Here is a 118805-nt window from a genome sequence, read left to right on the forward strand (position 1 = left end):
TCATCTGAGTCTGATTCCTGTGTGTTACAGTGTTTACAGAGTCTAGATACAATTTCTCTCCAGTGTGAATGCGTTGGTGTAATTTGAGATGACAATGTTGATTAAAACTCTGAGATCCACACTGAGATCACTGATACGGTTTCTCTCCAGTGTGAATGCGCTGGTGTATTAACTCTAATCTGCCACCTTTATACGCCCTGCATAAACTGGCAGATAGATAACTCCTCCACCAATCACCACACTGTAGATGTTTAGTTCAACTCTGTTTAATGGCAAACTGGAAGTAGTTTAAAACTACAAGAAGTAAAAACAACACGTTTATAAACTTCAGCACATCAAGACATGAATAATAAATGATATTTAAGTTTAAAGTCCATATGCATATTATTATAGTTATGCATTTTACTAATAAGCCAACATGTGCAAATTCATTTAACTTAACTAAACACAGGACTTAACAGCCATGTGAGTTAGTTATAAAGCAGGCATGGGGTTTTTAAAAGCATCTTAGCATGAATATGATTACGAACTTATGAACTTAAATTAGTGTTTATGAATCCTAACTAGAAGAGCGTAAGTCTTAAGTGTAATGCTCGCTCTACAAGTTAAGATAATCTTAACACTAAGGGTGAACTAACCTTTTGGGAATCTTGGCCCAGGTTAGTTAGTCTTCTTGTGACATTCCATAATTGAGCCATAATTGTCATAACCAAACTAATCTAGTCATGCCCTTGTCAATACCAAAACTCTATCTCAGAGTTAAAGGTGGGTGATATGGAAAAAATGTAATATCACAAAGTAATTATTATTTTTTTAATTTTCTGTAAACAGCACCTACCATGCAACAAGATGCATCAAGGTGGCCCATGTCCAACCAGTGTACATGGGCAGATGCTTCTCATGGGACAGCACAAGGCCAGGGTGTTCTACCTCATGTCAGTGGTGAGTTTACTGAAGAAGCAGACATTTTTTTTTTTTTCCAGTTGAGCATTAATACATGAATAATATAGTTAACAATGACACTTTAGGTCGCTAAAATACTAAGAATAAAAGTCAGGCATTTTCTGTAGAGTAACCATTTTTATTTTAATTTCTCCATTAACAGCACCCACCATACAGCTATGACAGTTAAGTACACTTTTAATCTCAAAAGCATCTGAGCACGAATATGATGCTTAAAATAGCGTTAAGATAATCTTAACTGTCAGAGTGTTTAGTGTGATGCTTGCTCTACCAGTTAAGTTTATCTTTACACCAAGATTCTTTTAAGAATCTGGGCCCAGGTTAGTTAGTCTTCTTGTGACACACAGGATGAGCCATAATCACCATAACCAAGCTAATTTTCTCATCATGCCCAGTCAAAACAAAACTAGTCACACATTTTCTGAGTATCTTTTTTTTAATTCCCTGTAAACAGCATATACCATGCAACAAGAGCCATCAAGGTGGCCCATGTCTGACCAGTGTACAGGACAAGGCCAGGGGGTTCTACCTCATGTCAATGGTGAGTTTTGTGTTTTTTTATGTTTTTGGGTTTTATCGCCATTATAAGCTCTATATTTAGAGCCATCTCTATGGCGTGCCATTTGTATCTTTTTCAGAATACTTTAACTACATGAAAGATGTTTAAAGAGGTTTAGGTTATAAGAAATGTTTTAGTTTTATGCTTTTAAGAAATTTTAAAATCTTAGAAGGAGCTGTTTTTCTAAAAATTTCTTTTATATCTGATCCAGTTAGGTATAGATTTCTGTCCTGGGTAAAAAAACTCGCATTTATATAGAATATGTTTAATTGTTAATGTAATTGAGCAATGAGGGCACTTTGGGGCCTGTTCTCCTTTTAGTAGGTGTCCGTGTGTAAGGTTTGAGTGTCCTATTCTGCATCGTGTAAGGGCTACTTGGTCCTCCCTCTTCTGAGTATGGTTAATTTTGTTTGGTTGTACATTTTGTTGGATTTCCCTGAGTTTGTTATTTTCTTGTAAATCCCAGTCCTCTTGCCATTTTTCTTGTATATAGCTCCTTATGAGGGGTCTTAAGTCTGTTGGTGGTATGTATATTGGTGTGACTGGTTGTTCTGCTGCTCTTTTGGCTATAGTATCTGCTTCTTCGTTTCCCTTTATACCCTTGTGACCTGGTATCCAGCAAAACCTCAGTATTTTATTTGATTCTTCCAGTGCTTTCAGTTTATGCAGTATTTCTTCCATGATGGGGTGGTCAATATTTAGTGATTTGATGGCTTGAATGCAGGACTTTGAATCTGTGCATATAGTGGCTTTCTGGTGACTTGATCTCTGGAAATATGTTAAAGCCATTAGAATTGCTTGTGCTTCGGCAGTAAAAATAGAGCTGTGTGGGGGGATATTTGTGCATTGTTTTTTGGTCTTTGTGTAGAAAGCTGAACCGGTGTGAGTAGATGTCTTTGACCCATCTGTGTAAATAATCAAGTAGCCTGTTTGTCTTTCTTCAAATTCCTTGAATATACTTTGTGCTATTTCAGTGCTCATAGTTTGCTTGGGGAAATTTGTGAAAGTTTCTAAAATGCAAGGGCTTCCAAGGTCCCATGGAGGAAAGGTTTTCATTTGTGTATCATTTAGCATTGCTCTTTCAATGGTGAGTTTACTGAAGAAGGAGAAAAGCAATTTTTCAGTTGGGTATTAGTACGTTAACACTACAGGTAAGAATGATGCCTTAAGTCGCTGAAATGCAATAATAAAAATCCGGCATTCTCAAAAGCACAGGATGTGCCATAAATGCCATAACCAAGCTAATTTTCTCATCATGCCTTGTCAAAACCAAAACTACAGTGGTGCTTGAAAGTTTGTGAACCCTTTAGAATTTTATATTTCTGCATACATTTGACCTAAAATGTCATCAGATTTTCACACAAGTCCTACAAGTAGATAAGGAGAACCATATCAAACAAATGAGACACAAATATTAGACTTTGTCATTTTTTTATTGAAGAAAATGGTCCAATGTTACAGATCTGTGATCTTGTCCATGTGATCTTTAGCAAACTGCAGATGGGCAGCAATGTTCTTTTTGGAACAGCAGCAGCAGCTTTCTCCTTGCAACCCTGCCATGCACATCACTGTTGTTCAGTGTTCTCCTGATGGTGGACTCATGAACATCAACATTAGCCAATGTGAGAAAGACCTTTAGTTGCTTATGAGTTACCTTGTGTTCCTTTGTGACCTCGCGGACTATTACACGCCTTGCTCTTATCATGATCTCTGTTGGTCAACCACTCCTGGGGAAGGTAATAATGGTCTTGAATTTCCTCCATTTGTACACAACCTGTCTGACTGTGGATTGGTGGAGTCCAAACTCTTTAGAGATGGTTTTGTAACCCTTTCCAGCCTGATGAGAATCAATGACTTCTCTCAGAAATCTCCTTTGTTCATGCCATGACACACTTCCACAAATGTGTGTTGTGAAGAGCAGACTTTGATAGATCCCTGTTCTTTAAATAAAACAGGGTGCCCACTCATACCTGATTGTCATCCCATTGATTGAAAACACCTGACTAATTTCACCTTCAAATTAACTGCTAATGCTGAAGATTCACTCACAGATGTGTTATATTGGATAAATAAATGACCAAGTCTAATATTTGTGTCTCCCTATCTACTATTAGGACTTCTGTTGAAAATCTGTTGAAGTTTTAGGTCAAATTTATGCAGAAATATAGACAATTCCAAAGGATTCGCAAACTTTCTAGCACCACTGTAAAAAAAATTAAAAGAAAATAAATAAATAAAAAAGAAAAAAAAAAGTCATGTATTTTCAAATTTTTTTCCCGCTGTAAACAGCACCTACCGTACAACGAGATCCATCAAGGTGGCCCATGTCCAACCAGTGTACATGGGCAGATGCTTCTCAGGGGACAGGACAAGGCCAGGGCGTCCTACCTCATGTCAACGGTGAGTTTAATGAAGAAGGAGAAAAGCAATTTATCAGTTTATTAATACATAAATATTATAGGTAAGAACAACGTCTTAGGTTGCAAAATGCCTCTTCTGTAGAGTGAACTTTTTCATTTTAATTTCTGCTTTAACAGCACCCACCATACAGCAGGGACTGTCAAGGCGGTTCATACCCAATCAGTGCGCACGTAAGTTTGATCAGTTAGAATGAACAGCCCTACAACACATTAATCATGAATAGAAAATGGACTAGATCTTGTAAAATGATATTTTTTTTATTTTGCAGCTGTAGACAGAACTGTCCTGGAGGCACTGAGAGAGATGGACCTGAAGATAAATTACCTGACATCTCTTGTAGAATCTCTTGTGGGTGGTCGTCGAATTTTGCCCCCACAACAGCAAGATGATGAAGACTTGAATGTCATCCCTCTGGATTCAGTAGAAGCCCTAGAAAATTTAGAAGAAAGGCTTCTGAGCAACGGACTGAAGCAAAGGATGGTAAAGCTCATTTATTAATTATTTTCCATCAAATAAGACCATGACATGATTCACAAAGTATTCACAAATATTTCCTGTTGTTTTATATTTTTAAGTGTATGATAGCTTTAACTATAAAAATGTAATACAAATGCAAGAAAAAAAAAAATACAAATAACATTTGGGTGAGTGACAATGGAGAATGTAACTTTATATATACGGATTCATACTTAATTAAAAAAAAACCTTTAAATAAAATGCAAATAAGACATTTAATAGTAACAACAAAATGTATGAAGTTTATACATTTCTATTACTGTGCATTATTTCAGATTAACATGCTGTCACTAAGTGGTGGACATACCATGAAAAAGACAATCTGGAGAATTGCCAGCAAGGTGTTCACCCCCAACCTTGCGAAAAGCCTTAACTGGTGCGGCAGGGGAGACAAGCGAGGTCTAAAACAAACCGCATGTGGACAAGTTATTATTGGTAAGTCATGATAAACAATTTACACCTAAAGAAACAATCAGAATGTTTATATGGAGCCTAATACACTGCTCAAAAAAAATTAAAGGAACACTTAGAAAACACATCAGATCTCAATGGAAAAAAAAAAATCATGCAGATTATCTTTCCTGATATGGACTGGGTAATGTGTTAGGAACGAAAGGATGCCACATAGTTTAATGGAAATGATAATTATCATCCTAGAGAAGGTTGAATTCAAAGTTATACTCTTGTCACATGAGGCCGGGCACTGTCGTGCACCAGGAGGAACCCAGGACCCACTGGGCGCCAGTGGCGGATCTGCCAATTCCGGTGTTCTATGGCAAATGCCAATCAAGCTCTACGGTGCTGGGCTGTGAGCACAGGGCCCACTACAGGACGTGGGGCCTTCAGGCCACCCTCATGAAGCCTGTTTTGGTTGTTTGGTCAGACACATTCACACCAGTGGCCTGCTGGAGTTCATTTTGTAGGGCTCTGGCAGTGCTCATCCTGTTCCTCCTTGCACAAAGGAGCAGATACTGGTGAGGGGTACACCACAAACTTTTGCCACAATGCACCTGGTAACTCACACTGATAATTCTACAAACATGTCCAAACTGCACTCACGTATTCATACACCTAAACTGAAATGATAAACACATTGATAAGTCACGTTTATTTATTCATTCATTTAGTTTACAAACTGAAACCTACCGTTTAGAAAGCTGATCTCCGCCACGTGTCCTCCTCCTCAGGAGTCTTTTCACTACAAGTCAGTCACAGCGTTTTACTACCGGCTATTGGTCATGTGGTTTTCACGTGTTGTCAAAGCATATAGGATACAATTTGTGTAATTTGTACAAAAAAAATCTACTTTACTTCAAATGGGGTAAAGCTGTCAGCAAATTTAACCTTCAATGTCCCATTTAATCTTATAAAAACTCAATAAAAGCTCAAATACAAATAAAGAAGACCCCGACAGCAACGTCATGTTTAAAACCATTCCCTTTTGTCAGATTAGGCTACGTTTTGCTTACATACAGCACCATTTATCTACTTTAATATAGCATGAGTGTAGCACTTATTTTGTGACTCTTAATACTGTTTTTTAATAACAGTTTCTCACATACAGCTGCCGCGATGAAAAATCCAGTGCTGCCAGCGCCAACTGAAGCAGAAGCGGAGATCTGCTTAAAGGATTACTTGCGGCTGGCACCAGGAAGGAGATATTAATTTGTATTTTATTTAGTAGTTAATTGCTATTTTTGATTTGTTATTTGTGTTCATCGTAATTATTATTCTAATGTTTATTTATCATATATAAAAAATTTTATTCATGAAATCATATTTCACTTAATTTTGTGAGTGTCAAGGAACAATAATAAATAAGAATGTTACTACCACTGATTATAATGTCTGTTGTTTATAGATATATTATCTGTATTATCTATTATTATTATTATTGTTATTATTATTATTATTATTAAAGCAGTACATGAGAGGGGAGTGCACACACACACACACACACATTCAATTACATTCAGACGCTGTATTTTAGCTATACTGTACACATACACACCCCAGCTAGCCTTGTAATTGTGGCCCACTTCCGGCGCAGCTCCTGCCAGCCGAGCCTGCCGCATCTGGTTCAGTGCAGGCAGCTCGTGTCGGCTCTGACTCTTTTTGAATGACTGCCCAGAATCGGGCCAAATACACTGGCCCAAATCCGGATGCCAGATCTCCACCGACTCTCTGTAACGGTGTGTGGGCTAGACGGACAGGAGGGGCGGACACAAACACGGAGATGTGTGATAAACTATATTTAATAATAATAAAGACAAGACAGGGTTAAACTGACAGAACAGGACTAAACAGACTAACTGGGCTAAACAGACTAACTGGGCTAATGGACAGGCTAAACACAGACTAAACAGGCAAAACAGACTAAACAGGCTAACGGACAGGCTAAACAAAGACTAAACAGGCAGAACAGACTAAACAGGCTAACGGACAGGCTAAACAAAGACTAAACAGGCTAAACAGTCTAAACAGGCTAACGGACAGGCTAAACAAAGACTAAACAGGAAAACAGAGCAAACAGAGCAAACAGAGCAAACAGAGCAAACAGAGCAAACAGAGCAAACAAGGCGAGAACGGGCAGAGGTACCAGGAGCAGAGATACAAGACACAAACAGAGTTACCGTGAAATAGTCTCCAACCTGCCCATTGCCCCAGCTCTCCTTATAAATGCTCCTTGACGAGGAGCAGCTGGGGCTGATTAGCTCAGGGAGCCAATCACCTGTGAGGCATGGCAGGGGAGTGAGTGTGCACACAGAGAAGAGAGGCGTGGCACATATGAGCACACCGAGGCTAGCAGTGTGACAGATGCCCCTCCCAAAGGCACTACACCTGGAGTGCCTAAAAAAACAAAAACAAGGAGGTCCTGGGCCCTGCGGGGTAAATTTGAAGTCATTAAAAATGTCCTCAGGCAGGCGTGATAAAAATGGTGGGACGCAGGCTGCCGACAGAAATCCAGAGGCGCAGTCGGGGAGCGCCGACGAGAGTTCAAAAGCGCCGTCGGGGGGCGCCAATGTGGGAACAGAAGCACCATCGGGGGGCGCCAACACGGAAACAGAAGCGCCATCTGGGGGCGCCAACACGGAAACAGAAGCGCCATCTGGGGGCGTCATCTCGGAAACAGGAGCGCCATCAGGGGGCGCCAACTCCGGAACAGAAGTGCCGTCGGAGGACACCCACTCAGGAACAGAAGTGCCGTCGGAAGACACCAACTCAGGAACAGAAGTGCCGTCGGAGGACACCAACTCAGGAACAGAAGTGCCGTCGGAGGACACCAACTCAGGAACAGAAGTGCCGTCGGAGGACACCAACTCAGGAACAGAAGTGCCGTCGGAGGACACCCACTCAGGAACAGAAGTGCCGTCGGAGGACACCCACTCGGGAACAGAAGTGCCGTCGGAGGACACCCACTCGGGAACAGAAGTGCCGTCGGAGGACACCAACTCGGGAACAGAAGCGCCGTCGGAGGACACCAACTCGGGAACAGGAGCGCCATCGGGATGCGCCAACTCGGGAACAGGAGCGCCATCGGGATGCGCCAACTCGGGAACAGGAGCGCCATCGGGATGCGCCAACTCGGGAACAGGAGCGCCATCGGGATGCGCCAACTCGGGAACAGGAGCGCCATCGGGATGCGCCAACTCGGGAACAGGAGCGCCATCGGGATGCGCCAACTCGGGAACAGGAGCGCCATCGGGATGCGCCAACTCGGGAACAGGAGCGCCATCGGGATGCGCCAACTCGGGAACAGGAGCGCCATCGGGATGCGCCAACTCGGGAACAGGAGCGCCATCGGGATGCGCCAACTCGGGAACAGGAGCGCCATCGGGATGCGCCAACTCGGGAACAGGAGCGCCATCGGGATGCGCCAACTCGGGAACAGGAGCGCCATCGGGATGCGCCAACTCGGGAACAGGAGCGCCATCGGGATGCGCCAACTCGGGAACAGGAGCGCCATCGGGATGCGCCAACTCGGGAACAGGAGCGCCATCGGGATGCGCCAACTCGGGAACAGGAGCGCCATCGGGATGCGCCAACTCGGGAACAGGAGCGCCATCGGGATGCGCCAACTCGGGAACAGGAGCGCCATCGGGATGCGCCAACTCGGGAACAGGAGCGCCATCGGGATGCGCCAACTCGGGAACAGGAGCGCCATCGGGATGCGCCAACTCGGGAACAGGAGCGCCATCGGGATGCGCCAACTCGGGAACAGGAGCGCCATCGGGATGCGCCAACTCGGGAACAGGAGCGCCATCGGGATGCGCCAACTCGGGAACAGGAGCGCCATCGGGATGCGCCAACTCGGGAACAGGAGCGCCATCGGGATGCGCCAACTCGGGAACAGGAGCGCCATCGGGATGCGCCAACTCGGGAACAGGAGCGCCATCGGGATGCGCCAACTCGGGAACAGGAGCGCCATCGGGATGCGCCAACTCGGGAACAGGAGCGCCATCGGGATGCGCCAACTCGGGAACAGGAGCGCCATCGGGATGCGCCAACTCGGGAACAGGAGCGCCATCGGGATGCGCCAACTCGGGAACAGGAGCCAGCTGCGTGGAGCCTGGCGAAGAGGCTTCGTGAGTCAGCTGCGTGGACCCTTGAGAAGAAGCATCCGGAGTCAGCTGCGTGGACCCTTGAGAAGAGGCGTCCGGAGTCAGCTGCGTGGACCCTTGAGAAGAGGCGTCCGGAGTCAGCTGCGTGGACCCTTGAGAAGAGGCGTCCGGAGTCAGCTGCGTGGACCCTTGAGAAGAGGCGTCCGGAGTCAGCTGCAAAAACACTGGAAAAACGTCATTAATCAGCTGCACAAATCCTTGAGAATCTACTTGATTCAGCTGTGAGGACCCTGGAGAGGCGTCCGGAATCAGCTGCAAAAACCCTTGAGAAACTTCTTGAAACAGCTGTGAGAACCCTGGAGAGGTGTCCAAAGTCACTTGCGAAAACACTGGAGAAACGTCATTAATCAGCTGCACAAATCCTTGAGAATCTCCTTGATTCAGCTGTGAGAACCCTGGGGAGGTATCCAAAGTCACTTGCGAAAACACTGGAGAAACATCATTCAGCTGCGAGGACCCTGGAGAGGCGTCCGAAGTCACTTGGGAAAACACTGGAGAAACATTCAGCTGCGTGGACCCTGGAGAGGCGTCCGAAGTTAGCTGCGAAAACACTGGAGAAACGTCATTCAGCTGCGAGGACCCTGGAGAGGCGTCCAAAGTTAACTGCGAAAACACTAGAGAAACGTCACTCAGCTGCGAGGACCCTGGAGAGGCGTCCAAAGTTAACTGCGAAAACACTAGAGAAACGTCACTCAGCTGCGAGGACCCTGGAGAGGCGTCCGAAGTCAGCTGCGAAAATCCTTGAGAAACTACTTGATTCAGCTGCGAAGACCCTGGAGAGGCACCCGAAGTCAGCTGCGAAAACACTGGAGAAACATCACTCAGCTGCGAAAACACTGGAGCAACGTCATTCAGCTGCGTGGACCCTGGAGAGGCGTCCAAAGTCAGCTGCGAAAACACTGGAGAAAAGTCACTCAGCTGCGAAAACACTGGAGAGGCGTCCGAAATCAGCTGCTTGGACCCTGGATATGCGTCAAAAGTCAGCTGTTTGGACCCTGGAAAGACCGGACTCAGCTGTGAAAACACTGGAGAGGCATCCGAAATCAGCTGCTTGGACCCTGGAGAGGCGTCAAAAGTCAGCTGTTTGGACCCTGGAGAAACTGGACTCAGCTGCGAAAACACTGGAGAAAAGTCACTCAGCTGCGAAAACACTGGAGAGAAGTCCGAAATCAGCTGCTTGGACCCTGGATATGCGTCAAAAGTCAGCTGTTTAAACCCTGGAGAAACTGGACTCAGCTGCGAAAACACTGGAGAGGCGTCCGAAATCAGCTGCTTGGACCCTGGATATGCGTCAGAAGTCAGCTGTTTGGACCCTGGAGAAACTGGACTCAGCTGCGAAAACACTGGAGAGGCATCCGAAATCAGCTGCTTGGACCCTGGATATGCGTCAAAAGTCAGCTGTTTGGACCCTGGAGAAACTGGACTCAGCTGCGAAAACACTGGAGAGGCGTCCGAAATCAGCTGCTTGGACCCTGGATATGCGTCAGAGGTCAGCTGTTTGGACCCTGGAGACACTGGAGTCAGCTGCGAAAACACTGGAGAGGCGTCCGGAATCAGCTGCTTGGACCCTGGATATGCGTCAGAAGTCAGCTGTTTGGACCCTGGAGACACTGGAACCCGGACCACATTAGCAGTGGGCGCTTTGCTGCAGGAAAATTTTGCTCTCATGAGGCCCTCAAACACCTTAACCGAGTTCAGCTCAACTCCCCTGTCAGACCAAAGCTGCTTAGCCCACTCACGAGCAGCACCCCTCAGCCGAGACATCATAAATCGCACCCTGTCGATTTCAGCTGGCTGGGGGTCCAGAAGGTTCTGCAGGTAGAGCTGGCTCTGTAGAAGGAAGCCTTCGACGCCTGAGTTGCTTCCATCATATGGAGCTGGCCTACTAAGCGGGAAGGTTTGAGGAAACCTCATGGAGCCGAAGTCCGGAAAAACATGGACAAAAAACATCTCGCTGTGTCCTCTTAGGGAGACTATTCTGTAACGGTGTGTGGGCTAGACGGACAGGAGGGGCGGACACAAACGCGGAGATGTGTGATAAACTATATTTAATAATAATAAAGACAAGACAGGGTTAAACTGACAGAACAGGACTAAACAGACTAACTGGGCTAAACAGACTAACTGGGCTAATGGACAGGCTAAACACAGACTAAACAGGCAAAACAGACTAAACAGGCTAACGGACAGGCTAAACAAAGACTAAACAGGCAGAACAGACTAAACAGGCTAACGGACAGGCTAAACAAAGACTAAACAGGCTAAACAGTCTAAACAGGCTAACGGACAGGCTAAACAAAGACTAAACAGGCTAATCAGACTACACAGGCTAACAGACAGGCTAATCAAAGACTAAACAGAGCAAACAGAGCAAACAGAGCAAACAGAGCAAACAGAGCAAACAAGGCGAGAACGGGCAGAGGTACCAGGAGCAGAGATACAAGACACAAACAGAGTTACCGTGAAATAGTCTCCAACCTGCCCGTTGCCCCAGCTCTCCTTATAAATGCTCCTTGATGAGGAGCAGCTGGGGCTGATTAGCTCAGGGAGCCAATCACCTGTGAGGCATGGCAGGGGAGTGAGTGTGCACACAGAGAAGAGAGGCGTGGCACATATGAGCACACCGAGGCTAGCAGTGTGACACTCTCCCATAACTGGGCCGGAATTGCCCCCAAAACACTGCGATACTATTTATTTCCGTTTTCTTCTCCTTTCACATCCGCATAGATAAAATAGTAGATTTATACTACAGATTAACTACAGATTGAGCAGCAGAAAGTATTTTATTAAGATAATTGCAACAAGCAGTATAATAATAATAATAATCAGAATATTAAAAAATAATAATCAGAATATTATAAAAGTGAACCAAAATGACAACTATATGAATATTATATATAGAAAATAACATATACACTGCCTGGCCAAAAAAAAGGTCACACACTAATATTTTATTGGATTTATTGGCTCCATTTTATAGCTTTGATTACGGCACGCATTCACTGTGGCATCGTTTCCACAAGCTTCTGCAATGTCACAACATTTATTTCTGTCCAGAGTTGCATAAATTTTTCCCCAAGATCTTGTATTGATGATGGGAGATTTGGACCACTGCACAAAGTCTTCTCCAGCACATCCCAAAGATTCTCAATGGGGTTAATATAAAGGTTTTTATTTAAAAATGATACATCAGAATTGCTTGAAATTAACTGAGTAAAAACTACAGATGGTGTACTATCATTATGAAGTGGAATTATTGTGTGGAAACGAAGAAATTTGTTTTAATAACAGTCTAGAGTTAAAATAATAGAAAAATAACAATATAAAGGCCTTTATTTAAAAATGACACATCAGAATTGCTTGAAATTAACTGAGTGAAAACAACAGATGGTGTACTATCATTATGAAGTGGAATTATTGTGTGGAAACTAGAAAATTCTTTTTAATACCAGTCTAGAGGTAAAATAATAAAAATGTGGAAAAATAAAGGCCTTAATTTAAAAATGACACATTGGAATTGCTTGAAATTAACTGAGTGACATCTACAGATGGTGTACTATCATTATGAAGTGGAATTGTTCTGTGGAAACTAGAGAATTCTTTTTAATAACAGTTTAGAGTTAAAATAATAGAAATGTGACAATATAAAAGGCCTTTATTTAGAAATGACACATCAGAATTGCTTGATATTAACTGAGTGTAAACAACAGATGGTGTACTATCATTATGAAGTGGAATTGTTCTGTGGAAACTAGAGAATTCTTTTTAATAACAGTTTAGATTTAAAATAATAGAAATGTGACAATATAAAAGGCCTTTATTTAGAAATGACACATCAGAATTGCTTGATATTAACTGAGTGTAAACTACAGATGGTGTACTATCATTATGAAGTGGAATTATTGTGTGTAAACTAGAGAATTCCTTTTAATAACAGTTTAGAGTTAAAATAATAGAAATGTGACAATATAAAAGGCCTTTATTTAGAAATGACACATCAGAATTGCTTGAAATTAACTGAGTGAAATCTACAGATTGTGTACTATCATTATGAAATGGAATTATTGTGTGTAAACTAGAGAATTCATTTTAATAACAGTCTATTTTGAAAATAACGGAAATTTGAAAATATAAAGGTTTTTATTTAAAAATTACACATCAGAATTGCTTGAAATTAACTGAGCGACATCTACAGATGGTGTACTATCATTATGAAGTGGAATTGTTGTGTGGAAACTAGACAATTCTTTTTAATAACAGTCTAGATTGAAAATAATGGAAATATTACAATTTAAAAGTTTTTATTTAGAAATGATACATCAGAATTGCTTGATATAAACTGAGTCACATCTACAGATGGTGTACTATCATTATGAAGTGGAATTGTTGTGTGGAAACAAGTAAATTCCTTTTAATAACAACAAAAATTAAAGAGCTAAGGTTAAATTTTCGTTGACTATAAATTTAAAGTAAAATAATAATGTCAGGTTATTAGCAACTCTTTTTTTTCAAAGCTTGAAATTGTATCCCAAATACAGTTTGCAGGATGAAATTGGTTTATTTAATTATTCAATTTTTAACTGATATGTTTATATATTTTTTTAATTATATATTTACATATTTTTTAACTGATACATTTATATATTTGTAACTGATATATTTATATATTTGTAACTAATATATTTATATAATTTTAACTGATACATTTATATATTTTTTACTGATATATTTATATATCTTTAACTGTTATATTTATATATACACTATTTTAACTAATATTCATATTTTTAAGTGATATTTTCACTCATATTTTAACTGCTATATTCATATTTTTAAGTGATACATTTATATATTTTTAACTGATACATTTATATATTTTTAACTGATATATTTATAACTGATGTAGTCACGTTCAGGTCGTCAGTGACTTTTTTTTTTTATCAGTTTTACCAGACGCTATTACTGTAATGTTTAGTATACACACATCCTTAGAAACAACGTGGGGGCTGATTTGACTGAACATTTCGAAGTGGAGGCTGGCTTGACCGCAGTTGCACTTTGTAGCTCTACACTTCCACTGTCATCCATTAGTTCCTCTGCATACTTTGTTAGCCCCCTTTTACCTTATTCTTCAATGGTCAGGACCCCCACAGGACCACCACAGAGCAGGTATTATTTAGGTGGTGGATTATTCTCAGCACTGCAGTGACACTGACGTGGTGGTGGTGGTGTGTTAGTGTGTGTTGTGCTGGTTTAAAAGGATCACACAGCAGTGTTGCTGGACTTTTTAAACAATGAGTCTACTTACTGTCCACTCTATTATTATACACACCTGCTTTGTTGGTCCACCTTGTGGATGTACATTATTATTATTATTGTTGTTGTTGTTGTTCTTGTTGCTTATTGTAGCTTTTAAGTTAACGTTATCCACAGTATTCAATGAGCTTCAATTATTTAGCAGCTGTTGTCTAATGCTAGAAACTGTTAGCCTTTTAGCTAACGTTACCTGCAGTGTTTCAGTTCAGACTACCAGTTAACCTGAAACTCACTAGATACCCGTTTCCATTTCCAAAATGCTCTCTATCTTAATCCAAAACTCATTAATAGACTTTCTGCTTACATTTTGCTAAGTAAAAAGTTGTTAAGATTAAACGTTTATTTACCTAACACCAACGAACGATTAGTCCTCTTTTTCAACGGCTCGCGTCGCACTGTTGCTATGGTGACGTTGTTCCGCCGGGGCGCTGAATCAGAGACTAGACGCTGGGCCACAGCCGGACAACCAGCGTCGGCGCGCACTCGTTTCTACGAGCACCAGCAAAACCCAGCTGTGGTAACAACTGGGACAGATCTGGCTACATTGATTCTGGCCGATTCTGACACTCGGCCGACTGTGCCGATAGAAAAGTGGGAACTGGGCCAGATGATTGTGCTAGCTGGGACATAAGTCTGGAATGCAGCGTCTGAACGCCATTTCAGCATCCCAGCCTGTTATTTAGGAGATGTATTACAGATGAATAAGCGCTCTATTAAATGGTCTCGGATAGCTCTCATAAGCATCTCTGAGACGCAGGCATGATGATGACGTAGTAAGATTGATCTGGAATGCAGCAGCTGAAGATATTGCAGATGAGCAAACGCTCTATTAAATACGTATTCCAGACGAACTGGATTACATCCAACAGACGTCTCTGAGATGTATATGTGCTATCAGGGATGTGGAACACTATAGCACTACTAGTGGTATTATGATATTCAAGCTGGATGAATGGATCGAAATTAACATGTCATTTAAGGTGACTCTAAACTAGCACAAGCAATTGTGATGCTCTGTTGTACTGCACATGCGCTGAATGCTACCATCCTGAAACTGCTGTGTTTCTCAATCTTGGACCTCACACCGGGCCCCAAATAAAAGAAGTAAGGTCCCACCGAGATTTGAACTCAAATCTGGACTCACGAGTCCAGAGTGCTAACCATTACACCGTGGAACCCTGACACTACAAGAACTAAACGTAATGATTCACCATTTGCTAAGTAAATAAAGCCAAAAAGAAAAATACACACAACTTCAGACTTTACTTTTACATCTCAAGTTATTTAAACTTATGTGATTGATATAATTGACTGAAATCAATTTTTTAAAAATTAGGTAATTTAGAAGTTTTAAACACTAAATAAAATAAATTTTTAGTTAAACATTGCCACCCAGGTATCAAAATCACAACAAAACGTTCCACTGTTGGAAAATTGCACCAAGTTCAGGACGCAGTTGGACGGTAGATGGCGCTGTAAACAATGACTTGCCATTATTCTCTCTTTAGATCTTTGTACATAATTCTACACTAAACCCATTCAACCAGCTGCATGGCAGCACAAAAACCATTAGAGTCTGAACACTTTCAGTGAAGTGCGTCTCAGTTTGTTCATGCTTTGTGAAAGCCTTTATGCAATGCTGATGTGAGTTATTTCTCCTGCTAAATTATTTAAATTGAATTAAGGTGATGAAGTTTTTACCCAGCAATAAAAAGTTATATTTAACGTAACTGTTCAGTACAATGTTTATTTTAAGTAGTGCCCTAAGTAGGAAGTTGGCGTCATTTGAGATGAGGCCGATAGTCTGTACTCAAAATGGCAGACTGAACGAACTGGCAAAGTTAGCTAAGGAAAGAAATGCTCTGAATAAACCTTTATTGTATTTTGTACCTGCTGTTTTTCTCATGTGTTTCTCACACGCTTTTTTATCACCTTAATTGTGTTTTTTAAAGCTTTCTCAATTTTGCACGTAATGCTAAACGAATGTTTTTATTTGATTGGTTGTTGTGATTAGCATTTATTTTAAGGTGAACTATACGGCACTAGGACCCAGCAGCACTGTTATTAATAGAGCGATGGTTCTTTATATTTCTGAGCGGTACCGCATGTAAACTCTAGATGTCGCTGTTGCACTTTCTAAAATACTCCACACGAACATACCTGTACTTTAAGTGTCTGGACTCTCCCAGGTGTAGTAAATCAACAATTTAAACAAAGCGCAACAGTTTAGGGAAGGCCCTTTCCTGTTTTACATGAAGAAAAGTTGATTGAAAGAAGCTCCAGTGTCACAGAGCCCTGACCTCAACTTAACTTGGGATAAAACCTGGGCATTTTTGTCACATCCGGACGTGCACAAATTCCCACATATAAACTCCAGAATCTTAATAGTTGTAGCCAAGTGGAGCTTAATGATCCAGTGACACTGACACACTGATATGCAGCCCCGGTTCTGGCTATGTTGCTTAGGCGAGCAGTGAGAAAATCCAGGGGGAGCAATGCCCACCCCAGTTGCTTTAGTTTCGCCCTAAGCTGGACTCGAATCTAGGGCAGAAAAATACGCGCTCTGCCCACTGCGCTACTCAAACAGCGGAGTAATAAACAGGTTGTTATGCTGATAAACCTGCGCACACACGGCGTCACCAAGACTAAAAGTGAACACTACTTTAAATAATAACTAAACACGTTCTAATTCCCACGGTAGCAGCAGTTTCCATCTGTTTCATACACATCACCCTGTCTCAGTCTAATCTGCAGCATTTCTCTCCCACTGATAAAAATACGGAACAAAACGCGTCCTGTAACAGTTAAATTGCGACTACGACTGCAACGGTACAAATACTAGTAGGTTTGATGTCGACTTTTTTTTATTGTTTTTTTTTTTTACTCAGTGACGAAAGTTATTTAAAATGTAGCAAAGTACAAATCTTAATACAAAACATACTTAAGTAAAAGTAAAATTACAGGTTGTAAAATCTACTTTAAAAAGTACAAGTACACAAAAAAACTACTCAATTACAGTAACACGACTAAATGTAATTTGTTACTTTCCACCTCTGTATAAGCCAAACTATGAAAATGTGTGAAAAACAAGTATAAGTAACATCTGTGCCAACATATAAAAATAATAATACATTTTATATAAGTAACATCTGTGCCAACATATAAAAATAATAATACATTTTATTTATGGGCGACTTTCAAAACACTGAAGGACACCTTACAATACAAAACATCAGTACATAATTAATTACACAGATTAAGGGTAGGCGAGTTTAAAGAAATATGTTTTAAGGCATGTTTTGAAACTAAGGAATGAATCAATGGTGTGAATGTCAGGAGGGAGAGAGTTCCAGAGATGTGGGGCAGAGTAGCTAAAAGCTCTAGCTCCCATATGAGGTAGACCAAAAAGGAGAGAGTTACAATAATCAATCACAATTCATCAAGAACATCAGCACTTCTAGGAGAAAGGAATGGACGTAGACGATTTATGTTACGTAAATGGAAATAAGCAGATTGTGTGATATTGTTAATATGTGCATGAAATGAAAGATTGTAAGTGGAAAGAGAGACGACTGAGTTCTTCATCATCACTGAGAATTTGTTAGATTTAGAGAGAGGAGATTTTGTACCTATAAAAAGAATTTCAGTTTTATCAGCATTTAATGTGAGAAAATTGTAAGAGAACCATGTTCTTAATTCTATTAGACAATCAGAGAGAGAGATGGAGGAGGAAGAGTAGCCGTGAGCACAGTGGACAGGTATAGCTCAGTGTCATCTGCATAACAATAAAATTGAATGTTGTATTTCCTAAAGATACATCCAATGAGAAGCAGGTAAATTATAAATAGTAGAGGCCCCAAGACAGAGCCCTGAGGGACACCACTAGTAACAGGAGTTACTGTGAACATACTGTACACGTCTAGAAATGTATGAAGAAAACCAATCAAGCACACTATCACCAAGACCAATATATGCTAGCCGATCCAATACCTTTTTTTTTCCAATTCACTTCCACTATTAACTGATAGCATTCACTTACATCAGGCTCTAAACCTCCTGGTTCTACCCACCATTCACTCCACTATAGATAATCACATTATTTCCCAGTAATAGTTTAACCTAAAGATTTATACTTTTATTATTACTGTTTACTTATTAATGTTTACTGTGTAATTAATGACCTATTAATTACACAGTATAATTCATTCATTGCTATCCATTTCTCCCCAACACTCATTCTCTCACTATATTTTATATTTTTATATTTTAGCTTGTTTGGTACAATCTGATGACTCACACTTGTGTCTAAGTGCTGATGAATGAGCAAAGCAGCTCCAACACTATGAGCATCATTTCTGTAAAATGTGAATGCGCTGGTGTTTTTTGAAATTACCCAGTTGATTAAAACTCTTCTCACACTGTGAGCACTGATACGGTTTCTCTCCAGTGTGAATGCGCTGGTGGATTTTGAGATTACTCTGTGTAATAAAACTCTTTCCACACTGTGAGCACTGATACGGTTTCTCTCCAGTGTGAATGCGCTGGTGGATTTTGAGATGACTCTGTGTAATAAAACTCTTCCCACACTGTAAGCACTGATACGGTTTCTCTCCAGTGTGAATGCGCTGGTGTTTTTTGAGAGCACTCTGTATATTAAAACTCTTTCCACATTGTGAGCACTGATACGACTTCTGTCCAGTGTGAATGCGCTGGTGTTTTTTGAGATTACTCTGTATATTAAAACTCTTTCCACACTGTGAGCACTGATATCGATTCTCTCCAGTGTGAATGCTCTGGTGTATTTTAAGATGACTCTGTAAATTAAAACTCTTTCCACACTGTGAGCACTGATACGGTTTCTCTCCAGTGTGAATGCGCTGGTGTACTTTGAGAGCACTCTGTCCATTAAAACTCTTTCCACACTGTGAGCACTGATATGGTTGCTCTCCAGTGTAAATGCACTGGTGTGTTTTGAGATTACTCTGTACATTAAAACTATTTCCACACTGTGAGCACTGATATGGTTTCTCTCCAGTGTGAATGCGCTGGTGTTTTTTGAGATTACTCTGTACATTAAAACTCTTTTCACACTGTGAGCACTGATACGGTTTCTCTCCAGTGTGAATGCGCTGGTGTATTTTGAGCTTAATCTGTGTATTAAAACTCTTCGCACACTGTGAGCAGGAATACTGTTTTTCTCCAGTGTGAATGTGCTGGTGTATTTTGAGAGCACCCTGGGTACTGAAGCGCTTTCCACACTGTGAGCACTGATATGGTTTCTCTCCTGTGTGAATGCGCTGGTGTACTTTGAGAGCACTCTGTCCATTAAAACTCTTTCCACACTGTGAGCACTGATATGGTTTCTCTCCAGTGTGAATGCACTGGTGTACTTTGAGAGCACTCTGTCCATTAAAACTCTTTCCACACTGTGAGCACTGATATGGTTTCTCTCCAGTGTGAATGCGCTGGTGTTTTTTGAGGTAACTCTGTTCATTAAAACTCTTTCCACACTGTGAGCACTGATATGGTTTCTCTCCAGTGTGAATGCGCTGGTGTTTTTTTAGATTACTCTGTACATTAAAACTCTTTCCACACTGTGAGCACTGATATGGTTTCTCTCCAGTGTGAATGCGCTGGTGTATTTTGAGCTTAATCTGTGTATTAAAACTCTTCCCACACTGTGAGCAGGAATACTGTTTTTCTCCAGTGTGAATGTGCTGGTGTATTTTGAGAGCACCCTGGGTACTGAAGCTCTTTCCACACTGTGAGCACTGATATGGTTTCTCTCCTGTGTGAATGCGCTGGTGTACTTTGAGAGCACTTTGTCCATTAAAACTCTTTCCACACTGTGAGCACTGATACGGTTTCTCTCCAGTGTGAATGCGCTGGTGTATTTTGAGCTTATTCTGTGTATTAAATCTCTTCCCACACTGTGAGCAGGAATACTGTTTTTCTCCAGTGTGAATGTGCTGGTGTATTTTGAGAGCACCCTGGGTACTGAAGCTCTTTCCACACTGTGAGCACTGATATGGTTTCTCTCCAGTGTGAATGCGCTGGTGTATTTTGAGAGCACCCCGGGTACTGAAGCTCTTCCCACACTGTGAGCAGACGTTTCCTTCTTCCTGTGTGGGACTGAGAGAGGTGTTAATGCTGACAGTACCAGAGGACGTTTGCTGATTACTGGAGCTTCTGGTGGGCGTCAGATCCTCATGTTCAGTCTTAATCTTCACCAGAGTCTCATATTTATCATGGTTGCAGCTCTTGATGTGATTGTGGAGCTGATTTTGGGTTGTAGAGGAACGTGGACACGAGGAGCAGCAGAAATCCTTGTTCAGTTCTGAAGCAGAAAATAATCAAATACATTTATAACATTATAAATAATAAATACATTTATAACATTATAAATAATCAAATAAATTAATAACACTATAAACAATCAAATACATGTATAACACTATAAACAATCAAATACATGTATAACACTATAAACAATCAAATACATGTATAACACTATAAACAATCAAATACATGTATAACACTAAAAACAATCAAATACATGTATAACACAAATACATTTATAACATTATAAATAATCAAATACATTTATAACACTATAAATAATCAAATACATTTATAACACTATTGTAAGAAATCCCGACGCTGACTCTCCCTCGGTTCGAGTGCGAAGTATTTGATTTGCCGTCATACCGAGCGATTCTCTTTCCAGTTACCTTTTCTCCTGCGACTTACTTCCGTGTTTATCTACGTCGGGTGAGTGTGTGCGTGTGTGCGTAGCGTGTTCAGTTTTACGTTAGTCTGTGTGTTTCCCAGCGTTCTCCTTCACATTTTTGTTTGCCCCTTCTCCTTTCCCTGTTCTCCTTAGCATTTAGTTAGCCTGTGTTTAGGTGTGTGTGTGAACTGTCCTGGTCTCTGTATTGTTGCTCCAGTGTTTTGTTTGTTTAGATCCATAGGTTTCTCACTCCTTTCCCTCTTCCTCTATCGCTGTTTGTTTGGAGCATTATTTGTCCTCACAGGTGGTTTGTGTTCGGCCGGCTGGGGTTGAGTTAGGTCTCACCCTAGCCCGCTCCTCCGGCGCGTCCCTACCTGTGCTTGTGTAGTTCGTTCTGTTCTTTTTTTTCCTTTTCATTAGCATTTCTCTCTTTCATACTAACATCCTCTCTGTTGGTGAACTAACGCTCTCTCTATCTCCCCCTACTAACTCTCTTACTTTTTCCCTATCCCTCGCTCTCCCTGTACTTCTCTCTCACTCTACTTGCTCTCGGTCCCATCCGTTGGCCGCCTCGTTCAGTTCACCACCTCTCTGTCTCTTACTGTCCTATCTAGGTTTTTCTGTTCTCCTGCTTCTCTCTCTCTTTGCTTCACCCTATTCTACAACTGTCGTGGAGTTTGTGATTCTCTTCTAAGCCTTCACCATTTGTCAGTATAGTCCTCTCCCTTATCTCTCTGTTAGTTCATAGTAACATTGTTTTTTCCTCTCCAGTATTTCCCCTTTTCTTTCGTCATCCATTTTTGTTTTGCCCTGCTACCTCCGACCGTATCTTTGTTCCTGTTGTTCTCTAATAAACGTTACGTGTTCTGCATCCTCGTCTCCAGACCACTCATTAAGCAATTGATGACAACTATAAATAATCAAATACATTTGTAACATTATAATAAATACATTTATAACATTATAAATAATCAAATACATTTATAACATTATAAATAATCAATACATTTATAACATTATAATGAATACATTTATAACATTATAAATAACAAATACATTTATAACATTATAAATAACCAAATACATTTATAACATTATAAATAATAAATACATTTATAACATTATAAATAATCAATACATTTATAACATTATAATGAATACATTTATAACATTATAAATAACAAATACATTTATAACATTATAAATAACCAAATACATTTATAACATTATAAATAATAAATACATTTATAACATTATAAATAACCAAATACATTTATAACAATATAAATAACCAAATACATTTATAACATTATAAATAACCAAATACATTTATAACATTATAAATAACCAAATACATTTATAACATTATAAATAATAAATACATTTATAACATTATAAATAACCAAATACATTTATAACATTATAAATAACCAAATACATTTATAACATTATAAATAATAAATACATTTATAACATTATAAATAACCAAATACATTTATAACATTATAAATAATAAATACATTTATAACATTATAAATAACCAAATACATTTATAACATTATAAATAATAAATACATTTATAACATTATAAATAACCAAATACATTTATAACATTATAAATAATCAAATACATTTATAACATTATAAATAACCAAATACATTTATAACATTATAAATAATCAAATACATTTATAACATTATAAATAACCAAATACATTTATAACATTATAAATAACCAAATACATTTATAACATTATAAATAATAAATACATTTATAACATTATAAATAACCAAATACATTTATAACATTATAAATAATCAAATACATTTATAACATTATAAATAACCAAATACATTTATAACATTATAAATAATAAATACATTTATAACATTATAAATAACAAAATACATTTATAACATTATAAATAATCAAATACATTTATAACATTATAAATAATCAAATACATTTATAACATTATCAATAATAATATACATTCATAACATTATAAAAAATAAAATACATTTATAACATTATAAATAATCAAATACTTTTATAACATTATAAATAATAAATACATTTATAACATTATAAATAATAAATACATTTATAACATTATAAATAATCAAATATTTCTTTAACATTATCAATAATAAATACATTTATAACATTATAAATAATCAAATACATTTATAACATTATAAATAATCAAATACATTTATGACATTATAAATAATCAAATATTTTTATAACATTATAAATAATAAATACATTTATAACATTATAAATAATCAAATACATTTATAACATTATAAATAATCAAATACATTTATAACATTATACATAATAATATACATTTATAACATTATAAATAATCAAATACATTAATAACATTATAAATAATCAAATACATTTATAACATTATAAATAATCAAATACATTTATAACATTATAAATAATCAAATACATTTATAACATTATAAATAATCAAACACATTTATAACATTATAAATAATCAAATACATTTATAACATTATAAATAATCAAATACATTTATAACATTATAAATATTAATATACATTTATAACATTATAAATAATCAAATACATTTATAACATTATAAATAATCAAATACATTTATAACATTATAAATAATCAAATACATTTATAACATTATAAATAATCAAATACTTTTATAACATTATAAATAATGAATACATTTATAACATTATAAATAATCAAATACATTTATAACATTATAAATAATCAAATACATTTATAACATTATAAATAATCAAATACTTTTATAACATTATAAATAATGAATACATTTATAACATTATAAATAATAAATACATTTATAACATTATAAATAATCAAATACATTTATAACATTATAAATAATCAAATACATTTATAACATTATAAATAATCAAATACATTTATAACATTATAAATAATACAATACATTTATAACATTATAAATAATCAAATACATTTATAACATTATAAATAATCAAATACATTTATAACATTATAAATAATCAAATACTTTTATAACATTATAAATAATGAATACATTTATAACATTATAAATAATAAATACATTTATAACATTATAAATAATCAAATACATTAATAACATTATAAATAATCAAATACATTTATAACATTATAAATAATCAAATACATTTATAACATTATAAATAATCAAATACATTTATAACATTATAAATAATCAAATACTTTTATAACATTATAAATAATCAAATACATTAATAACATTATAAATAATCAAATACATTTATAACATTATAAATAATCAAATACATTTATAACATTATAAATAATCAAATACATTTATAACATTATAAATAATCAAATACATTTATAACATTATAAATAATCAAATACATTTATAACATTATAAATAATCAAATACATTTATAACATTATAAATAATCAAATACATTTATAACATTATAAATAATCAAATACATTTATAACATTATAAATAATCAAATACATTTATAACATTATAAATAATCAAATACTTTTATAACATTATAAATAATGAATACATTTATAACATTATAAATAATAAATACATTTATAACATTATAAATAATCAAATACATTTATAACATTATAAATAATCAAATACATTTATAACATTATAAATAATCAAATACATTTATAACATTATAAATAATACAATACATTTATAACATTATAAATAATCAAATACATTTATAACATTATAAATAATCAAATACATTTATAACATTATAAATAATCAAATACTTTTATAACATTATAAATAATGAATACATTTATAACATTATAAATAATAAATACATTTATAACATTATAAATAATCAAATACATTAATAACATTATAAATAATCAAATACATTTATAACATTATAAATAATCAAATACATTAATAACATTATAAATAATCAAATACATTTATAACATTATAAATAATCAAATACATTTATAACTTTATAAATCATTAAAAACATTTATAACATTATAAATAATCAAATACATTTATAACATTATAAATAATCAAATACATTTATAACATTATAAATAATCAAATACATTTATAACATTATAAATAATCAAATACATTTATAACATTATAAATAATCAAATACATTTATAACATTATAAATAATCAAATACATTTATAACATTATAAATAATCAAATACTTTTATAACATTATAAATAATAAATAGATTTATAACATTATAAATAATAAATACATTTATAACATTATAAATAATCAAATACATTTATAACATTATAAATAATCAAATACATTTATAACATTATAAATAATAAATACATTTATAACATTATAAATAATAAATACATTTATAACATTATAAATAATCAAGTACATTTATAACATTATAAATAATCAGATACATTTATAACATTATAAATAATCAAATACATTTATAACATTATAAATAATAATATACATCTATAACATTATAAATAATAATATACATTTATAACATTATAAATAATCAAATACATTTATAACATTATAATCAAATACATTTATAACATTATAAATAATCAGATACATTTATAACATTATAAATAATAAATACATTTATAACATTATAAATAATAAATACATTTATAACATTATAAATAATCAAATACATTTATAACATTATAAATAATCAAATACATTTATAACATTATAAATAATCAGATACATTTATAACATTATAAATAATCAAATACATTTATAACATTATAAATAATAATATACATCTATAACATTATAAATAATAATATACATTTATAACATTATAAATAATCAAATACATTTATAACATTATAATCAAATACATTTATAACATTATAAATAATCAGATACATTTATAACATTATAAATAATAAAATACATTTATAACATTATAAATAATAAAATACATTTATACCATTATAAATAATCAAATACATTTATAACATTATAAATAATAAAATACATTTATAACATTATAAATAATCAAATACATTTATAACATTATAAATAATCAAATACATTTATAACATTATAAATAATCAAATACATTTATAACATTATAAATAATCAAATACATTTATAACATTATAAATAATCAAATACATTTATAACATTATAAATTATCAAATACATTTATAACATTATAAATAATAAAATACATTTATAACATTATAAATAATAAAATAAATTTATAACATTATATATAATAAAATACATTTATAACATTATAAATAATAAAATACATTTATAACATTATAAATAATAATATACATTTATAACATTATAAATAATCAAATACATTTATAACATTAAAAAAAATCAAATACATTTATAACATTATAAATAATCAGATACATTTATAACATTATAAATAACCAAATACATTTATAACATTATAAATAATCAAATACATTTATAACATTATAAATAATAAAATACATTTATAACATTATATATAATAAAATACATGTATAACATTATATATAATAAAATACATTTATAGCATTATAAATGATAAAATACATTTATAACATTATATATAATCAAATATATTTATAACATTATAAATAATAAATACATTTATAACATTATAAATAATCAAATACATTTATAACATTATAAATAATCATATACATTTATAACATTATAAATAATCAAATACATTTATAACATTATATATAATAAAATACATTTATAACATTATAAATAATCAGATACATTTATAACATTATAAATAATAATATACATTTATAACATTATAAATAATAAAATACATTTATAACATTATAAATAATCAAATACATTTATAACATTATAAATAATCAAATACATTTATAACATTATATATAATAAAATACATTTATAACATTATAAATAATAAAATACATTTATAACATTATATATAATAAAATACATTTATAACATTATAAATAATAATATACATTTATAACATTATAAATAATCAAATACATTTATAACATTATAAATAATCAAATACATTTATAACATTATAAATAATCAAATACATTTATAACATTATAAATAATCAAATACATTTATAACATTATAAATAATCAAATACATGTATAACATTATAAATAATCAAATACATTTATAACATTATATATAATAAAATACATTTATAACATTATAAATAATCAAATACATTTATAACATTATAAATAATCAAATACATGTATAACATTATAAATAATCAAATACATTTATAACATTATATATAATAAAATACATTTATAACATTATAAATAATCAAATACATTTATAACATTATAAATAATCAAATACATTTATAACATTATATATAATAAAATACATTTATAACATTATAAATAATAAAATACATTTATAACATTATATATAATAAAATACATTTATAACATTACAAATAATAAATACATTTATAACATTATAAATAATAAAGATTGTTAGTAAATGTTAAACTGAAGTCCTGTACCATGATGCATCATGAATGATTAATTTCTTTAGGTTGTCCACTATGGGAGGCACTCTAGAACTCTCTGCTCGACTCTTTGCTGGATCTCTTCTCTCTGTGAATTTCTCTGTACACAATACTTTCATTTTTCTTCTTGAATTCTATGTGTAATCGATCCCTTCTGTTATGTTTGTTTTGTCATTGTACATCGACCTTGAGTTTGGTGAAAGGCGCTATATAAGTTAAACTTATTACTATTATTATTATTGTAGTTTGTGTGGTTCTTAACACCAGATCAGCTGCTGTCTCTATTATCATGGCTGAACAGATTCTCACAAGTTGGGCTCGACGGTTTTCTTTATTTGTGTAAATAGAGATTAGAGTCGTTTGTGTGACTGTGAGGGTTTAGTGGTGCTGTTAGTGTTAGTATTAGTGATAGACACAAATAAATTCAATAATAAATGTTATTTTTACTTACTGAGTTCATCTTTATCTTCAGGTTCTTCCTTCTTCACAGGCTTCATCTGGAAACCTCCACACTGTTGGTCCTCTGGGGTGAGGTGTTCCTCAGAGGTGACGTGTTCCACAGGGATTAAAGATCCTTCACCTGAAATTCATCAATATGTGAAGAAGAAACTCAACAACTGGAGGAAACTGAAGGTTGTGGGTTTAGTTACCACAAATAAATACTACTTAGATTTAATCCAGACTGGAAGTATCAGCATTTCTACATCCAATCCTATCCACATTCTCTTATTATTTCTACTATACTAACCACACTGTACTGTACTAACATGGCAAATTGCTCCACATTTACTTACAGAAGTAACTTCCATCTTCTTCCTCCTCCTTTTTTATTAGTTTCTCTTGGAATCCTTCATTTTGTAGATCTATGGGGGTGACGTGTCCCTCTTCTGCTGACTGCATTATTAAAAGATCTGACAGGCAGACGGACAGATAGACAAATGTACTTTATTCCCTATTAAAGAGAAATCCAGGAATACTCTTTCAGACTGTTTTAACTGTTTATTTTTAATGCTGTGAGGCTGTAAACAGAGTGAAAATGTTGAAACTATTGTGGGACTGAGCAGCATCAGACAGAAAAGACTTCTAATAGAACTTTTTGGGTTGGTTTCACAGACAGGGATTAAGCCTAGTCCTAGACTACACAGCATTTTGAATTGAGATTCTCTATTTAAAGCTAAATGTAGTCCTGGACTATAAGCCTTAATCCCTGTCTGGGAAACAACCCTTTGAGTTTGGTGGAAGTGGTTTTGTGACCCAAAGTGAAATGATTAAGTCTGATGTTCTTTACATCTAGTTTCTCATCCACTCCCAATAACAGTGCTGTACTAATACTTTTAACTTTTACTATAAACCTGTAAAACAACCTGTAAACAAAGCTACAAGAACTCGCTGTTTCTATCAAACATTACAAACTGTAAACAAAGCTGAAAATGTGACGCGTTTATATCAAAATGTTACATTTAATAATGAATAAACTCTGAATCCGTTACAATCCACTGATTCATCAGTTCAATGAATCGGTTCATCAGTACTGAATCATGTGTGGTGCTAACAGTTAGCGGAGCAGCTAATAGTTTGTGTGTTTAAATAAAACTGGAGTTAAAGCTCCTCAAATCCTCACAGTGATGTTTTATTATGAACTCTAGTTTTATTATTAATTAGAATGTGGTTATAATTAAATATAAGGGTTATAATTAAATACATATTTTACTTACAGATGAGGCTCTACAGTACAAACACAGCAGCTTCTTGTTCTTCTTATGATGTTTAATGGCGGTTGGCAGAACAACTTAAGACGCACCAGCGTCACCAACTGGACTGGAGTTGAACAGCAGCTTAGCAGTAAAACATCTCCATTAGCCCTGTATCTCTCAGCTACAGTGTTGGGGGGAACGCGGTACAGTCACGTGATTACTTTTTATCTGTAACGAAGTAATGTAACGCGTTACAGTTACATATTTGTAATGACATTACAGTTACTGTGATGAGGGATGAGTCGTTCCCGAACGAACCGATTCTATTGAACGACTCTTTGAAATGAACTAAAAGAACCAAGTCGCTCTTCTAGTATAAGAACAAATAATTAAGGAATAAACTTGTTTAATGATGTTAAATCTGATTGGTTCATGGCATGTATGTTTTAAAGCAGAAACAAACACAGGCACATCTCTGTACAAGAGAGGATTTTTCTGAAACTAAATAAATAAAGTAAATAAATGGAATTTGTTTGTAGATGTGATTCCAGTATACAGTATTTGTTTGGGTTTAGAATGTAACTTGAAAGTAAAGTAATGAGGAACGAGATTACATTTTCCAGGATGTAATGAGTAAAGTAATCCCATTACAATTTTAGTTAAGTAATAAGTAATGAGTAATGGATGACTTTTTTGAGTAACTACCCCAACACTCCTCAGGTAGCTTTAGAGAGGACTACAGTCAGTCCTAGACGTTCTTCCAAGCAGTTTTTCTAATGTCATGTTTTGTTTTCCAACTCACACAGACGGTGCTGTTTATGGTTTTACACTTAAAACATGAAGAGTTTTTTTTATTACAACAAACACAATGGCAACAATTAATAATTATAAAAATAAAATAATAATAATAAAGTCACAAATCTGTACCAAAGCAACAAGCTGTAATTTATTTATATCACCACTAGATAACGACGATGTCTGTACAACATTTTGAACTTCACTTTAAAAGTCAGTTGAATGTGTTTTACTGTAGTAAGAATGAAAGTATGAGCTGATCTTTGTCTCACTGCGTTGCTTTGATGAAGAAAAACGCCTCTGGGTCAGTGTGTAACAGGAGGTTTGGAGTGACATCACACAGAGGATTCGAATGGAATTTACAGTTTAACAAATACATTTATTCATCAATAAAGAAACACTTGTCTCCCGACCCCTCAGTTGGTCTTGGTCAGTTGGTCACCTCCATGATAAGAAAACACCTGAACTACCACAATAGTATTTATTTATTTTTAAATGTAATTTCAAAACATGCCAGTGCAGTCTGTATTAGGATTTATATGAACTGGGTTTTATGCACTAGAAGATGGTGCGATAATTAAATGTAAATATGATTATTTCTTTTAACAGAGGAGTTTAGCTACCACTAATTTGGTCTATAGATAAACACAAAGAACAAAGACTCATGATGATAGAACAATGCAACACTGTTCAGTCCACAGCCCTCCATTCACACCTTCTCATGTACATTCTGGTGGAGGACGGTTCATTATTTGCTAAGTGGAAATCATCTAAAGACTAGAATTTTGGAGTGTAGACCTAGAAGTGTTAAAGTAAGAGGCTATTCATTTATGAAAACTTAGCATTCATAATATGAAGAATTTATGCAAACACCATAAAGACCAAGGTAAAATTCTTCCACTTGAAAGTAAAAGTTGTTCTGTGTTTATTAAAGTAGATTAAACTTGAATAAAGAATAAAAACAGATTCAGATCTGAGGTTGGTACATTACACCACATTACATTTGATGATTAATAATCATATTCATACCATAATGTACATTTGATAAGTGAAGTAGAAAAGTTCAAGTGTATATTAGTAGAAAAAGAAAACTGTAAGAGGAAAAATGTTAATAAGGTAGGCGGTCCTATCCTCACTCTACAGCAGGATTGGTTAGCGAGTTGCAATCGATTCGACTCTGCTACTAATGCCTTGGCCCTACAGTGGCTGCGTTCCAAGCTGGCGCATTGCTAGCGTTGCGCTTAACTAGCAACAAGCAACAAGTTTTCGATGTTCATTCATTTTAAGCAGTCCTGTGTTACTGATGGCGATTTTTTTACGAGTCATTGTAAATGATTTAAGATCATTAGCGAATGATTTTGAGAGCCACGCGCCAAATGACTACCTTCTGTTTGGTCTGGAAAGAGTAACTGATGGTTTAGTTCAGCTCAGTGCTGATATGGATGTGGACATTGACCTAACTGTTTTAGACGTGTGTTGATTTTCAATTACTAATTAAAAGTTTGCCATCCCATTATATCAAATTTCTACAGTAAAATTATCCTAGTCTAAATATATAGTACTGGACTAAATGTACTTCATGAATCTAGGGGTGGCATTTAATAAACATTTGATTTTCTTTTTTATTGATCTTCAAAAAGTGGTTTAAAAACAATCAAATAGACACCATTTGCCATCCCATTATTTCAAATTCCTACAGTAAAAATGTCCCAAAATCACACCATGAGTACTAGAGTAAATGTTCTTCATGACAGTATGGGTGGCACTTGATAACAATTTGATTTGTTAATTTCATTGTATTGATTTTAAAATAGCGGTCTGTACACAAATACACTTTTTTCATAAAAGAGGTCTGAATTTCTAACTTTTTAGATTGCTCTATACATAGATTATAACACACTTTTGTTTCTGCTACACTTTATGTGCACCAGAACTCAGTAGTAATGTATATTAAGCTGTAAAGAGATGATTTCATCGTCGCAGCTGTATTACCGTATAATACGATTTAGACGCGCAGTAAAACTTTTAATGGAGATAGCATGACCGAGCTTTTTTAAAGTGCAGATGGCGTGACCGCGGTGATTATATGCGGAGGTAAAATGTAGGAGTGGTGAAGTTGGCGGGCGACTTCTTGAAGACTGTCTAACACAGTTAGGTTAATGTCCACATCCATATCAGCACTATATCATATCAGTGGGACCTTACTGCTTTTATTCGGGGCCCGGTGTGAGGTCCAAGATTGAGAAACATTAGCAGTTTCAGGATGGTAGCATTCAGCACATGCGCAGTACAACAGAGCATCACAATTGCTTGTGCTAGTTTAGAGTCACCTTAAATTACATGTTAATTTCCATCCATTCATCCAGCTTGAATATCATAATACCACTAGCAGTGTTATAGTGTTCCACATGTGACTGCTCCGTCGCAAAATATAATCGCAAATCATTGTTTACAGCGCCATCAAACAGCCAACTTGCTCTTAAATAACTAATTATTAACTTTTGGGCTTAAGTAAAACCTCACTGTGCGGTTCCATGGTGTAATGGTTAGCACTCTGGTCTTTGAATCCAGTGATCTGAGTTCAAATCTCGGTGGAACCTGGTTTTATTTAAGTAAAAACACTGTTATCAATGCTGAGTAGAGAATAGTGTTCCACATGTGACTTCTCCAGGCCAAATTGTAACACCAAAAGGCAAATTATTGTTTACAGCGCCGTCTACCTAAAGGTTTAGAAACTTTAGCAGTTTCAGGATGGTAGCGTTCAGCAATGTGCAAGTACAACAGAGCGCTTGTGGGGTGTAGACCGCAATTACTTGTGCTAGTTGTGTCAACCAAGCAGATCACCATTCAGGAAGGTACATCAGTGCCAAAATATGAGCCAGTTTGTTCAGTAAAACTTTATAAGCCAACAGCAGTAAATAAACTTAAGAGTCACCTTAGATTACATGTTAACCTCCATCTATCCATCCAGCTTAAATACCATAAACACTACGTACAAAACATGTGGAGCTATTCTTACTACAGTGAAACATCCCATCCCATCTAGTGCTAGATAAATTACAGCTTGTTGCTTGGGTACAGATTTGTGACATTATTATTAAATTGTTGTTGTCGTGTTTGTTGTTATTTTTTAACTGTTCATGTTTTTAAGTGTAAAACCATAAACAGCACCGTCTATAAATAAATGAATCTTGTGCTTCCACTTGAGATTTTTGTTTACGTGAACAATGTCTGAAAATTGACGAGCTTGATTAGTTTGTAATATGTGTTAAGATGATGAATGAACCTAAACACTTGCTTTTTAATTTTAAGTTTTTATTTATTTATTTTAGTTTCAATACAACGTGACACCGGCAAGATAAAGAAAGCAAAAATAAAGTGTCCCAAGAGTTTTTGTAACATGTTGTAGACCTGCAATGGCGACTGTTTTTGGTATACAGGAAAGAAAAAGCCGAATGCAGGTGAAAATGTGTTATTTGGCAACCAGCACTGTGTAAATATTGGACAGAACACATGATGGGTTATTTTAACTTGTTGGGTTGTGCATTTTAACCATTGTGCTGGATTAAATAAATGTAAGAAAATACAGCATTAAAGCATAATCTCAATAAAATAGGCTACAATTTAACACTATAATATAATACAATACAGCGACAGCAAGTCTGTGTCTGTTTCTGTTGTTTATTCTGAATTGTGTTTGTTTGTAAACTGTGAATTAGTTCTTAATCTGGTCGTGATGTTAGTGAATTGGTGAAGTGGTCTGTTCTGACATGCTGCTTAAGCCCGGCTAGCTCAGTCGGTAGAGCATGAGACTCTTAATCTCAGGGTTGTGGCTTCGAGCCTCACGTTGGGCGAGTATCTTCCTTTAACATCCACAGAAACCAAAAGCACCTTCTTCCACTTTGTACAGTCGGTCTCCGGTGACTTATCAGGTGGATATTTGTGCTTGTAGGACTGTTGTTTACTGGATGTTTTCAGTTAGTTATTTCCACTATTCTGTGGGACTACACATTGTTGTTGTGTCTCATACCCATTTGATCAACAGGCAGGTTGTGCAATAAAAGGCACTCGTCCCTGGGTGGGCTCGAACCACCAACCTTCCGGTTAACAGCCGAACGCGCTAACCGATTGCGCCACAGAGACACACGCACAGAAGTTTCATTGGATGGTACACATGAGTCACATGACTTGCTAAGGTTTACAGCAGGGTAATTAAGTTTGGCAGATTGAAATAATGGCATGTTTCTGACCTGAATGAGAGGGACAGTAAAAAGATCTCCCACTTGTCAGAGACAACGTTTGAAGCCCAGGTCATTAGGACTTGCTAGTTAGAGAAGGATCACTTGTTTGTTAGTTTAAGTCGAAAAGAGACAGTGCCCCGTACGGGGATCAAACCCACGACCTTGGCGTTATTAGCACCACGCTCTAACCAACTGAGCTAACCAGCCTGTGTCCAAGGGTAGGGCATATGCCCACATACCCGATTCTACACTGACAGCCATGGCTGGATTATTGACCGGGCCAGTGGGGCCAGCGCCCAGGGGCCCTTGAGGTCAGGGGGCCCCGGGGGGGCCCTGGCCCAAAACATTTTGCGATGCCTATCAACATTTATGATACAATATATTTTTATTTCCGAGGGCCCTCCATTTTAAGGATCCTCTGACTATTAGGGACTTTGACCCCAGGGCCTCTTGGGGGCCCTAGCCATGCTTTTGGGGCCCCTAGCCATGCTTTTGGGCCCTAGCCATGCTTTTGGGCCCCTTATGAAAATGGATGAGGCGTTGTGGCACTGCTTTGACTTCGACTTCTGGCTATTAGGGGTCCTAGGAAAGAGGGGGGCATATTTTTAGAGGGCCCTGGTTATGAGAGCCCCTACCAGGGGGCCCTAGAGAAGAGCAGGGCATACCATTAGAGGGCCCTTGATCACGAGGGCCCCTGCTATGGGGCCCTTGACTTCCATAGAAGTCGTTTACCATGGCTCCTTGACTTTCTAGGGACCTACAAATTGCCAGGCAAGCTACCATATTTCATAACAGACGTTTCGTTGCAAATATGCGATTCAGGCCCTTACTTAATGTTTCTGAATTTGTATTGTTTCAAAATTATTATGTTCAATTTCTCTTAAGCGCAGAGACAAATTAATTTAGCAATTTTGCAATTATTTAAATTTAAGACAAGCAATTTGTCTGATGAATGCTATCTTTGACACCGATTAAATTGAGTGAATTTGGCCAAGGGTGTGATTTCACTTATGTGAAAACAACAAGCCATTTGACTAGTTTCATGTTTCCCCTTTAATAAACAACAGTAAAGAGACCAGTGGTCACTCTAGCTCTAAAGGAATGCATGAAAGGAAAAGTGCCTTTTCATACAACAGAACTGCAAGCTAATTTTACTAAGTAGCACAATTTTGGTTTGGTGACAGATGAAGAAACAGCAAGTGGTTTTGTTGTAGTAGCTGTGGCTGCGTATGCATGTAACCCTGATATTTTGTTTGAGGATTATTTATTGGAAAACATATTTTATTCAGCTTGTTATTCAATGACTATTCAATGACAGTTTGACATGACTTGACATGTTTCAAGGCAGTGTGAAGGGGTCTCGACAATAATTAAACTTGATTTAATATCATTAACACAGCATTTTTAATATACTCAAAAGCTTCCCCCTGTCTCCCTCTCCATGCCTCTCTCTCTCTCTCTCTCACACACACACACACACACACACACAAAACAGCATTTTTTGTAGTAGATAGTGGCTGCCCCTCCCCCACTCTCTCACTCAGTGGTGAAAAATTGTTACATTGCCCAAAATTCCCACGGGGGCTGAGCCAATCAGGTGTTGCGAGAACTTTCAAGTGAATATGCAAGATCTATATAAAACCCCCTGCCAGTATCAAAACTCCTCACATTCAGACAGTTCAGCTTGCGAACTTGCTCTGTGCTTTTACTACAACTTTTACCTTGCTATTACCAGATCAGCAACCAACAGTCTTTTTAAAGGCTCATTGCCCTTTATACTGCATTATATTATTTTATAATATATATAAATATTTTTATATTATATTATACTATACTATATTGCATATATTCTGTTACATTCTTTTCGTAGTCTTTTCAAAGGCTTATATATTATATTATATTATATTATATTACATTACATGATATAATATTATATTACTATATATAATATATTAAACTTTGAAAGGTTCACAGCCTTTTTCAAGGCTAGTGTAATGTTGCTAACTAGCAACTCACAGCTTTTTTAAAAGCTTATTGTTATTTGCATATTACATTATTGATAATAGTAGAAGTGTAAGCTTTATAATATTAGTACATACATACAATACATTTACAATAACAACAATTTATAGCTAAATAGTTATAGGTCAGCCTTTTTTTATTACATATTGTATCTGGTTCTACAATTTTGTGATTGTATTTTTTTCCTGAACATACAACATAGAAACAACATAGTAAGTATTGGATAGGAATAGGAATTTGCAAGACAAGCTTCTATATTTGCATCTTAAGAAACACTTGCCATTAATAACATGGATCCCAAACAAAAAAGTGGTGCCTCAAAAAGAAAAGCAAAAAAGATTAAGGAAGCAAACCAGGCAGATTTCCTGAAAAGCGTTCCTTTGATTTCAAACTTCTTTGAGAAACCGCTGGATATGAGTGAGACAAGTATTGCTAATGTTAGCAGTGATCAGAGTACTAGCAATGAAGATGTGATCACCACTGGCTTAGTGTCACCTGTCAGTGACTATGTACCTTTGCAGACCCAGTCAGGTGCAGAGCAGGAATGCCAGCCCTGCCAGGCTACCACAGACCAGCAGCAGAAAGACCATGAAAGGAAAGTTGCAGGTGTGTCAGACCCACAATCAGACCAGCCAGCTGCATCGTGTGAGTGTCGTTTTTCAAATGAGGAGGGCAAGGACCCCAACTCCTGGTGTGAAACGGTCAACGACCCTGCTTTATGGCCCAGTACCATTACCGACCAAGCCAAGTCGATTCTTGTTAGTAGAGGAGAAGCTGCATTTCAAAACAGAAGTGCTAAGTACCCAGCCTCAGTCAGGGATAGAGGCATTGGGGGTACCAGTAGGAGCTTTACAAATGCTCTACTCAGTTGCTCTCTACCCAACGGGCAAACTGTGACTAGGCAGTGGCTTCTTTACTCTCCTTCAACTGGCTGTGTGTATTGTTTTGCTTGCAAACTGTTTTCCAGTAAGCACAATACTTTTGTTCATGAATTTTCTGACTGGAAACATTCAGAGCGGATTGGTGAGCATGAGGGGAGTGTGGAGCATAGGGCTTGCATGCTAGCGTTATATAATCGCTCCAGAGGCACAGCAACAATTGATTCTGATATTGTCAAACAAATTGATGCAGAAAGACAATACTGGCGGGAAGTTTTGAAAAGAGTTGTTGCAGTCATCCAGTTTTTGGGGGAGAGGGGACTTGCTTTCAGGGGAGATGATGAGCTATTAGGATCAGCCCACAATGGTAATTTTTTGGGCATCATAGAACTCTTAGCCAAATTTGACCCATTCGTAGCTGAGCACCTCCAAAGGTTTGGAGGTAAGGGAAAAGGTTCTGTGTCCTACTTATCATCGACAGTGTGTGAAGAATTTATCCATTTGATGGGACAGAGAACAAAGCAGGCAATTGTTAATGAGATCAAAGAATCAAAATACTTCTCTGTTATAGTTGACTCCACTCCAGACCTTGCTCATGTGGACCAACTTACTTTTATTTTCAGGTTTGTTAATAATGACGGGCATGTAGTTGAGCGTTTTCTAGCTTTTGAGCCTATTGAAAACCATAGTGGGGACAGTTTGGCAGAGTGTGTCGTTGCTATGGTGGAGAATCTGGGCCTAGACTTATCCAACTGTAGGGGCCAGTCATATGATAATGCAAGTAACATGTCGGGAAAGTACAATGGAGTCCAAGCTCATCTTAAACAAAGAAACCCTTTGATTTGTTATGTCCCCTGTGCAGCACATTCACTGAATTTAGTTGGTGTCAATGCTGTTGACAGTAGCCCAGAAGCTGGACGTTTTTTTGACTTTGTACAGGCAATGTACACATTTTGTGCATCATCTACACACAGGTGGGGAAAGGTTTTCCGTGATACTGATATCAAACTCACACTGAAATCACTGTCAGGTACTCGATGGAGCGCACGAGCTGAGTCAACTAAGGCTCTTTGGAAATATTATGCACAACTGAGAGAGGCATTGAATGATATGTCTAAAGATATGGAGGAGAAATGTGTAACTCGAAGTGAAGCCTCTGCACTCTGTGACAAATTGGACACGTTGGAGATGGCCTTCATGGCATACTTCTGGGACTCAATACTACAGAGGTTCCAAGCCACAAGCCTGCAGCTGCAGAAGCATGATATTGACATATGTACAGCTACACAACTTCTCTTGTCTTTACGAGACTTTGTGGTAGCACAGAGAGATAACTTTGAGGTGTTTGAAGGGGCAGCTTTAAATGTCACCACTGCTGTCTCCCAAGAGTACAGGCATGACCTCCAGCGTACAAAGAAGCGCAAAATTATGTCTGATGATAGTGCAGAGCCAGGTGTAGCATTTAACGGAAAGGACAAGTTTCGGATCGAAACTTTCAATGTTGTCATTGACAAACTTGTGTCCTGTCTCAACCACCGTTTGAATGCATACACACACTTAACTGAGCTATTTGATGTTCTTTTCATGCCTGACAATATGTCCAACAGTGAGCTCACTTTAAAGGCTAACTCACTCGCTGCAGCATATCCTTCAGATCTGAACATGAGCCTGGCAGATGAATTGATACAATAAAATCATTCATAACAGAAAAAGAAAAATGTCCTAGTAAAATGCTCAAAACCATGATAAGTTTGAATTTACAGTCAACCTTTCCAAATGTCTACATAGCACTTAGACTTTTTTTGACTGTGCCTATCACAAATTGTGAAGGGGAGCGTTCATTCTCCAAACTGGCTCGTATTAAGAATGAACTCAGGATTAGGATGCGCCAAAACCGCCTGAACTCACTGTCACTTCTGGCCATTGAATCAGATTTGGTCAGACAGCTTAATTTTGATGAATTAGTGGATGACTTTGCAAGAAAGAAGAGTAGAAAGAAACTTATATAAAATAGATTCTTGTGTTAGGGTTAGTTATTGACAGGTTGTTTAATGTATTAATGTATTTATGTTTTTGGAGGGGGGGGGGGGCGCGCGGGGTGGGGGTGGGGGTGGGGGGGGGGCCCTGGGCAACTCTTTGCCCAGGGGCCCAGACTATCCTTAATCCGTCCTTGACACACACACACACACAGACAGCGTGCACACAAACAGGAGGGAGAGAGAACGCAGCGCTTTACACAAATCAAATCACCTTATTGTCACGTCACATTACCACAGGTGTGAAAGGTGAGTGAAATGCTCAGGTGCTCAGTCCCTCCATAACAGAAAAGAGAAACAGGATCAACCCATCAAAGATGAGCTCCTTGGTTTTTCTGAATGCTAATCTTCACTAAATACTTACAAATACTGTCACCTGGATGCTGATTTTCACTCTAGATGCTTGTTTATTTTGTTTATTAGGGTTTTAATGTAACGTTTTACACTTTGGTTACGTTCATGACAGGAACATTCACCTATATAAATAAAGCCATTTAAATAATAAACATTTGATACAAACATTTTTACATTAGTAATTCATTTTACATGTAATTTGGTAATAAATTAATTTAGGCAACAAAAAAATCTAAGGAGCCACTTGGGAGCCGAAAGAGCCGGCTCTTTTTAGTGAGCCGAGCCAAAAGAACCGGCTCTCTAAAAAGAGCCGAAATTCCCATCACTACCAGAATCTACACGTACAAATCCTACATTCATTCCACAAAGTTCACAAACTACATGATTTAATGAGTGAAAACTTGATGTTTGGAGCCTCTCTGGTGTGCAGGCTGGTACTGTGTATCAGCACTACTTACTGTGTGCAGGACCTGAGTCGTATCTGGTCCAGTCGCTGGTTGGTGACATTAAGCTCAGTCAAGAACTTTAAGAAATATATAGTTTAGATAGTTCACACATATAAGAACCCACAAAACCTCTTAGATGTGTATTATTAAAGTCCGTTTCAGCTGCTTGAATGGGGTCAGTGTAGAATTATGTACAAAGATCTACAGAGCAAATAGATGAACCAGCTGGTTAGCTCAGTTGGTTAGAGCGTGGTGCTAATAACGCCAAGGTCACGGGTTCGATCCCCGTGTGGGCCACACCCACTTCTGGACTTTAACAAATAAGTGATCCTTCTCTAACTAGCAGGTCCTTTTGATCTGGGCTTCAAACGTTGTCTCTGACAAGTATGAGATCTTTTTAATGCCCCTCTCATTCAGGTCAGAAACATGCCATTATTTCAATTAGCCAAACTTAATGACCCTTCAGTAAATGGTTTAATGTGCACACTGCTGCTACTGGCTTGTTTTTCTTTTCTACAATGTAAGTTCATACCTTCAGGTTCATGTTATTTGAGATCTCTACATAGATTTCTTCCTCATGTACAGAAAGACGCAGTTCAGTTTGAGTCGACACACTAAGTTGATAGTACTCAGCAATGAGCCGTTAGAAGCTGAAGGAGTCGATTCTTTTTGATGGTCAACATTTTTTATGTTATACAAAATAATTAAAAGAGTCGGATCACTATCGTTAGCTGTCATTTACAAATGAATCGCGGGTCAATACAGAGACAAACCATCTCATCTAATACAAAATAGAATAAATAATGTATAACAGTTTAATGATGCACCATACATACAGTGAAGCAAAAATAACATTCAAAGCTCAACAACATAAAAATACATCAAATCACCTAAATATTATCTACATAACACATACAGCAAAAACATGTGAATGTGGAAGCATGTGTGTATTGTTTATGTGTGTGTGTGTATTGTTTATGTGTGTGTGTATTGTGTATGTGGGGTGTGTGTGTATTGTGTATGTGGGGTGTGTGTGCATGTTTATGAATATTAATATAATAGAATCGTATGTTAGACACGTATAGATACATGAAGTGATGTAGACACACATATTAACTCCTCAGCAATAGAGAGATACAGGGCTAATGGAGATGTTTTACTGCTAAGCTGCTGTTCAGTCCAGTTGGTGACGCTGGTGCGTCTTAAGTTGTTCTGCTAACCGCCATTAAACATCATAAGAAGAACAAGAAGCTGCTGTGTTTGTACTGTAGAGCCTCATCTCTAAGTAAAATATGTATTTAATTATAACCCTTATATTTCATTATAACCACATTCTAATTAATAATAAAACTAGAGTTCATAATAAAACATCACTGTGAGGATTTGAGGAGCTTTAACTCCAGTTTTATTTAAACAAATAAACTATTAGCTGCTCCGCTAACTGTTAGCATCACACATGATTCATATTACTGAACCGATTCATTTGAACCGATCCACCAAAATGAATCAATTGAGCGGAACTGATTGAGTTTCTTCATGATTAAATCTCACAGTTTTATATAAACACGTCATATTTTTAAACCTTGTTTACAGTTGAACTTTGTTTATAGTCTATCTGTCTGTCTATTAGATCTTTAATAATGCAGTCAGCAGAAGAGGGAGACGTGAATATGGAGCATAATAACACTTTTCCACCAGACAGTGTAGTACAGTACAGTATGGTTAGTATTGGAGAAAGTGGATAGTGGGATTAGAACCTGTACTGTACTGTACTGCCCTGTGCTGCTACACTCCAGTCTGTATTTAAGTTTGAATCTAACTAGGATTTATTTATGATTAGGAACCAAACCCACAACCTTCAGTTTCCTCCAGTTGTTGAGATTCTTCTTCTCATATTGATGAATTTCAGGTGAAGTCACTTTAATCCCTGCAGAACTTGTGGCTTCTGTGGAACTGCTCTTCTCAGAGGACCAACAGTGTGGAGGTTTCCAGATGAAGCCTGTGAAGAAAAAAGAACCTGAAGATAAAGATGAACTCAGTAAGACTTGAGCAAAATCATTTCTCCTAATTTGGTCATGTCTGAATGTCTTGTAATATTTTAGAATATTTAGTGCAGAAGTGAGCAGGTGAGTGAAATGAGGAGACAGAAGATAAAGAAGATTAAACAGATCATGCTGACTGTACCGTGTTTACACTAGTATATAATTACAGAGTAATGCCAGGTGAATACAAGTGGCTGAATGATTGGGTAATGAATGAGAAGAAATAAAGTCGAGTATATAAGCTGATATATTCAATATATACGTGATTGTTTGTGCTGATGGTCCTGGAGAGATGAGTCTGCACCTTCCATCCAGATCTTAACTCTCCTCCTTTTTTTAGAAAGTGTTGCAGGCCTGAAATGCAGGAATGGATGTTTATTAATAAATGAAATGAAGTTGAGCAGATAAAAGATGAAACATCTCAGCTTCATCCTGTCTGACATCAAATAAAAGTCAAAGTCTGTGTTTATATTATTATTTGCTTTTTCTATACTGTCCCAACTTTTTCTGATTTGGGGTTGTATTGTTATTATTATTATTATTAAATCTGCTGAAACCCTGTTTGAACAAAGGTTTATAGGTCGTGTTTTTGACAGATAGTATAGAAGTACGTGTCTGTTAGTTCTAACTTAAGTGCTTAATAAAGAAGTTGGTCGTTACTACCAACAATAACAAACTTATTTTACTTTCTTTCACAAAACAAAGAAATTTCAGGTGAAGGAACCTCGATCCCTGTGGAACACGTCACCTCTGAGGAACACCTCACCCCAGAGGACCAACAGTGTGGAGGTTTCCAGATGAAGCCTGTGAAGAAGGAAGAACCTGAAGATAAAGATGAACTCAGTAAGATATTTTTGATCTTGAGTAAAATAAGATTTGGATTGAATAGAATCAGAGGAACCTGGGATGAAGCATCATACAGTGAAAGCTTGTATTGTGCTCATGTAGATCAGTGTGAGCAGGAAATGATGAATGCAGGATGAATCACGTTACAGGACTTTAGCATCAGATCTCAGTTTAACAATTACTAACAGTATTTATTATTTATAATGTTATAAATGTATTTGATTATTTATAATGTTATAAATGTATTTGATTATTTATAATGTTATAAATGTATTTATTATTTATAATGTTATAAATGTATTTATTATTTATAATGTTATAAATGTATTTGATTATTTATAATGTTATAAATGAATTTGATTATTTATAATGTTATAAATGTATTTGATTATTTATAATGTTATAAATGTATTTGATTATTTTTTGATTATTTATAATGTTATAAATGTATTTGATTATTTTTTGATTATTTATAATGTTATAAATGTATTTATTATTTATAATGTTATAAATGTATTTGATTATTTATAATGTTATAAATGTATTTGATTATTTTTTGATTATTTATAATGTTATAAATGTATTTGATTATTTATAATGTTATAAATGTATTTGATTATTTATAATGTTATAAATGTATTTGATTATTTATAATGTTATAAATGTATTTGATTATTTATAATGTTATAAATGTATTTATTATTTATAATGTTATAAATGTATTTGATTATTTATAATGTTATACATGTATTTGATTATTTATAATGTTATAAATATATTTGATTATTTAAAATGTTATAAATATATTTGATTATTTATAATGTTATAAATGTATTTATTATTTATAATGTTATAAATGTATTTGATTATTTATTATGTTATAAATGTATTTGATTATTTATAATGTTATAAATGTATTTGATTATTTATAATGTTATAAATGTATTTGATTATTTATAATGTTATAAATGTATTTGATTATTTATAATGTTATAAATGTATTTGATTATTTATAATGTTATAAATGTATTTGATTATTTTTTGATTATTTATAATGTTATAAATGTATTTGATTATTTTTTGATTATTTATAATGTTATAAATGTATTTATTATTTATAATGTTATAAATGTATTTGATTATTTATAATGTTATACATGTATTTGATTATTTATAATGTTATAAATATATTTGATTATTTAAAATGTTATAAATATATTTGATTATTTATAATGTTATAAATGTATTTATTATTTATAATGTTATAAATGTATTTGATTATTTATAATGTTATAAATATATTTGATTATTTATAATGTTATAAATGTATTTATTATTTATAATGTTATAAATGTATTTGATTATTTATAATGTTATAAATGTATTTGATTATTTATAATGTTATAAATGTATTTGATTATTTATAATGTTATAAATGTATTTGATTATTTATAATGTTATAAATGTATTTGATTATTTATAATGTTATAAATGTATTTGATTATTTATAATGTTATAAATGTATTTGATTATTTATAATGTTATAAATGTATTTGATTATTTATAATGTTATAAATGTATTTGATTATTTATAATGTTATAAATGTATTTGATTATTTATAATGTTATAAATGTATTTGATTATTTATAATGTTATAAATGTATTTGATTATTTATAATGTTATAAATGTATTTGATTATTTATAATGTTATAAATGTTTTTGATTATTTAGAATGTTATAAATGTATTTGATTATTTATAATGTTATAAATGTATTTGATTATTTATAATGTTATAAATGTATTTGATTATTTATAATGTTATAATTGTATTTGATTATATATAATGTTATAAATGTATTTGATTATTTATAATGTTATAAATGTATTTGATTATTTATAATGTTATAAATGTATTTGATTATTTATAGTTTTATAAATGTATTTGATTATTTATAATGTTATGAATGTATTTGATTATTTATAATGTTATAAATGTATTTGATTATTTATAATGTTATAAAAGTATTTGATTATTTATAATGTTATAAATGTATTTGATTATTTATAATGTTATAAATGTTTTTTATTATTTATAATGTTATGAATGTATTTGATTATTTATAATGTTATAAATGTATTTGATTATTTATAATGTTATAAATGTATTTGATTATTTTCTGCTTCAGAACTGAACAGGGATTTCTGCTGCTCCTCGTGTCCACGTTCGTCTACCACCCAAAATCAGCTCCACAATCACATCAAGAGCTGCAACCATGATAAATATGAGACTCTGGTGAAGATTAAGACTGAACATGAGGATCTGACGCCCACCAGAAGCTCCAGTAATCAGCAAAGGTCCTCTGGTACTTTCAGCATTAACACCTCTCTCAGTCCCACACAGGAAGAAGGAAACGTCTGCTCACAGTGTGGGAAGAGCTTCAGGTGCCTGAGTGTGCTCAAAATACACCAGCGCATTCACACTGAAGAGAAACCGTATCAGTGCTCACAGTGTGGGAAGAGTTTTAATGGACAGAGTGATCTGAAACTACACAAGCGCATTCACACTGGAGAGAAACCGTATCACAGTGTGGAAAGAGTTTTAATCAACATGGTAATCTCAAATTACACCAGCGCATTCACATTTTACAGAAATGATGATCACAGTGTTGGAGCTGCTTTGCTTATTTATCAGCACTTAGACACAAGTGTGACTCATCAGATTGTACCAAACAAGCTAAAATATAAAAGTATAAAATATAGTGAGTGAGTGAGTGTTGGGGAGAAATGGTTAGCAATGAATGAATTATACTGTGTAATTAATAGGTAATTAATAACACAGTAAACATTAATAAGTAAATAGTAATAATAAAAGTATAAATCTTTAGGTTAAACTATTACTGGGAAATAATGTGATTATCTATAGTGGAGTGAATGGTGGGTAGAACCAGGAGGTTTAGAGCCTGATGTAAGTGAATGCTATCAGTTAATAGTGGAAGTAAATTTAAAAAAAAAAGGTATTGGATCGGCTAGCATATATTAGGGTTAGGGTCAGTGTTTATTTCACGAAAGTGTCATTTTTTCCATTCATGGATATGCAAAAGTGTAAATGACATATTCAAAAAAACGGATACTAACTTTCCCATTCTTTAGAATTGCCTTTTTACCCTTCCAAACGTGGGTGGGGTCAGGGGTGTGTGGCTAGACCCCCGAAGTGGTCCCAACAACCGTTTGGTAATTTTTTTTGTAAACCATGCCTGAGCCTAAGTGGTTTTCCCAGAAACTTTGAGTTCTGGCGCAGCAACATTTGTTACGGGGGCACGCGGCGGGGTCGCCCGTGAAGTTTCGGGCGGGGGCCACGCACCCGAGCCCAAACTCAGTGTTTCGGAGGGCTGTTTTCCCAGTCTGTACATCTACAAGGACCCAGGGTTCAAACCACCCTGTCAGCCTTCTGCCCTTTGTCAAGTCGGTGCGCCGGGTGAAAATTTGGGGATCCTAGGTCTTATGGTGGAAGAGATATGGCCCTTTTTACTAAAGTGTACCGATGACACTTCTGTGATCCTGTCCCCTAAACCTAAAATCACAACCAGGGTCAGGTCGGGTCAAGTTTGGGTCCGATACGAGCACTCCAAGTACTAGGTGTGATACATCATTGCATTTTTCTCATCACATGGGATGCAAATGGGCCGGTTGTCACAGGGTCACCAAACTCGGCACAGGCGAGCGGGGCGACAGGCCGCACCGCATATCCAAATTTGGTAACCGGAGGCCAAAAAATCAAGAAGTTATAGCTGTATACATTTTGGTGATCTGATGACATTTCTGTGATAAATTTCCCCAACAAATTTTTTTTTCGTCTTTCATTTTTCAGCTCCAAAACGTTTGATTATTTAGTTTTATATTTTGCAAAACGTTTCCAGTATACCCAGGTGAATTAATGAAATGTTTTTAAGGTTTCAAATGTGCAATGACCTTTGAAACCGAAAGTGACAGTTGTTGGGTTGTTGTAGGACAGAGGATAGTGTCTGGTGAGGTTTGTGGTCAGTGAAAAGTGGACGATTTGAGGATTCAGCTGCGCAATTTGAAAGATTATGAGTCAATGTTGTGTGACTAAGTAGTTTAGGGTTAGTTTGGTGAAGTTTATAGATTTCAAAATGTTTTATGAAGTGTGTCATGGTGGAAGTGACACCTAGGAGATCCAATGATCCATCGGTTTATCCCAGTCCCTAAACACTGAGGTTATGGGTTAGGGTGAGGTGTAAGGTTAGGTGAATGTTATTGATTGGTTTTTAAATGTTTTTTTCACTGGTTTTTATTGTTTTTTGTGACGTTCAGATGCCGTATCGTATTCAGCGATGCCCAGTGTGCGGGGTAGACTACTCCAACCTGTCCCAGCATTTGCGCAAGTACCATCTTGTTGGTAATGCCCAGGAGAAGACCCTCCTGCTGCAGCTGGCAAGTGGGCGGTAAGACTGAGCTTGAAAATTCCATTCAAATGTTATTAAAAATGCATTAAAATTATAAGTAGTTATTATATTATAATATATTTTCTTTTCTATTTAGCATCAGGTCCAAGTTCACTTGCTGCGTGCCCGGGTGCGTGTCCAAAAGTGTGAAGAGGTTGGACCGGCACAACGCAACGGTGCACAGTGACTTAGAGGTAATCTTTCATGTTTGTTGAACACTGAATTTTATTGTAAATGATTGTAATTCATTATAAAAGTACAACAACGAGCTTAAAAATATTGGTTTGTTCTGTTTCTGTTCTTCAGCTGCCCGAGATGAATCATTACGCCAACAAGGCGAAGAGGAATTACGTCTTGTGCAAGCTCGCCGAATTGAGGGCCAGCCACCCTCAAGTGCCAATGGTCACTACGTTGGACATCGGACACGCCGGGAGGCTGTACGCTCCAGCCGCCACTTCTGCCGCACCCGACACCGCTGCTTCCCAGGCGATGCCTGTCGCAGAAGTGCAGGCCAGTGTTGGAGACCAGGTGGACGAGGGACAGCCGGGCACCAGCACCGACTGTCAGAACCCCACCTGCGTGGCAATGGCAAGGAGGTTGAGGGTGCTGGAGTCCCGTCTCAACCTGGTGCCTCAGGGGGCGTGCCCGAGGAAGGACTGCCAAGAGTCCATGTACGAGCTTGGCCGCCTCCAGAGGCTCCTGTCCCGCAGCCCCCAGAAGAGTTTGCGGAAGAAGTTTTCCCGAAGGGATACCTTCCGTATAAAGGACTCTCCCGTCTACGGTAAGTACATTTATGGTTGTCATACACAATAACATTTTCCATGAAATGCAAGGCATTGTTTTAATCCTTAATTCTATTGCCTTCACAGAGAAGGTGCTTCTTGACTTTTTGGGGTTCTGTGTCGGGACCAACCCTTCCAAGAAGAAGAAGGAAAATGCCATAGGGTCTGTCAGTCATGTGAGGCGGTTCCTCATCTTCGCGGGTGAGGACCGCCTCCTGAAGGGCCATTTTTCCTTCTTAAAGAAGCAGTCTTCCATCAGAGAGTAAGTATTAGACACATTCTCATTTTGGTTTATTGCTGTGCATGATAATTCATCATTGCTAATGCGTGCGTGTGTGTGTGTGTGTTTGTTTTGTGCTTTCACATTTTTTTTTTTCAGTTGGGTCGGAGTTTTATTGGCTGACAAGTTGAAGCCCACAACAGTGCGTGCCAACTTGATGAGTCTGAAGAAATTCTTCGAATACCTGCCGTACGTTCCTCGGAAGACCACAAAATTGACCAGGGTGGATTTTCTTTGGCTGAGCACCGAGGTGACAAGTCGCATAAAGGATATGCAACGCGATGTGACTTGTCACCGTCAAGCAGTCCGTAAAGCTGCCTCCAGTAAGTGTCACGTCCGAAAAAATGACACTTACGTTATGGACAAAGTAGCTGTACTAATACTAATTTCGTGCTTGTTTTGCCCTACAGAAAACATCGTGTCCAAGGAGGATCAGAAGAACTTCCGCAGGGAGGTTCGTCTGATCCTCCCCGCCAAGATCAGTGAGTATTGTCCCATTAATTATTTCCAAAATTGTGCAAGACAAAAATAAACCCTATTGAAGTGTTTCTTTGTTTTCATAGAGTCTCTAAAAAAAGGTTCAGTCGAGAGCCTTCACCAGGTGTTCGGCTTGTTGACCGGATACTTTGTATCCATGTCCGGTCATCGGGCCGGAGTCTTGAAGAACCTGAAGGTGGAAGAAGTACGGAACGCTGAGGTGGACGGGAAACACGTGACCATCGATGTGAGTGTTACGATGTACTTTTAGGTCCGACCAGTTCGTGGTATGGGGGCGTGGGGGGGGAGGTTAGGCTTGCTAAAATGTTGTCTTGTGTTGTGATCCCATAGGTGGAAGACCACGCCCAGCTGAGCCTGACACTGTCCGAGCTCCAGTGGTTCGATGGGCTGCTCAGTGTCCGTGACCAGTTCGTCGGCAGTGAGTCCCCGTACTTCTTCTTTAACTCGGTCGGCGGGAGGTGCGAGAAGGTCCTCAGCTACTTCAAGACTGAGTGGACACGGATGGGGTTTGGAGGCAGTTTTACCTTCCGCCATCTTCGTACCTCCATGGTGCACCACGTGAGTGTACAGTCATCGAGGTGTTAGAATGCATGTTCAATAATGTTATAAAGTTTCATTTTGATTGATCTGTTTAATGTTGTGTTCTCAGACAAAGAACCTGACTCCACACAAAAGGCTGTCCATACACCGGGCGATGTGCCATTCCGAGGCAGTCGCCTCCAAATTCTATGTGCCGCTGAACACGGTACAGGAGGCCGCTGGTGTTCGCAGATTGCAGGAGGGAGAGGAGGAGCCCGAAGACCGCCCCCACTGCAGCAGCAGCCGCCCCAGCAGCAGCCGCCCCAGTACCCTCCGCAGCCTCCGCCAGGAATTCGGCGAGTCAGGGACTGTCGACACCGACTCTTCTGGAGAGGACACCAGACGACCTGAGGAGGAAAAGTCCTCTTCAGAAGAGGTTCAAGGTTCCAAGCGCAAGCACGTGAGACGTGCCATCCTGGACACTTCATCAGAGTCGGATGAACCCTTCGTCTTGAGGATGCCCAGGAAGTCTAGTCCTCACCCGGTAAGACATCACGTCGATTGTCGTATGTAATAGTGACAGTGAACATTGGCATCGTCTAATGTTTTAGTATCTTTTCATGTTGAACTAGGGTTACGACATCTTGGGAGGTGGGCCCTCTCTGGAACACAACTACGTCGGGACTCCAGTGAAGGTAAGTCAGGATGCAATGAAGGCGATCACCGAATCCGGCAAGCCCACCGTTCGACTGAGCATGCTGGTGCTCACGTCCTCTTCTTCCTCGGACAAAGAAGAACAAGTGGAGGAAATGCCCCTCGAGCCCAGTGCCACGTTTTAGAGTGTTTAATGTTTTTTTGGGTGTTTTACTGTTACCACAGCAGTACATTGTTGTTTAGCCTAGGGGCAAGTTCAAGTTGATTTTGTATAATGGGTTTTTAAGTTATAAGTTAAAAATTTTTTTTTTTTTACGAATATTTACATTTCTTTTACTCAATCACGGAATATGTTTAATATCGGGTGCACATGTTTATGTGCCATGACCACGTGTTGTTGATGGGTTTGTATCGGTGAGTAATGTTCTCGTAAATAGTGTTTTTTGTCGTTGCGCTCGTGTGTGATATGTTCATGTTGTTAATAAATGGCGAATTGTTGAGAAAAACGGGTTTTTCTTCCATTCTGGAACCATTTCACCCATGTTTAGGGGAAAAAATTACCAAAGCGTCTTGGATTACCAAAAGGGTTTTTTAGGGTTTTAAGCCAAACCAATAGCCCAGACTTTACCAGATTCGTCCTGGAGGATCGCCACGCCGAGCCGGACCAAATGGCACAGTCAGTTTCTGAAAAATTTTTTCAGTAAGGCTCTAACACTGTGATATTTTTTTGGCTGAAAGGGTTAAGTCAAGTGGTAAACGCTTCAGTCACTTGGTGCGGCTCGGCGAGGGGATCACCGTGGACAAGCTTGGTGAAGTTTGGTACTTTGATTCGGCCTAAAAATGAGAAAAAACACTTTGGTTATCCGGGTCATTTTGGTGATCCTAACCCCTAAACATTAAGGTTTTGCCAAAACAAAGTCTCAAAACGGAACGTGTCATTTGATGCGTCTCGGCACGGCAGACCCTCCTGTACAGTTTTGGTAAGGTTTCGACCTTGGGTTCGTCAAAAAAAAAATACTAACCCAGCACCTTTAGTTCCCTACTTTGGGAATGATGACACTTGGGGACAAACTGATGCCATCTGGGCGACCCACTCATCGCGGCGGTGCTGTATATGACATCGGTTGGGCTCAAAACGACCTGGGAGGCTGTCATGACTGTTTGGTAATCTAATACCAGTTTTGTAATCCCACCCTTTCCAGCTCAAAATTTGAATTTTTGGCAATCTGACACCGCCCTCGTGCCTCACGCGACCCTATAGGGTTGCGTTTCAGGTTTCATGTCACCAAGACCTTTTTTCAGGCCTCCGATCTAAAAAGCGACCTCACAGTCGCGTCCGAACCATTTATAAAGGTCATGCCACGTTCATTAGGTGAAATGAAGCCAGAATTAAAGATGGCAGAAGAACAGGGTGGTATTCTTACTTTCAGTGATTAAATTACTCAGGTTAGAAAGTCCTGATGCACAGCACATGCTCACCTGACTCTCAGCCATGCTAGCTTTAATCATTAAGGTGGGTGTGGCCAGCGCGGGTATCGAACCCGCGACTTTGGCATTATTAGCACCACGCTCTAACCAACTGAGCTAACCGGCCAGTTAATCTGTTCTCTCTTTAGATCTTTGTACATAATTCTACACTAACTCCATTCAACCAGCTGCATGGCAGCACAAAAACCATTTGAGATTCTGCACACTTTCAGTGAAGATCTGTAAAAATGAGCGGCTCCTAAAACTGGTTGTTATTGCACCAGAAATGCAGCAGTTTCATGTTATTTTAATGATCCGAGATCTCAGTCCTACTTCAGACATCTCTGTCTAGTCATTTCTTATGATCAGACTTTCTTAATACACATCTAAGAGGTTTTGTGGGTTCTTATATGTGTGAACTATCTAAACTATACTGTATTGTGGTACATTCATTCAGCCTTCATCAGTTTAGACCCGCCCACTTAACCACCAATTTGCCTCCACAGTGAGCCTGTATAGAGAGAGATTAGATTTTTTGTGTGTACCGTCCAATGAAACAGCTGTGCTGTTGGCTGTGCATGTGTCTCTGTGGCGCAATTGGTCAGCGTATTCGGCTGTTAACCGAAAGGTTGGTGGTTCGAGCCCACCCAGGGATGTGTGCCTTTTTCTGCACAACCATGTCTGATGATCAGACAATTAAACCTCAGTGTATATTATCTGGAAACAGATGCTCTTCATATAGAAATATGCTTTACATTTGCTTGATGGTAATAACTCTTAGTGAAGTCTTAATGAACAATTAAAACATCAATTCAGCTGTGGTGTTAGGCTCCACCGTGACCGTGTTATTCAGCACTGGAAATAGGCTGGCTATGCGAGAAATGCATCAATGGCTTTGGGTTCTGCAGCTATCAGCTGTAGGCTGTGTATTTGTGGTATGAATGTCTAAGTGTGTGAATGGGTGTTTGTCCACATGTTCATTGAAAGAACAGATTTCATATCCCATTTCATCTTTGATGCCGTAGAAACGCTACAATATTAGCAGTAGCTCAACTTCCTAAAACCCAGAATCTACACGTACAAATCCTACATTCATTCCACAAAGTTCACAAACATGATTTAATGAGTAAAAACTTGACGTTTGGAGCCTCTCTGGTGTGCAGGCTGGTACTGTGTATCAGCACTACTTACTGTGTGCAGGACCTGAGTCGTATCTGCTCCAGTCACTGGTTGGTGGCATTAAGCTCAGTCAAGAACTTTAAGAAATATATAGTTTAGATAGTTCACACATATAAGAACCCACAAAACCTCTTAGATGTGTATTAAGAAAGTCCGTTTCAGCTGCTTGAATAGAATTATGTATAAAGATCTAAAGAGAGAATAGATGAACAGGCCGGTTAGCTCAGTTGGTTAGAGCGTGGTGCTAATAACGCCAAGGTCGCGGGTTCGATCCCCGTACGGGCCACACCCACTTTTGGACTTAAACTAACAAACAAGTGAGCCTTCTCTAACTAGCAGGTCCTATTGACCTGGACTTCAAACGTTGTCTCTGACAAGTGTGAGATGTTTTTACTGCCCCTCTCATTCAAGTCAGAAACATGCCATTATTTTAATTAGCCAAACTTAATGACCCTTCTGTAAATGGTTTAATGTGCACACTGCTGCTACTGGCTTGTTTTTCTTTTCTACAATGTAAGTTCAGACCTTCAGGTTCATGTTATTTGAGATCTTTACATAGATTTCTTCCTCATGTACAGAAAGACGCAGTTCAGTTTGAGAAGCTCACAGCGGGAGAGCGAGTGAGTCTGCGCGTTCAAATGAATCAAATGAGTCGATTCTTTAATCCGGTTATTTAAGGCAAACGACAAAAATAAACTCGAAAGAGTCGATTCACTAAGTTGATCGTACTCAGCAATGAGCCGTTAGAAGCTGAAGGAGTCGATTCTTTTTGATGAAGTCAACATTTTATATGTTATACACAATACTTAAAAGAGTCGGATCACTATCGTTAGCTGTCATTTAAAAATGAATCGCAAGTCAATACAGAGACAAACCATCTCATCTAATACAAAATAGAATAAAATAATGTATAACAGTTTAATGATGCACCATACATACAGTGAAGCAAAACACAAAACCCCTAAACTAAAAAAAATACATCAAATCACCTAAATATTATCTACATAACACATACTGCAAAAACATGTGAATGTGGAAGCATGTGTGTGTGTGTGTGTGTGTGTGTGCATGCTTATGAATATTAATAGAATAGATACGTATGTTAGACACGTATAGATACATGAAGTGATGTAGACACACATATTAACTCCTTAGCAATAATAATGATACACTATGTGGCAAAAATTATTTGGACACCTTACCATGAGCTTGTTGGATCTCATTTCAAAAACAAACAGTATTAAAATCAAGTGACTTCTGTGTGATCATCAGTGACTTGTGATCTCCTGAACAGGTGCACAAACATCAAATCATCTGCTTCAGAGCGACATGGAGGGACGGGCCAACTGTGTCCTGAACTTAGTGCAATTTTCCAACAGTGGAACGTTTTGTTGTGATTTTGATACTTGGGTGACAATGTTTAACTAAAATTACTTTTATTTAGTGTTTAAAACTTCTAAATTACCTCAGTTTTGTCAATTGATTTCAGTCAATTATATAAATCATGTAAGTTTAAATAACTTGAGATGTAAAAGTAAAGTCTGAAGCTGTGTATTTTTGCTTTATTTACTTAGCAAATGGCGAATCATTACGTTTAGTTTTTGTGGTGTCAGGGTTCCATGGTGTAATGTTTAGCACTCTGGACTCTGAATCCAGCGATCCGAGTTCAAATCTCGGTGGGACCTTACTGCTTTTATTTGGGGCCCGGTGTGAGGTCCAAGATTGAGAAACATTAGCAGTTTCAGGATGGTGGCATTCAGCGCATGTGCAGTACAACAGAGCATCACAACTGCTTGTGCTAGTTTAGAGTCACCTTAAATTACATGTTAATTTCCATCCATTCATCCAGCTTGAATATCATAATAGCACTAGTAGTGTTATAGTGTTCCACATGTGACTGCTCCATCCCAAAATATAATCACAAATCATTGTTTACAGCGCCATCTAATAGCCAACTTGGTTCCATGGTGTAATGGTTAGCACTCTGGACTTTGAATCCAGTGATCGGAGTTCAAATCTTGGTGGAACCTGGTTTTATTTGGGTAAAAACACTGTTATCAATGCTGAGTAGAGAATAGTGTTCCACATGTGACTGCTCTATGCCGAATTGTAACACCAAAATGGCCAACTGGGTCCTAAACTTAACTCAGTGCAATTTTCCAACAGTGGAACAGTTTGTTTTTTAATACTTGGGTGGTAATGTTTAACTAAAATTACTTTTATTTACTGCCTAAAACTTCTAAATTACCTCAGAATTATATCAATCATGTAAGTTTAAAAAATCTGAGATGTAAAAGTAAAGTCTGAAGTTGTGTGTGTGTGTTTTTCTTTTTGTCTTTATTTACTCAGCAAATGGCAAGTTTCATTTGGGAGCCGGTGTGAGTTTCAAGGTTTAGAAACTTTAGCAGTATCAGGATGGTAGCGTTCAGCACATGCGCAAGTACAACAGAGCGCTTGTGGGGTGTAGACCACGATTACTTGTGCTAGTTGTGTCAACCAAGCAGATCACCATTCAGGAAGGTATATCAGTGCCAAAATACGAGCCAGTTTGTTCAGTAAAACTTTATAAACCAACAGCAGCAAATAAACTTAAGAGTCACCTTAGATTACATGTTAACTTCCATCTATCCATCCAGCTTAAATACCACAAACACTACGTACAAAACATGTGGAGCTAAAACACACTGAACTGACTTTTAAAGTGAAGTTCAAAATTTTGAACAGAGATCGTTCCCATCTAGTGGCGCTAGATAAATTACAGCTTGTTGCTTGGGTACAGATTTGTGACTTTATTATTAAATTGTTGTTGTCGTGTTTGTTGTTATTTTTAAATGTAAAACCATAAACAGCACCGTCTATAAATAAATGAATCTTGTGCCTCCAACTGAGATTTTTGTTTACGTGAACAATGTCTGAAATTTGACGAGCTTGATTAGTTTGTAATATGTGTTAAGATGATAAATGAACCTAAACACTTGCTTTTAAATTTTAAGTTTTTATTTATTTATATGGGTTATTTTAACTTGTTGGGTTGTGCAGTTTAACCATTAGTTCTTAATCTGGTTGTGATGTTAGTGAATTAAACCTACATCTCTCTGATGGTCTGATCGATGAGCTGTCTGTTCTGACATGCTGCTTAAGCCTGGCTAGCTCAGTCGGTACAGCATGAGACTCTTAATCTCAGGCTCGTGGGTTCGAGCCCCACGTTGGGCGAGTATCTTCATTTAACATCTACAGAAACCAAAAGGACGTTCTTCCGCTTTGGACAGCCTCCGGTGACTTATCAGGTGTATATTTGTGCTTGGAGGACTGTTGTTTACAGGATGTTTTTCAGTTACTTATTTCCACTATTCTGTGGGACTACACATTGTTGTTGTGTCTCATATCCGTTTCATCAACAGGCAGGTTGTGCAATATAAGACACTCGTCCCTGGGTGGGCTTGAACCACCAACCTTTCGGTTAACAGCCGAACACGCTAACCGATTGCGCCACAGAGACACAGGTACAGTTGTTTTATTGGATAGTACACATGGGTCACAGACCGATCGCCGCCTGGCTCGGTACGGTGCATGCCGGTTAGTTTATTTTGTCCAACTTGCGTCTGCGTCACCGGCGCGTCACAATGGTTATAATCTGGTTATAATCTCGCGAGAGCGAGGCGGCGGAACCAGTCACTGCAGTTGCTCTCCACGGGCTGTGCTGCCTGAGAGACGGCTTGATGATGACAGAGCTTAATCCTCATTGGCTAGAAGCTCCGCTGAATCCTCTGGCGGTTGTTTAGTTTCATTCTAAAATGTAAATCTCAGTTTATTTGTTTTAAAGACCCGATATGTGCTAAATACTATCATGCTTTCTAGTAGCATGACAGTTTATTTTCGTACAAATTTCAACATATTTTATAATTATCATTCCATATCATGAAAAGACTCTAGTAGGCTACCTGATATTTCTTTAATGTAACATATCTTTTTATCTTGATGTTTTTCTAGAACTTCTGATTGTTCTTGTCTTCTAATTTTATTAATATAAAGCAATCTGAATTGCTTTAATATTTTATATCTTAACTGTTTTTAATAACTATCACTATTACACTTTGATTTATTTTTCATTCTGCTCTGTAAACTTTGTAAACATTTTAAAATATGCTACATAAATAAAAATGTGTAGATGTGCATGGTGTCATGTTTCTTTACAAGAACCAAGGCCAGAAGGTAAGCTGTTCTGGAAGAACAAAACAATCTTGTTCAGAAGATGATTGTGTTAAGAGATTCATCTTCAATAAACCACAGCCACTATTCATCATCAATGCCTAAATAACTGATTTGTCAGTGCTCGAATTGTACAATGTACTTATTAACCACATTATTCATTAGTGACTCATACTGGGCACATCGGTGAGCATACTGAAGTTTACTGTTTAACAATGCATCTATAAAATACAGTGGCATGCCAACATTTGGGCACCCCGGTCAAAATTACTGTTACTGTGAACAGTTAAGCAAGTTGAAGATAAAATTATCTGCAAAAGGCATAAAGTTAAAGATGACACAAAACAATTTTTTTTATTATGTCTCTGTAATGAACTGCTTGGTTGTGAGGTTGTAGTGAATGCTGTTCATCATCCTCTTCATCCTGCACATCATCACCATGGTCTCCTGGCTCCAAGCAAACACTGTGTAGAATGCAACAAGCTGACACTGCTGAGCTGATGGATTGGACATTCCTCATGTGCAGGCATCGGAGTCTCCTAAACTTTGCCAAAGGCATGCTCAATGACCACGCAGGCAGTGTTTAGTTTTCTATTAAAGCACTACTGCCTAGCTGTCAAGTGCCCATTGTCTCTGTAAGGCCTCATCAGTTGGGGCAATAGAGGGTAGGCTGAATCCCCAATTATATACATCCCTTGTGGGACCAGGGACAGACAGGGGATCTTCTTCTAAAAGACAAGCAACCTCTGTGAGGCGAAAGGCTCTGGCATCATGCCAGCTACCAGGATGACCCACGCTGATGTGGGTGAACCGCCGGCGACTGTCACAAAATCCAGTGAGAATGATAGAATATAACTGTTTCCTGTTAAAATATGCCAGGGGGTTGTCACAGTGTGGCTTCTGAATATGAATGTGGCATCTATCTACTGCACAGATAGTGTTTGTAAATCCAGCTGCTTGAAAGCCTAACAAAGAATTGTGCAGGGTTTGTCTTAAAGGCCAGGAAATGTGGTGTGCCATGTGCATATTTACCAGAGTACAAAACTCAATGAGAGGTTTGGCAAGAGTGGATTTTGTGATATTGAATCGGTCTGAAATACCCCTATATGACTACGTACCTCCACTTGTCCTTTGGAGAGTCTGAAATGACCTTTAAATTCTGAGAGACTATAGAGGGGGACAACATCCTCTACAAAATGTTGTATTCAACCAGTTCGTTCAACTCATACATTTTCAGTCTCACCCATCTGAGGTTGTTTGTGGTGTCCCACAGGGCTCTGTTCTAGGACCTCTCTTATTTATAATTTACCTTCTACCTGTTGGTCAAATATTTAGGAAACATAAAATCCAATTTCACTGTTATGCCGATGACACCCAACTATACTTATCCACTAAACCTAATGCCTTCCTCCCACCTTCTACCCTATCTGACTGCTTAGACGAAACTAAAAACTGGTTCTCTAAAAACTTCCTGAAGGTTAATACAGATAAAACCCAAATTCTCCTTGTAGGAACTAAGACCACTCTCGCCAAAACCAAATCGTTTACTTTGAACTTTGAAAACTCTGTCATTTCGCCTTCTTCCCAGGTTAAAAGCCTGGGTGTTGTTCTTGACAGTCATCTTTCTTTCAAAACACACATCAATAACATTACACGATCTGCCTACTTCCACTTAAGGAATATCAACCACCTACGCCCGTTCCTCAGTCAAACAAGTACTGCCATTCTCGTCCATGCGCTGGTAACATCCCGAATTGACTACTGTAATTCAATCCTATTCGGCTTACCTCATAAATCACTACAAAAACTCCAACTAGTCCAAAACTCTGCTGCACGGATTATCTCTAGCTCACCCTCAACTAAACACATCACTCCAGTTCTCAGACAGCTTCACTGGCTCCCCGTAAATTATCGCATACACTTTAAAATCTTGTTATTCACATTCAAAGCTCTACATGGTCTAGCACCCTCTTACATCTCCGATTTACTCCAATTCTACAATCCCACCCGCACTCTTAGGTCTTCCTCAGCCTTCCAGCTTTCTATTCCTTCTGTCCACCTGTCGACTATGGGTGCGAGGGCTTTTAGCCACTCTGCCCCTTCTCTCTGGAACAGCCTCCCAATCCATATTCGTACTATCGATTGTTTCTCTACTTTTAAATCCCAACTTAAAACTCACCTCTTCAAGCTAGCCTACCACTAATCTTTCAAACTTGATTGGTACTACTTCCCCAATATTTGTTTAATAGTGACTACATTTGACTGTTTAGAGATTGTATTGATTTTATTGTATTTATCTTTATTTATTTTTCTATTAGTTTATTGATGTCTTTGGCTTTTATTTATTGATAGTTTATTGATGACTTTCTTGCTTTTGTAAGGTGTCCTTGAGTGTTTTGAAAGGCGCCATAAATAAAATGGATTATTATTATTATTATTATTATTTTTGGAACAAGCCTAAAGAAGGGTAAATGTGATTAAGTCCTTACGTAGACAAAATAATTATGTAGACAGTTTGCACTTTAAGCCACTTTGACACAATATAATTGCAGTTTTTTACCATATACACAACCATAATGATTAAGATCTGATTTAATTCACTTCATAATTTCCATCTTATTATTTCTAAAACACTTTTACGTACATTGTTTATCATATTCACTGATTCTACATTGAACAGACCGTATATTTGGAATTATGTATTCACACGTTTTCATGTGAAATGTTTCAATAGACAGTCTTGAAAAATAGGCTAATTAGTTTAGGTCTATTCATTTAAATTGTTGTAGACAAATATTTAAATCTATTCATTAACATAAATATGTGTTTGATAACATGTTTGTTAGAGCTTTTATTTTTCACCAATCTACAAGATAAATGAATGATGAGTAAAACTATATTTATTTACAGATTTTACAGAAACTTAGTTTGACACTTTGTGGTCATCTATAGTCACCACTGTGGATTTGGAAAACAAACGTTGGGCTTAACCTGCTCAATGATCAAGAACGTTTAGTTCGATTTCACGCAAAAGCAGAGCAAACTCTACTACATTCACTTCATCAGCCATGTAGAACACAAACGCCGCGAGATCCACAGCTCATGTTTGTTGCAGGTGGCGACTGTCCGACTTGACGGCTTTCTTTTAACCTTCTCCCCCACCTGCAATCGGCTGCTCTCGCTGACCACCAAGGCAAGGTGCAGTTCATCTCGAACAAGCCTAATGTGATCAGTACCGTAAAACAGGGTTGAAATGCGCACTAAAACTTTTAGTGTAGACAATGTGATCAGTACCGTAAAATAGGGTGTAAATGCGCATTAAAACTTTATTAAGTAGAAATAGTGTGACCGAGCAAGTCCAGAAGATCTAAAACAAATGCAGCACCCAGTTTCAACCTCAAAAATCTTCATAAATCTATTTTCTAACAAGAAAACTCAATAAAAAACAAGAACACAACAAGAACTCACCACGTTTTCTCCACTCAAATGAGCCACAGGTGAAACAGCGTCCTGGGGGGTATTCCAGAAAGCAGGTTAAGTGATTAAACCGGGTAAATTAACTCAGAATTAATGAAAACTCGAGGTTTTCCGTTCCAGAAACCGAGATTAAAGAGAGCCTGTGTCAGTTACTATAGCAACTTACACTCTGAAGCTAACCTGCTCGCTGGCAGGTTAACTTAAACCTAACCCGGGGTTACTCACACTTTCCTCATGTAAACCCGGCGTGTTCTTTACTCCAGGATCCAGTGGATACAGACGCGCTAAGTATTCGAAGAGATCTTAGTTGGGAACGAGTCATTAAACTCAGATTAATCATTTCCCGATGGATTTATTCGCAAACCTTTCCGTTTTTATCACAGTCAGTCAATTCGGGGAGAGTGGGGACGGTTGCCACAAGGGGCAGCTGCAACATTATTAATCACAATAATCACAATATTAATAAAAAGGCTTGTTACAACATTAATTATAACATTATGGATGGAATGTTATGGATTAATATAGAATACCTTAAACACACACAGTTTAGTAAGCTAAAATCATTTGTTATTTAAATGTATATAATTTTACTGGTACCCAGACAGCACAAATACGTCGCTGCTACGTCGCTGCTCCCTACTTAGAATGTTTGGCGTTACATAGTATTTATGTCGTTTGCACATTGGCACTACGTAGCTTTGATGAAAAAGCGCCCTTAAAACGACGCTGATCCGGTGTATCCGCGACGTATTTTCCGACATACCTACGTCCAGCTTCCCCTTCTACGACTTTCATCCGATGTCTCCGCGATGTATTTTCCAAACTCCCTTTCGGCGACATGAATTCTGTACTACTTCTATCACAGTCTTGTTTTAATGTTTTATTTTTATTTTGTGTTTTGTCTTTTAGCAAAACTGAGTTCAAATTATGAAAGGTTTAACAATAAACTTTTATTAGGAATTAAAAAATTTTAAAAATTGCAAAATTATGTAAAACATTTGATATAAAATGTTTCTTATTTTAACATACACATATAAATATATAATAACTTACATACTACTAACTTAGCCTTAACTTTAAAAAAACAGAACATATTTACAAGTATTTATATATACATAAACTATTATATGTATAAAACATAAAATAAATGTAAAAACTATCGCTGCCTTTTTCTGAGCCTGTCACTGGAAAGGCGAAGCCACTCTTTAATTATCTTCTCAGCTTCAGCCTCATTTGGAGTGGGGAGCAGCGGGTTTCTCATTGCTGATACTGAAAAAAAAATCGGATTACAAAAAGAGTAGGTATATGTAGCTGTAACATTAGACATGAGTAATAGAATCTCTCTCTAGAGTCTCGCTGTATTAAATGAAATTGTTTCTTTTTTTTTTCTCCAGTGAACAATTTAAGACAATGTACAATACAAAAATATGAAATATAACAACCCATTCAACTAATTAGCACATGGAGGGCAGTATGCAAGTGCACAGCCTTTGCAGAAATATTTCTTACACCTGCAGCACACAGTATGTGTTTTACAGTCCTTCTTTTGAGGGCAGAACTGACATCTCTTCCTCTTACTTGCCCTAGCTGGGGAAGTGGCTGTGGTAGCTGGATCCTCAGGTTGATCAGGGGCTCCTGCACTCTGAATAGCTTTCACAACTGCTGCTGAGGCTTCTGTGTGGGGGACATGCTTCCTTCTTTCAATGAGTGGAGTTACAAGTGCCTTTCCTAGCTGCTCCAGGAACACCCTCCTCTTGTTCTGCTTACGAGACATCCAGGTCGGGTTGATCTCTCTCCAAATCACAAAGGCATTGTAGGAGGAAACATCAATGATGTTGTGGAAGATGACCAGGGGCCAGCGGGCAGTCATTCTTCTGCAGCTATCTGTTCCAATCACCTTATCTAGGTTGTCCACACCTCCTTTGTTGCGGTTGTAGTCTAGGATGATGATTGACTTCCTGTCCTCACGATCGCTAATGTCACCATCTGCGTGCAGTGTGCTCAGAAGAACTACATTCTTGTTTTTCTTTGGGAGGTAGGAAACTGGAGTGGTGGTGGGCGTGAAGGCAAACTTTGAGGAGAAGACCTTTCTCTCCTTTGACGCAAGCAGTGCAGGTGGGAGCTCAGGCTTGTTCTTTCGAACTGCACCAACCATGGTGATCTTCCTCTTCAGGAGCTGCAGTCTGAGTTCATAAGAGGTGAAGAAATTGTAAATGTCACATTGTGACCCCTCAGTCCCTCTGTCACATCAAGAACAACGTTTTGTTCTGCATGCCTGCCGTGTTGGTCATATGCTGATGAGGACCATGTTATTTTGCCATTTTTTGAAAGGAAAGTCTCTCTTTTAGCTTCAGGGTTTTCTTCTTCTTCTGAAGATGATTCATCATGCTCTGGGTTGTATTCCTCCCCATCTTCTTCTTCGGATACATGCTCCACTTCCTCTTCTGAATCAGAGTTGTCTTGCTGGACATCTGAGAAAATCAGCTCTACAGCCTCTTCAACGCTATAACGCACACTCATGGCTTCAGTACAGACAGAATTCTGGGTCCTGTTATCTGCAGCACCTTTATAACCTCTGGAAATAAACAGGTGGTCTTCTGAAGTCTGCGAGAACACCACCTGATTACTTCTGCTACTGATTGATCTGAGACACAACTAAAACATTGTAACATTCTGTGGGTTGTAAATAACTCTGTGACCTTGATTTCAACTCTATTTGCCTCACGGGTCATTTTGACCCGAAGACCACCTTTGTACCTTTTTTTGTACAGCTTACATGGAAATGTGAATAAAAGCAACATTTCACTTTTTCTATTGTTGGGGCCAATCTAGGAAAAGTCATAAAATTTCAAGGTAAAAAAATAGCATTTAGTGGATTTTTGGGGGGGGTTTAACACAGTGGCGGGTCATTTTGACCCAAGGACAACAGGAGGGTTAATGCCATTAGACTGCAATAGCTTGTCATCTTTTGATAGAGCTATGAATTTTTGGCATATTAAACAATTCCACATGAGAATGGTAAGGCATTCATCTAGGATTAAAGACTACAGCCTATACACCATATAAAGACTACTGTACTCTGTTAATCAATGGAAGATCACAAAAATATCAATCCAGCAATGATCCTGTGGTTAGAAAATGACCACTGATTATGGTCTAGTGGACTAGAAGGTGCACAAACAAGATATCTTAAGTCAATATACAGAACTAAAAATTGTTGACAAAAATGTTTATACTTACAGACAATTGTGTCTTTCAGGTGTGTGTTTTTGATGGCCGTTTTCTCTCCTCTGCCACACCAGTTCAACTGCACAGCTAGTTGAGGAGCAAACACTTTGCCACAAATCCGCCACACTGTTTTTTTAAGTGTTTGCCCCCCAACCAGTTTTGACACCTGAAGTTGACAAAAATATTCGGTAAGTAATGTACATGCAATGTACAATATATATGTATATATACAGTGTATCACAAAAGTGAGTACACCCCTCACATTTCTGCAGATATTTAAGTATATCTTTTCATGGGACAACACTGACAAAATGACACTTTGACACAATGAAAAGTAGTCTGTGTGCAGCTTATATAACAGTGTAAATTTATTCTTCCCTCAAAATAACTCAATATACAGCCATTAATGTCTAAACCACCGGCAACAAAAGTGAGTACACCCCTAAGAGACTACACCCCTAAATGTCCAAATTGAGCACTGCTTGTCATTTTCCCTCCAAAATGTCATGTGATTTGTTAGTGTTACTAGGTATCAGGTGTGCATAGGGAGCAGGTGTGTTCAATTTAGTAGTACAGCTCTCACACTCTCTCATACTGGTCACTGAAAGTTCCAACATGGCACCTCATGGCAAAGAACTCTCTGAAGATCCTAAAAGACGAATTGTTGCGCTACATGAAGATGGCCAAGGCTACAAGAAGATTGCCAACACCCTGAAACTGAGCTGCAGCACAGTGGCCAAGATCATCCAGCGTTTTAAAAGAGCAGGGTCCACTCAGAACAGACCTCGCGTTGGTCGTCCAAAGAAGCTGAGTGCACGTGCTCAGCGTCACATCCAACTGCTGTCTTTGAAAGATAGGCGCAGGAGTGCTGTCAGCATTGCTGCAGAGATTGAAAAGGTGGGGGGTCAGCCTGTCAGTGCTCAGACCATACGCCGCACACTACATCAAATTGGTCTGCATGGCTGTCACCCCAGAAGGAAGCCTCTTCTGAAGTCTCTACACAAGAAAGCCCGCAAACAGTTTGCTGAAGACATGTCAACAAAGGACATGGATTACTGGAACCATGTCCTATGGTCTGATGAGACCAAGATTAATTTGTTTGGTTCAGATGGTCTCAAGCATGTGTGGCGGCAATCAGGTGAGGAGTACAAAGATAAGTGTGTCATGCCTACAGTCAAGCATGGTGGTGGGAATGCCATGGTCTGGGGCTGCATGAGTGCAGCAGGTGTTGGGGAGTTACATTTCATTGAGGGACACATGAACTCCAATATGTACTGTGAAATACTGAAGCAGAGCATGATCCCCTCCCTCTGGAAACTGGGTCGCAGGGCAGTGTTCCAGCATGATAATGACCCCAAACACACCTCTAAGACGACCACTGCTTTTATGAAGAGGCTGAGGGTAAAGGTGATGGACTGGCCAAGCATGTCTCCAGACCTAAACCCAATAGAACATCTTTGGGGCATCCTCAAGCGGAAGGTGGAGGAGCGCAAAGTCTCGAATATCCGCCAGCTCCGTGATGTCGTCATGGAGGAGTGGAAAAGCATTCCAGTGGCAACCTGTGAAGCTCTGGTAAACTCCATGCCCAGGAGAGTTAAGGCAGTTCTGGGAAATAATGATGGCCACACAAAATGTTGACACTTCAGGAACTTTCACTAAGGGGTGTACTCACTTTTGTTGCCGGTGGTTTAGACATTAATGGCTGTATATTGAGTTATTTTGAGGGAAGAATAAATTTACACTGTTATATAAGCTGCACACAGACTACTTTTCATTGTGTCAAAGTGTCATTTTGTCAGTGTTGTCCCATGAAAAGATATACTTAAATATCTGCAGAAATGTGAGGGGTGTACTCACTTTTGTGATACACTGTATATATATATACAGTGTATCACAAAAGTGAGTACACCCCTCACATTTCTGCAAATATTTCATTATATCTTTTCATGGGACAACACTATAGAAATAAAACTTGGATATAACTTAGAGTAGTCAGTGTACAGCTTGTATAGCAGTGTAGATTTACTGTCTTCTGAAAATAACTCAACACACAGCCATTAATGTCTAAATGGCTGGCAACATAAGTGAGTACACCCCACAGTGAACATGTCCAAATTGTGCCCAAAGTGTCAATATTTTGTGTGACCACCATTATTATCCAGCACTGCCTTAACCCTCCTGGGCATGGAATTCACCAGAGCTGCACAGGTTGCTACTGGAATCCTCTTCCACTCCTCCATGATGACATCACGGAGCTGGTGGATGTTAGACACCTTGAACTCCTCCACCTTCCACTTGAGGATGCGTCACAGGTGCTCAATTGGGTTTAGTCCATCACCTTTACCTTCAGCTTCCTCAGCAAGGCAGTTGTCATCTTGGAGGTTGTGTTTGGGGTCGTTATCCTGTTGGAAAACTGCCATGAGGCCCAGTTTTCGAAGGGAGGGGATCATGCTCTGTTTCAGAATGTCACAGTACATGTTGGAATTCATGTTTCCCTCAATGAACTGCAGCTCCCCAGTGCCAGCAACACTCATGCAGCCCAAGACCATGATGCTACCTCCACCATGCTTGACTGTAGGCAAGATACAGTTGTCTTGGTACTTCTCACCAGGGCGCCGCCACACATGCTGGACACCATCTGAGCCAAACAAGTTTATCTTGGTCTCGTCAGACCACAGGGCATTCCAGTAATCCATGTTCTTGGACTGCTTGTTTTCAGCAAACTGTTTACTGGCTTTCTTGTGCGTCATCTTCCTTCTGGGATGACGACCATGCAGACCGAGTTGATGCAGTGTGCGGTGTATTGTCTGAGCACTGACAGGCTGACCTCCCACGTCTTCAACCTCTGCAGCAATGCTAGCAGCACTCATGTGTCTATTTTTTAAAGCCAACCTCTGGATATGACGCCGAACACGTGGACTCAACTTCTTTGGTCGACCCTGGCGAAGCCTGTTCCGAGTGGAACCTGTCCTGGAAAACCGCTGTATGACCTTGGCCACCATGCTGTAGCTCAGTTTCAGGGTGTTAGCAATCTTCTTATAGCCCAGGCCATCTTTGTGGAGAGCAACAATTCTATTTCTCACATCCTCAGAGAGTTCTTTGCCATGAGGTGCCATGTTGAATATCCAGTGGCCAGTATGAGAGAATTGTACCCAAAACACCAAATTTAACAGCCCTGCTCCCCATTTACACCTGGGACCTTGACACATGACACCAGGGAGGGACAACTACACATTTGGGCACAATTTGGACATGTTCACTGTGGGGTGTACTCACTTATGTTGCCAGCTATTTAGACATTAATGGCTGTGTGTTGAGTTATTTTCAGAAGACAGTAAATCTACACTGCTATACAAGCTGTACACTGACTACTCTAAGTTATATCCAAGTTTCATGTCTATAGTGTTGTCTCATGAAAAGATATAATGAAATATTTGCAGAAATGTGAGGGGTGTACTCACTTTTGTGATACACTGTATATATATATATATATATATATATATATATATATATATATATATATATATATATATATATATATATATATAGTGTGTGTGTGTGTGTGTGTGTGTGTGTGTGTAAGGTACAGTAAATTACCAATTTTTGCTTGAAGATCTTGTTTTGAAGATGGACTTCAAAGTCATTCAAGGCCTGAATGCTTTCCAGTGGAAGTCCATCTTCTTCCTCTTTATCTGCTGGTGCAGGTGGCATCTTCAGGCTGCTGTTACCCAAAAAGGGGCCTCTTTGGGTAATAACAGAAGTGAGATGCTGGACCTGGAGCTGCAGTTCCCCCAGCATCTCTAAGATGGCCCTCTCTGCTGCTGGGAAATCACATAATAATATCATGGTTATTCACACATCTTTATTAGATCAATAAATAAGACAATTAAGAATTTTATAAAATAGAATTTACTTAAACTTACGTGTGCATTGACCCGGCACTAGTCGGCCTGTAGGCAGACGGACTCTAGGTGCGTTAGCTATTAACACCAAGGACGGTATATTGGTCTACTCATAAGTATTTAAGTCTAACAATAATAAGTGAGGTTAACCACAAATATAAAGTCACTGTAATTTGTGCAGTGCTGTTATCTTACCTGGTCCTGCTGACAGAATGTCACAGTGGCTTTCCAAACCAACACTTTGATTGTCTTCTGTCACTTAAGGAGAAAGGTAAGCACTTGGTAAGATTTAAGTTTGTCTTCTTAAACATGCTGAAGATCTATAGTGAAATTTTCTATTAAATTATTAAGAAACATTTTAGTTAATTGTAATGTTAATGACTGTAGATAAACCTTACTTTGTTCTGTGATGGTGGACTGTCCATCTTGACTAAGCAATTGGATTTGTGACATCACTGAAAGCAAATAATTATGCATGGGTGATTAAACTTTTTATGAATTTGTAAGGTTATGTATATTTCTCTATTTGTTTTGATAAATACTTATCAAGCAGGGGGTTTCTATGAATAGCATATATGACAAATGTGATTTTACTCTGCTGTGTTGGTTCAGTGAACCAAGCATCCTGAATTCTTCCCTGATAGGACTGGGCCTTTGACATCACTGAAAAAAAGAAATAGGTATGTACTATATTCATAATTTAAATTTGTTATTCTAAGTTTGTTTTATTGTGGACTGAAATTAAAACTGCACTTCAGAACTTTTATTAGTTGGACAGGATAAAAGGAAAAAAATACTGTAAGCTCTCTTAAATCTAGTCATTTCCACAGCATGAAACATTTTTGTTCCATTGCTTAATTGAATTTATTTAAATATGTTAAACTTGTTTTATTAATTAGTAGGAGAATATCTCAGTTTCAACATTTGATATGTTTTCTTGGTACTATTTTCAATTAAAAATACAATGTAAATAATTTGCACATCATTGTATTCTGTTATTATTTATATGTTGCCCAGCATCCCAACTTTTTTGGAAAGTGTTGTAATGTTTTTATTAGGGCTGTCAAACGATTAAAATTTTTAATCGCGATTAATCTCAAAATTTCATATAGTTAATCGCGATTAATCGCATTAAGAAAAATCTGTGTAAATGTTATAGAAAACAAGGATTTTTAAGTGAAATGTTACAATTAAAATGGTGTTTTACGTTTTATGCTAAATGTACTAATGTTAAAAACTGCTGGGACAAGAGAAAACTGTAAGGGAGTTTTATTCACTCACATACTAGGCAGTAATACTATCCAATGATTTGATGGACGTTTCTACACGAAGTGAGTGTGTTTTGACCCTTTGGGGCTTCCATAGCTCATGAACTAACGTGCTTGACTCAGCTGTCCGGTATTCTTTACCGTAACAGAATAAGTTAATAAAGTCTTCTGCTCCCGACAACTTGTGAATATAGCGTGTATTTATTTCTTTATTATGCAAGTGCAGATGCTACGACGCTCTTTTACATTTTGTTAACAAACCGCAAATGAAAAACGGTGGCAAGTCCGACATTAAAACGTTTGTTCTACCAGTCAAGTCTCAACATGAACTAGAATTTGCGTTAATGGTACTATTTATCTTAATCGCGTTAAATTGAGATTGCGTTAATGCGTTATTATCGCGTTAACTTCGACAGCCCTAGTTTTTATGTATCAGGACATAATATAAATCATCTGTTCTTCATCAGGTCTTACCATTATATAAATACAACCTCAGATAGACAATAACACATAACAAATTACACCATCTCATTATTTATATAAAAAACTAGATCAAAATACAAAAAGCAGTGTGTGAAAAAATAAGTACACCCTTACTGTTTCTAAAGGAATTAAGAGGGTATTTATCAGTCAGGTTCTGCTTAACAAATGATCTTGATTAACTGATGATTAGTAAGTGTGATCACGTCTATAAAATCAGAAGTTTTGGCACTTATTGTGGTCTGGACCATTCAGGTGTGTGTAAACACAATACCAAGTAGGAAAGACATCAACAATGATCTTAGACAAAGAATTGTTCCTGCTGATTATTCTGGGAAGGGTTATAAAGCCATTTCCAAATCTGAAGTTCATCGTTCTACAGTAAGAAAGATCATTTACAAGTGGAAAACATTCAAGGCAGCTTCCCAGTAGTAGACGTCCCTGCAAGTTCACCACGAGATCAGACTGTGCAATGCTCTGAGAAATTGCAAAACATCCAAGAGCTTCATCTAAGACTCTACAGGCTTCGGTTAGCATGTTAAATGTTCAATTTAATGACTGTTCAACTAAAACAAAAAGACTGAACAGGTTTGGCCTGCTGGAAGGGTTTCTGAAAGAAAATGTTCTCTCTTTAAAATGAACATGACAAAACAGATTAAGTTTGCAAAGTTGCATCTGAAATAAACCACAAGATTTCTGGAACAATGTCCTGTGGACAGACGAAACCAAAATTGAGATATTTGGCCAAAATTCACAACGGCACATCTGACAAAAAACAAACACAGCATATCAGCACAAACACCCCATACAAACTGTCAATCATGGTGGTGAAGGGGTGACGATTAGGGGTTTGTGTTACAGTCACAGGATCTGGACAGATTACAGCCGTTGAGTCGACCATGAACTCCTCTTGAAACCAAAGTATTCTAGAGTTAAATTTGAGATCATTTACAAATGAATGGACACAAACCTCAGTGAACTGAAGTAATGTTGTAAAGAAGAGTGGAGTAAAATTCCTCCAGAACGATGTTAGAGACTGATAAAGTCATACAGAAAACCATTACTACAACTTATTACTAATAAATGAGATTCTACATGCTATTCATTCATGGGGTGTACTTATTTTTTCACATACTGCTTTTTCTATTTTGGTCTAGTGTTTTTATACAAATGAATGAATGAGTGTAATTTATTATGCATTATTGTTTATCTGAGACTGTATTTATATCATTTTAAGACCTGATAAGAAATAGATGGTTTTTATTATGTCTGAATACACAAAACCATAGAATTCAAAGAGGGTGTACTTACTTTTTCACATGACTGTACATACAGTACAGACCAAAAGTTTGGACACACCTTCTCATTCAAAGATTGTTCTTTTTTTTCACGACTATGAAAATGGTAGATTCACACTGAAGGCATCAAAACTATGAATGAACACATGTGGAATTATATACTTAACAAAAAAGTGTGAAACAACTGAAAATATGTTTTATATTATAGTAGCCACCTTTTGCTTTGATTACTGCTTTGCAGTAGAGTACATCCGTCCACCTTTTCTGCGCCGCACAAAGACACGGTGGTTGGAACCAAAGATCTCAAATTTGGACTGATCAGACCAAAGCACAGATTTTCACTGGTCTAATGTCCATTCCTTGTGTTCTTTAGCCCAAACAAGTCTCTTCTGCTTGTTGCCTGTCCTTAGCAGAGGTTTCCTAACAGCTATTTTACCATGAAGGCCTGATGCACACAGTCTCCTCTTAACCGTTGTTCTAGAGATGTGTCTGCTGCTACAGCTCTGTGTGGCATTTACCTGGTCTCTAATCTGAGCTGCTGTTAACCTGCGATTTCTCAGGCTGGTGACTCGTATGAGCTTATCCTCCGCAGCAGAGGTGACTCTTGGTCTTCCTTTCCTGGGGCGGTCCTCATGTAAGCCAGTTTCTTTGTAGCGCTTGATGGTTTTTGCGACTGCACTTGGGGACACTTTCAAAATTTTCCCAATTTTTCGGACTGACTGATCTTCAGTTCTTAAAGTAATGATGGCCACTCATTTTTCTTTACTTAGCTGCTTTTTTTCTTGCCATAATACAAACAGTCTAACAGTCTATTCAGTAGGACTATCAGCTGTGTATCCACCTGACTTCTGCACAACACAACTGATGGTCCCAACCCCATTTATAAGGCAAGAAATCCCACTTATTAAACCTGACAGGGGACACCTGAGAAGTGAAAACCATTTCAGGTGACTACCTCTTAAAGCTCATCAAGAGAATGCCAAGAGTGTGCGAAGCAGTAATCAAAGCAACAGGTGGCTACTTTGAAGAACCGAGAATATAAAACATATTTTCAGTTGTTTCACACTTTTTTGTTAAGTATATAATTCCACATGTGTTAATTCATAGTTTTGATGCCTTCAGTGTGAATCTACCATTTTCATAGTCATGAAAATAAGTCATGAACTCTTTGAATGAGAAGGGTGTGTCCAAACTTTTGGTCTGTACTGTATAATGTACATAATATAGATAATGTTTATCTAATCAATATTCTTATACATTTTAGATTACCTGAGCTGTAAAGGATACGAGCTTCGTGCTGTGTCCATCCTCTGCTCACATTTGGGACCTCACTGCCTCGGATACTTTTTAGAAGTTTGGCTTTGTCTGTGTATGGAGGCCACCATGATATGCCCTCATGGTACCACTCTGCTGCCACCGGGCTTGTTGTTCCCTCATCCACAAATTCAACCAGTAGGTACATTCCTATCATACAGGGATCTATCATGCTACTCATATGTCATGAAAATTATACAAAAAAAAAACAACTTGATTATGAAGAAGAAAATGTAAAAAAACTCAGTGGGGATGAAAAGGGAGGTTCTGGTAGCAAATTTCTCATGAACTGGTATGCAGAAGGGGAAAAGATACAAATTTCATCTTATATGGCAAAACAAATGCCTTCTGTTGAACTTCTGAAAATGTGCAATATTCAGTGGCCCCTGAGACCTATTAAGTCTATTAAGTAGATGCCAAGTGTGGCTGAGGAAAGAGGGTATTCGAAGAATGATTCCTGTTCGAGAAAACAGCAGTATGCAATGTAGACCTCATTTCCATGGGAGAAAATATTTTTCACTCTGGCAACTTTGTTGTTGATGTAAATAAAGCTGTTGGCTTCATCTAATCTCAATGAGAAACTCTGTGTCCTCAGTTCGCGATACTGACTGGCTGTTTGGATGGACCTGGGAAGTGGACCACATGCATGAACTTTGTATAATCCCATTCTTTTCCTATTTCGATTCAGTTTTTTGGGCCTCTCTGACAGTCTTCTAATGACCTGACTGAGTGGGAAGCCAGGTTTTCTAATTAGCTTTTTAATCTGGTGAAGGAAAGATTCAAATTTAAATGCACTGAAATTATCGAGTGCACCATGTATTTTTACATCTTGTGCCAAGTGAACAAGGTTGTGTACATTGTAAGACATGAACTTTTCCCCATAGAGCTCTTGAAAGTGTTTCACAAATAAAACCAAAATGTCATTAGCATACTCAAGATGGTCTCGGAGTAGCTGTTTGCTGGATAAAATGAACACTCCCACAAAAAGTAGAAGAAAGTTTTGGTATGCTGTTGTAATGAGTGTGCTATTTAAAAGAACAGGCCCACTGTACAACAAAAACTGCCGGAACTCAGTAGCTTTCCACCTGTCTAACTCTCTTACAGACCTTGGTTGTCGCGAGAATTCCAAGGGAACATTTTTACGGATTTGCTGAAGTCTGCTTGAAAGGTTGTCAACAGTAGAGGCAGGCAGTCTGCAGGACAAAGGACCCCGTAGCCACAACAAAAGGAGCCTGCGCATAACACCAAGGCACACAAGGTGCATATAGTCTAATGGAAAGCCTGTTACCATTTTCAGTGATGTTCTTTGCAGTGGTGTGGGACCATGATGATGTTCTTCATCTATTTGAGCCCTGAATGACTCATCTGTTCTCAGTAAAGCATCAATTTCAGGAAAAACAACTCGATTCTCAATATACTTCCCCTCTTGGGTACATTTCCCACAGCCACTATAGCCAGAGTGACCGTTTATGTTTTTCACAAAGGCACATGCCGGAGCATCACAAACTACTGTGCACAGCCTTAAGTACAGGAAATCTCCTTTGTAATTAAATCCTTTTTCCAGATTAGAAATGTCTGACACAAAATCTTCTAGGAAGGCATCCAGGGATCCTGGTTTTTGGTTGCCACAAAACAAACCTATTATGACTGGGTCATGTTTTGGAAGATTTTCAATAATTCCTAGAATTGGCCAAAACTGTGTGGTGGAACTCTTGAATAAAGGTAAACCATCAATATTGACCTGAAGGTTCAGAAGGTGTGTTTCTTTTATGACATGCTTGTGTTCTTCTAAGAGATGTGTAATAGCTTCAAGCACACCAAAATGGTAATACTGTCTCCCAGCAATATCTTTGCAGGTCATTTTTGTAGAACGAACAGTTCCAAGCAATGTTCTTGCATCATGAGGGAGTTTTGGGTGGTAATCTGCCAGGATCTTTAGGAGACTGTTTAAAGCAGAATGTGTAACATTTTGCTCAACAGCCCATGATGCCAGTCTACTATGCAGAGAGGCTTGGACTTCTGAATCTGAGTCTGTGTCTGATTCTGTTTCTGTGAGTTCAAAGGCATCAAAAAATTCCTTGTTGTCCTCATTGGACAAACAGTCTTCAATTTCCTCAGTATTTTGTTCCTGCCTTTGATATGGACTCCCACAGCCCAGTTCATTTACGTAGACAGAAATTAATTGTTCATTAACTCTGGCTTTGGATTTTCTTCTTATTGTCCAATATGAGGGTGTTGTGAAAGCCATACTGAGAATTTAAAAAGACCAAACATGAAACATAAAATAAATGTTTTAAACAGTCTTCTGTTCCATCTTCACAATGGTTACTTACTGGATGCAGATGAAAAACTTCACAGGATAGTCACAGAATTGGAAATCTGTTTTAAAAGAAATATATTAATTATATCAAAAACTATAGTATTACTTATGTCATGCTCCGTTACTGTAGAACATAATTGTAAAACTTCACTATTTAAGTTATAACTCAAGTATTTCAAGAACAGAGTTATAATATTTCAAGATTAAAATAATTATTTTAAGATTAAACTTAAAATTTTGAGAATGTGAAATCACTGTGGACTACCCAACAGCATTTGATGGTAGTGTGTGAGGCACACGGAAACATTCTACTAAAAGGCTCAGGTATTGAATCCGCAAAAGAACTGGATTCTAAAATAAATTACACATCATTTACTGATGTTTAATCACAAACCTGACCGAGGAAAGTGTTAGTAATATTATCAGAAAACCCCAATGCAGCCCTAAAGATGGTCATGTGTTTTTACGGTTAGAATTTGGATTCTGGTAGTCCAATGATGCTCTAAATATTACACATTTATTCTCAAACTATTACAACTTTAATCTCAAAATAATTATGACTTTGATCTCATTACGATTTTAAACTTTACATGTTTTGGTCACCATCATAAATATGACTTTAGTATTAAATATTTTGATAATCTTGAAGTAGAGCTTAATCACAAAATATTATGTCTTTCTTGATATCTTTTATTTTGACCCTAACTGACCCTAAAACACTATTTCAATAAACTTCTTCAGTTTGTAAGTTTTGTTTGTTGTAATGGGATTGATGGCAGACGTGGGTGTGGTTAGACCTGCAGCCCCCCTAAAAAGTGAGAAAAAGAAAGACGTGTCTGTTATATTTAGGGTGGACAATGTGTATTTAACTGTTGTGGATAACATACTAGTCATAATTATTTTATTCACTTGGGCCAATCCATTCAATTATTCTGGAGCATTTTCTGAATGTAGGCAATGTGTTCCCAAAACATTTTAAATAGTCTCTAACAAAACATAAAGATTTGATTTGTTTTATCTGTGATGAACAAGTAAACGTAGATTTATTGTAAGAGGTTTTGCCCAGATGGGATTCCACAGCGCTTCTTCAGATATAGGCGCGCATATTTTCTAAGCTCCATCGCATCTGTTACTGATTGACGCGCTCTCCCTCACCAAAGCTCACTAAGTGTGAGTGATCTTGGCTAATCGCCTCTCTTTGTCTTCCTCCAAGTCCCTGCTATTGGTTTGCAGAAGTGTCAATCACTTCTTCTGACCCAGAGTTGTAAGCGAATCCCTGGCCAGGGCGCACTGCACATAACAATATTGCATCTCAATTTTTTTACCCTTTTAATTAAATCACAAAATACAATATCTATTAAAATGTAAAAAATATTCGAACATTTTATATTATTTACATATTTAATTTGCATATGGGACATCAATTTAGTCCCGCCCTCAGCTCGCTGGTCCGATCGGCGTAATTTGGTGATTGGTGGTTCTGGATGTCAGTCAGATCTTTCTCTGAAAGTAGGCGCTTCTTGTCTGCAGTGAGCTGTAAACAGTTAGTCCACGTGTGGGAGCAGAACGGGGGATGGTCGTGGATTTGTCCTCCTCTGTTATCAGTAGTGGCACGTAATTAAGCTTTAAGAAATGTCGGTAATGTGTTAAGTTCTTGTTTAAATGGTAATTGTCCAGTATATGTCAGTGATATTGTGCTGAACGTGAGCAGCCCAGCTGTTTAGCCTGTTGGAGTCAGACACGTTGGACATTTAGTTTAAAGTGTGTGTTTAAACTGCCTAATGTTTTACTACTGAACATCTTAGAGCTTAAGATAATTTACAGTGTTCCGTTTTGTTGGTGCTCGATGGTCAACTAATAAATCACGACTCTGAGTCGACTCAATGTTAACCACGGCACCACGCATCGCGGACCAAAGCGGGATCCACGATTCCGTTACACTTTACAATAACAACAGTAATCGGCGTAGAGGAATCGACTCCTCTGGCGATCGGTGTAGAGGAATCGACTCCTCTGAATGATATATTTCGAGAATTAATAAAATATTAAACGTTTAATAATGTTGTTCCTCTCAAACTGAAAATGAAAAATATTGTTTGGTATTTTATTTACCACAACAATCCATCTGTGTTAGCCTCAAAGCTAACTCAAGTTAACCTGGTTAATCTAAAAAGATTTATTTTATTCTGATTAATATACCGGTATATTATATTGTTTTGTCACCCATTATAACATATGAATTTTTCATATCTTGAGTTTTATTTTATTTATTTCTTACCTCTAAACTCTGCTCTGGTAAACTCCTTAAAGCCAGAAATAACGAACTGAGGGTTAAAAACGGCTTTTTATACCCTCAAACTGCGCGAGACTGCGAGCGCGTGCAGTCACTTTCACACTTTCCCGCCGCCCTCCTCAGGGTGTTCAGTCTAGTAAATATCATCAGCTACACTGTATGGACAAAAGTATTCTTTTATAACACCCCATTCTAAATCCATAGACATTTATATATAGTCTGTTCCCCTCTGCAGCTATAACAGCTCCCATTCTTCTGGGAAGGCTTTCTACAAGAGTGTGTCTGTGGGAAATGTATCAGTTCATATAGCATCTGTGAGATCAGACAGTGATGTTGGATGAGAGGACCTGGCTCACAATCTTCATTCTAGTTTATCCCAGCAGTGTTTGAGGGGGTTGAGGTCAGAGCTCTGTATGGGCATTCACTAAGTGCTTGATTTTATACACTATATGGACAAAAGTATTGGGACACACTTCTTAATCACTAAATTTAGGGGGTTTGTTCAGTCCCATTGCCACAGGTATATAAAATCAAACACCTAGTGAATGCCAGGAGAATGAGTGCACAGTGTCGACCCAGTTTGGTGGAGGAGGGATAATGTTATGGGGTTTTTCAGGGCTTGGTCTAGGCCTGGGAATGATAATTCTTAATGCTTCATTACACCAAGTCATTTTGGACAGTTATTTGGTTTCAACTTTGTGGGAACTGTTTGGAGAAGGCTCTTTTCTGTTTGTACATGACTGTGTCCCAGTGTACAAAGAAAGGTTCATAAAGGCACGGTTGGGTGAGTTTGGTCTGGAAGAACGTGATCGGTCCACACAGAGCTCTGACCACAACCCCATCGAACACCTTTGGGGGGAAATGGAGAATGGAGATTGTGAGCCATGTCTTCTTGTCCATCACTTCCTGACCTCACAAATGCTCTTATGGATGAATGGACAATAATTCCCACAGACACACTCAAATCTTGTAGAAAGCCTTCACAGTGGGATGTCATGAATTCTCCTGTAGGTGTAATATGTAGGTGTCCAAATACTTTTGTCCCTATTAGGTGTATATGTAGGATTTAGAGCAGCTAGACCAAGGTATGCTTCATTGCATTTGATCAGGAGGAGAAACTTTTACTTGCTACAGGGGATGACGCTATATTTAACACGAAACAAATACATTGGGTCCTGGTTTGCTTTTATACTGGTCATATGTATTTGCAGTTGAACCAAAATTAGGGAACAAAGTGACACGTGACAAGCCTGCAAGCATAGATGTGTTGAGTGAGACGCATCGAAGGCAGTTCAGTACGCTTGGTGGTCAATAGATTCATGTGGACTCTATACACAGACAAAACAGTGAGTTTTGGTAATCAATAGTTAATAAATACATTGATTAACAATATTTATATAGCACATCAACATGTTTACATAGTTACATCAGTATGCATTTTTTTAAAGAAAAGAGTTACCTTGGTTAAAGAGCATTTATCCATGTATGAATGTATGTATTTATTCATGTATTTAGCAGTGGCCCTAATATGCTGTCGTAGCAAACATACCTTTCTCCAACAAAACAGTTGCATAGTGAAGACACAAGTGTGCTCGGGCCCAGAACATAGCAGTGTGCACAGGGGAAAAGGGAGTACAATCATTCTCTGGTATTTTACAAGGCAACAGCGCCTAGTGTGAGTGCACCTTTATGTTCTTAAACTTGGTATGGTTGTCAAAAGAAGTCATATCCTAATTTTTATTGATATACTGAGGGTCTGTGTAATCTTAACTTACTGACTAGTGTAAACTTTGACTTTTAAATACAACAGAAGGAGAAGAAGCCAAAATTGACTTGCAGGTGCAGAAATCTGCTATTAAAAAGGAAACATTCAAACGCCACATGTCTAGACAGGACATGACACATTAAAACACATTTATATATCTGTGCACACACACACATGTGCCTTGTCCTTGTTTTTACTATGCACTTATTTACCATTCATCATAAATTCATTAAATGAATGTCTCATGAACTTAAACAGTTTGTCTGTGCTCTTTCCTCTGCGTTGTCCTGCATATAGTCTCCACCATGGTTTGTTGTGCTGCCTGGAGATGCTCCTGTCGCTCTCCACCATGGTTTGTTGTGCTGCCTGGAGATGCTCCTGTCGCTCAGAGTGACTGACACACATCTTAACATTACCAGAGATTACACCAACAAAAATGAGGTAATCCTATTCAAACACTGCATTTGCACTTTTTACAAACAAAAACCACAGCACTGGGAAGCTTAAAGTTTGATTTACTTAAAGTAAGGAATAGGTAAAGGTCATTGGGATCTGTGAAAAAAATATAGACAAGAAAAAAAGCAAAAGCAGCACTAAAATAATAAAGAACGATAATGCTGCTCTCAAACAAAGTGAATTGGGGACAAATCATTTAAAGACCACTTTTTCAAAATGACCAAATTGAGGCATTAGTCAGACTAAACACAAAAGGGACGAAATAGATCAATCACTTTGCTGCTGGTCCAACAGGTTACAAGACCCTGCAGGTAGTGCAGGGTTCCTCTACCAAGAATAAGAGCCCTGCAAAGATGGATGCAGGGTGTTCGAACTGGGCCTGGTGTGTTCACAGAGGTTTTTGGTTTTCTAAAACTGAAGGTAAATGGATTGACATAACTTGAAATGGAATGGGTGTTGACCTTGAATGAAATTGCAGCCCCAGCAAATGTTGAATTTTAATCTAGCCATGGTCCACTTGGCACTCTGTAGCATCACTGTGGCATCACTGCTCCTTCACCATGCAGCACCCAGTGCTCCTACAGTAGGTTATTAATATACACCATCAAGATTGCTTAAGTATAACTTACATTTAATATAGTAAAAGAGTAACTTTTTTATTTTTTAAATTTTACTTTTATACGGTAGTACAATATTTTTGTACTGAGCATGAGCTTCCCATAAAACCTATTATGATAAATTGTTTAAGACGTTTAACTCGCCTTGTATTTTCAGTCTCACTAACTTTTTCTTTTTCCTTTGTTATTAATTTAAAATCAGATGAGTTGCAACATAAGGTGATAGTCAAGAGAATCACAATGCCTACAGCATAATAAATAGGCTGTTTGTGGTTAATGTGTTGCATACTTTATTCAGTATACTAGCCTTATTTGTTAATGTTCCCTAAATTGACTAATTTAGTATGGGATAATTCACTAAGATGTGTTAATGCACAGATATTCAGTCTTATGCTTTAAATATTTTACCCTTTGAATGTGCATCACTCCATGCTCCACCACTGGGGTAAAAAATGTGACCCGTTGGAGTGATATTTTATATTTTAATATTTATTATTTTCACAAAACAGAATTAAACAAATGTGAAAATAATGACAGGCAATCACAGTTTATAGGTATTACCAGACTTAATGTTTTATGTGTCAAATATATGACTTAAAGATATTGCTAGAATTGAAAAACTATACAGGCGAGTCTCGCTTCAGCATCTGTCTTTGAGGAGTTTGGAGCTTCTCCCTGTGTCTGTGTGGGTTTTCGCCAGGTGCTCTGGTTCCCTCCCTGCTCCTGAAAAACACAAAGGGTAGGCTTATTGGATACACGTAATTGCCCCTCGGTGTGTGTGTGTGTGGTATGTGGTATATGTATTCCTGCTTTGTGCTGAGTGATTCCGGGTGGGCTCCGGACAAACCACCACTCTGACGGACTAAGCAGATGAGAAAATGTCTGACTGACTATCAGAATACACTGCTGTATTGCTTTTCAAAGATTATTGCCCTAATTTTAGTTTTTCTATTAGTTCAACCCTACTAAAAACAAGTTTGGCGTAAAGGACTGCCTGAAAGATCAATCTGAGGTGCTGCATGCAGTACATGTGATGTTTAAGGAACTAAACCACTTAATGTTTGGTTATTATGTAATGTGTACAGCAAATATACTGTCTTCTGTAACTTGATCTATTGAGCTATTTTAGCTGAAACACTCATTTGTTGTGTATATATTTTGTAAAAAAAAAAAACAGATCTGATGCCACTGCAGCAGGACAGTACAGCAATAACAATATGGCAGTGTTCGTCATAACCTAATTTGGTGATGTTTTCTTCACTTGGCTTTGTCTACCATTGTTTTGCTTAACAACACTCAACTTATTCTTTCTTTTCTTCCTTTTGACACAGGTTTTGGCTCGAATCTCAGCATGTACAACGGACATCATCTTATGGAGCAGCAGCTTAAGTTGTCTTCAACCTTCAAAAGTTCAAACACATCACTTCCCTGCTGTGTACCCTTCCCTGGCTTCCTGTAGCAGCCTCCCCTTGAGTGAACAGCAGAATGACTGTCTTAGAACAGAGTCAAACTTAGGAGAGTCTCCTAAATTATAGAAAAGCTCTTAGTGCTGCTAGAGCAAAATATTTCTCCTCGCTAGAAGAAAACAAAACTAATCCTACATTTAATACTGTAGCAAAACTAACTAGGAAGACCACCACTACAGAAGCATCCACACCATCAGTATTTAGCAGCGACAACTTTATGAATTTTTTCAGTGATGAAGTTGAAAACATATGGCACAAAATTAATACTATTAATCTAAACCTGAGCAATCTGATGACAAACCAACTAGATGTCAGTATAGTTACATCAGATCAGCGTTTAGAGTCTTTTAACCCTCTCCGTGAGACCAAGTTAATTTCACTAATTTCTTGATCAAAATCGACAACATGTATACTAGATCCCGTACCCACAACTTTCCTAAAACAGATACAACTCTTTTAAAAAAGATCAATTCATCTCTTAGTACTGGCTATGTCCCTAAATCATTTAAAGCAGTTATCAAACCTCTGGCAAAAAACCTAACCTAGACCCCTGCCAGTTGTCTAATTACAGACCGATATCAACCCTCCCCTTCATCTCCAAAATCCTAGAAAAGGTTGTAGCACAGCAGCTATGTTCATACCTGCATAGAAATAACATTTGTCAGTCAGGGTTTAGGCCTCATCATAGCACAGAGACAGCGCTGGTTAAAGTTGTGAATGACCTGTTACTGGCCTCTGATCAGGGTTGTGTCTCCCTGCTTGTACTGCTTGACTTAAGTGCAGCTTTTGACACCATTGATCTCCTTTATAGGCTAGAAAATATTGTTGGAGTTTAGGGAACAGCCTATTTGAGTGACCGTTATCAGTTTGTAGATGTAAATGGTGAATATTCTATGCACAGTAAGGTTAAGTTTGGTGTTCCACAAGGTTCTGTTTTAGGCCCATCTATGTACAGTGTATCACAAAAGTGAGTACACCCCTCACATTTCTGCAGATATTTAAGTATATCTTTTCATGGGACAACACTGACAAAATGACACTTTGACACAATGAAAAGTAGTCTGTGTGCAGCTTATATAACAGTGTAAATTTATTCTTCCCTCAATATACAGCCATTAATGTCTAAACCACCAGCAACAAAAGTGAGTACACCCCTAAGAGACTACACCCCTAAATGTCCAAATTGAGCACTGCTTGTCATTTTCCCTCCAAAATGTCATGTGACTTGTTAGTGTTACTAGGTCCCAGGTGTGCATAGGGAGCAGGTGTGTTCAATTTAGTAGTACAGCTCTCACACTCTCTCATACTGGTCACTGAAAGTTCCAACATGGCACCTCATGGCAAAGAACCCTCTGAGGATCTTAAAAGACGAATTGTTGCGCTACATGAAGATGGCCAAGGCTACAAGAAGATTGCCAACACCCTGAAACTGAGCTGCAGCACAGTGGCCAAGATCATCCAGCATTTTAAAAGAGCAGGGTCCATTCAGAACAGACCTCGCGTTGGTCGTCCAAAGAAGCTGAGTTCACGTGCTCAGCGTCACATCCAACTGCTGTCTTTGAAAGATAGGCGCAGGAGTGCTGTCAGCATTGCTGCAGAGATTGAAAAGGTGGGGGGTCAGCCTGTCAGTGCTCAGACCATACGCCGCACACTACATCAAATTGGTCTGCATGGCTGTCACCCCAGAAGGAAGCTTCTTCTGAAGTCTCTACACAAGAAAGCCCTCAAACAGTTTGCTGAAGACATGTCAACAAAGGACATGGATTACTGCAACCATGTCCTATGGTCTGATGAGACCAAGATTAATTTGTTTGGTTCAGATGGTCTCAAGCATGTGTGGTGGCAATCAGGTGAGGAGTACAAAGATAAGTGTGTCATGCCTACAGTCAAGCATGGTGGTGGGAATGCCATGGTCTGGGGCTGCATGAGTGCAGCAGGTGTTGGGGAGTTACATTTCATTGAGGGACACATGAACTCCAATATGTACTGTGAAATACTGAAGCAGAGCATGATTCCCTCCCTCCGGAAACTGGGTCGCAGGGCAGTGTTCCAGCATGATAATGACCCCAAACACACCTCTAAGACGACCACTGCTTTATTGAAGAGGCTGAGGGTAAAGGTGATGGACTGGCCAAGCATGTCTCCAGACCTAAACCCAATAGAACATCTTTGGGGCATCCTCAAGCGGAAGGTGGAGGAGCGCAAAGTCTCGAATATCCGCCAGCTCCGTGATGTCGTCATGGAGGAGTGGAAAAGCATTCCAGTGGCAACCTGTGAAGCTCTGGTAAACTCCATGCCCAGGAGAGTTAAGGCAGTTCTGGGAAATAATGGTGGCCACACAAAATATTGACACTTCAGGAACTTTCACTAAGGGGTGTACTCACTTTTGTTGCCGGTGGTTTAGACATTAATGGCTGTATATTGAGTTATTTTGAGGGAAGAATAAATTTACACTGTTATATAAGCTGCACACAGACTACTTTTCATTGTGTCAAAGTGTCATTTTGTCAGTGTTGTCCCATGAAAAGATATACTTAAATATCTGCAGAAATGTGAAGGGTGTACTCACTTTTGTGATACACTGTATGTATAGATATGCTACCTCTGGTTAATATTATTCTTAAACATGGTATCAGCTTTCACTGTTATGCTGATGATACACAGTTCTATGTGTCAGCACATCCAGATGAGAGACACCAGTTTAGACTCTGGATGTTGAACAATTTTCTTTTACTAAATGATATAATAAAAAATATTAGGACCACAGGCAGCTAGAAGTAAACTTTCTGATTACATAGTAACTCTGGATGGTATTTCAGTTACACCATGTACAGCTGTTATAGACCTTGGTGTGATTATTAATTCCAGTTTTTCTTTTGAAGCTCATGTAGCTATCACCACCAGGATAGCCTTCTGTCATCTTAGAAACCTTGCTAAGCTATGATGTCACTACATGACGCAGAAATACTTGTCCATGCTTTTGTTACCTCTAGGTTGGATTATTGTAATCCCTTTTGTCTGGTTGTTCCAGTAGGTGTATAAACAAACTGCAGTTAGTCCAGAATGCAGCAGCCAGAATCCTTACTAGAACCAGAAAATATGAACACATCACCCCTGTCTTATGCACACTGCACTGGCTCCCGGTCAGATTTCGCATTGACTATAAAATAATGTCTTCCGCATTTAACCCATCTGTGGCAGTGAACACGCACACACCAGTGCACCAGTCAACACACACCCAGTGTGTCGGGCAGCCATCCCCGGTGCCCATGGCACTTCAGCCATGGATCCTGGGAATTGAACATATGCAACTCAAGTTCAATTTATGTTGTATTTTAACATGATTGGTTCTACCATCATTCGTAAATGTGTTTAAATCGATAAATATTTTATTCAGTCAACTCTGAACTGAAACTATATTACAGGTGGCTGTAATCTCATGCAGGCTCACTATTTTTAAGGTTACATCATGTTCTATATTGTTATATGCACATTAAACTCAATTTTTATCTGTTGTATGATGTTGACCTTATAATATTTTTATATTTTCTGCAAGTTTCCATGTAATAAAGGCTACTTGGCATCAGCTGAAGCATTTCTACAAATTCATTTTTTGTAAATCAGAAGAGAAAATTTGCCAGCATTAATAAGCCTAATGTACAAATGAAGCAAGTGTTGCTGATTGGATCATAAACAGCCACAGCAACCTTAATTATTAGCTGAAGGATTTATTTTATTGCAAACTGCTAAATGCTCAACATTACATGATAAATTATGTTTTGCTTATCAGATCATAAATGGCCACAGCAATCTTTGGTGTTAGGTGTAGGATACCATTTCCTTTAAATGTTCATTGATGGATAACAGAAATTCTGTTGCTGCTGGCAGGAAGAGAGTGAGCTGGGCACTATGTGAAGCTGTAATGGGCTGGCAAAGAATATTTTATATCTTAAAAATTACATATTTTACACCTGTGTATACAGTTAAAGGTGTGGAAAATGCTCTTATTGAGCTTTTTGTGTTCTTGTTGAAACAATATTTTTATTAATGCCACTGCATTTCAAACTACCATTGCAGTAAACCAACCTGATTTGTTTGTGACTGTAAATGTTGCTACTGTCTGGTTATCATTTTACACCTGACATTGATTTATTTTTTTAATGAAAGGCCACATTACATTCTCTGATACAGTGGTTGTTATAGTAACCAGGGTTGGCAGTGTACACAATATGACCAGTTACAGATTCAGATTTCTATACAGTAGCTATAGTTCATGGAACCAGGGGGCAGTGCATATAAATCTAATATAGCAATTTCATTTTCTGTCCAAAACCAACAGTGAATTTCGTGTGTCCTGAGTTTATATTTATTGTTGACGATAGTATCAGTAAAATATCTTTTTCTTATGGGTAATATTTGGCTTTACTTTTCCTGCATGTACATCTCTGCTCCTTTAAAATCGTTGATACAGTCTGATGACTAGAACCGGTGATCTTTCAGTCCCAAGCGGGCTTCTCTGACCACGGCTCCATGTGACCCTGATGCGACAGTGGAGCTGAAAACGCGATGTTCCGATCTTCAGCCGATGCACGTTGCATAGGAAAGCAAAAAGCGACACTTCCACGTTTTGCCTCCCAATATCCTACGTCTAAAAATAGAACGCGATGAATTTCCTACACGGCGGTGTTTTACCGATGCTTCACCTACGTATTGTGCTGTCTGGGTACTGAAGGGACAGGTAGAGGATAGTCTAACAGAGTTATTTAAACTAAGATAGTTATCTGTAATGTAAAATATAACATAGAGAATATACATGATATATGTTAAATTGTTCAGACATTCAGAAAGATGTCAGCACGATAGCCTAATTTATTTTAACAAATGAAGACAAATAGCCTAAATCACTATCAATTTTACACCATCATATTATAGGCCAAAGTGTTAAAAAGAAAAGAAAAAAAAAAGAAAAAAAAAACTTCAAGCATGTTATGTTATTCAGCAAAACAGGCTAACCCTTAATGAAATGTTTTTTAGCCTCAGAGCAGCAGATAAGCAATGTCTCATGTCTATAGACAATGACACCGTTATTAATAAAGTGCACTGCTTAGGAGGCTTTTGATGCTTTAGGTAGCCACTAAATAGTGAAGCTACTTAAGAGTTTAGTGTAAACCTAACAATAGAGCACCTCTCTGTTGAAAAGACAAATGCAATTTTAATTTTTATTTCAACTTATTGCTCCTGTACAAATGTAAATACTTTTTTCATCTTTATCACATTTTTACCTTTTAAATCTTTATCTGATTTAAATTTGAATTAAACTTGTTTATGTGAAGTGTTTTCTGTTAACTTACCAACATACACCTGAACTTATACCCAATAAAAAGTCATTGTAAGAGCTAGCTGCTGTTTTATTTATTCAAAATTTTCCTCCGTGGAAAAAGTGGGCCGGGTTTGTTCATGAAACTCCCGGTCTGAAAAAGGGGCCCAACTCCGGCCCTGGTGAAAACTTGATGTTTGGAGCCCTTCTGGTGTGCAGGCTGGTACTGTGTATCAGCACTACTTACTGTGTGCAGGACCTGAGTCGTATCTGCTCCAGTCACTGGTTGGTGGCATTAAGCTCAGTCAAGAACTTTAAGAAATATAGTTTAGATAGTTCACACATAGAAGAACCTACAAAACCTCTTAGTATTATTAAAGTGCGTTTCAGCTGCTTGAATGGGGTTAGTGTAGAATTATGTACAAAGATCTAAAGAAAGTACAGATGAACAGGCCGGTTAGCTCAGTTGGTTAGAGCGTGGTGCTAATAACGCCAAGGTCGCGGGTTCGATCCCCGTACGGGCCACACCTGCTTTTGGACTTAAACTAACAAACAAGTGATCCTTCTCTAACTAACAGGTCCTATTAACCTGGGCTTCAAACATTGTCTCTGACAAGTGTGAGATCTTTTTACTGCCCCTCTCATTCTAGTCAGAAACATGCCATTATTTCAATTAGCCAAACTTAATGACCCTTCTGTAAATGGTTTAATGTGCACACTGCTGCTACTGGCTTGTTTTCTTTTCTACAATGTAAGTTCATACCTTCAGGTTCATGTTATTTGAGATCTCTACATAGATTTCTTCCTCATGTGCAGAAAGACGGAGTTCAGTTTGAGATAGAGGTGGGCGGATCGATCCAAATATCGATAATATCGATACCAACGCTGGTATTGATATTGAGCAATACTCGTGTAAAAAGATCGATACTCAAGCTGACTGCTGCGCTCGCGGATTCATCAAAGTCTACTCTCTGTCTGTAAGAGTAGCGCTGCGCTGTGTCGTCTTTTGTTGTTGCACCGTCACGTGGCTCAGCGGCGCCAGCCAAACAGACATGCAGGTAGGCTCAGCCTGACCCGCCCACTCAGCGCTCTCCTCGAGTCGACACGTCACAGTACGGAGAGAGACATGATACTGTTCTTAAATAAAAATCTCTAATCCTTTGTTCTCAACGGGGGGAGGGCCCACAGTGTAGCTGTATTCTTTCTTTATTTATACCTTCTTTATTTATTTTTCACTTATTGTTTTTATTTTGTTTAAAGCCAGAAGTGCACTGAAGGGAAGAAATTCCTTATTCTTTGTATTATTTTATTGTATTGTTCGACTTGAAAAACAGAACAAGTTTGAAACTGTTTACAGTATTTGTTGTGGTGTGTTAATTTTGTTGTATTGTGGTTTGTCAGCCCTCTACCTCAGGACATTTTGTTTTAAGTTGTGTTGAGTGATATTTTTTTACACTGTTTATTTAAGAAAAAACAGAATTGCACTGAAAGGAAGAAAATTCCTTCTTTTTTATTGTTTTTCCTAAGAACAATTCTATTTGAAAAAAGAAACAAAGAAAGAAAGAACTAGAAAAGATGTCTAGTGAGGGGAGAATTTTTATTTTTATTTTGTATTGTGGTTTCTCCTTTTCTACCTCAAAAAAGATTTATTGTCCTAATGTTAAGGCAAACTTTGTTTTGTTACTGTTCCATTGTTTCTAAACAAAAATGTTGATTGTGATAATAAAGTATTTTGTTGTCACGTACAATGTTTGGCGAAATTCTATCCTAGGTCTTTTGGATCCTTTGGATCTATGAAGCTTAAATATTAAAAAGTATCGGTATCGATATCGGCGATACTGGCCCTGCATTTACTTGGTATCGGATCGATACCAAAATTCCCGGTATCACCCACCTCTAGTTTGAGAAGCTCACAGCGGGAGAGCGAGTGAGTCTGCGCGTTCAAATGAATCAAATGATTCTTTGAGTCGATTCTTTAATCCGATTCTTTAAGTCGAAGGACAGGAATAGACTCGAAAGAGTCGATTCACTAAGTTGATAGTACTCAGCAATCCAAGAAATTGGAAGCTGAAGGAGTCGCTTCCCTACATAGTGCACTACGTAGATAGTATTTTAGATATGAATTTATGTTCCCTACATAGTGCACTAAATTGTATATCAGATAACGGATTTATGTTCCTTACATAGTGCACTACGTAGTGCACTAGATAGTGAATTAGACAATTGGTTTATTTTCCCTACACAGTTCACTAGATACTGTATTACATAATTAATTATGTTCCCTACAGAGTGCACTAGATTGTATTTTTGATCATAGATTTATGTTCCCTACTTAGTGCACTAGACAGTATATTAGACAATTGATTTATGTTCCCTACACAGTGCGCTAGATTGTATATCAGATAACAGATTTAATACGCAGTCGTAGTAAAAAAAGTCTGTGTCTCCTTCATGTGTGTGTGTGCGTGTGTGTCGTTCTTGGCCGCTCGTTGTAGATTCCAGGAGATTTTATCTGACTTGCGGGAATGAGGAAGCCGCTATGTATATGCTGGAGACTCCCGGAACTTTTTCTGTACTTTATTTTACAAAAAGTCAGAGTGTACTATGAGAGGGGGAATTATGTTTCTTATTATATAATTGTTTCTTAACAAAAACCCCAGACTTCATTAAAGTTTATTACATTAATAAAATTACTTTTTATTCACCTATAAACTGTAGTGGGTTTTTACTGCACATGATGAACTAATAAACACAAAATCATTTATTAGTCAAAGCAAATTGATGATACATTCACCTCATAAATCATGATACACTGCTCTACCCTACATGAAAGTAAGTACAAAGTATCAGTATCGGATCGATATCGGCGATACTGGCCCTGTATTTACTTGGTATCGGATCGATATGAAATTTTTCAGTATCGCACACCACTAATACAGATGTGCTAATGGAGATGTTTTACTGCTAAGCTGCTGTTCAACTCCAGTCCAGTTGGTGACGCTGGTGCGTCTTAAGTTGTTCTGCCAACCGCCATTAAACATCATAAGAAGAACAAGAAGCTGCTGTGTTTGTACTGTAGAGCCTCATCTGTAAGTAAAATATGTATTTAATTATAACCCTTATATTTAATTATAACCACATTCTAATTAATAATAAAACTAGAGTTCATAATAAAACATCACTGTGAGGATTTGAGGAGATTTAACTTCAGTTTTATTTAAACACACAAACTTTTAGCTGCTCCGCTAACTGTTAGCATCACATATGATTCAGTACTGATGAACCGATTCATTGAACCGATCCAGCAAAATGAATCAATTGAGCGGAACTGATTGAGTTTCTTCATGATTAAATCTCACAGTTCTATATAAACACGTGATATTTTTAAACTTTGTTTATAGTTGAACTTTGTTTATAGTTGAACTTTGTTTACAGTTGAACTTTGTTTACAGTTGAAATTTGTTTATAGTTGAATAGTCTGTCTGTCTGTCTATTAGATCTTTAATAATGCAGTCAGCAGAAGAGGGAGACGTCACCCCTGTGGATCTACAACATGAAGAATTCCAGAATAAAATAATACAAAAGGAGGATGATGATGATGATGATGATGATGATGATGATGATGATTTTTTCTGTAAGTAAATATAGAGCATGATGCCACTTTTTCACCAGACAGTGTGGTACAGTACAGTATTATACAGTACAGTATGGTACAGTTTAGTGTAGTACAGTACAGTAGTACAGTACAGCTGCTACACTCCAGTCTCGATTTAAGTTTTAATGTAACTAGGATTTATTTATGATTAGGAACTAGGAATGTCCCGATCACGTTTTTTTGTTCTTGATCCCGATCTTTAATTTTGATCCCGATCCGATACCGATTATCAAACCGATACTTGTATTTTCTAGATATTGTCTAGATAAGAACTAGATAACACTGTTTACACGGTGCACACTTCAAGTACATTACAGTTATTCCAATTAATCCAATGTACATGTTTAACAACTGAATAGCTCTGCAGTGCTGTAGGGAAAAAATTGCCTGCATCCAAACTATTGCTTAATGTTCTTTTACAAAATAAAAGTAAACAAACCTAGTGCAGCATTGTAGTAAAAATGAAGTGAGATAATTACAGTTTCACTTTGAACTTTATATTCAAAGAACATAATTCTGTTTAATGCAGTGATACACTAAAAATGAACAAAAATCTCCACTCACAAGTGGTGTAGCAGCTTAACTTGAATATAAAAAAACAAATAAGTTACTTAACAGCATTACAGTAAAACCTGAATACCAAAATAAAACGGAAAGTCACTCTTTTGTTATGAAGGAAAGCCAGTTCCTAAAGTGCTTGTATTGTGACAATGGATTGATGGACGTTTCTACGCAAAGTGAGTGTGTTTTGACCCTTTGGGGCTTCCATAGTGCATGGGATAGCGTGCTCGGCTCTGGCTGTCCGCTATTCGGAACAGAATAAGTTAACAAAGTGTTTTGCTCCCGACAATTAGTGAATATACCGTGTATTTAATTTCTTTATTAAGCGAGTGCATCACTACGACGCTCGGTTACATAACTAAGCCAATCAGAGAGCTTGATACTGAGATGTTGTTCAGTCTTGTAACACGTAAACTGGTAAAAGCTGTATGTTCTGGTCCTGAAGTTTTCATACTCGGATTAAAAGTTATTGTTTTGTAAACCGGAGTAATCCTCGACTCACACACCATATAAACAGTAAAATTCTACAGTAATGAACGCAGCTCTGCTCCCACCGCCTCGTGAAACGCTCGCATTACAGACATTACACCGCTGTTGGACTTGTTTCACTTTCCAATTTAAAGTATTTCCACACAGCGGACATGCATGGACAAAAGATCGGGTTATGATCGACATTACTAAAGCCGATTTCCAATCAGTTAAAAATGCCTTGATCGGCCCCGATCCCGATCTGTGAGATCGGATCGGGACATCCCTATTAGGAACCAAACCCACAACCTTCAGTTTCCTCCAGTTGTTGAGATTCTTCTTCTCATATTGATGAATTTCAGGTGAAGTCACTTTAATCCCTGCAGAACTTGTGGCTTCTGTGGAACTGCTCTTCTCAGAGGATCAACAGTGTGGAGGTTTCCAGATGAAGCCTGTGAAGAAAGAAGAACCTGAAGATAAAGATGAACTCAGTAAGACTTGAGCAAAATCATTTCTCCTAATTTGGTCGTGTCTGAATTTCTTGTAATATTTTAGTATATTTAGTGCATAAGTGAGCAGGTGAGTGAAATGAGGAGACAGAAGATAAAGAAGATTAAACAGATCATGCTGACTGTACCGTGTTTACACTAGTATATAATTACAGAGTAATGCCGGGTGAATACAAGTGGCTGAATGATTGGGTAATGAATGAGAAGAAATAAAGTCGAGTATATAAGCTGATATATTCAATATATACGTGATTGTTTGTGCTGATGGTCCTGGAGAGATGAGTCTGCACCTTCCATCCAGATCTTAACTCTCCTCCTTTTTTTAGAAAGTGTTGCAGGCCTGAAACGCAGGAATGGATGTTTATTAATAAATGAAATGAATTTGAACAGATAAAAGATGAAACATCTCTGCTCCATCCTGTCTGACATCAAATAAAAGTCAAAGTCTGTGTTTATATTATTATTAGCTTTTTCCATACTGTCCCAACTTTTTCTGAATTGCGGTTGTATTGTTATTATTATTAAATCAGCTGAAACCCTGTTTGAACAAAGGTTTATAGGTCGTGTTTTTGACAGATAGTATAGAAGTACGTGTCTGTTAGTTCTAACTTAAGTGCTTAATAAAGAAGTCGGTCGTTACTACCAACAATAACAAACTTATTTTTCTTCTTTCACAAAACAAAGACATTTCAGGTGAAGGATCTTTAATCCCTGTGGAACACGTCACCTCTGAGGAACACCTCACCCCAGAGGACCAACAGTGTGGAGGTTTCCAGATGAAGCCTGTGAAGAAGGAAGAACCTGAAGATAAAGATGAACTCAGTAAGATATTTTTTATCTTGAGTAAAATAAGATTTGGATTGAATAGAATCAGAGGAACCTGGGATGAAGCATCATACAGTGAAAGCTTGTATTGTGCTCATGCAGATCAGTGTGAGCAGGAAATGATGAATGCAGGATGAATCACGTTACAGGACTTTAGCATCAGATCTCAGTTTAACAATTACTAACAGTATTTATTATATATAATGTTATAAATGTATTTTATTATTTATAATGTTATAAATGTTTTTTTTAATTATTTATAATGTTATAAATGTATTTTATTATTTATAATGTTATAAATGTTTTTTTTAATTATTTATAATGTTATAAATGTTTTATTTTTTATTTTTATAATGTTATACATGTTTTTTTTATTATTTATAATGTTATAAATGTATATGATTATTTATAATGTTATAAATGTATTTGATTATTTATAATGTTATAAATGTATTTGATTATTTATAATGTTATAAATGTATTTGGTTATTTAAAATGTTATAAATGTATTTGGTTATTTATAATGTTATAAATGTATTTGGTTATTTAAAATGTTATAAATGTATTTGGTTATTTATAATGTTATAAATGTATTTGATTATTTATAATGTTATAAATGTATTTGATTATTTATAATGTTATAAATGTATTTGATTATTTATAATGTTATAAATGTATTTGGTTATTTAAAATGTTATAAATGTTTTTGATTATTTATAATGTTATAAATGTATTTGATTATTTATAATGTTATAAATGTATTTGATTATTTATAATGTTATAAATGTATTTGGTTATTTAAAATGTTATAAATGTTTTTGATTATTTATAATGTTATAAATGTATTTGATTATTTATAATGTTATAAATGTATTTGATTATTTATAATGTTATAAATGTATTTGGTTATTTAAAATGTTATAAATGTATTTGGTTATTTATAATGTTATAAATGTATTTTATTATTTATAATGTTATAAATGTATTTGGTTATTTATAATGTTATAAATGTATTTTATTATTTATAATGTTATAAAAAAATGTTTTATTATTTATAATGTTATAAATGTATTTTATTATTTATAATGTTATAAATGCTTTTTTTATAATTTATAATGTTATAAATGTATTTTATTATTTATAATGTTATGATTGTTTTTTTATTATTTATAATGTTATAAGTGTATTTTATTATTTATAATGTTATAAATGCTTTTTTTATTATTTATAATGTTATAAATGTTTTTTTTATTATTTATGATGTTATAAATGTTTTTTTTATAATGGTATAAATGTATTTGATTATTTATAATGTTATAAATGTATTTGATTATTTATAATGTTATAAATGTATTTGATTATTTATAATGTTATAAATGTATATGATTATTTATAATGTTATAAATGTATTAGATTATTTATAATGTTATAAATGTATTTGATTATTTATAATGTTATAAATGTATTTGTTATTTATAATGTTATAAATGTATTTGATTATTTATAATGTTATAAATGTATTTGATTATTTATAATGTTATAAATGTATTTGTTATTTATAATGTTATAAATGTTTTTGATTATTTATAATGTTATAAATGTATTTATTATTTATAATGTTATAAATGTATTTTTTATTATTTATAATGTTATAAATGTATTTGGTTATTTATAATGTTATAAATGTATTTTGTTATTTATAATGTTATGAATGTTTTTGATTATTTATAATGTTATAAATGTATTTGGTTATTTATAATGTTAAATGTATTTGATTATGTATAATGTTATAAATGTATTTGATTTTTTATAATGTTATAAATGTATTTGATTATGTATAATGTTATAAATGTATTTATTATTTATAATGTTATAAATGTATTTGATTATGTATAATGTTATAAATGTATTTTATTATTTATAATGTTATAAATTTATTTGGTTATTTATAATGTTTTAAATGTATTTGATTATTTATAATGTTATAAATTTATTTATTATTTATAATGTTATAAATGTATTTGATTATGTATAATGTTATAAATGTATTTGATTATTTATAATGTTATAAATGTATTTGGTTATTTATAATGTTAAATGTATTTGATTATGTATAATGTTATAAATGTATTTGATTATTTATAATGTTATAAATGTATTTGATTATGTATAATGTTATAAATGTATTTATTATTTATAATGTTATAAATGTATTTGATTATGTATAATGTTATAAATGTATTTGGTTATTTATAATGTTATAAATGTATTTTATTTTTTGTAATGTTATAAATGTATTTTATTATTTGTAATGTTATAAATGTATTTGATTATTTATAATGTTATAAATGTATTTGGTTATTTATAATGTTATAAATGTATTTGATTATTTTTAATGTTATAAATGTATTTGATTATTTGTAATGTTATAAATGTATTTTATTATTTATAATTTAATAAATGTATTTTATTATTTATAATTTTATAAATGTTTTTTTTTTATTATTTATAATGTTATAAATGTTTTTTTTATTATTTATGATGTTATAAATGTTTTTTTTATAATGGTATAAATGTATTTGATTATTTATAATGTTATAAATGTATTTGATTATTTATAATGTTATAAATGTATTTGATTATTTATAATGTTATAAATGTATATGATTATTTATAATGTTATAAATGTATTTGATTATTTATAATGTTATAAATGTATTAGATTATTTATAATGTTATAAATGTATTTGATTATTTATAATGTTATAAATGTATTTGTTATTTATAATGTTATAAATGTATTTGATTATTTATAATGTTATAAATGTATTTGATTATGTATAATGTTATAAATGTTTTTGATTATTTATAATGTTATAAATGTATTTATTATTTATAATGTTATAAATGTATTTGATTATGTATAATGTTATAAATGTATTTGATTATTTATAATGTTATAAATGTATTTATTATTTATAATGTTTTAAATTTATTTGGTTATTTATAATGTTATAAATGTATTTGGTTATTTATAATGTTATAAATGTATTTTTTTTTTTGTAATGGTATAAATGTATTTGATTATTTGTAATGTTATAAATGTATTTTATTATTTATAATGTTATAAATGTATTTGGTTATTTATAATGTTATAAATGTATTTGGTTATTTATAATGTTATAAATGTATTTTATTATTTGTAATGTTATAAATGTATTTGATAATTTGTAATGTTATAAATGTATTTTATTATTTATAATTTAATAAATGTATTTTATTATTTATAATTTTATAAATGTTTTTTTTTATTATTTATAATTTTATAAATGTTTTTTTTTATTATTTATAATGTTATAAATGTTTTTATTATTATTTATAATGTTTTAAATGTATTTTATTATTTGTAATGTTATAAATGTATTTGATTATTTGTAATGTTATAAATGTATTTTATTATTTATAATTTAATAAATGTATTTTATTATTTATAATTTTATAAATGTTTTTTTTCATTATTTATAATTTTATAAATGTTTTTTTTTATTATTTATAATGTTATAAATGTTTTTTTTATAATGGTATAAATGTATTTGATTATTTTTAATGTTATAAATGTATTTGATTATTTATAGTGTTATAAATGTATTTGATTATTTATAATGTTATAAGTTTTTTTTTTTATTTATAATGTTATAAATGTATTTGATTATTTATAATGTTATAAATGTATTTGATTATTTATAGTGTTATAAATGTATTTGATTATTTATAATGTTATAAGTTTTTTTTATTATTTATAATTTTATAAATGTATATGATTATTTATAATGTTATAAATGTATTTGATTATTTATAATGTTATAAATGTATTTGATTATTTATAATGTTATACATGTATTTGATTATTTATAATGTTATAAATGTATTAGATTATTTATAATGTTATAAATGTATTTGATTAATTATAATGTTATAAATGTATTAGATTATTTATAATGTTATAAATGTATTTGATTAATTATAATGTTATAAATGTATTTGATTATTTATAGTGTTATAAATGTATTTGATTATTTATAATGTTATAAGTTTTTTTTATTATTTATAATGTTATAAATGTATTTGATTATTTATAATGTTATAAATGTATTTGATTATTTATAGTGTTATAAATGTATTTGATTATTTATAATGTTATAAGTTTTTTTTATTATTTATAATTTTATAAATGTATATGATTATTTATAATGTTATAAATGTATTTGATTATTTATAATGTTATAAATGTATTTGATTATTTATAATGTTATACATGTATTTGATTATTTATAATGTTATAAATGTATATGATTATTTATAATGTTATAAATGTATTAGATTATTTATAATGTTATAAATGTATTTGATTAATTATAATGTTATAAATGTATTTGAATTTTTTCTGCTTCAGAACTGAACAAGGATTTCTGCTGCTCCTCGTGTCCACGTTCCTTTACAACCCAAAATCAGCTCCACAATCACATCAAGAGCTGCAACCATGATAAATATGAGACTCTGGTGAAGATTAAGACTGAACATGAGGATCTGACGCCCACCAGAAGCTCCAGTAATCAGCAAACGTCCTCTGGTACTGTCAGCATTAACACATCTCTCAGTCCCACACAGGAAGAAGGAAACGTCTGCTCACAGTGTGGGAAGAGCTTCAGGTGCCTGAGTCATCTCAAAATACACCAGCGCATTTACACAGGAGAGAAACCGTATCAGTGCTCACAGTGTGGAAAGAGTTTTAATGAACAGAGTAAGCTCAAAATACACCAGCGCATTCACACTGGAGAGAAACCGTATCAGTGCTCACAGTGTGGAAAGAGTTTTAATGAACAGAGTAAGCTCAAAATACACCAGCGCATTTACACAGGAGAGAAACCGTATCAGTGCTCACAGTGTGGAAAGAGTTTTAATGAACAGAGTAAGCTCAAAATACACCAGCGCATTCACACTGGAGAGAAACCATATCAGTGCTCACAGTGTGGGAAGAGTTTTATTACACAGGGTAATCTTAAAATACACCAGCGCATTCACACTGGAGAGAAACCGTATCAGTGTTCACAGTGTGGCAAGAGTTTTAATACAAAGAGTGAGCTTAAAATACACCAGCGCATTCACACTGGAGAGAAATCGTATCAGTGTTCACAGTGTGGAAAGAGTTTTAATAGAAAGAGTGAGCTTAAAATACACCAGCGCATTCACACTGGAGAGAAACCGTATCAGTGCTCACAGTGTGGGAAGAGTTTTAATCAACAGGGTAATCTCAAAATACACCAGCACATTCACACTGGAGAGAAACCGTATCAGTGCTCACAGTGTGGAAAGAGTTTTAATAGACAGAGTACTCTGAAAAGACACCAGCGTGTTCACACTGCAGAGAAACCGTATCAGTGCTCACAGTGTGGAAAGAGTTTTATTACAAAGAGTGAGCTTAAAGTACACCAGCACGTTCACACTGGAGAGAAACCGTATCAGTGCTCACAGTGTGGGAAGAGTTTTATTACACAAAGTAATCTCAATAAACACCAGCGCGTTCACACTGGATAGAAACCGTATCAGTGCGGAAAGAGTGTGGAAAGAGTATCAGTGTGGAAAGAGTTTTAATGAACAGAGTAAGCTCAAAATACACCAGCGCATTCACACTGGAGAGAAACCGTATCAGTGTTCACAGTGTGGGAAGAGTTTTAATCAACAGGGTATTCTCAAAATACACCAGCGCATTCACACTGGAGAGAAACCGTATCAGTGCTCACAGTGTGGGAAGAGTTTTAATCAACAGGGTAATCTCAAAATACACCAGCACATTCACACTGGAGAGAAACCGTATCAGTGCTCACAGTGTGGAAAGAGTTTTAATAGACAGAGTACTCTGAAAAGACACCAGCGTGTTCACACTGCAGAGAAACCGTATCAGTGCTCACAGTGTGGAAAGAGTTTTATTACAAAGAGTGAGCTTAAAGTACACCAGCACGTTCACACTGGAGAGAAACCGTATCAGTGCTCACAGTGTGGGAAGAGTTTTATTACACAAAGTAATCTCAATAAACACCAGCGCGTTCACACTGGATAGAAACCGTATCAGTGCGGAAAGAGTGTGGAAAGAGTATCAGTGTGGAAAGAGTTTTAATGAACAGAGTAAGCTCAAAATACACCAGCGCATTCACACTGGAGAGAAACCGTATCAGTGTTCACAGTGTGGGAAGAGTTTTAATCAACAGGGTATTCTCAAAATACACCAGCGCATTCACACTGGAGAGAAACCGTATCAGTGCTCACAGTGTGGGAAGAGTTTTAATCAACAGGGTAATCTCAAAATACACCAGCACATTCACACTGGAGAGAAACCGTATCAGTGCTCACAGTGTGGAAAGAGTTTTAATAGACAGAGTACTCTGAAAAGACACCAGCGTGTTCACACTGCAGAGAAACCGTATCAGTGCTCACAGTGTGGAAAGAGTTTTATTACAAAGAGTGAGCTTAAAGTACACCAGCACGTTCACACTGGAGAGAAACCGTATCAGTGCTCACAGTGTGGGAAGAGTTTTATTACACAAAGTAATCTCAATAAACACCAGCGCGTTCACACTGGATAGAAACCGTATCAGTGCGGAAAGAGTGTGGAAAGAGTATCAGTGTGGAAAGAGTTTTAATGAACAGAGTAAGCTCAAAATACACCAGCGCATTCACACTGGAGAGAAACCGTATCAGTGTTCACAGTGTGGGAAGAGTTTTAATCAACAGGGTATTCTCAAAATACACCAGCGCATTCACACTGGAGAGAAACCGTATCAGTGCTCACAGTGTGGGAAGAGTTTTAATCAACAGGGTAATCTCAAAATACACCAGCACATTCACACTGGAGAGAAACCGTATCAGTGCTCACAGTGTGGAAAGAGTTTTAATAGACAGAGTACTCTGAAAAGACACCAGCGTGTTCACACTGCAGAGAAACCGTATCAGTGCTCACAGTGTGGAAAGAGTTTTATTACAAAGAGTGAGCTTAAAGTACACCAGCACGTTCACACTGGAGAGAAACCGTATCAGTGCTCACAGTGTGGGAAGAGTTTTATTACACAAAGTAATCTCAATAAACACCAGCGCGTTCACACTGGATAGAAACCGTATCAGTGCTCACAGTGTGGAAAGAGTTTTATTACAGAGAGAGCTTAAAGTACACCAGCGCGTTCACACTGGAGAGAAACCGTATCAGTGCTCACAGTGTGGAAAGAGTTTTATTACACAAAGTAATCTCAAAACACACCAGCGCATTCACACTGGAGAGAAACCGTATCAGTGCTCACAGTGTGGAAAGAGTTTTAATGAACAGAGTAAACTCAAAATACACCAGCGCGTTCACACTGGAGAGAAACCGTATTAGTGCTCACAGTGTGGGAAGAGTTTTATTACACAAAGTAATCTCAAAACACACCAGCGCGTTCACACTGGAGAGAAACCGTATCCGTGCTCACAGTGTGTAAGGGTTTTAATCAACAGGGTAATCTTAAAATACACCAGCGCATTCACACTGGAGAGAAACCGTATCAGTGCTCACAGTGTGAGAAGAGTTTTATTACACAAAGTAATCTCAAAATACACCAGCGCATTCTTACTGGAGTGAAACTGTATTGGTGCTCACAGTGTGGAAAGAGTTTTAACATACAGAGTAATCTCAAATTACACCAGCGCATTCACACTGGAGAGAAACCGTATCAGTGCTCACAGTGTGGAAAGAGTTTTAATACACAGAGTGGTCTGAAAAGACACCAGCGCATTCACACTGGAGAGAAACCATCCCAGTGGTCACAGTGTGGAAAGAGTTTTAATTAGGGATGCATCAATACTATTTTTTCCCAACCGAGTACAAGTACATGTATTTTTGTTCTTGCCGATACCGATACCTTTTTAGAATTATGCAATCTGGAGCATTATGGAATAGTGTAGTTTTTAGAGTAAATGAGTGCAATGGAAAAGTTTATTTGTTCCTTTGAGTACACGCACTGAACAGAAACCAACGGTCTCACAAATACCGTTTTTTTTTAAACAAAAACACGTGAAAAGTGACGAGAAGTTTAATGATACCACGTCCAGAAATGCATGTCAACAAGTAGCGAGTGATCAGTGTTTGTGCGCTGATGTGATGAAATTAAGGAGGAAAAATAAATGAATCTGAGTGGATTTGGCAACACGAATAGCATGGATTGTTCTGTAGTGAGTTAGAGGTTAATAAATATTTTTGCAATGTTGGTGATTTGTTGTTATGTTTTGTAGAGAACGATCAGGTCAGAAATACTGTAAAATGTGTGTGTGTGCTGGTGTATTCTGATATAAACTATATTATCCCCCTGTCCCACCTGTTTACACTCCTCTCCTGCGTTTCCCCTCACACCGTATCCTGCGTTCTCATTGGCTGTTCGACATGTCACTCATTCCCAGCCAAGCGCTCGGCGAGCCGGTCAGATCGAGTTGCTGGATAGTTCACACTTGGTGATCGAGAGCCGAGTTTTAGGCACACGGTATCGGATATTTAGTATCGGAGCCTCGTTTGCGAGTACGAGTACAAGTTAATGAGCGCGGTATCTGGCAAATACCCGATACCAGTATCGGTACTCATGCATCTCCAGTTTTAATACAAAGAGTAATCTCAAATTACACCATCGCATTCACACTGGAGAGAAACCATATCAGTGCTCACAGTTACCCCTTTTCCACCAAAAGCACCATGGTTCTTGAACCGGTTCTGTTCAGGTTTCTCAGAACCTTGGTGTTCTGTAGAGAACCGACGTGCGTTTCCACAAGTTTACGCCATCATCTGTGGGTGTTACTTAACGAAAGTTAAGAGTAGTAATATCATGGCGGAGCGTGTACAATATGTGTGAGCATTTGTGCTGTTACAGATGTTTGTTTTTATGCAAAAAGCATGGATCAGCTGTCGGTGATAAGAAGACGTGACGTGTTTGGCTCACTTGTTGTTTTCTTTAGTTCATTGACGTGAGAAGCGTTTCGCGCTTCGCTTTCACCGAGACTCTCAGTGCAAATAACCGATTTGATCAGTACTGCTATAAAACATCACTAAAGTTCCACAACATGAACATCCATCTGTGTCAAATAACCATCAAATCCAGTCTAAAAGCTCCACATGTATCTGTGTTTGGCAGGATTTACTTCACGTGTGGTGTTTATGCAGCTCAGGGTTCTCGGGAGAGTCAAAAAGCTTCACGTAAAAAATAAAGTGTAAAGTGGCTGAATGTACTAAAATACAACATAGAAACACGATTACACGTTATAAGTGCACTGTACTGCCCAAATTCATCGCTTAGTGTTTTAGTATAATAAGCCACGTTATGGTTTATTTTTCACGTTAAGCGTTGTTCGTTCTGTCCGGGTCACTTTTACCGCGTCATATCACACACTTCATCTTTTTAAAGGCACTTTGAAAATATCAGCAACAAAATCCAATCAGGTGAATTTTAAAAGATAAAAATGCAGCATTAAGCTCCATACGAGACACCAGCAGACGCCATTGTTGCTGTCGCTATGCTGTACAACATGACACACCCACATGTGACGTCACGGTTCGGGCTGAAAAACCAAGTATTCTGTGGGGCCAGATTGAAAAAAATTGAACCGGTTCCAAATCAAGTTCAGGAACCGGAACGGAACCGGAACCGGTGGAAAAGGGGTAACAGTTTTAATCAACAGAGTGCTTTAAAAATTCACCAGCGCATTCACACTGGAGATAAACCGTATAAGTGCTTACAGTGTGGAAAGAGTTTTAATACAATGAGCGAGCTTAAAATACACCAGCACATTCACAGTGGGGAGAAACTGTATCAGTGTTTACAGTGTGGAAAGAGTTTTAATCAACAGAGTCAAAACACACAAGCGCATTTACACTGGAGAGAAACCATATGGGTGCTCACAGTGTGGAAAGAGTTTTAATATACAGTGGGGCCAAAAAGTATTTAGTCAGCCACTGATTGTGCAAGTTCTCCTACTTAGAAAGATGAGAGAGGTCTGTAATTTTGAGAGACAAAATGAGAAAAAAAATCCAGGAAATCACATTGTAGGATTTTTAAAGAATTTATTTGCAAATTATGGTGGAAAATAAGTATTTGGTCAATAACAAAAGTTCAACTTAATACTTTGTAACATAATCTTTGTTAGCAATGACAGAGGTGAAACGTTTCCTGTAAGTCTTGACCAGGTTTGCACACACTGTAGCTGGTATTTTGGCCCATTCCTCCATGCAGATCTCCTCTAAAGCAGTGATGTTTTAGGGCTGTCGCTGGGCAACACGGACTCCACAAATTTTCTATGGGGTTGAGGTCTGGAGACTGGCTAGGCCACTCCAGGACATTGAAATGCTTTTTACGGAGCCACTCCTTCGTTGCCCGAGCGGTGTGTTTGGGATCATTGTCATGCTGGAAGACCCAGCCACGTTCCATCTTCAATGCTGTCACTGATGGAAGGAGGTTTTGGCTTAAAATCTCACGATACATGGCCCCGTTCATTCTTTCCTTAACACGGATCAGTCGTCCTGTCCCCTTTACAGCCCCAAAGCATGATGTTTCAGCCCCCATGCTTCACAGTAGGTATGGTGTGCAACTCAGCATTCTTCTTCCTCCAAACACGATGAGTTTTACCAAAAAGTTTCATTTTGGTTTCATCTGACCACATGATATTCTCCCAATCCTCTTCTGGATCATCCATAAGCTCTCTGGCAAACTTCAGACGGGCCTGGACATGTACTGACTTAAGCAGGGGGACACGCCTGGCACTGCAGGATTTGAGTCCCTCTCGACATAGTGTGTTACTGATGGTAGCCTTTGTTACTTTGGTCCCAGCTCTCTGCAGGTCATTCATCAGGTCCCTCCGTGTAGTTCTGGGATTTTTGCTCACCGTTCTCATGATCATTTTGACCCCACGGGATGAGATCTTGACCCTCAATGGTCTTGTATGTATTCCATTTTCTTACAATTGCTCCCACAGTTGATTTATTCACACCAACCTGCTTGCCTATTGTAGATTCACTCTTCCCAGCCTGGTGCAGGTCTACAATTTTCTTCCTGGTGTCCTTCGACAGCTCTTTGGTCTTTGCCATAGTTGAGTTTGGAGTCTGACTGTTTGAGGCTGTGGACAGGTGTCTTTTATACAGATAATGAGGTCAAACAGGTGCCATTAATACAGGTAACGAGTGGAGGACAGAAGAGCGTCTTAAAGAAGAAGTTACAGGTCTGTGAGAGCCAGAAATCTTGCTTGTTTGTGGGTGACCAAATACTTATTTTCCACCATAATTTACAAATAAATTCTTTAAAAATCCTACAATGTGATTTCCTGGATGTTTTTTTCTCATTTTGTCTCTCATAGTTGAAGTGTACCTATGATGAAAATTACAGACCTCTCTCATCTTTCTAAGTAGGAGAACCTGCACAATCAGTGGCTGACTAAATACTTTTTGGCCCCACTGTACTTAAGCAGTTGCTACAGTCTGGGCAAATGGCCACCTATCCAGTCTAGAATTAGTATTGTTATGTTCATTTATGTGCTATTTATGTATTTTGCTTGTTATTGCTTGTTTGCTAATAAAATATCTACATATTGAACCTTAATCCTCGGTCTCATTATTGATTCCTGAAAGCTTCTGTCCTGTTTTTAGATAAATAAAAACACGTCCCAGTCAGTGTACTGAAGAGCAGAGAAGGCTACCGCTAGCCAGGTCTTTACCTGTTTTACTTCTGGTTTGTAGCAACTGGTGAGCGGTCTGTGTGCTGTAATCAACATAACAGAGGTGTGGTCTGAGTAGCCACAAAGTCCACATAGGAGTGAGTAAACTGACATAGTTCAGCTCACGTATGGCACTAAGGTAAAAGATATTTGGTATAATAAGAACATCAAGGTTGTGTTGGTTTATTGGTTAAAAAAGTCTCCATATAGATATTATATCACTAATTACACTTAGCCCTGATTGCTAAGTGAAGTTCTGTGTTCAGCTGTATTGAGGATATCAACATTTTCCTCAGGCATGTTGTTACATTTGAACAAAAAGCATCCATTTTTTGCTAAGCTAACAATAACTACACTTAGCATTGTTATTGTACTGGAATTCTGGGTTCAGCTATTAGTGATATCATAATATATCAATTGTTACACTTAGCATTGATTGATAACTGGAATTATGTGTTCGGCTCTATTGAGGATATCAACATTTACCTCAGTTCTGTTGGTACATTTGTTAAAAAAAAGTCTCCATATTGATAATATATCGCTAATTACACTTTGAACATTGATAGTTTGTTGATATTCTGTATTCAGATGTATTGGGAACATTAACATTTTACTCAGGTATGTTGGTACATTTAAACAAAAAGTCTCCATATTGCTACAATACAGAGGTGGAAAGAGTACTAAAATATTGTACTCAAGTAAAAGTACTATTACTTTAATTAATTTTACCTAAGTACAAGTAAAATTACAAGTCTAAAAATCTACTCAAGTAAAAAGTAACTCGTTTAAAATGTACTCAGAGTAAATGTTACTTATTACTTTTTTACTCCTGTGGAATGCAGACAGAACAAGTGGATATAAATCTCACAATAGTTGTTTTTAATTAAGATATAATAGAAGAAAACATGTTGATTCAACATTTAAAACATTTAGAAATGTGTAATGTGTAATTTTAGTACAGACCATCCCATAATACTTTTTCAAACTGTATAACCACTGAAGTTGGCATTAATTGTGGATTCTATAGACCAGACTTCTTTTCATCACCAACAAACACCAAACAACAATCATACTGCAGATCTCCTAACTCAACACAAGTCAAGGTAGTAGTTTAAAAGTGACAGTAAGTCTGTGTCTGTTTCTGTTACTTATTCTGAATTTTGTTTGTTTGTAAACTGTGAATTAGTTCTTATTGTTGGGAGACTATCTTCATTTAACATCTACAGAAACCAAAAGAACGTTCTTCCACTTTGGACAGCCGGTCTCTGGTGACTTATCAGGTGGATATTTGTGCTTGTAGGACTGGCTTGTTTTTCTTTTCTACAATGTAAGTTCATACCTTCAGGTTCATGTTATTTGAGATCTCTACATAGATTTCTTCCTCATGTACAGAGAGACGCAGTTCAGTTTGAGAAGCTCACAGCGGGAGAGCGAGTGAGTCTGCGCGTTCAAATGAATCAAATGAGTCGATTCTTCAATCCGGTTCTTTAAGTCGAACGACAGGAATAGACTCAAAACAGTCATACACTAAGTTGATAGTACTCAGCAATGAGCAGTTGGAAGCTGAAGGAGTCGATTCTTTTTGATGAAGTCCAACATTTGATATGTTATACAAAATACTTAAAAGAGTCGGATCATTATTGTTAGCTGTCATTTACAAATACAGAGAGAAACCATCTCATCTAATACAAAATAGAATAATGTATAACAGTTTAATGATGCACCATACATACAGTGAAGCAAAACACAAAACCTCTAAACTTGTAAAAAGCTTCACTTAAATAATAATAAAATGTCAAAAATACATAAAATCAACTAAATATTATCTACATAACACATACAGCAAAAACATGTGAATGTGAACCCTGATAGCACATATACGTCTCAGAGACGTCTGGAAAAGGTCGGAACATCTTAAATGCATCGCGTTCCATTTAACTTGATCTTACTTTGGTCTCATCATCATCACCGCGTTCTACATATTGAACACATACTCATACACGTCTTTTTGACATCTGCATTATGCAGCGATTTTCACCCGAGCTGCAATTTCCCAGTTCGGATTCTGACCTCGTCGAACTTTCACACCATATGCTCACAACATGAAAAAAGTAGTTAGTATTGTATCCAGTACGCTGAAAGGTAGAATTATTACTGGTTTTTTTAACCTCTTTCTTAACTCGCACTTAGGACATAACTACACTGGGCGAGGTCGCAGAGCTCATCAGTTCATACAGGCAGAGAAACACACATGCAGCAGTTTCTGCAGTGGCCAAGCTGAATTGTACATATGACCATATGCATTTATTCTCCATTAGTGCAACTAGGAAACGTCATACTTGTCTAAACAGAGCTAAATAAAGGATCAAGTACATGTAAGAAAAATAAAGGTTTCTTTAAAGTTCATGGAAAGTATAACATTCGTGGATCTTATCTCTGCTAAGAAAAGTTTACAGACATTTGAATATTTAATCTAGTAAAAAAAATATTTACACACACACACACACACACACACACGTACATTAGACTTGGACTAATTGCAGCATGCATCAATTCACACCTTATACCAAGCCCTGAAAATTAGGTTGGAAATTGTCCAGTAGCTGAACAAGATCTTTGTTTACTTTTCATACTTCCTGAGTTGCATTACAAAATCAAAACAAAAACATGGATAACTCAGCAAAAGACTACTGTATCTGGCATTTGATGACCTGATGGACCCAAGTTCAACATCGCAAAACGAAAACGAAGCAAGACACGTTGAAGGTAAGCACACTTATTTTATTGCAAATAGTAACAGAAGTAGCATAGATCAATTTTTGCTCCCTCTCAAGCACATGCAAACACAAGTGGTTTTCTTTACTGATTTATTTGAAGTCTTCTTCTCACTCCCATCAAACCGTGAAAACTATTAAAATACAATTTTACACATACAAACCACGTTACCATATTTATACATAGTTCATCAATATTCATACATATTTATACATAATTAATTCAAAATATAAACAAAAAAGTACCTTGTTGGCTGCATGCTGCATGCTACGAAAGGAAATCAATCATCTTTAAGACTTGTCCATGTACTGCACCTTTAAAGTTTTAACTCTTTATCCGCGAAGTGTCCATGCCCCTTTGTATAGAAACAAACAAACGTGCCGCGGTATGCGCTGCTCTATTTAGCGCAGTTTTCACACAACAGCCCAACATAGGTTTCAAAATATAGGTTTCAAATGTAACCACACAAAAAGCGAAATAATAACAAAACAAACTTACAAAACATACATATACCTACTATAATGGTAGCAGCTACACTCCCACCAAATCACAAATGTGAGATTTCTCTAAATACTGCTGCAGGTAAACAACATTTAGATTTTTCTCTATTGTGAACCATTCAGCATGAAATAAAATTAAACAAACATCACATCTTATTCTGCTTCAAGTAAGGTCACAAGCTTATGACATTGCTTACCAATAATCTAACCTTTCTTACCCTCTCGTCTAATCCTGGAAAAACTTCCACTACTCTGGCCAACTTCCATTCACTACGTGGTGCATGATCGTCCTTTAAAAGTACAATATCTTTCACTTTCAGATTTCTTCTATTCTTCTGCCACTTTTCTCTTGTTTGTAGCCCCAAAAGATATTCTTTTCTCCATCTAAGCCAAAAATCATTGGCCAAATATTGAACCCGACGCCATCTTTTTCGAAGATACAAATCTTCTTTGGCAAACTGTCCAGGTGGAGGAAAAATAATAGCAGACTTCATCGTGAGAATGTGATTTGGAGTCAAAGGTTCAGGTGCGGATGGATTGTTCAAATGTTCAATGGTAAGTGGTCTGCCATTAACAATTGCCATAACTTCATATAAGAAAGTTCTTAGAGAGGAACTATCAAGTCTTTGTGCGGACTGGTCGAGAATGGCAATAAGAACACTCCTGACAGTTTTAATTTGTCTCTCCCAGACACCACCCATATGACTTGCTTCTGGGGGATTCATTAGAAATTCGCACCCTAAAACCTTGACTCTTTCTTTATCCATTCCTTTCATGAGTTCTGCAAACTCTCTTTTAGCACCAATAAAATTGGTTCCTTGGTCACTTCGCAGCTGACGAACATTTCCTCTAATGGCAATAAACGCTCTTAAAGCATTAAGAAATGCGTCAGTGGTCATGTCATCAAGCACTTCGATATGTATGGCTCTTGAACATAAACATGTAAACAAAAGACCATATCTTTTAATATCCCTTCTTCCTTCTTTGACATGAATCGGCCCAAAGCAGTCTATGCCAGAGTAAGTGAATGGAGAAGTCGCTTCCATTCTATCTGGAGGCAAGTTACCCTATTTCTGTTCTTCAGTACGTCTTCTGTACTTTTGACATTTAACACATTTAAAGATGTGAGATGATACTGCACTGCTGCATCCCAGAATCCACCACCCATTAGCTCTTAATTCGTTCATGGTTATTCCACGTCCCTGATGATGAACCTTTTCATGAAAGTGTTTTATAAGTAAGGCAGATATGTGACTGTTCCTAGGAAGTATTGCTGGATGCTTCACATGTGGGTGTAACATAGCCTGACTTAGGCGACCTCCCACTCTTAAGATACCTTCATCATCCAAAAAAGGACTCAACTTGTATAACTTACTGTGTTTGGTTTTGGTAACAACATTCTTTACTTTCAGGCTCTTTATTTCATCTGGGAATGCTTCTTCTTGAACCAACTTAACAATGACAATTCCTGCTTCTCGTCTTTCTTCTAAGCTTGTACTTTCATTAGTTTTTTGCTTCTCACCTTTGTATTCTTTAACACGTCGTCTCAGTCTGGCAACTGCTTGTTCTACCCTTGACCAGTCAGAGAATTTCTCAAGGCGCTCTATTAATGATCTATTTTCCTTTGCCTTTGTGTTTAAAACAACAGCTTTACGAAGTTCGGGATCATCTTCCTTAACTTCTCCCACCTTGAGCTCTCTGTCAGGTAGTTCCTTCTGCCAGAGAAATTTTGGTCCAGAGAACCAATTGGAAGTTTTAAGTTGCTCTGCAGTTAATCCTCGAGAGGCATAGTCTGCCGGATTGTTTTCAGATGCAACATAAGCCCATTGTTCAGGCTTTGTGCTTGACCTAATTCTTTGTAACCGGTTGGCCACAAATACTTGAAACCTTCTGGCATCATTATTTATATAGCCAAGAACAACTGTAGAGTCCGTCCAAAAGTATTCTTGTAGATCTTCAATTTCCAATTCCTTACGGAGCATGTCACTGGTTCGAACTGCAACTACTGCTGCAGAAAGCTCCAGTCTCGGTATTGTTGTAACCTTTGTTGGTGAAACTCTTGATTTTCCCATTACTAAACAGCAATTAACTTCGTTAGACTCATTAATAGCCCGTAGATAGCTACACTCACCATACCCAGAGATGCTTGCATCTGAGAAATGGTGAAGCTCATACTTTTTGACGCTGCTAAAATCCAAAGGTAAGTAGCATCTTTGAATCTCCACTGTCGCAAGACTAGGTAGGTCTCTGATCCATGACTCCCATTCAGGTCTCAAATTTTCTGGAAGCTCCTCATCCCAGCCTGTTTTTTCTCTGCACATTTGTTGGAGTATTTGTTTTCCTAAAAGAATAAAGGGTGCAATAAATCCCAATGGATCATATACAGAGGCTACAGTAGAAAGCACACCTCTTCTTGTGAGTACATTAGACTTTACTTGAACCCTGAATTTCAATGAGTCACATGCGATGCACCACTCTACTCCAAGTGCTCTCTCTATATGTGGTAAGCTTAAGGCCATATCTTGATCTTTAACTATGGCGCGTTCCTCTTCTGGGATGGATGCCATTACATCCTTGCTATTGGAAACAAACTTATGAAGTCTTAATCTACCAGTGGAGCAAAGTTCTCTCGATTCTTTAGCAAGCTGAATGGCCTCCTTCTCAGTTTGAACACTTGCCAAACCATCATCTACGTAAAAAATTTTCTGTATGAAGTGTATAGTGTCTTTGCTATATTGACCTTGCCCTTGCGCCGCCAGATGTTTTAGGCCAAAATTAGCGCAGCCAGGAGACGAAGCCGCTCCAAACAGGTGAACTTTCATCCTATAAATTGAGGGTGTAGTTTCTAAATTGCCATCTTGCCACCAGAGGAATCTTAAGTAATCTTGATCTTCCTTTTTGACATGAAACTGATGAAACATCCTTTCAATGTCACACATGAAAGCAATGGAGCCCTTTCGAAATCGACAAAGGACACCCACTAAGGTGTTTGTTAAATCAGGTCCAGTGAGCAGATGATCATTGAGTGATGTTTCTTGAAACTTGGCAGAACAGTCAAATACTACACGTATTTTGCCTGGTTTCTGTGGATGATAAACTCCATGGTGTGGAATATACCAAGCCAAGCTGTTGTCAGTTTCTTCCTCAGAGACCTTCTCTGCCTCACCACGTGAAATATTATTATCCATAAAGTTTACATAATCCTTGTAGTATGTTTCATTATTCCTTAGCCTCTTTTTAAGACAATTTAGGCGATGTATAGCACATATCTTGTTGTTAGGTAATTTTGGTCTTTCATCTTTAAACAGTAATGGCATTTCGTAGTGACCACTATCCTTTTGTGTTATACTTTCTTTCACCTTTAACATAAACTTAAGATCATCTTGAGACACGGAATCCTCTTCTCCAGCTTTTTCTGAGAAGTCTGATTCAAGGATTTTTATGATGTTTGAAAAGGTAATTTCTTTAACTTTGGATCTGTTCACAGAGTGTACTTCGGTTTTTAGATTGACAGAAGGCTGAACACCTGGTACTACCTGTCTCATTCCAATGCGATGGCTGATTCCAATGGCATCTCCATAATCTACACAGGAGTTTCCAAGACCGACAATACTCCATCCCAGGTCTGTACGCTGTGCATAGGGCTCATTTTCTTTCCCAGCCACAACTTCTTGTGGGAGCAGAGCTTGTGAGCAGTTGTAACCAATGAGCAATCCCACCTCACAGTCCTGCAAGGGTGGTATGTCTTCTTGGAGGTGTTCTAGATGGGACCAAGCTCTTGCGGTTTCATCAGTTGGTATATGAGTTCTATTGGCAGGAATAAAGTCACGTGTGTAAGCTGGTGGTAGGGAAATCTTCTTATCCGTGTAAAAGCCTCTGACTTGTAGGTTACTTACTCTTTGAGAACTTACTACTGTAGTTCTTGAAGTCATTGTAGAAAGTTTTAACTTGACTTGTTCTTTGTTTACCTTCAAAGCTTCAACTACTTCACTAAGAACAAAGGTCGTGTCACTTTGAGAATCCAACAAAGCATATACGAGTACTTCTTGAACTGGTTTAGTTAAAGAGGAAAGCCATACTGGAATTATTGCAGATGTCTGCATGTTGGCTTTATCAAGGATTACTCTATTTGAAGTAGCAACTGTCATTTTTTCTTTAAGTTGTTTTGCCTGGGAATTTTCTTTATTCCCTTCCTGACTTGTACTTAAGCTTTCTTGATTAAAGTTCTGTTTGGTTTGCAGTGATCTTTGTTCTCCTTTTTCTCTATCCTCATGTAGACATGTAGGATGCCGCTTGTAGCATATATCACAAGTACTACGATTATTGCAGAACTTTGAGACGTGCCCAGACTTAAGACAACCAAAGCATAGCCTTTCAGCTTGGACAAATTTGACTCGGTCCGAGACTGCTTTCTCCATAAATTTCCTGCATTTGTGTAAAGAATGCCGCCCAGTTTTCTTGCAGAAATTACACATTTTGAAAGTCTCTTCATTAGAACAAGTAGTCAGTTTCTTTGCCTTTATATTTTGATATCTTTGGTATTTCAGCTTTTCAGTTTCATCTTGCTTTAGTGATTGCAATGATGTAACGGAGTTACAAGCAATTTTCGCTTCTCTTGCCAGAAAATTCACAAACTGGCTGAATGAGGGGAACTGACTGCTCTCCTCTTCTACTTCAATAACCTTCCGATTCCATCTAGCAGTTAGCCAATCAGGTAGCTTTGAATTTTTTTTTCTATTTTCGATACAATCATTCAAAATGTTTAGTTCTTTGATATGAACCATGGCAGCCTCACAACTGCGGAGAAAATCGACAAACTCCCTGAGCTCCAAGCTGTCTTTAGATCCAATCTTGGACCATGCCTGGAGCTTGTCTCTATATGCCTTTGCAATTATAAATGGGTTTCCATATCTCTCCTCCAAAATCTTCCATGCCGCAACATAAGCAGATTTGGTTCCAAGTAGGAAATAGCCATCATAACTTGTCCACTTACATATCTACGTAGATAGTATATCTTCTCCTTGTCTTGAATATTCTTCTGGTCAATGAGAATTTCAAAAGAGAGCTTCCAGTCACTATACTTCAATGGATCTCCACTAAAAATTGAAGGTTCAGGAACTGGAATTCTATTAGCACTTAAAGCATCAACCAGTACCTTAACAAGCTCTACTGTATTTTCATTTGAGGTGGCCACAAACTGTGGGGCAGAAGACACAGGAAGGGGCATATGACTTATAGGACTCAGGAGCTGGTCATCTACTTGGCTTTGTATGTCCTTTGACTCAACTTTTATAGTCAACTCTTGATCATACACCTGCATTATTGCTCGGGCTGCACTAAGCTCTTTCATAGCCTCCAACTGCTGTATCCTTCTCTGTTTTTCCTCCAAAGTACTTTGTAAAGCTGTATGCTCTTCCTCTAATTGAGCTCTCCTTTCAGCTTCTTCTTCTTCTCTCCCTATTCTTCTTTCCAATTCTTCTACTTCTTGTTCTAAATGACGCTTTACAGCAGCTGCCTCTTGTGTGGCAATCTTCCTTTTAGCTTCTGCTTCCAAGCGCTGCATTTCCAGTTGTTCTCTTTCTTGTTCTTGCAATACTTTCAGAACAGCTTCGCTTGTAGCAGCATTAGCAGCAGCTTCTTGACGTCTCACCGATTACCTACTTGAATGCTCTGAGGCGCCCTTAAAGATTGAGCTAGCAGAACCAAGTTCACTTTTACCTGAGTCCCAAATAGAGCCTGCTTCTGGCCAATCTTACTCTTCTCCTTGTGGAATCCTTCCATTTAGACGACTTGAAACTCTGGAAACAATGAAATTAGAAATCTCTACACACAGATCCACTCTTCGACGTGTATCTTGGTCTGGAGTAGTGACTTTACGTAGTTCATTATAAACCTTCTGAACAGCTGCAGAAAAGCCTCTGACATCACAAATGATATCATTAAACAAATCATCTGATGATGGCTCTGATAACTGTGATAGTGACTGCTTTGCAAATTTGACTTGTGTTTTCCATTTGCTGTAAATGTAGTTAAACTGTTGCTGAAGTGCTTTGATTTTCATGTCTTGCATTCCTTTACCCTTCTCTGTTAAAGTGCGGGTTCGTTCACCGCGTCTTAACTGCTGCACCTCCACTTGTTGGGCTTCAGCACTACATGCTTGATCTTTAGGAGGGTCTGGAAAATTTACACTATCCATAACACTATTAGTTACCTATCAGTGGTTATGCGACGGTCAAGCTCGGCAGGCACATTCGGACTGAAGAGCCAGTGGCCATCAAGATCCTGGAGAAGAAAGAGCTCAGGGTTAGTTTCAGCAAAACCGTCTGTTAAAGATGGACGTGTCTCAGTTTCCAAAAGTTTGGTTCTTCTAATTCTGATTTGAAAAGTCATAAAACTGTTCCAGTTTCATCCCCATTGCAGGATGAGTTGTCTGATTTGAGGATCGAGATTGAAGCCCTGAAGAACCTCAATCATCAGCACGTGTGCCGCTTGTACCAAGTTGTGGAGACTGCTGACCAGATCTACATGGTGCTTGAGGTACCATCAGTGGTTGGAAACTATCAGATTTGATTTAATCTCTGGATTTATGATGATTTGCTGCTCACTTGACTCGCTCTCTCCTCCAGTTTTGTCCGGGTGGAAATCTGTTCGACCACATCGATAATAACGACAGGTTGTCGGAGGAGGAGACACGCAGGATCTTCCGTCAGATCGTCTCGGCGCTGGCCTACATCCACAGCCAGGGACACGTCCACCGTGACCTTAAGCCAGTGCGTCAGCCAAACGATTTCCACTTATACTTTGTGCTCTTTCTTTGTTAGTGCTTGTATATGACGTGTTTTATTTTGACTCTCAGGAAAACATGATGCTGGATGAGAAGAACAACATCAAGCTCATCGACTTTGGTCTCTGTGCCAAACCAGAGGTTCGTGTCTCTACTAAGACTGTAGTGTATACTTAAATCAAGCGTGCCATTCAGAGAGTCTAGTAAGGTGGTGTGCTTACCCCCATCCATCATGCTAAAGCCTTGCACACACGGTGTCCACAATTAGTTTCAGTGATCAGTTAGATGAACAGGACGTCACAGAGCCATGCTGGTTCAGTTTGTGTGCTGTGTTGCAGATGCGAGTCAACAGTTGGACCTTCGGTTGATAGAAATCTGTTTTGTTGTAGGGTGGATTGGGTACTGCTCTGATTGAGGGCTGTGGAACACCTCCCTACTTGGCACCAGAAATCATTGATGCGCAACCCTATCATGGTGCAGAAGTAGGTGTGTGTGGGGTGTGTCCCCAGGTTATTCATGATAAACTTCAATTGAAAAGTCTCCAAATCCAAGGTGTTCAGTCCCCTCTGTAGCCCCATTCATGAGTTATTCTATGAGGTCTAGATGAGGGGACTGGCCAGGGTAAAGCATGATTAAAAAAGACAATGAATATGTGTGTGTGTGTGTGTGTGTGTTTAGGCAGATGTTTGGAGCTTGGGTGTTGTCCTATATGACATGCTGTGTGGCTACCTCCCATTCGATGGTGACAACTTTGTGGAGCTCCATGAACAAATCACTGTAAGTCTTGGAACTACAATGAAACACCATTGGCATACACGTCTTGTTACGATTATGAAACAGAATTCATTATTTAATGATCAGCAGCATGTTAAACATACAGTAAAAGTAACAGTAACGGCTTGTGGTGATGTTCTTTGATCAGATGTGATTGTTTTGCTCTGTGTTTCCTCAGAAAGGACATTTTGACACTCCTGATTGGCTGTCTCCTGGTTCTGTACTGCTGATTAAGGAAATGCTGCAGGTGTGTGTTTATGGGTGTGTTTAATGTGAGCAAAGAGGGTGTGTGTTTCTCTGTGGGCTTCATCGCCTGAAGTTCTTGTATCTTGTCCTGTAGGTGGTTCCAGAGCGGCGCATAAAGGTGGAGCATCTGCTGCATCACGAGTGGGTAATGAAGGGGTACAGCAGCCCTGTGGAATGGCACAGCACATGCCAGGTACAACATCCACCCTAGACGTAGTACAGTGACATGATGGAGATCCACCGTACAGAAGATTGTATCTTTATTATCTTACATACTCATATATTTGTGTCTGTGTGTGTGTTTGTGTCTCAGCTGGATCATCTAGATGAGGAGAGCATCACCGAGATGGCTGTGATGTTCAGACAGTCCAACCAAAGCACCAAGCAGCTGGTGTCTGAGGTACATTTCAGTACTTGTATCTGCATCAACACAGATGCTAAAATGTAGACACATATTTATTAATACTGAGGTTCTTGTGCTCCATCTAAAAGAGATGTGTGTGTGTGTGTGTGTGTGTGCAGTGGAAGTTTGATCAGACCACAGCTACGTATCTTTTGCTCTTGAGAAGGAAGCAGCGCAGTAGTCCAGTGTGTAGCTGAGCGGACGTGTAAGAAATCCAGCTAACATTCCCACAATCAGTGTATTTTACCTGACAAACGCTGCTCTACATGCTCATCTGTCCAAACACTACAGCTTCTGGAATGTTCTTACACCTCTTCTTGTTTTATTTAACAGGAGACGTTGGTGCGACAAGGAGGGACGATGGTGGCGCCATCCAATCAGGACACGTTACATCTCAATTTCACATTTCAATGATTGTTGCAGATGTTTCTCTGTAACCCACCCTCCTTCTCTCTTTTTAACAGAATGATGCATTTTGGGTATCTGTGTGTGACCGGTTAGAGGAACTCCACTGAGGTGCCGCCCTTGTTGATCCACACAGCTGTATGAGTGTAGAACATGGATGACCAGGATCAACAAGCCTCAAAATCTTATAACATTAAATAATAAATAAATAAACTCTCTGAATATATGAAGGTGCATGAATGTTCATTTTCACTTTTCTTCATCATTTTGTGTATGAAGTCAGTAATATGAGGTGAAAGAAGGCACAACGTTTCCTGACATGTTACAGAACATTGAACTCAGCAGTGAAGATACAGACCTACTGTCAGTTACTCAGAGCAGCCTAAAATCGTTACCCTAAAACTTCATCAACTCACGTCTCTCAACTCATATTATTTCATTACAATTCTACAAAAAGGCCACAACAGGGCGACATCACAAGGATTTTTTATTTCAACAAGGTCACAAGATCCCGTCCGCTTTTTTCAAACATGCTTCCAATCTGGAGACTAATGCCAAGTTCACACTGGATCTCTTGTAATCGGAAGTCTTTAAAGTCGGTGTGTGTCACCCTACACGACTGATAAATAACCCATTATGTGTTCTGTCCAATATTTACACAGTACTGGGTTGCCAAATAACACATTTTCACCTGCATTCTGCCTTTTCTTTCCTGTATACCAAAAACAGTCGACAATGCAGGTCTACAACACGTTACAAAAACACTTGGGACAGAAGAGCCATAAACACTCTCTCATTTTTATATAATAATAATAATAATAATACAGTGGAACCTCGGTATACGTCCTTAATCCGTTCCAGAACCTTGGACTTATACCAAACGAATTTTCCCATAGGAAATAATGGGAAAATGAATAATCCGTTCCCATAAAAAAAATCCTATTGTTATTGGCATATTATACTTTGATGGGGTTGTATAAAATGATTTATAAAATGGATAGTTCCGGTCCTAAAATCTGATTGGCTGAGCTGCGTTTAAAGCCGCTGTTAAATCCCCGATATAAGCGCACCTGTGACCACCTCACATCATTCCATATTAATACGCCCCTGAAAAGAAAACAAAAAGAAACTGTACAGACTTGGTTGAACACTATTTTAAGTAATGCACTATACATGAAAATGTCCAGATTAATATAAACAGTAATCTTAATCATTAAGCGGGTGTTTCGTCCAAGAAATAGTGTAATAGTTTGCGAATGTTATGTTCGCCCTCATGTTGCCTAGCAACACGGCGCACCGTTAACGGGACTACAGTACCTGAACATTATATAGCGCGTTATAGCTATAGAGTTATAGCTGTAGAGTTATAGCGCGGCTTGTTTACTGTATGGTAGCAACTGGTGTAATGATGCTCGTGGCTTGGTCTGGCCAGAGGTAAACAAGAGTAGTGCGCGGTGTCGTGACTGATTTTGAACCATACAAGTTCTAGCATGCGAGTCGTATTCCAAATAAAGGTCGTATACCAAGCTACATTTTTCTTATCCAAACAGGACGTATACCAAGTGGGACTTATACCAAAGCAGACGTATACCGAGGTTCCACTGTAATAATAATAACATCTCAAATCTGCGATAAGTAACAAGCTGTAAACTATTTTAAGACCACTAGATGGTGACGATGTCTGTACAACATTTTGAACTTCACTTTAAAAGTCAGTTGAATGTGTTTTACTGTAGTAAAAAATGAAAGTATGAGCTGATCTTTGTCTCATTGTGTAGCTTTGATGAAGAAAAAGCCGCATTTAATCCATGTTTATGGTATGCTTAAGTTTTAGTGGGCATCTAAACCTTGGTAATTGTATTTATTTTGTATAATCATTTTAGATCTCATAAAAGAACATTTAATAGTAACACTTTAAATACTAAAAGCTCTGAATTTCACTTCTACTCTTTTCTGTTCTTTCCTCTCGTTATCTTCTCCTCTCCAATCTTCTTTATTAATGATTTAGTTTTTATTCTGTTATGATTTATGAATAGAATTTCAGGTTACATGAAGAACTATTTTGAATTATTACCCACCCAGTCATTTACATCCACTTTCTATTGTCACTCCAGCTCAAGCCTACATACAAATACATGGACCGTGAGTTTAGTCCCATTTAACAACCGTGGACACATTTGCTGACATCGGATTCAAAACCAAACTCTCATCACACAGAGGACTCAGATGGAATTTACAGTGTAACAAATACATTTATTCATCAATAAAGAAACACTTGTCTCCCGACCCCTCAGTTGGTTTTGGTCAGTTGGTCACCTCCATGATAAGAAAACCTCCTGAACTACCACAATAGTATTTATTTATTTATTTTTAAATGTTATTTCAGTTCAGTCTGTATTAGCATTTATATGAACTGGGTTTTATGCACTAGAAGATGGTGGGATAATTAAACGTAAATATGAGTATTTCTTTTAACAAAGGAGTTTAGCTACCACTAATTTGGTCTATAAATTAACACAGAGAACAAAGACTCATGATGATAGAACAATGCAACACTGTTCAGTCCACAGCCCTCCATTCACACCTTCTCATGTACATTCTGGTGAAGTACGGTTCATTATTTGCTAAGTGGAAATGATCTAAAGACTAGAATTTTGGAGTGTAGACCTAGAAGTGTTAAAGTAAGAGGCTATTCATTTATGAAAACTTAGCAATCATAATATGAAGAATTTATGCAAACACCATAAAGACCAGGGTAAAATTCTTCCACTTGAAAGTAAAAGTTGTTCTGTGTTTATTAAAGTAGATTAATGCGTGAATGCGCTGGTGTTGTTGGAGAACATTATGTGGAATAAA

At 37.0% G+C, this 118805-nt stretch overlaps 2 protein-coding genes, 1 long non-coding RNA gene and 7 other non-coding genes across 10 annotated transcripts; 8 read left to right on the forward strand and 2 right to left on the reverse strand.

Annotated features, from left to right (window-relative positions):
- The first annotated feature begins 32680 nt into the window (after positions 1-32680).
- trnaq-uug (transfer RNA glutamine (anticodon UUG)) lies at positions 32681-32752 on the forward strand. Its single transcript has one exon. It is a non-coding gene; the product is annotated as a tRNA-Gln (tRNA).
- A 1469-nt stretch (positions 32753-34221) lies between these two features.
- On the reverse strand, positions 34222-34295 carry trnan-guu (transfer RNA asparagine (anticodon GUU)). Its single transcript has one exon. It is a non-coding gene; the product is annotated as a tRNA-Asn (tRNA).
- An 11240-nt stretch (positions 34296-45535) lies between these two features.
- LOC134326042 (zinc finger protein 300-like) lies at positions 45536-97989 on the forward strand (the record flags this gene model as incomplete). Its single annotated transcript, XM_063008250.1, has 2 exons — positions 45536-45605; positions 96966-97989. Coding segments are annotated over 2 exons (990 nt in total), but the record flags the coding sequence as incomplete, so codon positions are not given.
- On the forward strand, positions 48817-50722 carry LOC134327045 (uncharacterized). The gene is made up of 6 exons (XM_063009122.1): positions 48817-48868; positions 48956-49027; positions 49109-49269; positions 49374-49601; positions 49693-50106; positions 50195-50722. Exons 1-6 carry the CDS (start codon positions 48817-48819, stop codon positions 50399-50401), a joined length of 1134 nt encoding a protein of 377 aa, XP_062865192.1. The 3' UTR covers positions 50402-50722.
- Positions 53075-53148, forward strand: trnai-aau (transfer RNA isoleucine (anticodon AAU)). Its single transcript has one exon. It is a non-coding gene; the product is annotated as a tRNA-Ile (tRNA).
- On the forward strand, positions 54476-54547 carry trnaq-cug (transfer RNA glutamine (anticodon CUG)). Its single transcript has one exon. It is a non-coding gene; the product is annotated as a tRNA-Gln (tRNA).
- trnaq-uug (transfer RNA glutamine (anticodon UUG)) lies at positions 54821-54892 on the forward strand. The gene has a single exon. It is a non-coding gene; the product is annotated as a tRNA-Gln (tRNA).
- On the reverse strand, positions 56288-56361 carry trnan-guu (transfer RNA asparagine (anticodon GUU)). The gene has a single exon. It is a non-coding gene; the product is annotated as a tRNA-Asn (tRNA).
- On the forward strand, positions 72032-73778 carry LOC134326043 (uncharacterized). Its single transcript, XR_010014467.1, has 2 exons — positions 72032-72176; positions 72634-73778. It is a non-coding gene; the product is annotated as an uncharacterized LOC134326043 (long non-coding RNA).
- trnai-aau (transfer RNA isoleucine (anticodon AAU)) lies at positions 86724-86797 on the forward strand. The gene has a single exon. It is a non-coding gene; the product is annotated as a tRNA-Ile (tRNA).
- Positions 97990-118805: the final 20816 nt, after the last annotated feature.

The sequence above is a fragment of the Trichomycterus rosablanca genome, chromosome 14 (assembly GCF_030014385.1).
Source record: "Trichomycterus rosablanca isolate fTriRos1 chromosome 14, fTriRos1.hap1, whole genome shotgun sequence".
Lineage (NCBI taxonomy): Eukaryota > Metazoa > Chordata > Actinopteri > Siluriformes > Trichomycteridae > Trichomycterus > Trichomycterus rosablanca.

What these genes read in the sequence shown, in the direction of transcription:
- LOC134327045 (XM_063009122.1), top strand. Translation starts at nt 48,817, where the DNA reads ATGCAACGCGATGTGACTTGTCACCGTCAAGCAGTCCGTAAAGCTGCC. An exon ending in AGTCCGTAAAGCTGCCTCCA is followed by an intron (nt 48,869 to 48,955) that starts GTAAGTGTCACG and finishes TTTGCCCTACAG; the next exon opens with AAAACATCGTGTCCAAGGAG. An exon ending in GGAAACACGTGACCATCGAT is followed by an intron (nt 49,270 to 49,373) that starts GTGAGTGTTACG and finishes GTGATCCCATAG; the next exon opens with GTGGAAGACCACGCCCAGCT.